The sequence below is a fragment of the Takifugu flavidus genome, chromosome 15, assembly GCF_003711565.1.
Source record: "Takifugu flavidus isolate HTHZ2018 chromosome 15, ASM371156v2, whole genome shotgun sequence".
NCBI classification, from domain to species: domain Eukaryota; kingdom Metazoa; phylum Chordata; class Actinopteri; order Tetraodontiformes; family Tetraodontidae; genus Takifugu; species Takifugu flavidus.
Window position 1 is genome coordinate 8,903,984 of NC_079534.1, and position 138,986 is coordinate 9,042,969.

Consider the following 138,986-nt stretch of genomic DNA (forward strand, 5'->3'; position numbering starts at 1 on the left):
ATAAATTGCTTTCGTGGCTTTGTTTTTTCTGGGACCTATGTATTGTTTGTATTGCACAACTTACTGTCACTGCCCCTGCACTATTTAGTTTCCTGAATGTTTTTGAGGGTCTTGAATTATTTGCCTCTGATCTGGACAGGCCAACCATCCAGGGGTCAGGGAATATTTTTCTGTACATTTTTCATGGAAAGCCAGTAATGGTCCTTGACTTACTAATGGACTATTCTGAACCTATTCCTCGATTCTCAACAGACCTGTCTATCTTCTACTTGGACAAAGTCCGAAGTATAATAACAGAGAAATAATGCAGAATACAGAAGGATAAAACAGTTGCCCTATGAAAAAAAAATAAAAATACTTTGTGATGCTCCCATGATCAGTGAATTACAAGAGAGATGGCAAACCATATGTCAGGGACCAGATCCATCCATCCATCCATTCTCTACCGCTTATCCGGGGTCGGGTCGCGGGGGCAGCAGCTAAGGAGAGAAGCCCAGACTTCCCTCTCCCCAGCTACTTCTTCTATAAGAACCCAAATGCGACACACGAGTTTGGCTGAACACCACTTTATTGTCGGACACAGACAACAGACAGGATTCACCGGGGAGTGAGCAGAACAGAATAGTCGGGGACAGGCAAGGTCGAGATCGGGCAGAAGGCAGACAGAGTTTACAGGGAAGCAGGCTAAACAGAATGGTCAGGAACAGGCAAGGTCAGAACCGGGCAGACAGGCAAACAGGAAAACGCTGGCAAGTCATCAGGAACGAATAACGATCTGGCAGAGAGCAGGTGTATCTCTGGGGTTTAAGATGAGCGCTCATTAGAGTCCTGATGTACAACAGGTGTGCAGGGCGAAGCGGCTCACGGGCATGATTGCCCGCAGCTGTGACACCATATTGTAATGTGGTGGATGTAAACTATGTAACGTTTAGTATAGAAAGTGTAAACATACAATTGTGTTTTTCATGTTGTTTCAGTTGAATCAAGATTAAATGCATAAAATATTTTTTCTTTAAGTTTTTTTTTTCCAGTTTTGTCAACACACTCCCAGAGAATTGCATAGTAGGACACATTATTATTATTATTATTATTATTATTATTATTATTATTATTATTATTAATAATAATAATACAAATAATTAATAATAATAATTAAAATAATTATTAATAACACCAACAATAATAATAATAATAATAATAACAATAATAATGATAATTATTATTATTAATAATAATAATAGTAGTAGTAGTAGTAGTTGTCAATATTGTTGAGAATATTGTTATTATTGATTTTCTTTAGTAACACCTGATGTCTCCTTGAATTAAATTTTTTGACACTTCTGGGTTTAGGTTTGATGATAATAGGTTTTTAATAGATGTCATTAGTATTATTTTGTTGTGACTTCCCGCACTTTATGGAAAGGTTGGACTTTTTATTGACTGGTAAATTAAGAGCTGACTACTTGTTATCTCTCTTCTTGCCAGTTGAACAATATTTCGATCCCCTGTGACAGTGAGATACAGGAAATCCGTTCAACCTATGCACATTATTTTGATTGAAGAGCCTAAATTGACCCTACCTATGGGGAAATTTCTCTTCACAATAACAGGTTTTTCCAACAAAATTGTTACGGGGGACTTAAATGATTGTTATACTGATAACATGAATTAATTATAAACACTAAATACAGGTAAAGTGTAATCTATCATTTTAGCACTTGAAAAGAAAACCAATGCTGAATTGCAGAGTCAAAGTCAGAGTGGTAACGATACTGAAAGATGAATAAGAAATAAACTAGAAGAAACCTTAGATAAACAAAAAGTGTATCATTACAGTTATTGTAAGACAAGCAAAACTAATATAATACTAAAATAAAATCGATATTTAGAAATAAAGCCATGATAGGAAGAATAAAAGAGGGGGAAAGGACAGCTAAGTGATTTCATAAACCAAATCAAAAAAGAAACTCGACAACTGTAGGATTTCTTTCCCTGTGTAAATTCTGACAGTCCACCAGATGGTGGCAGCAATGCATCAAAAACAGGTTTTACTGCCATAGAAAAGAAGAAAGAAGAAGAAAAGGTAGCGCCATAACTTGCCCCTAATTTGTTGTTTTGCTATACTTCAGTGAGAAGATCATATAGTTTTACTTTATGTTTTCTGTAAAGAAAGACATTCGGTGGAGCTAACTGCTGTCATCTGTCAGCGACGTTAGGCTAGGCTATATTATATTATATAGGCTATATTATATATATGTTAACGTTCAGCTGCAATTTGATGTATGTATATCCATACATCTTGTAATTATGATTGTCTTTTATTTTGTTTAAGTTTTTTAAAAAAAATTGTCGTCATTGTCATTATTATCATTAATGCCAACATATTTTTGTGTAGCTGTTTCAGGATGAGAACAAATAAGTCCTATAAACTTGTTTTACACAAGAAAGGCTTTGGTGGCAGCGGTGAGTCGATTTATTTATTTTTTAAGTTTAGATTTTAGTGACCTTGAAAGATTTGCCTTCAAGCCTTTTGTTTATCTACAACAGATGACGAACTGGTTGTGAACCCCAAGGTTTTTCCTCAAGTATGTCTGCGGGATATAATTGAGATAGCCCACCCCACTGATGAATATAGGTGAGCCTGAATTGTTTAAACACAATATTATTTTCCAGTTATTGGTTCTTTGCATTTAAAATCAGCTCTCCCCCACACTCCCCTGATTCCCAGCCCTCTCCTACTTCAAGTCAAAAACCTTAAAGAAGACCTTCAGAAAGGTAAAATATGGGTGTGCTTCAACATTCTTTGTGTGAATATTCTAATTACTTATGTGTGCTGTAACTAGGGATAGCATCCCTGGGTAGTGATTATCGGAGCGGAAGATTAAACAAAAATATTACATTAATAAATTTATTATGCATGCTTTAAAACTGGCCTGGTTCTAAGACTGCACACTCACAGTTTTGTTCCATATGCAAAGTACAACACAAAAAATGAGCAAAACCAGAAAATGCATTTTTTTCATCATCATAGTACATTTAAGAAAGAAAATTACAACTTGCGCCACATTTTTGAAAAACCCAAATGCTAAATAAAATAAAAATCCTGACCTTTGTGTTATTTGTTTTTACCATCAACAATTAAATTAGGTTGCCCATCTACAGAGTCAAACGCACCCTATCCCTTATTTGTGGTGTCATGACCCTATGCAATACTGATATGAAGCAATCATTAATAATGGGGTTTAGAAAGAAAATAACTAAAATGCTACATTGACATAAATATTGAGAACCTTTGGCATTCTGCCTTATACTCTCTGGGTTTAATTCATAATGATGTAATAGTTACTATTTTAGCATCAGGCTTCAATGTAACAAAGTTTGAAATAAGCGAAATGGTCTGAAAACACCCCAGTATTGTGTGTGTATGAGGTGCCTTTCCTGTATCCACGGTGTTTATCACACTGACAGGTGGCATTACTGTTTCCTGCTGCATGTCTTAGAAAATGTAAATCTTTAGCTCATAGTCTCACTCCATTTTCTATACCAAAATTAATTTGCATACGGTGCAGTTTATAACTGATTGTCATCTGAAACTCTTTTTAACAGTTAAGTTTAATAGAAGGTTCTTAATAGAAGAATATTACAACCTTTCATTTGCTCAATAGCTGCCATCAGTCAGTTACACATGTTAAATATTAACAATTATAATATAAAAATGTAATTACTTTATGTAAATTGTGCATACAGCATAGTTTACATGCCATAAGTATATTTAACACTGGTAGGCATTTATTAGTATCACAGGAAGACAGTATATTTTGAGATTAAGCATTGCGAGTCCTTCATAATTCCTCAAGTTAATTTATGATTCTTACAATGTTTAATGCAATTATTTTGCATGAAGCTTTTAATTAACATTGCAGTAACACTGAATAATTTCAAATGAATTCTGGCAGCTTATTTATACTGCATGTAAAATTGTTGTTCCTTGGTATTTGATGAACACAGTCTGTTGTTTTTGCATAGAGACAATCAGTGTTGACCAGACTGTAGCACAAGCCTTCAAACTACGGGCTTACCAGGATGTCATTGTCAACGTTATCAATCCAAAGGTATGTTCTCTGTGACAAATGTCTTCATATTTAGAAAGAGAATCTCAGTAGAAATTTTCCTTGCAGGATGTAACACTAGACCTGGTGGAACTGACGTTCAAAGATCAATACATTGGCAGAGGAGACATGTGGAGATTAAAAAAGTGTTTGGTAGGTTATTTGTTTTGCATACTGAATTATAAAAGTTGGGGAATTATTTTCACCTAATTCTGTCAATTGCAGGTAAGCACCTGTGCTTATGTGACACAGAAGGTGGAATTTGCAGGAATCAGGTACAGAGCTTTTATTTCTTTGTAATAAATTTGTTTTTATTGTAGTGTGTTGCATTGTTGTTGTTGTTGTTTTTGTACATGATGCGGTCTGTTGTGCAGAGCCCAGGCCAGTGAACTGTGGTTAAAGGGTGAAAAAGTGACCTGTGGGTACATCAGTGAGGACACCCGGGTAAAAATGGGTTACATTAAAACCTGCCAGTTTGCTAAATCTCTTTATTTCAGCATTGCTTATTCCTCTTAAATGCTTTTTGAGGCAGGTGGTGTTTCGCTCCACATCTGCCATGGTTTACATCTTTATCCAGATGAGTAGTGAGATGTGGGACTTTGATATTTATGGTAAGTTATAATACTCAATACTTAATTTAACGTATTTGTGTTAGTTTGTCTCAACATTGGTGGGCACCTTTCATATTACTATGGTAACAGGTGATCTCTACTTTGAGAAAGCTGTGAATGGATTCCTCTCTGATCTTTTTGCCAAATGGAAGGTTTGGAAATTTCTTTTTCTTTTTACAAGGGTAGAATGGAATGGAATGCCTATGCCTATTGTGAATATTTGAATATTGCTTTTTATGGTCAATATTTCATTGTAAGTGCTTTCAACAACAGTAATTTCTTGTTAAAATAGGAAAAGAATTGCAGCCATGAGGTGACAGTTGTTCTTTTCTCACGTACATTCTACAATGCCAAAACAGTTGGTAAGTCATTTTTATTGATCATCATCATCATCATCATCAACAACAACAGTATGATTTACATGAATCCAGTAATTTATAAAAATTTAATTTCCTCAGATGAATTTCCTGAAGTTCTCAGAGGGTCAATTAGGCAGGACCAGGAATGCCGTTTTTTTGAAGACTTTTACAGGTTTTACAGCTATTTTTGGCAAATTTGATTAATTTACAGAGGTATGCCGTATAGTTTTTTCAGCCTTTTTATGTGGTCAGGGTTGTTGCTCAGAATGAGAGGCGTGATGAGTGGATGTCATTGCTGGTCTCTATAAAGAAGCTTTTTGTTAAGTATCCATTGCTGGTGCGGCTTGAAGAAACAGGTAGAGTAATAAACAAATGACTGATGATTTTTCTGGATGTATTTTTCACTGTTTTTTGTCCATTTACTTTCATGACAGATGGTGGCCCGGTTGGTTATAACTCTACTGCAGCTCAAGGAAACTATCTGGAAGCCATTAATCTTTCCTTCAATGGTAAATATAAGTGAAAAAATAAATATGTATATGTATGTAATGTACAGTGCATACATGTATTATATATGTGTGTGTGTGTGTGTGTAAATATATATATATGTGTGTGTGTGTGTGTGTGTATATATTTTGGGAAGTCCATTTTATATATATATGTGTGTGTATATACTGTATGTGTGTGTGTGTATATAGAATTGAGTGACTGGCAGTTATAACTGTCTTCTTCTACAGTGTTTGACAAGCATTACATCAACCGTAACTTTGACCGCACTGGCCAGATGTCGGTGGTCATCACACCTGGGGTTGGAGTGTTTGAAGTTGACCGCCAGCTCATGATTCTTACCAAACAGCGTATGATTGATAATGGTATGTGGCAGTAAAAACGAGTTTCATTTAAATTCACAATGTACACAATGAAGGACAGTTTGCTACTTTTACCTTTGTAGGTATCGGGGTGGACTTGGTGTGTATGGGGGAACAGCCTCTACATGCAGTACCATTATTCAAGGTAAATTACTGCAGGCATGTGTAGCAACGCTCACTTTACTTTCACATAAAATTTTGATTTATTTTTTTGCATTCATTTTAATTTGCATTTTTATATATTTCTGGGATTTTAGTAAAAAAAAAGTCCATTATAGCATTCTCTGAACAACTTTTTGTGACTGCTAGTTTACATCATTTTAAAACTGTCCTGTCCTCGAAACAATTTGGTTTATTTGTAAAAGATCAATGTTGATCTTGTTGTGATACTTCTTTATAGCTGCACAACAGGATGATGGGTGTGGACTCTCATGTAGGAGATGATTATCACCTTCCTCACTGGATCAACCACAGGCAAGGCATTTAGAAATATTTATCTAGGATGATCATATAAATTACATGTGTGACGTATGCACAGATTTGTTTTAATCTTACGTGTATTGTTTGGTCATACCTGCAGCTTCTATACCTCCAAAAGTCAAACCTCTTGTAGCTCCTTCACCCCTCGAATCACAGTGGCTGGACTCAAGGTGCTGGACTATCAGTCTCTCTCTTTACATATATACGTGCATAGATATATGTGTGTGTCCTTGTTACCCTGTTGTTTTATATTTCAAGCTTTTATTTTTATGTCTTTTCTTGTAGCTCACTACAGAGAAGTTCAGATTCAACAAGGACCACAGTAAGTATCGTCCACCTCATTTAACATAGTAATATTATATTCATTTTTAAAATAATATATATTCAAAGTGGCCACAATTATCCCGAGTTTTTCCAATAATGTAACAAATATCAGCATTGGAAATGTTATGTTAGTACCATGAAAAAAACAGTTACCGGTAATCACGTCTGGTTTGCTGAAAGGATTGCGATACCTACATCAGATATAGCTATCAGATATAGCTCTTTGCCTCGCTGATGGGTCCTGATGTTGGGTTCAGTTTGACTGGACGTCCATTGGTAGAGTAGACACAGTCCCAGTTGTAGTTCCAGTTGTAAATCATTTTTCTAACTGTAAACTGGTGAATTTCTAAACACTTTGAATTCACTTTATAACCATTTTCAATTTTATATAAATAAAACATATCTTGATTGCCGATCCTCTAAATGCTCTTTTTGAGGAGACATGGCTCACATAAGTACTTGACTAGTGTGGCAATCGATGACAATTTAAGACAAATGAATGCAGAAAACCGTAAAATCCCCAAATGTTAACATACTTTTTCTTTCCTCTGTTCTCCAAACCCTCCCCTTCACAAAACATTCAGCTCTCTGTTCTCCAAAGGACACTGAAAGCAGTCTGCCTATACAGGTGGACTACGATGCCCATGATATCCAGGTGTTCAGATTACCTGGTCCATCACGATTTAAGAGGACTCCTAATTTTAGGTATCAAACTGCTCTGTAATAGATGTCAGTTCTTTCTGGCCAAACCCAAACCCTGGCCTTACTCTGGATCTTGTAAAAAAACATTTTTTGTAAAAATCAAATTTTGTTTCATTCAGGTTAGGGCGAGACAAAGAGATAGGTGGAAGAAAAAGTTTGGGCTCCCTGGAAGTGACTGCATGCATAGGGGTATCCCCCCCTGTTCGGTTTGAAGGTCCTGAAGAGCATAAAAGTGTAACATCAAATGATAGTTTAGGCTCCGTGTCCAATGTGCTGCTCATTCCCCGTCTACCTTCAGCCCAGTATGAAGTTAGCAGTTCCTTGGGATACACGAGCACCAGAGGTGAGGCCTTTACAACTTCACCGGGAGTTGATCGGTTGTGTCTCGTGTTAGTTTTTACCTACTAATTTTTTATTTTGTTCTGGCAGAAATGTTAGAGAAGATGGAGTCACAGAGGGACTCCAGTGCACCAGGAAGATTTACAGTGGGGAGTGCTGAGTCCCCAAGGCACATCCGTCCTGGATGCTACACCCCCCAAAGAGCACTCATCAATCCTTTCACCCCATCAAGGATGCCTATGAAGCTAACCTCCAACCGCCGGCGTTGGATGCACACCTTCCCCATAGGTGAGGAAAGACAGATTTGTTGGAAACAAAGTGATGTTTAATAGACTTAATTTTGTTTATTTTACTGTTATTAGCATTTTGATACGCCTTAGTATTTAAGCCATGACAGTCAAAATACAGGCTCCATGATAAAGCAGATTCATCAGTGCCTTTAAACGCTTTAAAAGGAATTTGAACTTTGGGAAATACAGGATGTTTTCAAAGACATAAAAGGATTCTTAAGAGAAAATACAATATTAAGGCCTTTGTTTAAGGAGATCAGACGCCGAAACAATCGCTGCCTGGCACATCTGTTATGAACTACACAATCTGTTAACATGGGTGCCAAAACGAAATGCCTTTGCTTCTTGGCGCTTTGCAGCTATTGTCAGCTCTTCCGCATTCAGATTCAGATTCAGATTCAGATTTACTTATTGCCATTGTTCATGTAGTACACAGTATTACACAAGACAACATAGAGGAGACAATAAACACTAGAATAAGATAAATAAAATAAGACATATATATATAAATAGTAAGGAATAGGTAATGTGTATTCCTATAATGTGCAAGAGCAGCAGTTAAGTTAAGGTTAGAAGTCCACAGTGCAGGTCAATGCAAAAGTAGTGTATTGTTCATGGCTGCTGCTGTACATGGTGCTTAAGTGATAAGTCACTTGGTGTTCAGCAGCCTGATGGCAGAGGGGAAGAAGCTGTTCATGTAGCGGGAGGTTTTGGTCCAAATGGACCGTAGTCTCCTGCCTGAGGGGAGGGGGGAAAACAGTCCGTGACCAGGGTGGGAAGGGTCGGCCGTGATCCGACCTGCACACCTCCGGGTCCTGGAGATATACAGGTCCTGGATGGATGGAAGCCTGCAGCCGATCACTTTCTCGGCAGCGTGCTGCAAGATGGAGTGAAGGGACAGGTTGACCGCGTCATCCACAGATCTGTTAGCTCTGTAGGCGAACTGCAGTGGATCCAGGAGGGGGGTGGTGATGGACTTGAGGTGTGGCAGGATCAGGCGCTCTAAGGACTTCATGACTACAGAGGTGAGCGCCACAGGTCTGTAGTCGTTAAGCCCAGTGATCCATGGCTTCTTGGGGACAGGGATGATGATTGAAGTTTTGAGGCAGGCTGGCACCTGGCACGACTCCAGGGAGGAGTGGGGGAGGATCCAGAGTGAACCCGGCGTTTAGCCCCTTTCACAATGGACAAAAATAGCATGTTCTTTCAGGTTGACCCTGGTCATTTCTGTTCTGTGAAAGTGTTGTGGCATTTCTTCAAAAATGCGGTTCACCTGCAATATGAGGATGTAAGTCCTTCAGAGACTGATCTCTGAAGCACTTTACTCCATTTTTTCAGTCAAACAAACCAAATGTGTGGCTACGCGATCTTTAATGGATGACGATACATGAAGCACGTCATGCTCGCTAAATTTCACCCATTGTTTATTTACCTATAGCTTGGGTAGTGATATGACACAGCTTTTTATCAATCATGGTAGCTCAGCAGAGGATAAAACCACTGGATAAAAGCACTGCACCACTGTTGTCTCTGCATCCTCCACTGGTGTCAGGAATTTAAGACTTGTACAGACACATTAGTTGCTAACATAAATTTATTTTCAAAGAAAATTACTTGGACATTATTCAGGAATTACTCACTTCTGTAGTAGCCTTATCACTGGAGCAATAAATCCGAAAAAATAGTAATGTTTAAACCTCTCAACAGCTTTCTTGTGTACAGCCTTAGCCAGTGACCATTGGGTTCTTAGTCATGCATTTTTCAGGACTAGTTCTCACTATTGCTCAGTTTGTTTGGATATTTAAGAATGATGAAGGCATCTCAGAGTTTTGTAGGATGTTCTTCTGACCTCCTTGTGTTTTCTGTTTTTTTTTGTTTTTTTTAAAACCTGATTGGCACTGACAGCTGTTCTGGACAAGTGTGTGTGTCTTTTGACGTCGAAATCTTCAGAAGTGTACTCAGACAGGCGCACGAACCAAGTTCACCACAAATTGAGACCAGAAGCCAACGTTGCTTTTCAACCTTGTACAAGGGGGGCTCCACTCCGTTACAGACACGTCTGCTGTCGCGCTGTCCCGGAGAGAGTCTCACCCCCCCCCCAGAGTTGGTTCTTTTATTAAACTCAGCACAAGACACAGTAAAAGGCGTTTCCATGGTTACAGAGTTTGCATCAACTCAGTCACATTGCACATATTTTGACTATATCGAAGCGGCCCTCAGCCTGCGCAGAGATGCACAGCCTTGAGAGCTCTAACCCAAGCAGATATCACACATTGTTATTCTGTTCTCTTCACAAATACGCTCACATAAAGTTTCCCAGTTTACCCCAGTTGATCCTTCTCACATTATCCATGAAACTACTCTACTTTCCCTCACTTTCCAAATCATGTCGAATCAATTTATTTCACTGCAGTTTACCTCTTAGTAAGACACAGAAACATCTCAAAGATAATCAGGAGAAATAGAAGGCCCACGTACTACATGAAATGATGACACTTGGTTCCACTCCTCTTTGCCAAATCACAATTCCAGATGTCAACCAAAAACACACCAAATAGGCCATTGCCCAAATATGGCCCACAACTGTACATTCTTATTTGGGTCAACATACCATGTGGAATAATGACACTTGAGTGGTCCACACTATTTCCAAGATATGACCCACAGCCAAGTCATAATGCATACATATCAACCAAGAGCTGACCAAATAAGAACTCACTCAAATGGGAGCCACAGTTGGCTCTCAGACTTACCCTGAACAGATTCACAGTGGATGACCTTGTCTAGCCTGCACAGAAGTCACAACCAAAACAAGATAATTTTTAATGTCAAATACTGGTCTGAATTCGTGGCTACATGCAAGCCCCCAAAAACCGTGTTGAATGGTGGCCGGGCAATGTTTCAGTGTTCTTGGGACTCATCTGGGGGTTTAAGATGAATAAACCTGTTAAGAATTGAAGAAATTAACAGACACAAGAAACAACTAATAAGCAGTAAAGGACTACCCTTGAGAAAACCTTTGAAACAAAAAACAAAAGAACAAAAAAAAATTCAGGCAAAATCAGTGGAACAATTGAAAAAAAATGAAAAAGGTGACACGAAAAAAATCAGCCCAGCATCATGGCTTCTTGTTGCCCTTTAAATGGAACATATTGTGCATATTATGCAAACTGACTATTCCATTTCTCTATAATGTGTGTATTTTACATTTTGACATTACCTAGCATCAGCATAGCAACATGACAATCACTCCACCATAGCAAGTACATCATGGTTGGACAATGAGCTATTTTGCAGGCTGTTCAGCAGTGCTCTCTGGCTCACATCCAGATTACCCATTGTTAATTATGCCATATTTTGGCCAAAATGGACTAAGTTCATTGATAATAAGCGGAGAGTTAATAAGCGTTTACAGCATTGCTATATGTTTAAACCTAACAGTTTAAACCTAACATTAGGAAACAATAATAATCATGCATCATGATTTAACCTGTTGTTGTGCAAACTGCATAAAAAGATGGAAGGCGGAGTCCATTAAAGACAATGCATTTATGGGACAGCATTGCAGGTTTTTACCAAAACTGTAGTAAACATGGGGGTGCCACGAGGGCCCAAATTACAATTTCCAATTTTTGAGGATCAAATAAAACTAGGAAGTGCTCTGATAATAATTACATCTATCCACCCCACTTCTTCAACCCCTACATTTTCTGCAGGTCCCTCTGGAGAGGCAATTCAAATCCATCATCAGATGAGACAGAACATGGCTGACCTGCAAGGCCAACAGACAAATCCTGCACATGGCTCAGCTGAGCTGTTGGAACTCGTCTGTCCTGAGGCCACTGGAAGGTCAGACACCAATTCAACAAGTTTTTTTGTTGACTTATTGTAAGCTCATTTTATAAGAATAGGATGGATTCCTTTATTTATCTTTTAAATCTAGAAAAACACTCTCAGGACAAGTGGGAGAAACTGGCCTTTATGTTGGGGGATTGATGGAAGAATTGACTGCAAATCCAGAGAGTAATGGTGGTAAGATGCCTGCTGATGCGACTAGAGTTGTAAATATTAAGTTGTAGTTTTGAGTTTTGAAAATATTTTCCATATAAAATTTGTAACCATTCCATAAGGATGCTTGCATTTTCGTAGGCTCAAAAACATTAAAAAGATTTACCGGTAGTCAAATCTCACACACACACACACACACACACACACACACACACACACACACATACTCACACACACATATACATGCTCAAAAAAATTAGAAGAACACTTTGAAAACACATCAGATCTAAACGGGGGAAAAATTATCTTAAATATGTTTCCTGATAAAAAAAAAAATAGGTGATGTATTAGTAACAAAATAATGCCACAGAATTTGATAGAAATGAAAGTGATCACCCTATAGATGGGGGAAATCAAAGACACCCCAAAAATGAAAGTGAAAAAATGATGCAGCAGACTGGTCCATTTTGCCAAAATGTCATTGTAGCAACTCAAAATGATTCTCAATAGTTTGTGTGGCCCCTACGTGCTTGTACACATGCCTGACAACGTCGGGGCATGCTCTTAATGAGACGATGAATGGTGTCCTGAGGGATCTCCTCCCAGATCTGGACCAGGGCATCACTGAGCTCCTGGACAGTCTGAGGATCAACCTGGCGCCGCCAGATGGACCTAAACATAATGTCCCAGAGGTGTTCTATTGGGTTTAGGTCAGGTGAACGTTGAGGCCAGTCAATGGTATCAATTCCTTCATCCTCCAGGAACTGCCTGCATACTCTAGGCACATGAAGTTGGGCATTGTCGTGGACCAGGAGGAACCACTGCACCAGCGTAGGTTCTGACAATGGGTCCAAGGATTTCATCCTGATACCTAATAGCACTCAGGGTGCCATTATCCAACCTGTAGAGGTCTGTGCGTCCTTCCAGGGATATGCCTCCCCAGGCCATCACTGACCCACCATCAAACCAGTCATGCTGAATGATGTTGCAGGCAGCATAACGTTCTCTACGGCATCTCCAGACCCTTTCACGTCTGTCGCATGTGCTCAGGTTGAACCTGCTCTCATCGGTGAAGAGCACAGGGCGCCAGTGGCGTAGTTGCCAATTCTGGTGGTCTATGGCAAATGCCAATCGTGCCGGGCAGTGAGCACAGGGCCCACTACAGGACGTCGGGCCCTCAGGCCACCCTCATGGAGCCTGTTTCTGATTGTTTGGTCAGAAACATTCACACCAGTGGCCTGCTGGAGGTCATTTTGTAGGGCTCTGGCAGTGCGCATCCTGTTCCTCCTTGCACAAAGGAGCAGATACCAATCCTACTGAGGGTTTAAGGACCTTCTAGGGCCCTGTCCAGCTCTCCTGGAGTAACTACCTGTCTCATGGAATCTCCTCCATGCTCTTAAGACTGTGCTGGGGGACACAGCAAACCTTCTTGCAACAGTACGGCCATCCTGGAGGAGTTGGACTACTTGTGCAACCTCTGTAGCGTCCAGGTACTGCACCATGCTATCAACAGAGATGTTGATCCAAGCCAATAATAACTACAGCAGTAGAAAGTCAGTCAGTAAAAAATCAGCCAAAAGAGATGAGGAAGGAAAAAAATATCAGTGGCCTCAACCTGGAAAGCCATTGCTGTTTTGGGGGCTGTCTCATTTTTTCCCCTCTGATGCACCTGCTGCTGATTTCATCAACAACAAAGCAGCAGAAACTGATTAACAACCCCCTCTGCTTCTTAACTGACCAGATCAGTATCCCAGACGTTTGACTGATAGGTTGCTACACTCTGATTAAAAAATGTTATTCTAATTTTTTTGAGCAATATATATATGTGTGTGTGTGTGTGTGTGTGTGTAATTTTTTTAATTATATAAAAAACTGCAGTGCCATTCCTAAATGCATTGTCTTTAATGGACTCTGCCTTCCATCTTTCTATGCAGTTTGCATAAAAACAGGTTAAACTGATGCATCATTATTATTGTTTCATATATGGTTATGATTATAGTGCTTGTCTGAAAGGGGCTATTGAATATGAACTTATGAACTATGTAGTAGATGTAGTTAAGTTCAATATTTGGGCTGTGCATTTGAAAGACAATAATGAAAATGTGATTGACATTTAGAATTTCACCTTCATAACTCCAAGTGGAAGAACCCGAGATGAGAAGGGACTTTCAATTTAATAGATTTTTCTATTTGGTGTGATGGCCAGCTCTGGGAAGAGGTTTTACATTTGTTCTTCCAAACCCTTTCCATTTAAGAATGATGTAGACCAAATGATCTCAAATCTATTGAATTTACCACAAGTGGACTAGTCGAGGTCTAGAAACAACTCACAGATGATCAAGAGATTTTCAAGGGCCTCAAAACAAGCATTTATGTAAGCATTTATTTCCAAGCATTTATGTAAGTGCAGTGTTTTCGCCTTGCTATGAGGTTAGAATTCTTTCTTTTTGTTGTAAGAATGTAGTCTGAAAATGTTCTGACCACACTTTATATAACACATCAATCTAAACTACAATGCCAAAACTACAATCTCATTGAATTTCAATGGTCTTAATTTATTAATTGTATGCTTGATGGATTTCTTTTTCATTTGGGATTGTATGAAACCTGTACAGGACTTCCAACCCACTGTGCCTCCTTATTTGATGACTGTCCCCTCAGCAGTGCTGACCCAAGTAAGTGCTTCATTTAAATAGACTTGGAACAAAATTGCATTCATGAACATTGTACTGTAGCTGTACCTCAGGGACAGGCTGATTTTGGCAGAATAGGTATGTCATTGAATCAAGGAGGAGCTTTTGAATCTGCACAGGATTATTGAGTGTTGACAGGCAATTTTCTCTTTCTGTCTTCAGTGTGTGCAAATAGAAAATTCTGCATTCATAAAGTCATATGTATAAGATTACACCAAGTCTTTCTACTTTTCCCTTTCCGCTGACTTCTATTTTTTGTTATTTCATGATGAAACACCTTACATTAAAGGAAGAATTGTTTTTGCATCATGCTACAAATTTGAATCAGTCTGATCTATCTTTTTAATACCATCCAGTGAATATGGTGTACATATCTATAAATACTAAAGACAATTTTTGCATGTGACTATGACTGTTTCTTATCAGGCTGTTTCAGATTTAAAAAAATCTGCATGTTTAATGTGGTGATTCCTTCAGGCTTCTAAATTGTAATACCTAATTTTTCTCCCCTTTCTTCTATTCTCTCTGTATTGTCTTTAACATCTTTATGTTTTCCCTTCATTACGTCTCTGTGCCTTCCCTATTTTTGTGTTTCTCAATCCATTGTATCTACCATTTGCTGTCGAATTTGTGTATACTTGGATGCATGCTTGGATTCATGCGTGTGTTTGATCCTGAAGCCCTCCTGCTGTTTGCACCCTTGACAGTGCCCAGCTTTTGTTGTACAGTGGGGGTGGATTGGAAGTCTTTGACGACACCAGCTTGTCTGCCCCTCACCACGGACTATTTTCCAGATCGCCAAACCCTTCAGAATGATTATACTGAAGGCTGCTATGACCTGCTACCACACAGTGACCTGGACAGGTAGACAAAATGCTGTATTGTTTGAACATTTATAAACTGTTGAAAAATATTGTTGACATGACCACCTGAACAACATACACTCATCGAATACATTATTAGGTACACCTGTTTAATTGAAGATGTGGTCAAAACAACTTGAATAAATTCAAACTGAGAATCAGAATGAGGAAGAAATGGGGAAGCCAGACAGGCTGCTCTGAGTATTTCAGAAACTGCTGATCTACTGGTATATTCATACACAACTATTTTACAGGTTTACAGAGCATGGTTCTGAAAATCCATTGAGTGGCAGTTTTGTTGACAAAAATGTAGAATGGGCAGACTGGTTGGAAAAAATAGAAAGGCAACAATAACTTGGTACAATCAAGAAATGCAGAATAACATCTCCGAACACACAACACATCAAACCATGAATAACATGGGCTACAGCAGCAGAAGGCCACACCGGTTGCCACTCCTGTCAGCTCAGAACAGTAAAGTGAGGCTACAATTTGCACATTTCTACCAAGCCCCCAAGTACCAATTGAGTGTTGTTTAAATGCCTACCTGAGCATTGTTGCTGACCATGTCAAACACTTTATGACCACAGTGCACCCATGGTAATGTACCATTTCACAAAGCTCATAATATCTCAAACTTATTTCTGAAATAACACAATGAGTTCACTGTACTCTAAAGGCCTCCACAGTCACCAGATTTCAGTCCCATAAAGCACCTCTGGGATGCGGTGGAATGGGAGATTCACATCATAGATGTGAAGCCAACAAATTTGCAACAGCGGTGTGATGCGATCATGTCCATATAGACAATCTCTGTGCAACACCTTGTTGAAAGTATGCCACGAAGAATTAAGGCAGTTCGGAAGGCAAAAGACGGTCCGACCTTTTACTAGCAATTTAATTTTTAAATGGCCAGTGAACATATATCAAGTTGGCTAAAGATTAATATATTTCTACTTTTTTTTTAGGCGGGAAGAAGAAGCAACTGTAAGAACAGCTTCCGAAGTGTTTGAGGAGTTTATCTGTCAGAGACTGATGCAGGGGTATCAAATCATTGTTCAGACTCATAACAGGAAGCCTCAGCCATCTGTGTCCACACCTCTTGGCAGCAGCCCTCTTTACTCCAGAGGTTCATAAATATTACACTTTTTTTGGTGTATAGAGCAAGGGCACATTGCTTCTCTATTTTTAAATAGAGAATATTTAAGTAATATTTATGTAAGATGTGCCTTTTGAAGTAGTTGAGGGAAAAAGGTACAGTGGTTTTTCTGTTATACGTGGTGGTCACAAATATACCATATATACATATGTGTTCTATCTCCTTGAATGCTTTTAGGCTTGGTTTCCCTGCGTCGAGCAGAAGAGAAGGAGAATGTTTATTGGCTCAGCATGGGCCGTACCTTCCATAAAGTTTGCCTCAAAGACAAAATAATCAGTGTAACTCGCTATTTGCCAAAGTGAGTATATGATATACACACAGGACATGCTTTGCATGTGCTTTTAGAGCTGTCTTATTAACATAGTCCTTGATCTTTTTAATGTCTAAGGTACCCGTGTGAGACTGCTCAGATCCAGTACAGTTACAGCCTTTGTCCATCACACTCAGAGGGTCAATTTGTGTCCTGTTGGGTGGAGTTTGGTCATGAACGGCTGGAAGAATACAAGTGGAACTATCTGGACCAGTACATCTGCTCTGCTGGGTCTGAGGACTTTAGGTAGACACAGTTGTAATATGTTTTATTGCCAATCTTAGATACTTCACTCCTTTCTCTCTCTATAGTTTGATAGACTCTCTAAAGTTTTGGAGGACTCGGTTCTTGCTTCTGCCTGCTGGGGGAGCAAGGCGAATGGCAGATGGTGAAGGGCACTGGGATATTTATGGAGAGGCAGTGGGTACTGCAATGGGCGGATCTGGGGACTGGGTCTTGCTGGACAACTTCATCCGCTTCCTGGAGGGCCTGAACCGCATTCGTCGCCGACATCGCTCGGACAGGATCATTAGAGTAGTATCCACCAATTTTTCTATATCCTCTGACTGTTTGCTCTTTATTGTCCTGCAAATTTTCATAACTCCAAAATGTTGTTTTACTATTTTGTTGTTCTCCATATTTTTACTCACTCGTGGATGTGAATCAAACATTATGATTGTATTTCAATGACAGCTGAATTTCCTAATTATATAAAGTGATATATAGTAATTAAATATACATTACATTGCTGCAATCAGGAATTAGTTTGAGATTATAAAAAACTATTATAGTTTAAGTTGATTAGAAGCCAGAAAAAATGGTAAACAGAATTAATGACAACCATTTAATGCTGTACTGTTTTCATACATTTTGTGCTATTGTTTTTACATATACAGCAAAAGGGGACACCAATGAAAGGCCTGCAGGTTGCTGGTACTCTCCCTTCTTATTCTTCTGAACACATGGCTCCTCCTCAAGGCAAAAAGGGCACATCTGCATTATCAGTCTTACTGGAGATGGAGCAGAAGTGAGTGTCTATTGGTGCCATATTTTACCATATGAGCAATGTTGGTTGGGTAGGATTTATCTCTCCTTCCACTCAGGACACTGGATGAACAGCAGGGAACAAAGCCCTCAACAGCTGTTGCTGACCCCTCTGGTATTGCAACAAATCTCATGTATCTGGACAGTCCTCGCAAGGTGACCAGCTCTTTCATGTATATGCACCAGAATTGACAGTTTAGCTGCAGGCATGAAGATTCTGAAATCAAATATGATTCTGCTTTATGACTATTTTGCGGTCTAGTCTTGGTTGAAAATTGTATTTGTAGGTTTGTTCAAGGGGCCTCTGCTCTTTTTTCTTGCCTTTTATTTGCATTTTCCCCTATTTCTGTGTTCTCTACCTGCTGCTAATCTATGCCTGGTTTACGCTCTTCCTGTATGCTGGCAGGATGGTGGCTTCATTTTGGAATTTATTCGTAGCCCTCATTCTTCCAACACCTATCACTCTCAGGTCAGTAGCATTGTTTAGGGGGAGTATGCATGTTAGCTATGAGGGGACATTTTTGGGGCAAAAGAAAATCTAACATTTTCAAAAGCTGTTGTATCAGTGCAACCAGTGGCAGTTCAAATATGCCAAAATGTTTTAATTTACTATTACTTGATGAGCTGAACCATAGCTGATCATACTCATTTTCGCATGTGTTCTCATTGAGCTTTCTCTGGATATTCTTCACAATGTGAATGTGATTTGAGATATTTGGCTGACTATCTTTCTGCTTTCTGCTGGTACTGAGCATGGAAGTGAGCATGCTTTAAATGGTTTACTTGCATTGCAATCTTGTAACTGCTCTTGTTCAAGAGTAACATGCAATTGCAAGAGTAAAAACAGTGTTCTGCTCACCACAGCCCCTTAGTCGCTTTCAGCTCAATTTCATTTCTGCTGACCACCAGATGCAGCACTTTAAGCAACGAATAGTCCCCATTTGCAGTAATTATACCAACACTGTCACTTGTGAGCCCTGGAGGACCTGAAGGAGACTATGTCTTCCAGTATCATTCCAGGCGCATTTCCTCATTTGCTTCGCTAATAGGCCTACTTATAAAGCTAACTGTCACTGGTAGTTTCCTGGCTGTCGTCAGTTAGTGCAGCAACCATTTGCCATCCAGGAGCTGCTACAGCACCTTCAGACAATCCCTGCATAGACTGCAGCAACTGTTGAGAATAGGTAGAACATAGAAATACATTATATTAATTAAAATAAGCTGCCGGTAGAGTCGGGTTGGGTGGGTCAGCGGGATCGGAGGTCAGTAGGTCAGTATACAGCTTATGAAGGCGGCGATACCTGTAGATGGATACAGAAGGGGGGGAAGCAGAAAATCTATACAAGAAATAACATCACTAGTCTACTTGGTGAGGAGGAGAGGAGACCATGACAGAGGCCTGTCAGGTGATCATGTTTCTGGCAACCTCGGCCTATAGCAGCATAACTAAGATGTTAACCTAATGATTAGACGACCCCCTAAGTATGATAATTTGTCTCTCTAGGATAGTAACTGGAACTACAGAATTAGTGATAATAAGCTTTTTCAAAGAGGTAGGTTTCTAATCTTAAAAGTAGATATGGAGTCAGCCTCCTGTACCTGGACAGGGAGCAGGTTCCACAGCAGGTGGGCCTGGTAGCTAAATGCTCAGCCCCCCATTCTACCCTAGAGACTCTGGGGACCACAAGTAGACCAGCATTCTGAGAGTGGAGCGGTCTATTTGGATGATAAAGTGTCACTAGCTCCTCTAGGTAGGATGGAGCTAGGCCTCTGAGGACCTTGTAGGTCAGAAGAAGAATTTTAAAAATCATTCTAAATTTAATGGGCAGCCAATGAAGAGACACCAGTACAGGAGTAATGTGATCTCTTTTGTCAATACCTGTCAGAACTCTAGCTGCAGCATTTTGGATCACCTGGAGGCTTCTTAAAGAGTTGTTTGGACACCCTGATAATAAAGAATTACAATAGTCCAGCCTGGAAGTAACAAATGCATGGACTAACTTTTCAGCATCATGCCGCATCAGTAGTTTCCTGATCTTTGCAATGTTTCTCAGGTGGAAAAAAGGCACTTCTAGAGACTAATTTAATGTGTGAGTTGAAGGATGGATTTTGATCAAAAGTTACTCCAAGATAGGGAGATACCATCTAGTGATCATGTGATCTAATCTATCCCTGAGAGGTTCAGGACCAAACACCATGACCTCAGTTTTTCCTGAGTTAAGGAGCGGGAAACAAACAACAACAGTCCATTCATTATCATTTAAATTTAGCATATGTTTTGCATAAGATACTTTGTTAACTGCAGGAAATAAATAAGGATTTTTTTTTGTAGTTGACACCCAAATTTCTAAAAAGGAATTACTTTTTCTTTCAAATTTTTAATTCGCCTAGGCAAAATTTAAAATGAGGGAAAATGTGCAAAGCTTGCATGTAAACCTGTCTTTTAAAATTATTATTCCATGAATTTATTTCCCTACACATTATAGGTAATGTGACGATTATGTGTTGCTTTTTGTCCATACTTCTGCAGTGCCACAGATCGGTTAGTTCAGGACAACAGTTTGAACTTCATAGTTACGATTTATTGGTATAATACATCTGTTTGGTATACAAGAACACAGATAAATGGATATAACTACTGTATTGAACAACCCTGTGTTTAGTATAAACTGTTATAATGTATTTTGTATTTTGGAAGATAAATACCTTATTAAAATCAATGTTTTTGGTTCAATTTGTCGAATTGTCAGGTTAAGTGTATAAACTAACCAGGGTAATGAAGAAAAGTGGCCGTTGTGTATAGTAAATGAAAACCGAGTACCGAGGCTTTGACATCCAAGTAACCTTACATTTTTCGGTATTTTAAGGAAATAACAGTATAATTGCTTTCTCTGAACTCTGCAGTTGCCTGTTGAAGCCAGTGAAGTGGCGGACAGAGGACTCCAGCCAACAGTTGCACCTGGAGCAGCAGTCCAGCCTGTAGGAGAGCTTGCATCTTGTAGCAACACAGGAGACACCAGGTAACCTTTACTAGGTACTTCATGAGGTGGTAGTATGACAATATAGTTGCTGGGATAATTATTGTGCATGCACAGACAATACAAGCATGTAGTGCAATTATATAATAGTTCAGTTCATGAGTAATACAGTAATCACTATATCCAATTCCCCATAGTATTCAAAAGCTCAAATAATTTAAATATAGCTTTTGCGCAACAATGTAGCTAATAAGAATTATAGTGTTCAACTGCTAAGCAGCTCACTTTAATTTTGCCAATATATGCCACAAATGTGTGTTTTGCTGCATTAATGGAAATTTTATGACCACATTAGCATGTTAAATTTGACATTCTTATAGTATCTCATATACAGCTTCTGTCTATTATACATCATTGATCCTCAGCTGTGTTTGTTATCTTTTGACAGTGGAAATTCTGCAGTGCAGTCGCTTTCTTTGTCATCATCCCCAACACTCATGGAGATCCTGGAGGCTATAAAACATCCAATGTAATATTGGCTGTTTTCTGACTGAATTAATTAATTAACGAAAATTCGGTAGAGCACTGTGCCACCTCAAGTATTCCCTGTTTCTAATAGATTTTCCTTTCTTTATTCTTTTATAGGACAGGTGTACAACTCCTTCCAGAGCAAAGAGGCCTGCCTCTCAATTGCTTTTTTAGTGCGGAGGTGGTTCACTGGCTGATTAACAACGTGGAAGGGGTAACGACACAAGGCATAGCTGTAGATATCATGCAGGTAAGAGGTTCAAGTTGAATATTTGTATAATTTGTACAATTTGCAATTTTATTGTTAAAATCGTAGTATTCAACTTTTACCCACCAATGTGTTGGCTTCCCCTTTTTTACCAGAGTGCATGTGTGTACTCCCGTCCCATATCCACGCTCACCCTCAGAAATTTACAACAAACTGACAACAACTCCACACAATCCTTGTTAATGTTGAAGTATGTTGGGCTAGTTCCTCCAGAAGTCCACAAACATTTCCTTTGTGATCAAATCAAATCAATCTTTATTTATATAGCATCTTTTACAATCAAAATTGTTTCAAGGTGCTTTCCAGAATCCCAGGGCCTAACCCCCAACAAGCATCAGTGGCAAGGAAAAACTCCCCTTTAACAGGAAGAAACCTTGAGCAGGACCAGGCTCATGTAGGGGGACCCTCCTGCTGATGGCCGGCTGGGTAGAGAGAGAGGAGAGGGGGGAGGACAGGTAGATGATAGAATGGAGAGGAGAGGCACAGAGCACAGAAACACATACAAAAATACACCATTTATGCAAGCCGCCAGCCAAGTGGGTCAGTGGGGCCGGAGGTCATCACGCAGCTCTGAAGGCGGCGATACCTGTAAATGAATACAGAAGGGGGGGGGGGGGGAAGCAGAAAAACTACACAAGAATCAGCATAACTAGTCTACTTGATGAGGAGAGGAAACGAAACGAAACGAAACGAAACGAAACGAAACGAAACGAAACGAAACGAAACGAAACGAAACGATGACCCAGTGCGGTGACAGAGGCCTGTCAGGTGATCATGTTTCTGGACCCCGGCAGCCTTGGCCTATAACAGCATAGCTAAGATGTTAACCTAACGATTAGACGTCCCCCTAAGTATGATAATTTGTCTATCTATGATAGTAACTGGAACTACAGAATTAGCAACAATAAGCTTTTTTAAAGAGGTAGATTTTAAGTCTGATCTTAAAAGTAGCAATGGAGTCAGCCTCCTGTACCTGGACAGGGAGCTGGTTCCATAGCAGGGGGGCCTGGTAGCCAAATGCTCGGCCCCCCATTCTACTCCTAGAAACTCTGGGAACCACAAGTAGACCAGCATTCTGAGAGCGGAGCGGTCTATTGGGCTGATAAGTTATCACTAGCTCCTCCAGGTAGGATGGAGCTAGGCCTCTGAGGACCTTGTAGGTCAAAAGAAGGGTTTTAAAAATTATTCTAAATTTAACAGGCAGCCAATGAAGCGATGCCATTACAGGAGTTATGTGATCTCTTTTGTCAATACCTGTTAGAACTTTGGCTGCAGCATTTTGGATCAGCTGGAGGCTTCTTAAAGAGTTGTTTGGACACCCTGATAATAAAGAATTACAATAGTCTAGCCTGGAAGTAACAAAAGCATGAATTAACTTTTCAGCGTCATGCCGCGTCAGTAGTTTCCTGATCTTTGTGATGTTCCTCAGGTGAAAAAAGGCACTTCTAGAGACTAATTTAATGTGTGAGTTGAAGGAGAGATTTTGATCAAAAGTTACTCCTAGATTCCTCACAGAGAGACTAGATGTTAATGAGATACCATCTAGAGTGATCGTATGATCTAATCTATCCCTGAGACGTTCAGAACCAAACACCATGACCTCAGTTTTTCCTGGGTTAAGGAGGAGGAAATTTGACATCCAGGACTTTATGTCTTTAAGACAGGTCTGGAGCTTCACTAATTTAAGATTAAGATGAACTTTATTCATCCCCGTGGGGAAATTGAATTGTAATAGCATCCTATACAAAGTATAGAAACAGAATAAATAACTTCTCTGTCTCCTCTGGTTTCATGAATAAATAAAGCTGAGTGTCATTAGCATAACAATGAAAATTTATCCTATGCTGCTGTATAATGTTCCCTAAGGGAAGCATGTACAAGGTGAAGAGGATTGGTCCAAGTACAGAACCTTGAGGAACTCCATGGCTAACCCTACTATATGAGGAGGGAACACCATGGACATGAGCAAACTGGTATCTATCAGATAAATATGATCTCAACCAGTCTAGTGCTGTCCCTTTAATCCCAATCACATGTTCCAGTCTATGTAACAGGATGCTGTGATCAACTGTATCAAAAGCAGCACAGAGGTCCAGCAGAACCAGCATAGAGACCAGTCCATGAGAAGATCATTAGTAACTTTAAGAAGTGCCATTTCTGTGCTGTGATGAGCTCTAAAGCCTGACTGAAACATCTCAAACAGGCTGTTCCTCTGCAGGTGCTCCAGTAACTGAGTCACCACCACCTTCTCAAGAACTTTAAAGATAAAAGGAAGGTTGGATATTGGCCTATAATTTGCTAATACGTCAGGATCCAATGATGGTTTTTTAAGCAACAGCTTAATCACTGCCACCTTGTAGGACCGGGGTACATAACCTGACACTAAAGAACCACGCCTCAGAAAAATATATAGGGGTGAAGGAGTTTAAGGACTTGTTGGAGAACCTGTATGTTCCCACAGTCAGCACATCTGGTCCAGTTGTTGGGATGGCCTGGTTAGCTTTCTCTCTGATAGCTAGAACTTTATCAGTGAAGAAGCTCATGAAGTCTTCACCACTAAGGGAAGAAGAGATACGTGGACCTAAAACACTGTGACTCTTAGTTAATTTGGCTACAGTGCTGAAAAGAAACCTGGGGTTGCTCTGTGTTGGTGTTCCGGACATGTCCCACCGGGAGGCGGCCTCGTGGCCGGCCCAGGACTAGGTGGAGAGATTACATCTCTCACCTGACTTTGGAGCGGCTGGGGGTTCCCCCGGAAGAGTTGATGGAAGTGGCCGGGGAGAGGGCTGTCTGGGCATCCCTCCTGAAGCTGCTGCCCTCGCGACCTGGATCCGTATAAGCGGCAGAAAATGAAATGAAAACGAAACAAAACGAATGCTTGTAATTATACTTCAGTAAATCTAAAAGATCAGGTAAATCAGGTAAACAGGTAAATCTAAAAGATCTTAAACCACGGCTGTATGTCCAGCTCCCCGTACAATAAAGCAAATAGCTGCAGTTATAAATTTAAAGTGTTTGCTGCATGGAGTCAGTTGAATAATGTACACAGTAAATGCACGTTGTAAATTGGTCGCGCTTCCTTCTTTTATGCATACATTGCTTTTAAATATTGATTTGTAAATCTCAAAGCATTTTGGTCTTTCACTGTGAGAGCAAAAGGTAAAAATTTGCATCATGTAGTTATTGTCTAATTTTTAGTCTTGAAACATTTTTGTCATTTCTGCCCGTCTGTTTATATAGAAAATGTTGGATGAAGGTTTGGTGGCCCATGCTTCTGGAGACATGATGCGTACCTTCATTTATGGATTCTACTGCTACAGGATTGTTGGAGAGAAGGATGGTGAGTAGATTTACCAACACAGACCATATGATAAATTTACACATTAATGGTCACTATACCCGAACACACTACACAGCAATAGTATTCAACACATTTTTCATAATTTTCTTTATTTCTTTCTAAAAGCAATTACAGTAGACTTGCATTAAATGAAAAAATCTCTATCGCTAGCTTTTTCCAAGATTACCATATCTGTTTTTACTCAGAATACCTCCAGACTAATTTCTGTAAGTTGTATAAAAAAAAATTATACAGCATACAGCAAAATAAGTAAGATAACAGGAAATAAAGTTAAATAGTGAATGAAGACTTTGTATATCTGATGGATTTCTGCGTTACAAAGCTTTTCCCTGAGGACATCAAGTGAAGCATTGATGGAAAATTAAAAATAAGATTGTCAGGCTTTTATATTTTTTAATGAAATTGTGTTACACTTCAGGATTAACTTTCACGGTGTTAAAATTGCTGTGATTCCTCAAATCAAAAATATTAATTATCTCAAAAATATTAACATTTTTTTCTTAAATGAGTCTATATTGTTTTCTGTCCTCTGCAGGTTCAAATTCCCAGCCTCCTTCCACAACAGCAGGGGGCTGGCCTGCAGCAGCTCTGGAGGACTTTGCCCTGTTCCAGGGAAAGTGGTTTGAGGTGGCCTTTGTGGTGGAAGAGCAGCTCCATTGCGATCTCCCAGTTTTTCTCCTGCCCTGGCTCCCCAGCAGGCCGTCCTCCTATGCAAGTAGGCATAGCTCATTCAGCCGCAGTTTTGGAGGACGCAGTCAGGCCGCTGCATTGCTAGGTACAGTCTGCCTACAGCTAAAGAAGCACAGCATTCTCCATCATTTATGCGTGTCATTCAGAGGTCAGCATCAGTCATTGTATGGGGTAGTACTGACACATAAAAGGTACATTAAGTTGCATTAAAGATATAATGTTTCGGTGTTCTTTGTCAGGTAAAATTCATAATTCTGCCTGCCTCATTTGTCCAGGTAGGCAAAATTATTGAAAATAACTGAAAATTTCACTCACTTCAAATAAATACACTGCTCAAGAAAATAAAGGCACTTTAATCACATTTGTTAGGTTTCCATTAAAAAAATATTTTTGTAAAAAAAATTGATCAAACTGGACAATTTGTTGAGAACAATGTGGTCAGTGGAAACCTGTATAATTAGCATTTAGAAAAGGTAATCAGTAACCACAGGGTAACTAACTAACAAAGGTTAGTTCAAAGGTCTGCTAATGCATGTAAATTTGTTTATTCTAACTAATGGTTAAATAGTAGCATCAAAGCAGTCTTTCAAGCCTTTTTTGCTCTGTTAAAAAACATAACATTTCTAATGGAGGCTGTGAACTTCATTTGATTGATCAGCATGTCAGTCTTCACAATAAGTTTTTCTTTCACAGCTGCCACTGTTCCAGAGCAGAAAATGGTCACTCTGGATGTGGATGTGAACAATCGCAGTGACCGGATGGAGTGGTGCAGCTGTTATTACCATGGCAACTTCTTCCTCAACACTGCCTTTGAGATCAAGCTTCACTGGATGGCTGTCACTGCTGCAGTACTCTTTGAGATGGTAAAAGATCATATGACGCATATGAAGTTTGTACTGTTTATTTTGACATTTTATTCCCCGACCACTTGTAATTTTGTGGCCTTGTATTTAAAAGAATTCTTGGGATAATGTTTGATCAGGATCACAAGAAGCAGTGCTGAAATTTATGCACTTGTTACCTTAAGGCTTGTTACCTTGTATTACTGTAATTTATTGTTATAAGAATGCCCCAAAAGGTGTGTTTTGTGTTCATAGTTTTCTCACTCTCTAACAGCAAGTATAGCCCCCCCTGCTGTATAACCAGTTTAGGTTGTATGCCCAAGGTTTACCTTAAAGTTTTTTTGTCTGATAAAGCTTATAGTTAGTAAGATAGTGTTTTTCATCCTCCTTTTTCGCTTTTTCCATCTTGCCCGAGCTCCTCTTCTTGTCCTCCTCTGCCTGACTAGCTCCCAGCTGGGGAGAACCCTCCAGAGATGAATGTGTGGTGCTTCTGAAGGCTTTCCTTTGTTTTTAAATCGTGATTTCATTTGCTACTGTTGAAAGTGCTTCCTCACAGGACAGATTATATTTTTAACACCTAGACACAAACTTGATTGTAACTGATGTTAAAACAATTGATTAGAATTCACAAAGCTGTTATGCCATAAGATTTTAATGTTTTTTTTAACACACAGCTGTAGGAATGGACTACATTTTTAGAGATCTTAGTTTGAATGTTTGAACACCACTAATTCACAACTTGTCATTTTTATTTTATTAGAGTAGCTCATCACTGCAAATTTCTAAAGAAAACAGTATTAATTTTTTCTGTGGTTTTCCTTAAAGAAAAAAGAACATTATATAGTATATACTGAGAGACTGAGAATCCATCAAAAAAAGTGGAAAAAAACAAAAGTATAAGATGGGTGTTCTTCACAGGTTCAGGGCTGGCACAGGAAAGCAGCATCATGTGGCTTCCTCTTGATCCCTGCACTGGAGTTTCCTTTTGCACTAACCTCCTCCCTGTATGGAGATCCCCTCAGAGCCCAGCACTTCATTTCTCTGAACATCCACTGCCTTCTAAAGAATGGCAGTGACAATCTGTTTGAAGGTACAGTAAATGGGTTGATTGTACTGTGGTGGGGCTGACTTGTAAAGGTGTCAAGACCAACCTGTACTTCATTTCTTAGGCTTTGAACCAGAGACCTACTGGGATAGGATGCAGTTCTTTCAGGAGGCCATACTTTACAGGTTGGTGCTGTTTACGGTAACTTGTAGCATGTTATTTTCATGAACAAATCAGTTATTAGCTAAAAGTGAAAAACGCACACTCATTTGTGTATTGCAGAATAGAATAGAACTCTTTGAGATCATTTGACTGAGGGTAAGGGTTAAACTGATGAGAGTGATGACATGCTTCCTGTAGTGTCACTCTGAAAGCCTTTACCTTGGAACAGACGAGGACTGAATGTTGGAGGGCTCTGTTGTTGAATATGACCCTGCCTGTTAAGTGCTCCTTCATTACACTGGCTCAAGGCCTGGTGCTGCAGAAGAGAACAGTGGGGATGTGGGTGCCCAAGAACTTCAATGATTCACCTACACAAATTCTCCCCTGATGAAGAAGGACATTTTATCACTATTTTATCATCAATGATGGTGTCATTTGGGAATGTGTGCAGTTGCCTATGTAGAGCATCGAGGAGGGGGTTTAGCTTACAATCCAAACACTGAGGAGAGCCTCTTTATCTGTCTGTCTGCTTGCCTGTCTAATAATCTTTTTGAAAAGTAAAGTATCATAATTCTGTACCTTAACCAAAACTGTTTCTGTTGAAACATGAATTAATGATGTAAATGTCTCTTCTTAGGTTTGGATTTGTGCATGACAAATTTTCAGTTTCAACCTTTAGTTTCCCTTCGGAGAATAAGCCCCAGTACATCCACATAACAGGTTTGTCATAATGTAAAAATATATATTATAGAAATATATAAAGCAACAAACTTTTGCCTCTTTTGTCAGGTACCGTCTTCTTGCAGCTGCCATACTTCAAGAGGAAGCATTCAAGTGGGCAGCAACGTCGACGCCGGAACTCTACCACTTCTAACAACCAGGGGCTGTTTGGTGGGGAGGAGTGTGTTGGCTACTATTGGGCCTACAACACTATGCTGACCAAGTCCTGGAGGGCAGGCGTGCTCGGGGATGAGAAGCTCGCCGACCGCCTCCTCAGAGACTTCAGCGACTTCTGTGCCAACAAAGACAACAGACTGTTAAACTTCTGGGACAGCTGTCAGGAGAAAATGAACACCAGCACTCCCTGATGTCAACAAATGCTGGTCAAGCCCCATTATGTCTTTGCATGTTTACAACATATAATAAATAGTGGGACATAATTTGCATCATTAAATAGCTTAAGAGTCAAAACTCTGCTCCACTGGTGTATTCTGTACACTTACGCTTAATAATTGAGTACTCTATTTATATATGCAGCATTGACTAAAATAATGTGTAAAGTTAATGTGTTGTTGAGGCAGTGGTAGCTCAGTCTGTAGGGGACTGGACTGAGAAGCAGAATGCTTCTGGTTCAAGCTCCAGTTGCTGGGAAAGTGTGCTGGTAGCAGAAGAGGTACAAGGAGACTGAGAGCACTGCTGAGACACTAATGAGCAAGGTACCAAATTCCTAAATGCCCAGACTGCAATGAGCTGTCCTGTCCACTCATCCAGAGATGTACATTGCCCTCGCCTGCATGCAATGGGTGTAGGCTCCAGCACCCTCACTGCTCCAACACAAGGGAAATGCAGTCAAGAAAAGGAAGAATGCGTTGGTTACCATATAAATGTAGTCACTGTTTATTTCAAAAAGGTTAAATTTTTTCAATTGTAATTAATGTACACATTAAAGGGAGATGGTTCATAACTCGTTTAATATAACATAACATCTTAACTTCAATGACCTGTTTTCTGTCATCTAAATGGAGCAAACTGCCCTCTGGGCAAATCCATTGGTTTGAAAATCTATTTTATACCGTGGTCAGGAGCCATTATCCTCAGATTTGATCTGAACCCCTCTGAAAGAGGAGCGCAGTGTTTTCAACAGCTCCACTGGACTCCTGTGTGCCACTGATAGACTGTCAATGCCATTTTCTCCCTGTACTGCTTTTTTTTTCCTTCCCCATTTCCCAGAGTTGATGACTGTCTGAATCCTGCTCCTCCGACATCCTCTTCTCCTGCCATTTAACCCATTTTGTGGTCTGTGGTTACACATAGCTAGTTTGCACTCATTGCTGATTGGTTTTCAGGACGACTTAAGCGGCCTTTCATTTTTTTTGTCTCTAGCACTCCCCTGGCCTGCAACAGTTGTAGGTCATATTTACTACAACTTAGCATGAGTGTGTGGCCAACAAAAGTATAATTGTTTTTTTTCCCATCATTAACAATTCATACAAGTGATATCAAACTTAGGAATTAGGAATTAGGCTTCCACCTTTCATTATTATTCCATGTCCCCAGAGCTAGATTCTGCAGCTGATGATCAGACTAGTGCAGCTTTGGCCCCTCTCATGGATGTGCAGGTGAATTGAAATTAAATGAATCATTTTTTTAAGGTTGAAGAATTTAAATTAAATTAACTGAAAGCACAAAATATAAAAAATCCAAAGATCTAATTTTTAAGATTTTAATTTGGTTCCCATAAAAAAAGCTGTTCTGATAACATGATTCTGTTATTGACATTCATTTGACATTCCAGTTTAATTACCAGACAGCTTAAAGACCTTTAATCCAAATGCAACTCCTATAATTTCTCAACTGAACTCATTCGGTCAGTGAATAAACAATCAGCTGTGTCAAATATTGCCTCCCATATGGAAATATGGATATTCTGACCAATAACTGAATAATGCTGCTTGTTTTTGACCAATATCATCTTGGCCTATTCTGTAGTTGGAAATGAATTCCTTGGTGTTCAAAATTAGCACAACTATTCCGTCATCAAGCCGAGGGGACATTGTATGAATTATATTCTCTGCCTCCACTTTATTATTTGAAAAGATGTGATGAAGCTGGGAAGTACTCATGTACAGCGTCAACAAAACTTGATCCAAACTGGGCTTTGTTAAAAACAAAAGTGCTTTTTCAGTTCCCGTCTTGTATATGGTAAAGTGTAAACTTTGGAAAAACCTGAGGGTCTGTTTATGTGACAGGTGTTTTAATTGGCACCTTCTTCATTGTTGCAGTTGACTGTAATTCCACCTGGAAATATTGGAGAAAAAACAACAGAATCAGAACAACACCAGTAGAAAATTACTGGTGCTAGAACCTTTTTTTGACAGTATCACCTTTTCAGCACATTTACACAGTGAGAAATAAGAAGTATTGCATTTATAGGACCTCAGTCATCTAAACACTTGTGTCCTCCACTGCTCCAAATGAAGATACAACCATTGTGAATGTATGAGGGGGTTCCTGAGTTCTCAGAATATGCTCCTTTGTGGAAATGGACATGGCATTTGCTGCTGTGATATCACCCTAAACCTGGTCACCTGGGTGAGTAGGTGTGATGTGGGTCTGATAGTACATCCATGGCTAAAAATTACCCAAACAAAAATAATTTTGTTGGGCTTCCTCGATGACTGATTTCTGCTAACTACTAAATACTGAACAGAAGAAAGAAGAAACCAAAGTATTTCTATATGCACCAAATAGTGATGTGATTAACCTCTGTATTTAACAAATAATTTACACATTCTAAACACACAAGCCCAGCAGCAGTGGCAGCACTTTACTGCAGCCTGGGAGCCATGAGGATTGGATGCTTTTTTTCAGCAGCACCCCAGCCCAGGACCAGTTCTGGCATTTGAACCCTCCAGTTACAAGACCTATTAGTTTCCTGTGAGCCATGTGCTGCCCTACCCTAGTTTATAAACTGTATTTACATTTTTCTGTACATTTGCAAATGTTGCTGTTTTTATGGATGTTTTCTGCAAATATTGTTGTCCTGTGTGTTTAGTTAAGAGAGTGATATCAGGCTTCAGTCAAATAAAGCCAATAAATCCAATTCTGATTCCCAACTTCTTTTCTTTGGTGTGAATGTGCCTATTAACTGTATGTGAATGCCTCACGTGATCTTATCCTTATTGGCCAGATTAGGATCGAGCAGAGGACAAACGTTGCTATGATTCCCACACCTCCTGTCACAATGACCATGATGTAATGATAGAACCAGACACAAGCTGGACAGCATACTGAAGTCCTGAGGAAGACAAAACAGTTGTCAGCACATTACAATAGCACCCTATAACCTCTAACATTCCAAATAAAAGCCATTATGATGGGACCATGATGCAGATTTCAGTTTGACTTCAGGGTTGTCTCACCATTCACACCCTATAAAAATAAAAATATTTCATAAATTTTAACCTGTTGATGAATGTAAAGAACATTTTTGGTACACATGCCACCTTCTATGATATAATCATAAATTACTGTGTGTAAGTGTCTTTAAAAGTTTGGTTTCTCTGTTACTACACAATTTACTGCAACCAACAATTTGACTTTATTAGTCAGTTATGCCGGCATGACATAACATTAGTTTGCTTTTTCAAGGGTATTGTTAGCATAACTAGGTGCCTGTTTAATCATTTCACATACTGCTTGGAGTGACATAAATTAGAGGGGGAAGAAAAAAGTTTGTATAAGATACATGCAAAGTGTGCACAGCTGGATTTCATTATTTTTTAGTTCAGGTTTATAGGATAGAAATGTTGACATCATTTTACAATCACGTGAGGTCTGTTCTTTTCTTACTTACTGAGAAGCAGTTAAAGGTTTGAAGTTAACGGTTGACTGGAAGTTGCTTGACAGGAAGTGATATGCTCATATTTAAAGTCTAAAGGGAGTCAGTATCAGCACAAATGAGCAACTCAAAATCTATCAGACAGAAAGCAAAACATTTTAGGAGGGGGTCAAATGACCCATTTGTTCTGGCTGTGGGCTACACAGAAGCTTGGAAGAAAAATATCCAAATTTGCAACATCATATTTGTAGTCTCCCACAAACATGAGTGAAAATGTTTTATGGTCTGATGAAACTGAGGTTTGATGTTTTTGGCCATCATTCCAAAAACCTGTTTTGCACAAAAACCATACTGTACATCAGCCGATGAAAGACTATCTTCATGGAACAACTTTTGCTTTTGTTCTGCTGGAACCAGAACCTTAGTTGTGCTGCTTTTGATAAAGTTGATCATAGCATACTGTTCAAGAGTGGACCATGTAATTGGAATTAGAAGGACATCACTAGACTGTTATAGATCATATTTATGGGGGACATGGATTGAGTGAACAACGTAGTGCACTCAATTTAAAGTTAGTATTCGGACAATGGTCTCATTTACGGCGCACATAAAGTGACGTCATTGTGTCGCATAATAATTATGAACCGGTCGCCGGGAAAAGTGGCCAGGTCCATTTAATTATTTTAACCCATCAGAAATACATTCAGCGGTCATTTTATGAAAATGCAATATTTTACCCTATAATTAACTTTATATAATAAAATGAAATATTAATGTCAATAATAATACAATAATAATTACTTATTACCTAAAATAATTAGTGTCCCTTGACATTTTCAAGCCAAGACGTGATGGCACATTCTCAAGTCATATTCCGCTGTAGTGAAAACATTTAATAAAGCAATTTTTCCATCAAAAAATGGATCCAGAGCTACTTTTCATCTTTGTAAATATTCTTTTACTGAGATTCTGTTGCCTGGTAAGGAACAGACGATTCCGAAGAACAATTTTAAGTGAGGGGCAGGGGGATCAGTAAAGATTGATTGATTTTTTTTTTTTTTACACATTTATGTTGTAATATTTTAAGATGATCATATCGGACGGGCTGTGGAACCAGCTCCCAGTCCAGTTATGGACAGGAAAAAAAAAAAATGATTGCAGTCATCGCAGTTAATTCAATCTTAGCCCGAGCTCAGTGTAAAGAGACATGATCTGACATCAGATAAAAAATACGATATTCTATGAGTTGAAAGTGGCCTTGTGTGTGTGTATGCGTGTGTATGTGTGTGTACTGACCGGCAGGGGTGCAGGGCCTGAATCATCATCACAGCCACTCCGTTACTCAGTTTGTCAGCAAAGCTCATGGACCCATACACAAATGCTCCACTTTGCTGCAGAGCCACAGATGATGTATGATAAATCTTTTTCTCTCTCACTTGCAACATTTACCCGCATGCTCGTATTCTCCTTCCTTACCGTCTGATCTGCAATGAGCTCGGCAGTCATGGCAAGTGATATGACGAGGATGGTGGCTGAACCTGCTCCCAGCAGCACAGCAGCACCATATACCCTCTCCCCCATTTGTTCATCCAACAGTACCCACCCGGAGAAAGTCATGACCAACAGCAGGCCCAGAGCGTAGGTGAACTGCAACAATCAGAGCAAAGATATTTTCGTCTACTGCATTTTCATTTTTGGTTAATATCTTCACTTTCACTAATTCAACAGTGTTTCGAAAGGAATGAGGAGGAAGGAAGAACTTTATTGCCAAGTACGTTTTTACACATACAAGGAATTTGACTTGGTGTTTGTTGCGTGCAGTGCAGACAAAATACCAATAATACAGTAAAATAAGAATAAAGATAAGGAAATATAAAAATAAGCATATTTACAATACAATAAGCATATTTAAAATCCAGTATATGGAAGTGAAAAGTGTCTTGTGCAGGGTGATGGTAGTGCAGTGGAGGAGAATGCATGGTGCTGCTATATTGCAGCGGCCCTATAGAGTCTCTTACTCGGGGAGGTGGCGGGGGCAATGTCTGTGGGGGTCCTGGGCCTGGTTGAGGAGGCCTGTAGCGGTGGGAAAGAAGTTGTTTCAGTGGCGAGAAGTTTTGGTCTTGATGGACTTCATTCTTCTGCCAGATGGGAGTGGCTCAAAAAATTTAAATCCAAGGTGGGAGGGGTCAGCCCCAATCCTGCCTGCATGACTCAGGGTCCTGGTGTGTACAGGTCCTGAAGAAGGGGCAGGCAGCATCCAATCACCCTCTCTGCAGATCGGCTGACACGTTGCAGTCTGCCTTTGTCCTTGGCAGTGGCTGCATCATACCAGATGGTGATGAGGAGGTGAGGATGGACTCAATGATGGCGGTGTAGAAGTGCATCATCATTGTCCTTGGTAGGTTGAATTTCTTCAGCTGCCGCAAGAAGTAGATCCTCTGTTGAGCTCTTTTGATAAAGGAGCTGATGTTCAGTTCCCACTTAAGGTCCCAGGAGATGAGGGTGCCTGGGAAGCGGTAGGACTCTGCAGTGTTGACTGGGGAGTCAAGTAGGATGGCTGTAAGTGAGGCTGAGTTCTGCCTAAAGTCCACTACCACCTCCACTGTCTTATCTGCATTGAGCAGCAGATTGTTTTCTGTGCACCAGTTCGCCAGGTTATCAATCTCCAGCCTGTAAGCAGACTCATCCCCTCTGGAGATGAGCCCAATGAGGGTGGTGTCGTCCGCAAACTTCAGGAGCTTGACAGACTGGTGAATGGAAGTACAGCTGTTTATATACAGGGAGAAGAGCAGAGGGGAGAGAACACAGCCTTGCGGGGAACCAGTGTTGATGATCAGAGAGTCCGAGGTGTGCTTCCCCAGCCTCACATGTTGCCTCATGTCAGACAGGAAGTCTATGATCCACCTGCAGATGGAGTCTGGTACGCCCAGCCGGGAAAGCTTAACTTCAGTGAGGTGTTGAAGATGTCAGTGAACACTGGAGACCGCTGATCTGCACAGTGCTTCAGGGTGGATGGAGAGACGGAGTCTGGCCCAGCTGCTTTGCGGAGATTCTGCTTGCAGAGGAGCCTGTTGACCTGCCTTTCTGAAACAGACAGTGTGGTCCATCGGGTAGGTGAGGGGGGCAGGAAGGAATCTCTCATGTAGCAAGTCCTAAAGAGGCCCGAGCCCCTGTTGGGGGAGGAGGAGGAGGATGTGGTGGGCTGGGGTTGGTGAATGGTGTCACAGGGGATGGTGTCAGAACTGTCCCTTTGTCTTTCAAAGCAGCCATAAAACTCATTCAGGTCTCTGGCCCTGCGTGCATTGTTGATGGAGTAGGGGGCTTTGGGCCTGCAGTTGGTCACCTGTCTGAGCCCCTTCCAGACAGATGTAGAGTCGTTGGGTGAGAACTGGTGTTGGAGCTTCTGTTTAACTTCTCTCACCTCCCTGCTAAACCGGTACTTTGTGTCTTTAAACATGTCTTTGTCCCCACTCCTATACGCTTCCTCCTCCAGCCTGAGCCCTCTGAGTTTAGCTGTTAACCAGGGTTTGTCATTGTTGTAACTCACCCCAGTGCGTGTTGGTACTCAGCTATCCTCACAGAAGCTGATGTACGATGTTACAGCATCAGTGTACTCATCCAGACAGTTTGTTCCAGTTCTGAAAACATTCCAGTCCTTACAGTCCAGACACGCCTGCAGAACCTCAACAGCTTCACTGGACCACATGTTTGTTGTACTCATAACAGGTTTACAGAGTTTCAGTTTCTGCCTGTATGTGGGAAGCAGATGGACCATCACATGGTCAGACCGTTCCAGTGCAGCGCGGTAAGCGTTGCTTACTGTGATGTAACAGTGATCCAGAGTGTTCTCCTCTCTGGTTGGGTATTTAATAAATTGTCTGTATTTTGGGAGTTTGTGTGTGAGGTTACCTTTGTTAAAGTAGCCCAAGACAATAACTAAGGCATCCGAATTAGCTCGCTCCAAGCACTGTATTTGGTCCGCGAGCCTGCTCTGCGCCTCCTGCATGTTGGCCTGCGGTGCCACGTCTCCGTGAAGCACATAACAGAAAGATCGCTGTTCTTCCCCAACCATAGCTGAAGTTCGTCCAGTTTGTTGCACAGAGAACGCATGTTGGAGAGAAATATTCCCGGCAGTGGCGTACGATGTTCGCGCTGTCAGAGGCGCACAAGTGTGCCCGCGCATTTCCCTCTCCTGCATCGTCTCCGGCATGCAGAGTGGGCAAAGGTGAGAGCACCTTTGACAAAAATGTCCATTAAAAACCTCTGTGGAGGCTATGAAATCCGGGAAAAGATCTGTGGGAGTTATGGTCCTAATGTTCATGAGCTCATCTCTTGTGAAAACGCTCATGCTGCCGTTGCAGAACACATTATTTACACAAAAAACAGTAAAAACAATGTGCAACAAAACACCGATGCAGAACATCCATGGCACCACATTGGAGCGCACCCCATATTGGAGCGTGATCAGCAACAGTGCAAAAATAACTTTTCTCTGGTACCAAATCCTTGCATCCGACATCATATTTTTTTATTTAAACAGTTAATTGTTTTAGCTTATATGTATAACCATGCTGCTATATGAAGCAGAACTGTGCCATTGAGGGTTGAACAATTTGACTAAGAAGTACAAATTTTGACCAAAATTCTGCAGTAACCTCATGACAAAATCTGTCAGATTTACTACTTATTTAATCATATATTACATATTATAGATGTGGTATTGTCACAGCCCTTAAATGCATGTATGCTTGTTTTTTAGGGGCACATATAGTGACAGTTTGGGGACATTAGGCAGAATTTTCCTGAAAGCGTGTGGGCATGGTGATATTTTGGAATTTTTCTCAGCTACTTTCTCCTTAAATACCTCTGTATTCATTACAATCAATTAAGAATGCACAGTGACTACATAATCCAGACGTATTGTTTTTCTTCAACAATCTGTTGAACTGCAGATAAAAGAAATGTAAAAAAAAAAGTTCAGTGAAGTAAAATTGTAATAGAGATTCAAAGTTAAATTTTCACATTAAATGAATCCTCTTTTGACCCTGTTTAATCAGTCCTGCACACTGTGGGGTATAAACAATACTGACTTTGGTTTTTGGTTTTCAGTTTAAATTAATTAATTTTAACTTTTAACAGCTTCCTGATCAGACCTGCCCATGATTCAGGAGGAGTTATAGCTCACTTTATCTTGCAGAACTGCTTTAGTTCTGTCATAGTCTTTGGATGTGGTGTGTTTGGCGTGCAAGTCGTTCTATAGCATCTCTTTAGGGTCGAGCTCTGCACTGTAACAGATTTTGTTTTTATGACGCCATTCTGTTCTGGACTTTGTTATGTTGCAAAACTTCAACAGCATTTCTGCTGATGTACAGACATTCTGCAATTATCCTGAAGCGGTTTTGATACCCTTGTAAATTCATCACCCCTTTAACGAGTGCAGGCTGGCCAGGCCCTGATGCAGCAAAACAGGCCCAAATAAAGTTTACTCCGCCATACTTTATGGTTAGGATGATGTTTTCATGATATGCAGTTGTCCGTTTATTTTGGATGTAGTGCTGCATGTGCTTTCCAGATAGTCCAGTCTTAGTTTCATTAGTCTACATTTTGCCTCTACTGCTGTAGACTCATGAATGCAGATGCTAGCCAGCTAAAATGACACCTTCAAATCTTTGGCTCTGACTCTTAATTGTTTCTGTACCCCATTCTTGAGTCTTGTATTTGTTTTGGGGGTCATGTTGTCGGCAGGCACACTTATTGATGAAGCGGCCACAGTGTAGTTAAGTATATTTTTAGTAAGTACTATAATATTTTAGGTTCTGTATGATTTTCATGAAATTAAATTCACTTACAGGGTTAATAATCAGATAAATACCTCAAAAAGCAAGTAGAAAATGTTTTTGAGACAGTTTGTACTTACACATTTTCCAATCAGTCTACTGACAGGCTTCATGATAAAGGAGCAGAGGAAGCCACTCAGATACATGACTAATGGGATAGTGGCAATAAACTTCTGTTGGAGCAAAAAGAAGGAGCCAAATGAAGAGATGCTGACCAATGTGATATGACAGGTGAAACTGAAGGTAGTGTTACCTTGTGAAGTCCCAGAGTGTTGATGAGGTACATGGACATGTATGTCTGGGACAGGTTGACAATTAACCTGGTGGTCATGTAGAGTAAGGCCACCTGCAGCCGGGCCACAGTTGACCAGGTAAGACCACAACACCTTTTAGAATTGAATGTAGCTCTTTCCCTTCTTACCTGGTAGAAAGAAGGCTGTCGCAGCCAACACTTCCACTGCAACAGCAAAAGCAGTGTCCGGGATTTAGGGAGCAGGGGCCGACTTGCACTCTGCTCCTCATCCTCCTCCTGCTGCTTCTCCTCCTCTTCCCTCTTGTGCCTCACTTCTTTTGTTTGTCTGCTTTCTGCAGTACCCACGTGGAAGAAGACGGAAAAGACAGCACCAACCCCCAATACAATCAGTGCTAGGTTCTATGGTAAAACACACATGTGCTGGGTTTAACACGGGGTTTATATAGAAGATTAAGACAGAGACAGCACACATGCACAACAGCACTAACATTCTCATCATGTTACCTTGAAGACAGGAGCATCAGCAGGCCCAAGTGCATCATCACTGAGATTATCATTGCCATTCACTCCAGTCAATAGGTGGAATAACAGGTATGCCACTGCATACACTGTGATGTTAGCTATCACTGTAAATGCATACCTGCCCATGTGTACACACATCCACAAAAATGGTTATCTATTTGCTCATTTACATTTAATTATGTTGTCAGTTATGCCAGTTTATGCGTCAAGAGGATGACTCACCTGTATGCAGTGAGCTCAACTCTGGCATGCTCACAAGTCACAAGCTCTGGAATTAAGGCCAGGTGGGAAATTTGGATGGCAGCCCAACCAAACTGGAAGATGATGATGAATGGAATGAAGTAAGTAACGCTGGCCCACTGAGGGGTGATGGAGCTGCAGCCCACACACTCATTAAAAATAAAATTGAAGGAAAGCAGTACACTCAGCGTGCCTGAAAAATGCGTGCACACACACACACACACACACGCACACAACACACACACACACACACACACAGGTTGTAGGAAGTGCCAATTCTCTTTTCTGTTTATAGCCAGTAAAAACATTGATTAATTAGTATTCCTTTAACCTCTGTTTATTCCCAATACTCAATACAGTTTTCACAAAATAAATAATTATAACAACTTACATTATCTAACAACTGCAAAAATATAGAATATATGATTGTTACATTCTGATCTACTATTCAACTTTCTGTAATTTTTTCATTATTGTCGATCAAATGTGGAGTTAGAGAGTAACCAAATCTTTGATCTCATCAAGCAATGAACTCCAGGTTGTGTGATTCCCTTTCTTCTAGATATTTGCTGAATCCCCAGAAATGTCATTTTGCTCTGAATACTGTCTTTTTAAAACACACACACACACACACTTAGTGGTGAGTTTGGGCTCATAGTCCAAACAATTTCAAATAAAAAGATCAGCCTTTATGAAAGCATCAGCTGATGAACAGTGGTCAGCTGAGTAACAGTATTCTGTGCAGTAGCTTAAAGCCTCTCTTAACATGATTACATAAAAAGATCTGGACTGATGGCATTCAAATCAGAGTACCGGTAATGAATTCAGAGTTTGTGTGACTTACCAACCAAGTGCCATGTTTTGCGTTTCCCATAATTGCCACAGCCAGCAGTTCGGTCAGATTCATAGCCAATGAGAGGGGTGCAAAGAGCATCAGCCACCTGTCCAACCAGTAGCAGCACACCTAAACCATAATGGATGTTTTAGACTCAGGGGTGCTGCGTTAAACCAACATCACACACACTTTGAGGGCTTCACTATTTAAAATTGAGGAAATGCTGAATGACAGCTGCATATCATGTTGTATTCTGTGATGTAGCACATTGTGTAGAATTAAATAAACACACCGTACATTTAACAAGATTACAGATTATAATAATATTTAGATTGTTCTAGTAATTGAATAATTGATCTTTATAATTTAATAGGGAATCTATTGTACGACTCAAAATATAATGGAAGAATGTTAAGACTTAATTGTTATCAATAAATTATATACTAGTAAATTTTTCACATGATGTAATTATTATTTGTGGTCATAAATAAGAATTTTGTAATAAATGACTGTATTAAAATATGTAGAAATGCACCAAATTCCCTATCATGTGTAAATTTAACAAAGATCCAGTGGCATTTAATTTATTTGTATTATTTGTACTGTTTGACATTAAAATAAAATATGTATAAATATTAAAATATTTATGAAATATAAAAAGTGTAGATGAAGAAAATGGTCAGAAAATTTTAAAAACTTTCTTAGATGATTAGAAAATGTATGACCTATGATTAGACTTTATTTTCTGGTAAAACGCAGACAAAATAGTACAATATTATTGTTGATATTACAATGCTTAACTTAAAAACTTTGGAAATGATCCTAGTAGGTAAGTTACGCAAATATCGTGACCGACATTAACTACATTTAATATTATGCAATTCAATTGTTTAAATCTCTACTTTGATTGTAAACACTAAACACCGAAACCTAACCACAACCAAGAAGGACATACTGAGAGACAGACACACCTGCATTAGCGTTCTGGAGACCCAGCACCGAGTGGTAGAACACAAGGAGGTATGTGAACCACATAGACGCGCACAAGTCGTTGAAAAAATGACCCACTGCATAACTGAGCCGTCGGAAGACGGGCAGAGATCTCTGAACGTCCGACATCCTTTTCGTCTTCCACTCTCAAAAAGCCGTACCGTGTTTGGAGAGCTACATTGATAGGTGAACATTAGCTTTGTTGACTGTTTCCTCAAAATGTGCACTTCCCCTTAGGAGATCATGCGTGTCTGCTTCGTGTCGTTTATGTCATCTTTACTCTCTCAATCACCTGACTGTGACAATGAGTCAACTCGAGGCGGAAACGAGGAAGCTCGCTGACGTTTCTCGCAAGCCTGGGACAGAACAACAAAGTTGTTTCTCACACTCCCGTCGAGATACATTTACATACATTTTTTGAATAATCTTCCTAAACCTGCGTAAAACTTTTTCTTTTTCTTGCGTTTCACTGGAACGTCTTATCAATGATGAAATTCAGTCCGATGCCTCAACTCGATGGTTACGATAACATCTGGCCTGAATATGTAAACAAATGCGTTGCGTCACTTCCTTAGGTGCATACCAATATGAAGCGTATCCTTCTCCAGTACAGATTAGTTCCGGCTTTAATAATACTAAGCTTCTGGCTATACAACTACGTTTGCGCCCTCACATATTACACACACACACACCCATGGTGTGTGCATGGTTTAATTATGGGAAACAGCCTTTATTTTGTTGTATTAAATAAACCCACCATTACTGACTGCTCTTTTCCATGTCTTATGACAGCTTTACATGTGCTGCATCAGAGATAATTGAGCATTTTTAATATAATTTCTATTACACAGCACAATCAAAGTTTTCAGACCCTCTTAATTTTTACAGTTGTGCCCCTATGCTAAATTAAAAGGTGGCGACGGTGGTGTCAGGTTTATGCCAATGCAATAAATACAATTTTCAGTAAACTTCATCTGGAAAATAAATCCTGTTTTCACTTACTTTGTTGAGTATATATTGAGAGAACACTCACATTAACAAAACATGAAACAAAATGTCATAAAGGTGAAAATGTCTGACAACTCTGGGTATGCTGAATCAGAACTTTAAAAATGCCAGATGGTGCACAGCCATCTCAAACACCAGCATGTCTCCTGAAAGACTGAAGGGGGGGGGATGAGAATTACCACGTTCTTTCATTCATCAGCAGGTTTGTCTCATCAATAAAAATCACTACCTTTTCATCGGAATTATTCGCACTGTTTAAAAGTTACCTTCATTGGTATTTCTGGTGTAGAAAACACCTCTAATGACATAATGCCCTCATCAGTCTTGTCAAGTGTATATGAATTTTTATGTTTGGTGTTTTTAATTGTGTCACCTGTATTTCAATACAGAATATGAAGAGATTCTTAAAAATATTCTTAAATCCAAGTTTTAAATTACATGAACACACTCAAACTATGAAAACTCAGAACTGTGAAAGAAAAAGCTTCAAACCAAAGTTGTTTTAGTTATTTAAAACAAAAAAAGCATGGCTCTGACATAAACATATTTCAGATTTCCTGACACATGGTGGACGTGATTTTTGAGTCTGATCTATTGCAGTAAACAGACCAGGCTGCTTTTTTAATTGCAGGGGGAATTTAAAAAACAAAACACACACACACACACATACATTGTGTGTGTGTGTGTATATATATTTATATATATATACACACATACACACACACACATATATGTATATATACACAATTGGTTATAAACACTGTGCCACAACTGCATCCTTGTGTCTTTGTGTCCATAAGTGTTCCTTATTGTGAACAAGAGAAAGTATGTCAGATTCCTATACTGGTCTTCTGTGAATGACTGGAAGAAAACAGACAGAAAATCTGCCAGTTGACCAAAAAAAATCAGTCATTGTTCCTCAGCAGTTTGATCCACATTAAGTCTCTGGTCCATAATTAAAGCACTACTCTATCCATTTCTATTGTCATTGCAGAGCAACTTTGTCATCACATTCTGCTGCCCAATTGTCCAGCCAATCCTGCTGACCAGAAGCAGACTACAGGACCCTGACAGCAGAGGAAGAGGTTAGATGGGATTAAAGAAGGGTCTTTAATATATGAAGAGGGAGTGTGGTTACACGGAGGGTTGGTTCTCTCTCTGTCCTCATTTGTGTCTCTGGATAGCTTTCCTTTTCCTCCTCTTGAAGAAACAGCAGCACCTACAACACAAGATGAGTCACGCTATTAGATCAAAACACCTAAATGTTATTGAATAATTTGCATCATCAGCTATCTCTAATTTTACTTAATATGCAAGTTTTTTCGAGGCTCCTTTTAAACTGGTCAAGCTAGATGATGTTACAACCAACATACTGTAGCATCCATGGTTTTTACATTCTCTTAATACTGAAAATGCTATCTGTTAAAGTGTGTGAGGAGAATTGAGTTCTCCTATGGTTCCTAGACAGTGAACAGCAGATTATAATGGGCTTTTATAATTTCTGCTGACATAAAGGAGAATACATTTATAAAAAAAAGTTCAATTGTTGCTCTTTATTTACATTCTCTACATTTTTGAGAGAATTTGAAGAGATTTGAATAAATAAAGCCAGGAAAAAATAATCATGTGCAATGTATTCCCTTGCAACCATCTTCCACCACTAAACCTTACTTGGAGTCATCAGCCACTTCCACCTCTACATTAGCTGTGATTGGTGCATTTGAGTGTCCTGCGGTCGGGTCGTCTGTATTTAGCTCACCATTGGTTGAGCTCACCACCTGCAAGAAAAACACAGAGCAAAAGGAGAAATGAATTAGCCCTAATGACACAATTACAGATAAACTTTACTTTAAGTTCCATTCCAAAACATACTTTTAGCCTCTTTTGTTTGTCAACATTCTTTATTTTTCAGTGCAGCAACATTTGCAACTCTGGTTCATGATGTGTTTGGTGCCTTGTTTATTCTACTTTTCTGGTATATATATAATTGCAATGTTGATTGAAAGTACCCCTGAAACAGTGAAAATCCTTCGTATTTTTTACCAAGACTTTCTTATTCTGTTATCACCAGTTTTATACACAAAATGTCAGATTTATGTTTATCAACTGTATGTGCTTATAAAGAAAATGTGTTTTAGTAGCCCCATAACTAGGACAGAATTGGGTGACACACATAAGTGCCCAGGAAAGCAGGTCAAAGAAATGAGATACCCTTGGGAAAACGATTTTGGCCAGCACTTACAAAACAAGAGGGGAAACTGAGCAAACCCAAGAAGTTCCACACAGAGAGGATAGGCCACTAAGAGGATAGGAGATGTCTGAGTACATGAAGAAGAGTCATTTGGGAAGGCTGTATCATTACCTCTAAAGATTACCACGAAGGGAAAGGCTTCTTGACCGAAAACAATCCATATTATCCACACATCCATTATTTCTCAACAAACCAACTAAATCTCCAAACCAACAGAATCTTCTGCCATCAGTCAGAGAGTTAAAGCTGGTTCCATTCCAGCAAACCTGTTTTTATTTACTATGGTGAATTATCAACTGTGAGAGTTGATACAGACACATGTGTGTCTTTCAAATGTATGTCAATCAAGGTGTAGAAACATTTAAAAGATGTTTAAGAGAAATTGAATGTCCCAAGGTCATGCTATGGATAATTTAGCCATTGCAATTTTTTAGTTGTTCGTCCTGAACAAATTTAAAAAAAGATTCCTGAAGGTTGGGCTGTATAAAAATAATCTTTTTTGTGATATATTTCCAGATCCGCTTTTCTGAACAATAAGTAGTAATCACTGTGTCAAGATGCAAAAGATAGAACCTCAAAAAGTTGAAAACGCACTTTGGCAATGGTGGTGAAGAAACACTCCCCTTTAGGCATTTAAGTGAACACAGTAAACTCTGACTCTTCTGTAATGTGAAACTGATTTTTATCTCGTTATAATTCAAACATTACTAATTTTTAACACATTAACTTAAATTGAAAATAAGATTAAATGCCAGGGATTGTAGAAAAACAGAGATTAAAAAGTGAACCTTTTTTTGAGGTTGTTTGAATACCAGTACTGATGTGACAGTATTAGTAGTTCCCTTTCAGTCGATTCACTCAGTACAACACATTTGTATGGGATATCACGCCCTTGCGTGGGCTACTGAAGAAACCTCTATTCACGCCTTTGAAGGCAAATGAACTGTGGTGATGTATGTGAGGTCCGCCCGCACATATAAATTCCCATCGCCTCGTCATTTTTCAGTTCTTACGCTCTTCACCTCACTAAGAACACCTCCATGAGTCAGGCTAACTGGGTGCTGCTGATTAGCTTTGTCTTAATTAAGGCTACAACCAACTCGACTTTAGCTGAACTGCCCCTGTTGGTTAGCCACCTGCTACCCGCAGAGCGCTAATTTCGACTGTGTCTTGGTGTAAAGTTCCATCTCGCTATGAGTTCGGAACCTAAACAGAAAGAAGTCTTCAGTTCGCCCTGTCCTCAGGGATGCGGCTTCTCCCTGCATGAAAAGGATCTCCACGAAACCTGTCCCGTCTGCCTGGGGATTGTCTAAGCCAGGAGTCGTCTGCTCCATGATCCAACCCTTGTGAGACGAGTTAAATTCATGGAGAATGTACTTGATAAGGCAAACGTGGCTCAGCAGGATCCACTTCTTTCCATGTCGAAGGAACTAGCTCCGTCTATGTCCAACGATGAGGAGCCTCTGGTCAGAGACATTGTAGAAAGCTGGACAGACCACATGGAGTTCGCTGACGGGTTACCTGAATACGGACCAGGCACCTCTGACTGTGCTAACCAGCCTTCACAGGGGCTGGACATCTGTCATGACAGCGATGACCTGCTAGACATCGGCCTGGACATACATGGCTTATCGGAGGATGAGCAGGAAGAATTGTCGTCAGATCACTCCAAGTTGACACATCTTGCTGTGCCGTTGCACAGCTAAAAGCTATCCATCAAGTGGCCCTCTCCTTTGCCTGCTCAAAAACTTTGTCACGGAACAAACTTCAATGTGGCACAAACCATTGTCTACCCAAGCTATGGACAATTTTGGAATTGAACGGAGGGAGGAAACCGGTCTGGTCAATATTCCACCCATTGAAGCTTGTACTTGGCCTCGTCCCATACTCACGGTGTCGTTGGCTCTGCCACACTCCCATCAAAGCACTGCCGGTTCGCCCCCTCACACTTAGAGAAAATTTACCAGTCGCAAGGAAGCACAGTTCGTGCTTTGAGCTCCGTCACTATGTTCTAGACCAGCGGTCACCAACCTTTTCAAAGCTGAGGGCTACCTTAAGATTCCCAAATGGCTTGAGGGCTACCAGCTCAAAACATATGTAGTGAGAGTAAAACGTATTTGATCCCTTGCTGATTTTGTTGGTTTGTCCACTAATAAAGACATGATCATTCTATACTTTTAATGGTAGATGTATTCTAACATGGAGAGACAGAATATCAAAAAGAAAATCAAGAAAATAACTTTAAAGAATTTATTTAAATTTATTTGTTTTTCATTGAGGGAAATAAGTATTTGATCCCCTAGTATGCATTAGGAGTTCTGGCTTCCACAGACCAGTTAGACACTCCCAAACAACTTGTTACCTGAATTGAAGACACCAGGTCTAACTATTCACCTGTATGTAAGACAACTGTTCACAGAATCAGACAATCAGACAGATTCCAAACTCTCCACCATGGGTAAGACCAAAGAACTCTCTCAGGACCTCAGAGACAGGATTGTTGACCTGCATAAATCAGGAATGGGCTACAAAAACATTAGCAAATTGCTGGGTATTAAAGTAACAACTATTGGTGCAATTGCGAGAAAATTTAAGAAGTATAACATGACCATCAATAGACCTCGGTCTGGTGCTCCACAGAAGATTTCACCTCGTGGGGTGGCAATGATCATGAGAACAGTGAGAAATCGGCCTGCAACCACACAGCAGGAGTTAGTGAATGACCTCCAGTCAGCTGGGACCAAAGTCACCAGGAAAACAATTGGCAACACTTTGCGCCGCAATGGATTAAAATCCTGCAGTGCCCGAAAGGTACCCCTGCTTAAGAAGGCACATGTGGAGGCTCGCCTAAAGTATACCAATGATCACCTCAAAGATGCACAAAGTGATTGGGAGAAGGTTCTGTGGTCAGACGAGACCAAAATTGAACTATTTGGCCTAAACTCTACTCGTCATGTGTGGAGGAAGAAAAATGCTGCCTATGATCCCAGGAACACTGTGCCCACCGTCAAGCATGGAGGTGGAAACATTATGTTTTGGGGGTGTTTCTCTGCCAAGGGCACAGGGCTACTTCACCGCATCACTGGGAAGATGGACGGAGCCATGTACCATGCAGTGCTGAGGGACAACCTCCTCCCCTCTGCTAGGAAGCTGAAAATGGGCCGTGGCTGGGTCTTCCAACGTGACAACGACCCAAAGCATACAGCAAAGGTGACAAAGGAGTGGCTCAAGAAGAACCATATTAAGGTCATGGAGTGGCCCAGCCAGTCTCCGGACCTCAATCCAATTGAAAATCTATGGAGAGAGCTGAAGGTCTGAGTTGCCAAGTGACAGCCCACCAACCTTAATGATTTAGAGAGGATCTGCAAAGAAGAATGGGCCAAAATTCCCCCTGATATGTGTGCTAACCTTGTGGTTAACTACAACAAACGTTTGACCGCTGTGCTTGCAAACAATGGCTTTGCCACCAAATATTAAGTGCTTTTGGATAGAGGGATCAAATACTTATTACCCTCAATGAAAAACAAATAAATTAAAATAAATTCTTTAAAGTTATTTTCTGGATTTTCTTTTTGATATTCTGTCTCTCCATGTTAGAATACATCTACCATTAAAATTATAGAATGATCATGTCTTTATTAGTGGACAAACCAACAAAATCAGCAAGGGATCAAATACTTTTTACTCTCACTGTATAAACAAATCAAGAAATCAAAAGCATACAATATTCACACAAAAAAACAATAATCATAACTTTAGGACAAGTACTTGTAAATGAATGTATTTATGTTTCATTGTCAAAGTGACATTTATTTTTTGCAAATGAACATGTCACAATTTCATTCAACAAAAAACAGAACTCAAATTGTTTCTCCCAATAAATGAGATTGAGCGGTATAATCAATGATGTATTAGCTAGCAAAAGCAGGAATAATTGTCATGCGCAGCCTTGCCTAAGGGCTCGCCTGGATTCAAACCGATAAACTTCCGCACCAAAGTCAGTGGCATAAACCACTGGCCTATCCAGCCTGACATATATTTTTAGAACAAGTCCAGCGAGCGACTGAGAAGGAGCCAACGGGCAACCAGGTGCCCGCAGGCATAGGGTTGGTGACACCTGTTCTAGACATACCAATCCATGTCTCTGGCAGAACTCGGAGAATATGCCTTCAGATAGTCCACTGGTTCCTCTGCTTAATAAAGTTAGGATCGCAACAGATCACATCCTTCTTGTGTCCTGCTTACAGTGCTCTCCCTGGGGAGAGGGATGGCTTCCACGGTCGTGGCACAGAGGCACCTGTGGTTAGCCCTGTCTGACGTCCCAGAGATTGACTGGGAAATCCATCTGAACGAACCTGTATCGGGTGGTGGCTTGTTTAGTAAATCACTCCATGCCATCCAGACGAAGTATGAGCTGAGGAAGAAGCACACTGAAGCTCTCGGCATCATAATTCCCAGGTGTGATACCAAACCTAAACAGCCTGCTAACCTCTGCAGATCTGTGTTACTGTATCCTCCTAAAAGATCGGCACCAGCTGTGGGGTTGGAGCTTCAGCCAACCAAGAGTTTGTCTGGTGGACACCCACGGCACTCAGCCCCGAAACACCGCTGCCCCTCATATGTTGCCACTGAAAAGGCCGCACTTTTATTTTGGTCAGAAAAGGAGCCTTGAGAGGTGCTCCGTTTTCCCCATACAGTCTCCCAAGAACAGCATTCTCAATCACACAAATGCCCCAATAAAGGTGCCCATTGTACCAAATGTGCAATTAAGTTCAATAAAGGTTAAATTATTTTCCCAAAAAATAGGAATCACGAACATCAGGGTGGACTGGCAATGCCGCTTCCCACCAGCACGGCAGGGGACGACAGTCCCTCGCCCACAGTACTGCAGGTCAGTCGGCGGGCCATTCACCTCCTTTGGTGGCACGCATGCACAGTCTCACCTTGGGTAGAGAGGACCGTTGCCACAGGCTACCGTGGAGCAATAGTTGTTGTTCCCATTTCGGACACGAACAGAGGCTGGTGCAGCCATTATTTCGTTGTTCCGAAGAAAGGGGGCGGACTCTGTCCTATTCTCGATCGAGTGCTAAACAGATTCCTACAAACTTACAGATTCAAGATGTTAACACTCAGACAGCTGCTGAGTGCTATAAGTCCAGGAGATTGGTTCACAACAATCGATCGACGCTTACTTTCACACAGCAATACACCCAGACCACAGGCAGTTTCTGAGGTTCGCGTTTGAAGGCACAGCCTACGAATACTTTGGTTCTGGCTTTCGGTCTGTCGCTTGTTCCCCACACCTTCACCAAATGTGTTCGGTGTTCGCATATTAGCCTTTCCGGACGATTGGGCTTTAGTTGCGAGCTCCAAGGAGCAGGCAGCTGCGCAGCTGATGCAAACGCTGAAGCACATCCGAGCAATGGGGTTTGAAGTAAATCTTCAAAAAGTTCAATGATCCCCAGTCAACAGATTTCCTTCCTCAGGTTGGAAATATGTTACGTCTTAGGTTGGACACATCTGTCAGAGCACCAGGTGGCAGCGTTTCACCGCTGTCTCTCTCATTTTCAGTTGGGACGTAGACTACGTTTCTCAACGATTTTACAGCATGATGGCATCAATGATCACAGTGATACCACCCAGGCTGTTAAAGATGCGAGCTTTTCAACACTATCTCACTGGCTTGTGCCACGTCACCTCCAAATGAAACTGGCGATAACGCCGTCCTGTATGATGATTCTCTTCTCCTGGAGGAAACATAGGCTGTTATACCTAGGACCCAGCATCGTAGGGGTGTTTTTTCGTAAAGTGGTGTCCACAGATGCATCCCTGACAGAGTGTGTGTGTGTGGGGGGGGCACTGTGCGATGGAGAAGCAGTGAGAGGGTTGTGGACTGCGGTGCAATGCAGGATCCACATTTGGAACTGTTGGCAACCTTTTTGGTTCTGAAACATTTCCTTCGTGTTCTGACAGGCTATAATGTTCTGATCAGGACAGACAATACGACAGTGGTTTCTTACAAAAACAGGCAAGGAGGGACTCGTGAACCACGAGGGACTCGTGAATCCCCTCTTGAACCAGTCTCACTTTCTGTTGCTGTGGTGCAATACTCGGTTCCTGTCTGTCAGAGCTACACATGTTCTGGGTCACTTGAACCTGGGACCAGACCTTCTCTCTAGAGGCAGTCCTCTAGTGAAAGAATGGAGGCTCCACCCATCTGTGGTGGCACAGATATGGAGCTGTTTTGGCATTGTAGAGGTGGATCTGTTTGCCTCCAGTACAAACACCCACTGCCCCCTGTCCTTTTCCATGACGGACTGCAGCCCACTCCTGGGGATGGATGTGGTAGCGCACGTATGGCGCCACACTCTGCTGGAGAGAGTATGCCAACAGGGGCTCTCCCTGATCCTGGTGGCCCCTTGCTGGCTGGCAAAATTGTGGTATGCGGAGAGAATCAGTTTGCTGGCATCCAGGCCCTGGCAACTTCCTCTCCGCAGGGACTTCTCTTCCCAGGCAGGGGGGAAGATTCTTCATCCACGACCGGGACTGTGGCGGCTGCATGCCTACCTGTTGAAATGTCCCACTTGTTAGCTACTGGTTTATCCCCTAATGTGGTGGCAACGATTGAGTCCAAGGGCATCATCTACTAGAGGCCTTTATGCCTACAAATGGCAGGCATTTGAGAAGTCTGGCCAGGACCAAAATATTCTGTTCCATTAGTGTTCCATTGTGGATGTGTTAACATTCCTTCAGGAACTATTGGATATGGGTCTTTCCTTTTCTACAATTAAGTTCTATTTGGCAGCAATTTCTGCCTGTCATGTCAGGTTTAATGGGGTCACGCCAGGTGCTCACCCTCTGACCATGCGATTCTTAAAGGGAGTCCACTGGTTAAGACCTGTAATTAAGCCCAGCGTTCCCTCATGGGATTTGCCATTGGTGCTAGAGGCTCTTTGTGGTTCCCCTTTTGAGCCTGTTGATATGAAGTTTCTTTCTCTTATAACTGCACTTCTTCTTGATCTGACTTCTGCGAAGCAAGTGGGCGATCTTCATGCTTTGTCCATTCATCCCTTATGTACCCAGTTCACTCCGAATGATTTTACGGTTACACTGCGTCCAAATGCAGCTTATCTACCTAGTTTTCGCAACGTGTAATAATTCTATGGTGTTTGAACTTTTGAGTTTCTCTCCTCCTCCGTTTGCTTGTGAAGAGCCCAGGAGGTTGCACTCCTTATGCACTGTGTGTGCATTACAAGGGCAAACCACTGTCCACACAGAGGCTTTCCCGCTGGATTGTGCAGGTTATCTACCTGGCGTACAACAGCAAGGGTCTTCCTTTGCCCCCGGTGTAAGAGCTCATTCAACCAGAGGCATGGTCCTCTCTGCTGGGTCAAGGATACACTAGCGTGTTAAGGTTTTGACTTTGGTTTGGTAGCTACTCTGTCCCATATAAATGTGTCATACCGAGTGAATGAACTGAAAGGGAACAAAATGTTATGGCTCTAACTACTGTTCCCTGAAGGAGAGGAACGAGCTACAACACTAGGTTGCCCCGCCATGAAACTGGGCTCAGTGAAGAGCGGCTATCAAACTGAAAAATGACCGTGGCGATGGGAATTTATATGTGTGGGCGGACCTCACATACATCACCACGGGTCATTTGCCTTAAAAGGGATGAATAGAGGTTTCTTCAGCAGACCACACAAGAGCATGATATCCCATACAAATGTGTTGTACCTCGTTCCTCTCTTTCAAGGAACAGAAGTTAGAGCCATAACATTTCATTTTATGCAGTTTGTACCTGATTTTTGGTCTGAGGGGGTTTCTCTCTGTTGCTTGTCTGAAGTGGAGTCTCAATGGCCATTGGACCAATAGGAGTGGGCTAAACACAGATGATGAAAGGCAGATCAATATGATTTAAGACTTTTGTAGCCACATTTAAATAACACTGCTGTGCAGCCGCGAACAACCCACTCTTTTCTTCTCAAAGACTAATTCCATCACACAAATGTCAACACAAAACTCTTGTTGCTTACAAATTTCTTTAACCAAATAAAGAACTGATGTTCAGTGGCCCTATTGGGATTTTTCCTTTTAGTAATCATTTTGGTTTTATTGATTATTAATAAGGCTGTGTCTACAGCCAAATTGGTACAAAGGTGCCAGATTACTAGGCATTCATATGTAACATTCTAATCCTCATATATGATACAAAGTTTTTAACAGAACTAAACAATTATTCAAAGCCAGGAATGAAGATAATTACAGACCCAACTGGAGCAATAATTTCTTTGTAAGAACTGAAGTGACAAAACCTGAAGTTGCCAGGTGGGATGACCAGGTCTCATCAACATTATTACTACCGTTGTATTTTATAATCAACCCTATTTGTGTTTATCTAACAGGTGATGTATAACATTTGACTTTTGCAAAGCTTGTTCCAAAAGTGAACAGGTTGATAGAGGCAAACTAAATATTAATGTTGTAATTGCAACTGTTAGTAATTACCATTATAGGTAAATTAACATGTATAATACCAAAATGAAGGTAATGCAAAGTTTTTGTATCCTGTTTCTGGAAACCTAAAAATAACTGATTTTGTACAGTGTCACACAATGGTGATGGCGATGTGCTGACAAGATGATGTGAAAAGATTTCTATAAGTTACACTAGCACCCTTTTATTGGTACAATTTAGGATTTATGGTCATTTCTCTGATTAGGATCATGGAGAAAATAATTAATCAACAGACAGTTATAAGACACAAAATGGACATTTCACACTAACCAGTGGCTTCCCTGTCCAGTCGTACTGGTAGTCAAAGATGTATCCATTTTTGTCAAACAGGTCTGTGAAGAGCTTCCTCAGATAGTCGTAATCAGGTTTCTCAAAGAAATCAAGCCGTCGCACGTAACGCAAGTATGTGGCCATCTCTTCTGTCCCAAACACAGAAACACACGAGACATGAAGACACACGGTGTTGAACATATGCTAGGCTCAACATACAATGGATCTGTAAACATGGCAGTTTAGATAAATCATACCCTTTACTATATTTTTAATTGAAATCATTATAAACATAGGGTCAGTTTACATGATCAATGGTTTTACTAATTAATATAGATTTAAGGATAAAAATCCCAATTGTCTTAACTAACTAGAAAACACCAGCAAATAACAGCTGATTTAAAAGATTTTGTTTTGAATTGATTTATGAATGAATGCTATCTTGTTGAACGTTAAACATAAGAAATAATCTATGTGGATTTATTTAAAGGATAAATCTTGGTTTCATTTCATTAACATTTGCAGAAACGTGTATTTACATACCTGGGAAGTTTTCACACAGGACCTCGATGGGCGTGTCCCTCTTTGTGTCTCCAATCTTCTGATAGCGCTCTTTCAGTGTGTCAGCCTAATGATGACAAAGAAAAGGGTGAGTTTATTTATAACAACTCCATGCTCGAAAGTCCAACACACTGGGCTGTTTATTTCATGTGTTCAAACCTTAAGTCCTTGCCAGGGTAAGCTACCTCGCAGAAAGTACATGAACATGTGTCCAAGAGCTTCCAGGTCATCACGACGGCTTTGTTCTAAACCCCCCCCCCCCCCACCCCCAAAAAAAAACAACACAATAAAACAAACATCACAATGATGACCAATTATTATAATAAGGACCGATTGCTAACAGCAATCATCAATTTGTCCGCAAAATAAACTGTGGCATCTACTTTCACCTTTAATCAAAGGATTATGACAAAGAATAACAACAAAGCACTGAAACTTTAATGCTAATGCAGAATACAAAAATAGATAAAATGCCACCTCCCCACAAATGCTGATGTGCCTTACACCCCCCACATAAACATTGATTTGCACCTTTTCCTAGGTGTGTATTGATGCTCATATATCTAGCAGTTCCAGTCAGGCTCTTGTGTTCTCTGTACGGGATGTGTTTCTTGGTCTCTGGATCAATGTACTCTTTTGCCAGGCCAAAGTCTATGATGTGAATGGTGTGTTGCCTTTTGGAGCCAGGTCGGCCCACCAGGAAGTTCTCAGGTTTCACGTCTCGATAGATCAGACTTCTTGTGTGAACAAACTCCATGCGAGTTATCTAAAGGATAGACAAATGCAGCAGGATGTATAACAATAAAGTCAGGTAAAAAGGTAAGTTAAAGGAAAATCATTCTTTGTACTTACCAGTTGTATGGCTATCATGAGTACAGTCTTCAGAGAGAATGTGCGGTCACACAGATCAAAGAGATCTTCTAAGCTGGGTCCCAGTAGCTCCAGAACCATAGCATTATATTTTCCACATGGCCCAAAGTAAAACACTTGGGGTACCCCATCTGGAATAATCCAAATCAGGATTGAGACACATTTATAATAACTATGCAATAATCTAAGCGTCAGCAACATGGCAAAACTGGAGACAAATTTTCAGCCAAGTTTACATTGACCAATTTATTCTGTTCTTTGAATATTATGAAACCTACAAGGCAAAACAAGTTAATACAGTGGAAACTGGAATTTATCCTCTTTCATCTACGTGAACAGGTAAAAGACATTGATTCTACATTTATCTAGTTATGCTGAAAAGGTATAAATGTGTGCATTACATGTAAAATGAGCTAATCTTAAATTAAATGCTTTGTATGGACTCTACATGCTATTGCAGTCACAGGAGACAGGTGCAGTAGTCCTGCAGTGGAGCATGAACCTGCACATGCAGGTGATTTAACTAAAATCACCGGGAGTTGACCTACCTTTGACAAGATCTAAAATGTGTTTAAGATTATATCATTTTGTAAGCATGGTATTGTTCATTCATTGGCTTTGGTAGGATAAAAAGATGCAGTGTCAGTGCATAGCAACAGAACAAACATGCAATACAAAATAAATTCTCTGCGTTTTGCAACATTTTAACTCTATGCTATTCTAAATCTGGTCCATTAGTGACTGGAATCTGTTTCTTGGCAGGGAGATGAGAGGTGTGATGGTGCTGGATGGTAATGTGCTAGATAGTTACACCTTATCTCAGTGCCATGTGAAACAACAAACATAGGAGCACAGCGTTATCATTAAGACTTACTGTTACAATTCAGTGAGCTTCTCTGATTTATGATAGGTTTATGCTTTAAGTTTTTAAAGTAACACTCTGTGTCTGTGTACTGATTCACCTGAGCTTCCAAGCTGTTTATAGAAACGATATTCTAAGTGGAGCTGTGGCGCCCGTGACTTGATTGGCTCCTGCAAAACAAAAAGGAATTTTTTTTTTAACTTTGCTTTTGAATGTCCAAAGTTTTTCACAAAGCAAGGCTTGAAGGTTTTCTTACCAATTTAATAGCTACATATTCATTGGTGTACAGGTTCTTTCCTAGTCGCAGCTCTCCGAAGTTCCCACAGCCAATTTTCTTTCCAACTCGAAAGTTTGGTCCAACCATTAAAACCCCAGAGTTGGAACCTGAACCCCGACCAGTGTGTCCTGAACGACTGCCCGTCTTCCCAGACATCCTCTTTACATCCTCGATCTCGCCTTTTCCACCCCCTCCTCCTCCAACTCCCCGCTTGTCAAAGTCCATCAATTTGTGGTAGCCTGGCCTCTCCACGGTGACGCTGATTCCATACAATCAAAACAACTACCAAACAAACTGGCAAGCACCTTGACTGAAATCTCAATTAAACTGTCTGTAATGGAACATATGAAAAAGTATTAGAATGTATTAAAACCACAGCTGATTTGAGATGGATACCCGAATGAGAAATAACTGATCAGAGTAGCAGTAAAATCCTTAAAACCACTAATGGTTATTGGTAGGAAAAACAGAAGGCCACATAAAAGTGGAAAAAAAATGACAGGATGATTGGGTAACACTACAAACCAGACAATATCCCCTTTGTGGGGACCAGGATCACATCTGTCACCATATGCTAATCTGAAGTATAAAAGCTATGGTACCTTCTGTTTCAGTTTATAATTTCTATAAAAATGGGCTCAGAGGTCCCACCTTTTCACATTTGATATCAAGCCATCCCACAGTAAATACATTAATTTAATGAGGTATATCTTAGCTGTTTCGTGTAGTTCCCTGTTCCTGCAAGTGCTGGAATCTGCTCTTGTCCACTATTATGAGAAGGCAGTTTTGGCATCAGAAATAAACTTCAGAAGCAAGACTGGATAAAGATGGGACTCTGGGCTAGAAGGAGAAGTTGTACAGTCCTTTCAAAATGCTGCCTGAAATAAAAACATGATAGACAGAAACAGGAAAAAATTTAGTCTAATCTTCACATTAAAAGAGAAATGCTGGCAATGAGGAAATTTCATGGCAGTTCTGAAAACCAAAGGACAGAGGTGTGGGAGCGTGTATACATTTATGCTGAGGTGCATAAATCAAGTTGTTAGATGTCTGTGTAGAAATCATGTTGTTCTTCCCACATCCAAGATGGCAATTGCAAGATCGTTTTTTTTCTAATACTTGGATCTCTTACAGAACACTACCTCAGACTGGAGCCCATGGACTTGAAATCCCATGCTGGGTCTCGACTGTAGCCACCTGTTTCTGCTTCGTGAGTTTTTCTGCCTTCAGTAAATAAAGTATTGCCTTCAGTAAATGAAACGCATTACTGAAATCAGAGGTGACATGTCAATTGGATATTATTCAAGGTAATCAGCTTAAAAAAATTGGGGGTTAATTTAGCAGTATGTATTTTACTATATATCTTTAATGGGAAGTGATCTTATTGGCTTTTTAGTATTTATTATTATATGTAGTACCTAAATAGGGACAGAATAGTCCGATAAGGTTTTGAAATCATGCTTCTTCTTCTTCATGCTCAACACAACTGACACCAACACCACTTTGCATCTGTTTCATTGTTCAAGTGACAAAGGCTGACACTGTAATTGGTGAATTCATAATTATTTGATATATATAATTTGAGAATAATATACCCAAAAATATGTTGTCTCAACTTTCTGGGGTATCTGATCAAATGTTCAAGTTCAAATCAGGCTCTTGGCTGCCACTTAAGGACATTGTCTCTAAGCCACTAATGTGTTATCTTGGCTGTGTACTTAGCATCTTGTTGCAAGGTGAACTGTCAGCTCCTTTAAAGATCCTGAGCTCTCAGGTTTTTCTGAAGTATGTTTTCTCTATTCAGCTTTCCACAATCCTGACCAGTCTCCCTGAAAACCAGCCTACAGCCTGATACTGATGCTGATTGTGCAGATCAAGAGGTCTTCGCAGACCAGTTTGACTGGCTTCATCGGGCCCATGTACTGTATCATAATATGTTCCTAAGAATAGTGACTCTATGTTAGTTAATATAAGTATTGAAATATTAAATATTTCATTTTTAATGAACATGCCTGCTCAAAATGGCAATAAGCTCATATATTTTGCAAACTAAGAATATAGGAGGGCAAGGATTATTAAAAAATATGTGAAGAACAATAACCACTAAATCACTCAAGTTGCATTTTAAAAAAAGAGTCTGAAACCAATTTCATATTAATAACTAACTCCTATGCTGATGTAAATCTGGAAATAGCTTTCATCTTATGTTGTTACTATTATTGAGCAATACTCAAATACAGGCTATCAACACACTGAGGAATAGTTTAGCTTCGTAGTCAGTGTGTTCATTTCAATCACTGTTTGGTGCTGTCTTGGGAAAATGATCAGCACAAATTCAGCAAATTGATAGACATAATCATGCCTGCCTCACCTCTACAGATGGACTTAGCTACATCACTTATTATCCATATCTCAACAGCATTTTAAGTCCAAGGGATTATATAGAAGGAAAATCGATACTAATTTAATCAACTATGCATACAAAGCTTTAAAATAGAAAATGCATGTCACCAAACGGCTTGCTTTTCCCCCCATTAGAGCTAACATTTGCTGAACCGACTGCAGCAGACTTTGACAGTCAAGTATTGACGGTTCAAGCTCACAATACAAGCTTTATTTCTAGCCTAAATTAGCAAGTAACATTCTGTAATATGTTAAAGTACGATGTGAATGCATGTCTAACTTGTAAAGCAGGAAGTTGGGTTTACGCCACAGTAGTTTCTATGTGTTTGGCCTTAATGTTGACTGAGAATGCTAGCATTAAAGAAACGTGTTCGAAAAGAAAAAGTGAAGGAAGTGCAAAAAGGACAAGTAATTGAAGAGAACAATCAAAATTTATCTTATAACGTTGTTCCTGTGGCTTTGTTAAGTTACGTATTACGTTAAAATGGAACTCAATAGAAGGTTACATGCAAGGTTGGCTAAAATTCTAGCTAGCATTGTACTAGCTAGTGTCGACTAACGCTAAATTTCTATATATTCACTAAGAAATTCTTAACCGCAGCTGACAAATTTGAGCTAGTTTTTGCGAAGTTAGAAAAATAATACTACTAACCGAAGTTTCTTTCAGTCTCAATTTGTCCAACTAGAAATAAACTACTTTCTTCATGTTTTTTCCGAGCTTATCTGCCCTTTCTGTGACTGTTTGGCTATCCAGCTGAGTAGCCTCGCCACTGATCTCTACACACTTTACGTAAGTAAGTGTACGCAGTGGGCAGTTAGCAGAGAACGTCGGCGTAAACAATTTCGGAAATACCGACAGCATTCTGTGAGAAAAATATTTTTAAAATTCAGCAGCGGGCTCTAGTTTCTGCTGGATGCTGCTGCTAGAATTCCTCTGGGATTCTATCCCTAGGTCTTGGCAGGTTTTTTTTAAACACACTTTAAAAAGATGTAACATTAAGTGACACAATACAATATTTCTATATTTCTGAAGGCTTTACTTCATATTAATAAAAAAAATCGACTCTCAAGTTATGTAGAATGCTACTTGGATAAAAACAGAAACTTTGATAAATCTATTTAAATGTGTTCAGCCTACACGAAATATCAAGAAATAAAAGAAACAAAGGTGTATAGAAAAATAATTGTATTTTACAGGAACATAAATGGCCTTGCTACAGACCTATAACATTTTGGCAGCACATTTCACACATCCAGTGAAGACAATAGCTATGCACACATTAACACAAAGAACAAAGAGCTCAGTGAGCCTGTGATTTTATGCAATTCATATGAACATGACAGCCAGCCTTAAAAACCTAAATTCTGCAATGTTTTGATTGTCTAGTTCAATTTCCATTCATACCCCCACTTAATCACAAAATCTCTTCAGCTGTCAAACAAGTCTAGCAAAAACAGTTTGAGCTGTATTGTATAATATATAAAAAGATATTATATGAACACTTTTGGATGACTAACAACAAGAAAGTACAAAGAAAGTAGCTGCACTTGCACTGTGTCCAAGATCATTTCCCCCCGTTTAGATCTGATGTTTTTGTTCCTCTAATTTTTTTGAGCAGTGTACAATGTGCACACCACTTATAACGTCCAAGAACAGATGGATCAGTGCCTGAATAACCTTATTCACAAGATTGTTGTTGCAGACTAGTCATTTGAGCCCTTTTTGACTTGTGGATATGAGAAACGCCTTTTACAAATTTCCATAAAAATCCGATTATTGTCTGATTTCTGGAGTTATCAGATAAGTAAAGTCCGTCAGTGTATACCGCCATACCATAAGGTGGCAGTAATGCGATTATGTTCGAATTCAGCCTCGAGCAAAAACTAAAACATGGCGGCGTCCTACAAATGTTGAGAAAGTTGCCTAACACCAGCTTTAATGGTTTTGCTGCAGATCTTTAGTAGTAGTAGACGTTTCCAGGATCATTACAGCGTTTCAGGATGGCAGCACCACTGCTGTCCCTTAAGATGTCTGCGGCGGCTGTCAAAGGCTTTTACCCACATGGAGCCCCCTGCAATCTGCTGCCTCGGAGATGCTTCGGGGTCAGTGGTAGGATGTCAGCTAAGAGTGCCCACGAACGACCAAAACCTCGGGAAAGAGTGGAGATCCCCGGCCTCGAGATGATTACCTACGATAAAAGGATGCACTATGTGCCCGGACTCGCAAAACCGGTTTATAAACGTTGGGAAAGGGACTATAAGGACCCGAGATTTTACGTGTCCCCTCCGGTTCGTGAGATGCCGCTTTACAAAGAAAAACCATGTTATATTTTTAACCAGAGAACAAGCGCACTGGAAGGTAAATATAGCACTAATGTAGAAAAGAAACAGGTATCCTCGGAAACAAATCTCGTCCTCTCCCTGATCGTGGTCAAGCTGCGGGAGTGAGTGATTGTTAGGAGTGTTTTTTTCCCCCAAACGTTTTCTATTTCTAACCTTTATTGTGTCCTTGTTGGTGTTGAATCACATTGAAGAGCACTTTTCTCTAATTGTTGGTCGTTTGTTTGCTGGTTTTTGGAATTGTTTGGCAGTCACAGCCGCCATGACGGGCATGCCTCTGGTTTGGTTTCACCAACCCAGAGACACGCCGTCAAACCCACTGCTCGGTGTGTTCGTGGAGTGCGGCATGGCTGTGGAGTAAAGTCTGTGAAGTCTGCTTCCAAGATTAACAGCACAGTAGTGTTTTTTATGGACAGCACTGATAAGGCTGATCAACAGTCATCAACAGTGCGCTGATGCTAGTGTTTCCTCTGGCCAACCCCGTTAAGAAGGTGGTGGTTTCGAACATCCTTCCGTTCCTCAAGAACGAGTTACTGCTGTGTGAGCTCAGCCGACATGGACGCATGGTGTTAGACCGTCGTGAGACAGGTTAGTTTTACCTTACTGATGATGTGTTGTTGCAACAGTAATCCTGCTCAGTATGAGAGGAACCGCAGGTTTGGATATTTGGTGTATGTGCTTGGCTGAGGAGCCAATGGTGCGAAGCTACCATCCGTGGGATTATGACTGAACGCCTCCAAGTCAGAATCCCGCCTAGACGCAGCGATACCATAGCGAGGCAGATCTTCGGTTGGTCTCGGGTGTCACTGATGAGATGGATTCCTCTGGGCTGCAAGTCCCCACTGCTGAGACATGTCGTGTCCATGGTTCTCAGCAATAACAAGGAAGAGCTCAATTTGGCTCTTCGCTTCAGAGTGGATGAGTTTGATTACACCGTTTATGACAAGACCGATTCTCTTAAGTGTTTTGGTTGTGGGGAGGGTCATGTGATCCAGTCATCCCCGAATAATGTGGAGGATCGCTGGCCAGTCGATCCGCCCGTCAGCGCAGTGTGGCACGTGCACGATGAGGGCAGTGAGTCCGCGCAAAGCGCACAGAGTGTCACAGTGCTGGGTTGAACAGGCTGGTTTTGCTGGATTAGTTAGAGTTAGAGAACGTTGATGCCAGTTGCAGCAATGATGAGTTCCTGTTCCTGGGCGGAGATTTTAATGGCACAAAAAAACCCCAGCTGGACAGGAATCACCCTGAGCCTCACACGTCATCCTAAAGTACCATCAAAAAGTGTGAAAGCTCATATTGGTACTTTAACACCCAGCTGTTGCACAATAATGCTTTTAAGGATGCTTTCAAAACCCTGTGGAGTAATTTTAAATTGACAAAACATAGTTACGGCTCCACTCAGAAGTGGTGGGATGTTGGGAAGATCCACATCAAACTATTTTGTCTGCAGTACACCCTCAATGCAAGCAGAGACATGGCCAAATCCATGCAGGATCTGGAGAGTGGTGGAGCTCCAACTTTTGGCAGAGTCCACAGGGAGAAGAGAACATACTCAGGCTCTCAAGACAAAATCATCAGCTTTATCTGACCTGCTGGGTGTGGCTGCTCAAGACGCTCTTGTCTGCTTAAGGTTTCAACATATTGCCCCAGATGGATGCCCCCTCTCACTTTTTCTTTGGCCTGCAGTGTAAAAATGGCCAGAGGAGGATGTTGTACTCCCTGAGAGCCGACAATGGACAAGTGCTTGAGTACCCTATTTAGATACCATAGTGGGCGGTGACATACTACAGGGATCTCTACAGGATGGAATGCCGGGAGGAGCCTGAGGTGGAACAGTCCTTCCTGGAAGGTCTACCCCAGGTGGGTTTAGAACACCTGGGGTAGACACCTGCGGGCGTTTGGTTTCAGCCCAGGCTTCATAGCCAGGATCCAGATCTTGTACCAGGGCATTGAGAGTGTGCTGAAGATCAATGGTGGCCTGAGTGCTCCTTTTATTGTTCAGAGGGGGATCGGGCAGGGCTGCTCAATGTCAGGGATGCTCTACGCTCTATCTACTGAGCCACTCCTCTATAAACTGAGAGCGCAGCCAGGGGGGATCTCTCCTGGAGGACAGGGGGGTTAAAGTACTTGGGGATCCACTTTGGTGATCTAGCTTTTTCATCCAAGAATTGGGACGGGGTTTAAAAAAAGTTGAAGAGAGGCTGAAGGGATGAAAATGGCTTCTGGCAAGGATGTCTTTAAAAGGCTGTGTTCTAGTCAATAATAATCTGGTGTCATCCATGCTGTGGCACCACCTGGATCCAGGCGGTCAGTGTGGATTTTCTCTGGGACCGTCTGTACTGGATAGCAAAGAGTGTCCTTTTTCTGCCAAGGGAGGAAGGATGACTTGGCTTGGTCCACCTGGAGAGCAGAGGAGTGACCGCCAGGCTCCAGTTTGTACAAAGGCTGCTGTGTGGTTCACCGGATCTGGTCTGGAGACCTGTGGCTCAAGCTGTCTTGAGGTGATGTAGTGGACTGGGGTTGGCAGCACCCATGTTTCTAATGGACCTAAGAGTGGTCAGAATGGATGACGTCCCAGGGTGTTATTACAGACTTAAAGCATGGAGGTTGTTTACACAGGGGAAACGGGCCACCTGGAACTCCGTTTTCTGGCTTCTGGAGAAGCTGGTGATCAATGGGACCCATTTCAGGTGTGAGGCAGGATCACAACTGGCACAGAAAATGCGTAAGGCTGGTGTCATAACACTGGGACAGTTGGTGAACATGTGTGGACAATGCAGCAGCACTGGCTCATGAGTTCAGTGAGGGTCCTGAACCAGCTGCTGGAAGGGTGTAAACATCAACTGGCAGCCAGTGAGCTGGAGCTGATAAGTGAGTTCTGTGAAAGATGGAAGCCAGCCAATCATGACGACCCTTTTCCAGATGTGTTGGGGAATGTTCCTGACTTAAAGCTGGTTTTGAAAAACGTGCAACCTGTCGACTTAAGTTCTTCGACAGGAAAACACATGTACAACACACTGGTCAAGGTTCTGAACCAACGCAGCCCAGCAGGCCGAGTTGACACCACATGGCGAATGCAAGTGCCACCTCTAGCCCAGAGGGGCAGGGACCTACAATAGAGGATCCTTCACAGGGCCTTCGCAGTCAACGGGTTTTTATCAAACATTAACCCGAACATCAGTGCTGAGTGCCCATTCTGTGACCACAGAGAGACAGTGTTCCACTGTTTCTCCTAGTGTGGTCGCCTATCTGTGGTTTTCTTGTTGCTCAGTCAGATGTTCTCCCTGCTTAGAGAAGCCTTCTCACAAACTGTCTTTATTCTGGATTTCAGATACAACTTGAGAGAGAAAGCGAAGTGCCAGTTGCTGAACTTCCTTATAATTCAGGCAAAACTGGCCATCTACTGTATGTTAGCAGGAGGAACAAGATAGGTGGATCTTGGGACCTGGATCTTCAGACTTCTGTAGGATGGTCAAAGCTCGAATAAAAACGGGTTTTAATTTTTAGAGCGCAACACTCAATATTGATGAGTTCTTAAACTGCTCTTAAGCATGTAGTGCCTCAAACATGACCTGTGTTTGGTGGAGGGCGAGGAGCTGGTCTTTGGAGGTTTCCTCAACTGAATGTTTTTCTTTTTGTCTGGATCATGGTTTTGTTCTTCTAAAAATGGCCTAAATTAAAATGAGTTTTTGAAAAATCTCTCTTTCTCAGGTGTGCGCCAGGCTCTTTGGTTGACTAAAAGTAAACTGATCTCTGGACTACCACCTCAGTTGCTTTCCCTGGCAAACGGTTGTACTAATCAGATTCTGGATCAACATGAACGGGTACAAAATGCCATCAAACATGCTCGTTTCTGGGACACCACAGAGGAACGGCCAGGCAAAAAGAAATACAGGTTTGTTTGTTATTTTGGAATGTTTCTAGTTTCTTAAGGTGGGAAAATAAAGAAATATCACTATAGAGAGCATTTTGATTTTTTCAAGACATTGATTAAAGAACAAGATTTAGAAAGACTGTCTATATTACCTCCCACAGCCATCGTATTGCAGATTAAGAGTTTGGGAATGGTAAATTGAAGGGAGCAAAATAATAAAACCCTGATTTAGAGTGTTCAGGGTCTCACACCGGTCAGAAGTTCACCCACCCAATAGACAAAGCTCCTTGGCACACAGCCAATCCAACACTGAACAGCAATATTTCTGATTTGAACCCAATCCCCCGGTAGGGACTTGAAAATGTTTGTTTATTGATGACCCCATCCTTGAAAGATGAAGAATGTCAGAATATTCCAAAAGCCAACACTGCTTCAACAATGTACAGAGTCTGGGTCTGAATACTTATGACAGTGAATTATTTTTAGGTTTTTTCATAAATGCAAATATTTCTAAATTCAATTTTCACTTTGTAATTATATGCTATTGAGTGTAGATTGATGAGAGAAAGAAAGAAAGATTGATTGATTGATGTGACTCACCTTTATTCATTATTCTCTTTTGTATTCCTCCAGCAACAAGCTTCTCTACAATCTGCTCCATTTGTGTGCAACGCTACAATCTCGTCATCCAGGGTTGGGAAGGAGGATTTTTGCTGAGAAGTACTCTCTAGCAGCTACATGGAGCAGAGGTGACCTGCCACAAATCTAAACATTTCAGTGCTATTGTATGAATTTTTATGTATATTAATTTCACAAAGACATCAGATTGTTTTGTTGGAGAAAAAAGGTATTTTTAAAATGTAGATTTGACTTAGTCTTAATTGGATGATTTTAAAAAAACTGTAACTAGCAAATTAATAGTCCAAACTCTCTTTCATGATGATGTGCAAATGCCACCGTTGCATCATCTTGCATCATCAGACCAATTTTCAGTTTTGATTGTCTGTGGTCTCTCCTGGTAGCATGAGCCTGCACGTTCGTCAGGTTGTGTAAATCTTCAACAGCCAACAAACCGACAGCAAGGCCAGTACTTATGCCCTTCTGTGCAGAGGAACAGGAGGAGTACTGTCAGGGCTATAGAATAAGCCTGCACTCACTAATTCCGTTCCTGTTTTGACTAAACTGTCAAACAGATTTTTTGAGGACCTAATATCCTCTACTGTGATTCACGTTGCTTTACAGTGAGACTGTTGTTCGATTCCTTGGAAAAACTACTTGGAGTAAATGCAAGTTTAAGATAATCATTAAAAATGATGGCTCATGATGTCTCACTCCACTAATCATCTTTGTTTATTTATTATTTTTGTTATTTATTTTGCTTCTAATACTAGATAGTAGCACCACATAATGTGAAAATGATCACTTTATTCTCATTAATTAGTGGATTTTTGTGTTTGTGAATCAGGTCAAGATTTGTTCCAGATTAGAGGTCAAAATTGCATCCTACATAACTGCATGGATCCTCTCCCAGAGCTTTCTGGAAATCAGGAAGTAGCTGACACAGAGAATTATGTGCTTGAGACCTTCTACCCTGTTTCTCCGACTATTGATCTGCAGAAAGTGCAAGTATACCAAGAAGAGATGTATTCTACAGGTGAGAATAACCAAATCTAGGCATTAAAACAGGCTGATTTAAAGCTCTAAAACATTATGGTGCCACGTTGTCAGGTTTCGCAGTGGACTACGTATACCCTCATCCCCATACATTGTATTTCCTGGAGGGAGTCGATGATGACTGTAAGCTGCAACCTGAGCAGTTCAGAGCCAAGATGCTCATGTTCACATTTGGAAATGCCTTGGCATGTGCACATAAGCTTTACGGGGTAAGTTTATGTTGCTTGTGATGTTGTGTGTGCTAGAAGTTCTAACAGAAATAACTGCCTATTTCTTTGTTTTGTCCCCTTCTGTTGGACTCAGACCCAATCACAGCAGATCTTGGATCGGCCAATTATAGTTCAGGCAGTTGGGACAAATGGCAGAATTTTTCAGTTCCTAGTTTTCCAGCTCAACACAACCAAGCTTGCTGAAGATGATGGCATCAAGAACCAGGTCGTGTTTTGAGCTTTATATTCTCCTTTGTAACAGTCCTTAACATTGATGTGTGGAAAACAGATTTTCTGTCTGTAATAATGTAATATACTTTTTTCATTAATAATACATATTTTTTTCAATCAGTAGTAGAGTGCTGTTATGTCAGGAAAAATCTGGACGAAGTTTGAGAGTTGATGCTAATGGTTTCAAAATCTTGTGTTCTTTGTGCAGGTGTGGCTGGAAGAAGATATTCAGCTCTATGACTTTGCAAAAGTGCGACCCCTCATCAAAAAAAAGGAAATCATGGTAAAAATCTAAAAATTTATGTTCCTGCTGCTATCAAAATTGGTACATCCACAACACATCCAGATCAATTTGATGCAATTTTTGTAGTGATTTTTAGTTTTTGTAATCAACTTCCTGAAGTTTCTTCTTGATTATAGTGTAGTTTAATATAAAGATTTTTTTTAATCTAACAAAAGAAACAAAATGCAAGATGTACAAAATACTAAAGAAAACCCAAAAGGTTAAAATACCTCACCACCAGGGGATATTTTGCGATATATTAGGGGTATTCTGCAATATGTTCATAACAAAATACTCTTTTCTTTCTTTTAATCCCACCACAAAATTTACACCATTTTCACCCTAGAACTGGTCAAAGCAACATTACAGTTATAACCAGCCAGCAGATGTCAGACAATAGTCCAATGAAATGACAAGGTAGATGAAGGGGTGATTTTGAACTTTTTTTTCATATATTCTTTGCAGGTTCCAGCTGGTCTATCAGGATACAAACCAGAAACATTCAACAAGTTCCTGGCCTTCTATATACATGGAGCTGTGTAGTCGTCTTTGTGTCACAGCAATGTGATTTACAACATGCTAAATCTGCAAAACTGTCCCTGATGTATTTGCCTACTACACAAATCAATCAAGCCATTTTTTCCCCTCAGATCATTCTTATTTTAAGATGGGTATGTGCATCTATTTTGTTGCCCATCTTGACCAGACTGTTTAAAATAAAGAAATTGAACTAAATTGTGTGGCAACTTTTACACATACAAATATAAATGTTCTGGAAGAAAACATTCTAGCAACTAAATGAACTTGTACGCAATATATAGAAAAAATTGGCATGAAAAAATCTCATCTGAAATCAATTTATTCTCGTACACCTTTATGCCTTTCACTATATCTGTATTCCCCTTGTCATTAAAAAGGTTTTCTTCCTCTTAAAACCTTTAAGGGAGAATAAGATTAAGGGTGATTTTATGCTGATAACATTAGTCAAATCTGATTCAGTTGATCACTCTCTTCCTCATCTTCAGAAGAACTTTCCAGTAATTCCACATACAGTTTTATTTAAAAACGACAAAAAGGGCGACGCCAAAGCATAAAATCACAATGGCACAAAGCTGTCCCAACTTGATGAAAATATTGAGACAAATCAGGACACAACATACAGATGTAAACTTTAGAAAAAGTCAAACAACGTCGCATCTAGAATATTTTACGTACGAATCACAAATTCGTGATCGTGGAGTATACATTTCACAGGTAGAATGTTAATGTTAACCTTTTCTTATTGTGCAGAAATGTATTCTTTGTTTGCACAACTTGGGTCCGAACTCACTCACTCACTCTCTACCGCTTGTTCCTCCACTGAGGGTCACGGGGGGACTGGAGCCTATCCCAGCACAACAGGTGGGGGCAGGGTACACCCTGGACTGGACGCCAGTCAATCACAGGGCTAACACATATCGACAAACAACCATTCTCTCTCACACTCACGGGCAATTTTAGAGTTTCCAATTAGCATAATCCCCAATCATGCATGTCTTTGGACTGTGGGAAGAAGCCGGAGTACTCGGAGAGAACCCACGCAGGCACAGGGAGAACATGCAAACTCCACACAGAAAGTCCCCTCAATCCCAACTGGGAATCGAACCCGGGGCCTTCTTGCTGTGAGGCAACAGTGCTAACCACCACACCACCGTGCCGCCCTGGGTCCAAACTCTTTGGTACAAATCTGAAGCGGCCAGTAGAAGACTCTTAGAGCCCTCTGCAGGCACTTCATTCCCACTGCAGTGCAGCGATCTGACCTGCTGTCCCTGTATCTGCCTTCAAAAGTCTGACTAAAGCTTACAGCTGCATTTTAATTTTCCTTTAGTGTTTTATTTTTTAATTGATATTAATTATTTATTATCTTAATTGTACTTTTCTATCAATTGTTTCTTGCATGTCTCATTAACGGCTATGATGATTAACTTTCTCCACTACGAGGGTTAATAAATTTGATCTCATTTCATGTTATCTTAAATTCCTTTTTTGATTGCAACTAGGGGTTTGCATACTACCAGTACAAAATTCATAAAATTGACGTTGCATATGGTGTAAATTAAATAAATAAATAAAAAATACAACAAATCACTTGTTGCCTTTATTCTATTAAAAGGTATAATACAGTTGGCTCCTGGGCTTTATTATTTAGATCAATGCCAGATTCCAGAGCAAAAAAATCCATACAGTTTATTTGAATTCATAAACAGCATTTAACAAAAATAACCCATAAAGCCCTTTGTTTTATTGATAGAATAAAAATAAAAGGTAAACATTGAATCCAAGAACTCTTTGTGATGTTTATGCTGCCTACTGCTGAGTGCTGCAGAGGCTTAATGACAGCCGGTCAGCTTCATTTGATTGTGGGCTGGAATTCAGATTTTCCCCAGTGATGGTCTCTGAGGTGCAGTGCAGCCTGTTTGCAGTCAGGTATTCCCTGCACGATCTGAAGATGTTGTAGAATGATGTGGAGAGACCAGCGATGTCTGAGGAGATGTAGGGAAGGACCTCGGGAGATGCCTGGTTATAGTAACTTAACTGGACACAGAATAAAGATTTAACCAGAATGTGCCTCTCTTCATAGCCACAATCTGATGTTTGTGGGGTGAACTGAACTCAGACTATTTATTATACTTTTATGTGCTAATGTTCATGTAATTTTTTTAAACCATTGTAAATAATAAATAGCAGACCTGTTAGTCATGAATGTAGGCAATATGACCTTATTGTCTGTAATATTGCCCAAATGTTGCATTTTACAGGCTTCATAGGGTTAAATTCCAATTTATTTTACTATATATATTATGTAATGACTATGTATTTTACAATATACTATGTACTGACCCACTATGTGAGCATTTGGGGTTCATTAGCTTGCTCAAGGGTACCTCATTAGTGCTCTGAAGTTGTCCTTGCATCCCCCCTTGCTACCAGAACACCAACCAAATCTTATCCACAACTTCAGTCCACTGATTCAGTTTCAACCTACATACACTTATAAGAAATGGGGCCTTTTTTGCAAAAATAAAAACAGAACCACTACAATTTTAAAGAAGGAATTAATCTTTAGGGGTGTAGTAAATGGCTTAAGTGCAACTTTAAAATAGAAGAAATAATGCGTTTTACCAGCGACATGTTGTTTTTTGTGTCCTGTATGATAAAGCCAGCACAGAGAACCTCTCCCCTGTTACAGCCTTCAGTGGGGGGGTGAGAGGTCAACAACACAGAGCGCAGAGCGATCACATATGAATCCCTGGAGATAATGGAACAAGCAGAGCCAACTGTAAATCCAGCAGGACAGTCGTGCGTCATGGTCATGCGTTTTTTGTACTGACCCACTCCCACATGGCCTTCTCTTAGATGCTAATAAGATGAAGTCCTGATGAATCCCTTCTCCTGATTTGGCCAAAGAAAGAAAACCAAGTGAACTGGGATGCACTGATGGGGTGACCACATGGTACAAGAAGTCATCATCATCCACCTGGTGAATCAGGTCACATTTCCTAAATTAAGGACATAAAGGTGAGAAACTATGCAAAAACGTGTGGAACAGAAACTATTTCACAATATGACACATCATCGTGGAAACTTTGGCTTTTTGTGTAAACATATCTTTGTGAGAGGTTATCTCGTCTGGTCTCAACTTCTTAACAGCTTGATCCCTTTCAGGGTCACGGCAAGGATACACAATAGGTGAAGGCAAGGTCGCCAGTTCATTGCAGGGCCCTATATGAGCATTTGTGGGTTCGGTACCTTGCTCAAAGGTACCTCAGCAGGGCTCTGAAGGTGTTCTGGCACGTTTCCCTACTACCGGAACACCTTCCACGTTTTGTCTGAGAACCCTCCACCTCTCAGCCTAGTCCCCAACAGACTGAGCTATCACCGATCCAGGTTATCATAAACAAAACCTAAACAAACACAAAAGGACCATGCCTCTAAGCATGTCAAGGAGTGATGTAAGGTTGCCAACTTTACATCATCACTAGAAAACACTAAGGGGTTGTGGTACAAAACAACACAGTCACAACAGAAAGACAATGAAAACAGAGACAAGCTGTTCACTCTTTAGGCTTTCAACATGCAACAACAAGATGACCACAAGAGACAAATAAGAATGATGAAATTACTTAAGTCTCAATTCTAAACAGTCAATGACAACAGTGGTGTGTCCCAGCATTACTGATAATATGTGTCCCAGCTTGGCCTGTTGCACAGTTCTGCCAGCAGAGAGAAGGCTGTGTGAGCAGGAACATCCACTTCTGTATCCACTCTGAAGCTCAACATAGTCTTCTCTTCAAGACTGTAAAGACGAACCTAGGGCAGAGGTAAAGGAAGTAGGAAAACAAAAACACTCTCCTCTGCAGACCAAAAAAACATTTTTAACAGATACCTTGTCCTTCTCGGAGCTAAGGCGCCATTTTTTCCGAGAAGCCAATGTTTTCAGAGTCGAAACATTATTATAGCTCAGATACACCTGAAACAAATAACAAAAAAAAACCCAAAACACACATGTATGGCAATATTTTACTCAACTCAAACTTTTTATAAAATCTTTATAAAACATTAACTAAAGTTCAATTGATGCAATATAGCCAAAAAAATTGTCAAAATGTACTTTGAGTAAACATTACTTCATTACAATCCCCTGAATACCACCAGTAAAGATCTATCATTTTTATTATCTAAGGTGAACAGTGAAAAAATAAAAAGAACACCACATAATTACATATTACATGTGTATGGAATACTGGTACCATCTTACACAGATAGTCACAATCTTATCAATTCAGAGGACACTGGCACACTGGAACGCCAAATGCCCCACAATCCTCCAGGTGTGAAAACCCGATCCAACAGTCACCTCTGGTTAACTGTGTCATGTGACTCTGAGGTCATCAAGGCATACGAAGGCTCTGTTTGGGCTTTGTACTCTCTCTTATCGGCTTACCTCTCCTTCACTACTCCCAAGGACCCCCAGCTATGGAGCTTCAGCTAACTGTGTCAGCAAAAAGTAGCTACATTGCCCTTCCTCACCACAGCAAGATGAGAGAGTGCAGGGGAATGACCAAGATACTGCAAGACAAGTTCAATTAACTACCAAACGGAAGGTTTGCAGGCTAATCTCAGCAACAGTCCACTAGTCCAGCTAAGCTAAGCAAAGACCTTCTAACTAATGTTGTATGTGTGTTGTGTTGTGTTGTTTAAGTTGTGATCAGTCTGATGCTCAGGTTATGGTTCAGTTGGTTCTGTCCTATTGTAAAGTTGATGTTAGTTAAGTTGCAATAAATAGACTCGGGGTCTCTTGCATGCTAAACGAACAATCCTCTCTCTAACCTCATGAAACACACACACCCAGTCCTTATTACATTTCACACATGCACATGACTTCAGCCAGCAAATGGTCAGCCATCTTGGTCGACCTTCTTTGTTCCTGGCTCCTTTTCATGCAAACACAGGCCTGTATAGAAGTACACTGTTGATAGATTGTAAGGTTTAACCTTTGTTGTTAATAGATGTCTTTTAAACGTATCTTCTGTCCACTCTACACTGTCAAGACCTCCAAATCCTTCAAATTTTAGTTGTAGTTAAGTTAATTATTTATCAGTGTGTGTTATGAGATTTTCAGATATCTTTTCTTTTCTCAGAAGGGTGGTGACTAACTTACATAATGATAAATATTTATTTTTGATAATTATTTATGACAACCAAATCCAAATTTAATAGCAGGCAAACACCAAAAGTGTTACCCACACATAAGCCTGCTATAAAACTACCCCAAAACTACCTATCGTAAATTCCAGACATACAATGTCCTGTGGGAAATTTAGCTTCACTTATTCTGGTTCTTAAAATATTAAATGTGTCTCATCAATACCCTGAAGTGTATGTGATAACTTCATCTTTCATGAGCTGTTTGAGGCCAGATTCTTCCTGAAGTCAGACAGAAGTGTGTTGGCTCACCTGGTTTCTTGGGTTCCAGGGGACAGACAAAGGTACCTCACACTGCTTTCTTGAAATGATGTACTTTCTGAAAGAACAATAGGGGAGCTGTGTGGAGTTATAATAAATGATCAAATTTCAGAATAACAAGTTCAGCCTGTTTACATTTCTGAATTTGAATTATCAAGTTCAATACCCTCCAATCGCAGTGTAAGCTCCCCAGCCATTGGGTGAAATAAGATTGGCACCTGTTGATTCAAATTTAAATATTTTCCAAGCCACATGTTGTGTTATTTATAACTCATTTATTTAGTGATGGTTTGGTTGCATGATCACTGTCTCATTTCTTACCACTCACTTCACCTCAGTCGCACAACTGTGTCAGAAAAGCATATTTTGCTCATCGCACCTTTGCTGAAAAAAATGACCAATCTCAGCCTGACCATCTAATCAGTACATATCTCCTGATTATGTATCTTTTTTTCTATCTCATAAATACTTTTTGTGCTTCTGCGATACCTCTCTTAGATTTAGTTCAACAAAACTAAAAATGTAACTATACTGTATTATATCTGAAACACATGCTTTACAATAATGTACCTGTCCAATCGAATCTTCTTCCGGGCAATAGCTTCTTGGAACCTCCGCTCACCTTCCTGTAAATTAAATGAAGAAAGATTCTGGTTAATTAGATCATAAAATCAGTAGAAAGACACATTATGACTGTTTTACTGGTATACCTACCTACCTACATATAAAACTTGATTGATGTATTCACATTCCCCTAACAAACATGCTCATATTCTACTCCACACCAATAAAAAACTCCTGCAGTAACTTTTAGATTGTACACTCTTTGGTGCTGACAAAGGGACAGGATACTTATCTGAAGGAGATAATGAGTGTATTGAAATTTTTAGGATTTTGATGTGTTGTGCTCAATGTGATACACTATGTTGTAGAACCCTACATTATAATAAAAAAGTATAGTACCAGAATGACAACCCTTATCAGGACCACAGGAAGTCACATGTAATATTAAGATTTTCAGTTATCATATATGTAAATAACCAGTGTGTAATTTGTCTAATAAATAACAACATTTTAGGTTTTGATGGATTTCTAACAGACAGACAGATTGATAAATAAACAACATACATACGCTTTTCATGGTTTGGACAGTTTGGCCAACTCACCAATGGTTCAGGTTGAAGCCTAGGTAATGTGCATGGCTTGCCATGGTCATCAAGTACTTCAAAGATCATGAAGGCAGAATTTATGTGTCTGTTGGTTCCCAGATCCTGGTAGGCTTCTGCACGCACCCCCACCTCAATACTGCAGCACAGGATGATGAGGAAACCGTGATCTGATTCCTTGCCATTTTAGTACTCATTCTGAACATTTTGTTTACCTGTCTGTGAAGGCATTGTTGACAATAGCCTTCAAAAGCAGTCTATCTCCTATCTGAGAAGGTCCTCTGAACGTGAACATGTCAATAGTCCGCAATGTTGGATGAGTCTGGCACAGACGACTGCAATTAGAATTACACAAAAAACAGGATGAAGGCACTCTGTCTAAATGTTAACATACAAACTGCTCTGAACAGAGTAACACTTAGTAGCATACAAAAATAAGATTGAACAGTAAAAGTTTTGAGGGGAAATTTTTGGATGTATAAATAATAATAAATAAAATAAATAATTAGTACAATAACAGAGGAAATCTTCTGGAACCCAGTACACCGAAGACACAAATTGCATGACCTATATGAGGCACATCACGTGTAACTGCTTGAAGGCTAGTTTTCCAACATCTTTAAACAGCCAGAGTGAGCAGTAGTAGCCACACATTACCTTGCTGCAATCGTAGCTACATTCACCATCCAGGCCATGATTTGTCCTCCAAAAGTATTTACCTGTTTTCAATTGGGGAAAAAAAAAACTATGCTATATCAAAGAGATTACAGCTAGGTCAAGATAGTTGAAATCAGGACATGTCCAAAATCATCCACCTTCTCTTTTAGAAAAATGGATGTCAGTGAGATACCTGATGGTTTGTATGTGGTGGTAAAACCAGCTCAACACTTTCCACCTTGGTCTTCTCTGCTGCCACTGCATTACTGAATTCCACGCTGTCGCCTAACACATACATATTTTTATTGGAGTTCATTAGCCTATTTATTTACAACAACTAAATGAAACAGCCAATCCTTGCAACAGATGTACAGAAATGCCATCAAACATGTCATCATACCTACCCCGCTGGATACACCCATGGGTGAGCAGATCTTTGATGATATCATCATGTAACATCCTGACACGCCTTCGCTCAGCTGCCAGGCTATATTCGAGCTGCTCTTTTTGAGTTTCAGGAACTATAGGCTTTAACAGCACCTGTGGACAATGACACACTTTGTCAGTTCAACTGGCCTCAACGTGGCATCTTGCTCCCCTTGCCCTTCACCCTCTATTTCTTCATTGTCTGGAATGTTTAGTTGCTCCTCATTCGCTTTTATTAAATAGCAATAACATAAAACAAAGAATTTTATGGATTTGATGGTGAAGCGAGGTGAGTTACAGGCATGTCTCTGTATCATAGAGGTTTCTGGAGCTGCACAAGCACAACTAAGTTGTTGCAGCTCATCCTAGCATTGATAAAGCTACCTTGCTCCAGAAAGAAACCAAGCAGCTTGAATGGCCAGGGTGGCGATGGCATGCAGGAAATGTACTCCAGTCCAAGGTGTGTGGCGCACCACTTACTGCAGGTAAAATTCTGATTTATATCGTCGCTAAGTACATCTAAGTATGATAGTCAGGGGAGGACTACAATTATTGCTGAGTCTGTGCGTCCAAACAAAGGTAATGTCATCCATTAATTGTTGGCTGGAATCCTACTCTGAAAAGGAGAGGCACTGCTACTGCCCTATCACAACCCATTTGCTTGAAATTAACAATGGCTGCTTAAAGTACAGCATATGTGACGGGTGCAGTTAGGACCCAAATGCAGCACTCTGGAAAGCTGGACCGTAGTAATGACTTTTATTAACACACGGGCAAACAGGAACTCAGGCAGACCAGGAAACACAGGAAATAGTCCGTTCTTCAGGCTCTGGGCCCGCACAAAGTCTATGGGTTGCAGGCTCGGGGAGAGGGACGAGCAGCAGCGAAGTCCAAGCCGGGCGGAGAAGTCTAAACTAGGTGAGCAGACAGGAACCCGAGACGCTGAGGCAGAAGTCGTAGTCAGGGGCAGAAAGCAGGTAGGTTGTCCCGGGAACAGGCAAGGCAGGCAGAATGAAGACAGGCAGGGTCGGTAACGGGTAATCCGGCAGGGAAACAACGCTGGAAAGTCTTGCATGAAAGCAGAAGAACAATCTGGCACTGAGTGAGTGTGAGGCTGGAGAATATATACTGGTAGGTGAGCTGATTGATGAGTGAGGGCAGGTGTGTGATCAGTGACTGAGAGCAGGTGTGTGATCAGTGACTGAGAGCAGGTGTGGTGATCAGAGGGTGTGGTGTGAGCAGGGCAGTGGAAAAGTACTGGGACAGGAGGGAACTGGGGAAAAGGGGCTGTGACAGCATACTTGAATGGATGGAATAACATAGCAACAACATCAACATCAGCAACAACAACAATAATTTAATAATAATGGTAATGATAATAACAATATTATTATTATTATTATTGTTGTTGTTGTTGTTGTCATTGTTGTTATTATTATTATCCTGACACACTTGCTTAAAGCACAGGATAATGGAATGGATAGGTGTTTTTATACTGACAAGCCTACTCTTTAAAATATTTTACCAAATTTTTGAAAGGAGGAGGATTAAATGAACCCTTACCCTTTCTCCTGTTTCTTTGCGCTGAGTAACAAACGTGGCATAGGCATGGCAGACCTTCCAGTGATCCCCAGAAAATAAGTCCTCGCAGCTAACTTGTATGCCGACCTGAATAAATATGTTGAAAGTTGAAAACACTGTAAAAATATGTGGATGCATGTTTAGACAAATCTCTAATCCTGGGGGATAACTGGCAAGAATAGCTGAAATACTGAACTGTTGTGAGTGTGCGAATGCTAATGTGACAGGAGTATCTCTGACCTCCATGCTGCTGTTGAAGGCTCTGTTGACTTTTGACTTGATGCTCACGACCTGTCCCACTCTAAACAGTGTGAAACGAAGATTTAGATGAGGATGAGGAAGATGATGGATATTCAGGAGGGGTGAACATTCGCTGTTACCTGATTGTGTGTTCAAAGTTGATGTCGTCCATGGAGGCAGTGACACACGGGGACATCGCATGCCTCTCCGCTAATAATAAAGAGTTCAAACACACCCATCACATCCTGTGTGGTTAGTGAGTATTACAACATATGTAGCTGTTGTAAAAACATTTACACACAAACGCAACTTTACCAGAGAGACAAGCCGTGATGTCAATCCATTTAAGGAGCTGCCCCACACAGAGCTCCTGGCGATGGTTACAATGGCACGGCATTATGATCTGGCTCATTTTTACCTCTGTTGGACTATCACTCACTTCTTCTTCTTCTTCTTCCTCTTGTTTCTCTTCCGTCTCTTCCTCATTATTTTTTAAAACTGCAGATTTTCTGGAGGCCATTGATGCTAAATGGGAGAAGACACGAATTTTAGACAACTCTCTGTTTGTGAGAAATAAATAATCAAGATCCAGTTCACGCAAACATTGTTTTAATGTTTCTTTATAGTCAAAAAGACCTTTTTTCCCCCAGGGATTTCCAGAGACAGCTTAAAACTGAGATTTTGGCTTTGCTTATGGGCTGTTGTCATTCACAATGTTTTCCTTTCACTTTCCCCACAGCCTCTCCCACTGTTTATGTCCTACCCTCTCATACAATTTTTACTATTTTGGTGTCTGAACCACATTCATATGAAAGTTTTGTATTCTGAACACTTCTAAAATGCCACAATGGCAACAAAGTAAATTGATGAATAGGCTGCAGTGTTATTAACTTTATTTAAATAATAAAATCTTCAATATTTGGTGAGGCAAATAAAAAAAAACAACAACAGCAGGACTAAGAGGAAAGCTGAGACATTGACAGTCAGCGGGTGGGGGCAGAACACACAATTGAGGACATATCAGGGTGCAACATTTCTAATGTATTATAATTACTAGCATAATCTTTATAATATGCATTCTAGTATTAGAAAAGTTAGAATTAAAGTGCTTCATATAATCATTGTAACATGGGCTTAATGACGAAAATAAGGAAAATGCTCCTTCTTCCTTCGCATTCTCCACATTGACATTCCCACGAAATCAGACATGCTTCCTCTTCTGCCTCTTTGTGATAATCTTGTTCAGGCTTGTCTGGGTGATTTGTTTTAAACTGGAATCCTATCAAAATGTCAAATCCTGAAATGTGCCTTTATTTAATTTATTTTCCTGTACTGGACTAACTTGTGGAAAATATCAGAAACATCTACGTTTACATGCAGTTTATTTTCTGTAAAATTAACTCCAGTGTTGATATGAAGCTTTACCAAAAAGCCGAACTATTAAATAATGTTACAACAGTTGCTGTGCAATGGCTTCAGACCTAATTTTCCCATAATGTCGAATCGGAAACAAAGTTCAGGTGGCATTAATGCGGGATCATTAACATATTAGAGGCGCCATAAGACATTATCTCAGCGACGGTCTCTATCAGCGCAGCCAACTTTTAAAAAGTCAACAACTCCGCCGATCATGAATTGCTACTTTGTAAAGTGACAGAATAGAGAAATGTAGGTAGAAAGTGGAGCTCTGCCGACATTGGAAAGATTCCACGCTGACATCTAAACCAGCGAATACGAGCTGTTCGGCTCTAACGCAGCTGCTCGTACCGATGATCAGCTCGATCGGCTCAGAATCAAACACAACAGCAAGGTTTTCTCACCTTTTAAAGTCTACTTACTAGTTTGACAGTCCTGCGGCATGTAAACACTGACAATAATCCAAATTCCGTCATCAATAGGCTTCCGATAATCCTTTTCAAAATAAAAGACGGATTAGGAAAGATTATTTCGAAAACCGACAGCAATGTATGTTTAATCTTGTTGAGAAGAAAATGTACGATTTAGGATTATCAATCCACGTTGTTAGATTAAAATGTGGCTGTTTTATGTGTTCTATTTTATTCCACTTGAACCATCAGTACGTTATATCCATTATATCCAGTTTACAATTTATACACCTACACACAGAACTCTGTGTCAATCTCTAGACTAGTTCAATCTCTGGATTTGGTGTTAACCTGAGATGGATGGAACATGGCTGAACATTGCTGATTAAGGGACAGTTATGAAGTTAATGTTTTTGCTGCCACGACTACTGAGATGCAGAAATACTGACAGGCTGAACATGAAAGTTTTACACCCTAGAGGTGGCATAAAGATTTCTTGGGTCACCTAATATAAGCAAGCTTACTGCAAGCGGTTTAGCTGTCACCAATATTCTAAAAGGCCTATAAAACACACAAGTGGGACAAACGTTCAGCAAACTCTTGAAAGTGTTGTTTGCCATTGGTGGCCTATAGATGTTATGGAACAATCACAGAGATTTTTTTTTTTTTTTTAAAGTTTGTGTGTGTGTGTGTGTTTTGGGGGCTGGGGGGTCTGCTGGCCTAAAAATATGTGAATCACAGACTGATGTTAATTATATTTTCAAAATATAATTAACATCAGTCTGTGATTCATGGACAAAATAATATTTTGTCCATGAATATGTATTAAATAATTCCAAATGGTCTGTCCACTTCCTTTTATTGCTAGCCCCCTGGTTGCGCTGCTTCCAGACGTGTATTTTCATATTCAAGCATTTAACCAATCACATTTCAGCCACTATTGGTTGCCAGGGTCAAAGAAATCTGCCTGGAGGCCTTCACAATCAGTTCTGCGGGCCCTGTAGCATAAAAAAAATGCCGATCAAACTGTTCAAACAATCAGATTTTGAGTTGGCGGCCCCAAGGCCTTCTAGCAGGCGTAGGAAACGTCAGCGTATTCACACGCTTTGATTGGATAGTCAGAGAGTGTACGAGCCAGAGCTAGCAAACTGCATCTGTAGGGAGCTGCACAAGCAAAGATATTGTTGTGTTGATTTAATAGCTGTTTTGTCAACCCACAATGGCTGAAGTAGGAGAAGAAATGGATTTGGTCGCAGATTTACTGTCAAAGCCATTTTCAAGATGGACTTTTTAAGAAAAGCTTGACATCGTTAAGCAAGGTCGGGCAACTCCGAAGCTAGCAAGCCTGTCGCAACCGGGAAAAGGATTTGTCCACCGCTTTCAGTCCACTAACTACGAGCGGTACTCCTGGCTCACAGGCTCCGAGGAACGCTGCAAATTGTATTGCTGGGAGTGCTTGTTATTTGCCCCTGATCGACATGGTGTTTGGAGCCACACTGGATTTGTAAATTTGGCTTGCCTAACCAAGGCAGCAACGAGGCATCAAAGCACTGCCGGACACTTACAAGTGTGAGAAGAATTATTGTTATTGTTGTTATTAGTATTATCTTTAAATGCTATTGTATGTAGATTTTGAGTGTTTGAGGAATGTTGATAGGAAAAGAAGAACATGAGAGTGTCGTAAAAGAGCTGAAGCTGCTTACAATCAAGCTCAGCATCCAGATGTATCCTGTTGGTCAAGATTAGAGAAGTTTGTAAAGATGTCAGAAGACAATGAGTTACGAGATCCTGTTTAGACACCCATTCTGTTTGCACCAATAAAAGAGGTGAGCGAGCAGCAGATGAACGGAGTTGACAGAGGAAGCTTGAACTGCTGTTCGGCTCCCCCTTGCAAGGCACTCTTGTTGTTTGCGTGGTTACTCTGAGTCTAGTGAACAAACAGCGTGGGTGATCAAAACTTCATCCTCACACAAGCAACGGTGCTTTCCAAAACTTTTGAGGAAACCAGAGTGGATCTACAGCTGAGTGAGCAAGTGCGCAGGGGAACAGAGCTCCACAACGAAAAGGTGAAGAAAAATAGGGAAATCTTAAAAAGACTGATAGACTGTGTTTGGCGGTGACCATCCCCGTGTCTACTGCTTCTGTTGAACGGACATTCTCAGCCCTAAAGCGAATTAAAACTTATGCCAGAAATACGACAGGGCAGGCTCGACTTTCAGCATTAGCTTCGATGGCGATAGAAAAGGACTTCTTGATGGAACTGAAACGCACGGATAATCTGCACAACAGAGTAATTGAAATCTTCTTGAGGAAAGAAAGGAGGATGGATTTTGTGTACAAATAATCAGGATTTTTGGTGAGTAAAATCAAAAATCCTGATTATTATACTAAAATGTTGCTATATTCCTAAATAATGTAGCGTGTTGGGGAGGGTCAGTGTGGGAAATTCCCAGCATGCTTTGTGGCAGTGTGTCTGTGGGTTCAGGTTGGTGTTAACCCTGTTTTTGTTCGTTGTAAATGTTATCTTTTGCAACTTTCAATGTTAGTGTTCTATTTATTGAGTTCTGGTTGTTGATGTATTTAATTACTGTTTTAATTACCGTTTGCACTTGCACACATAAGCCAGGTTATGTGTGTGATCGAAGACCTCCCTTCGTTCATGTGTCTTCAGTTCCGTGTTTAATAAAGTGACTCTTTTCTGCAGTTGAACTGCAGAATAAGCTGCCAGAAGTCTGCGTCTGAGTTCTTCCGCAACCTAAAACCCCAACTTGCCACAATATTGAAATTTTATCAGGTTACTTTTGATGCTTTTTTTATGTGTGTCGCAGCTGTACCTGCAGTGGAAGTTTTATAGCCATAAAATAGTTATTGAGGGTTGGATTGATTCAGAATGAGCACTATTGAAGGCCTAGGTGTGAAATGCACGGCCCGCCACTGGTGATTTGTATGTATTTTTTTAAATGTTATATACATCTATATGTGCAGATAGATACACACACACACACACACACACACAGACAGACAGATTTGCAGCTCTTTCAATCATCATTTATGTAGATTGTTCTCAGCAACTCTTCTTTTACGGCACAAAAAGCCCAACGTTAGATATTTTATTTTTCGGCTTAAAAACAACATGAAGGAAACAGGAGGCTACACAGCAGTTGCAGGAGTGTGTGAATGATTTCAAGTGGTTAATACCCAGTAATCAACACACTGAAGAAATAGTTTACATTAAGCTGCTTTAATCTGTAATTATATAGAAATAACATCATGATAACTGAAAACTGACTGAGATCTAACTGTACACAGACTCCAGCCCTCTAATCACAACATACCGTATTTTCACGACCATAAGGCGCACTGTATTAAAAGGCGCAGTCTCAGTTATGGGTGCTATTTCTGTATTTAAAACATACATAAGGCGCACCGTATTATTAAGCGCATGCTGAAACATACAGTAAAAAATGACAACGGAAGTAAAACAGTGAGTTTCGACACATTTATTGAACAAAATATTCATTCTTCCGCCACAAAACCATCAAAGATTTCATCTTCTGTATCTGAATTAAACAGCTGCACTATTTCAATGTCCCAACATCCTGAATTCCTCTTCTTAATCATCTGAATCGGACTCACCGACCGGTTCCGGTTCAGCGTTGATTTTGTGAAAGTTCTTACAATACATGAAGACGGTATCATAGCCCATGCGTCTACAATCCACCCGCATATGGTGGCATAACCTGTCCGCCACTGCCTCATAGTCTTTGTGAAGGAGTGTTCGCCTTCCGTCATCCAGCGCTCTGTCCGTTTCCGTGGCAGCCGAGAACCACGGTGAATGACGACTTCCCGTGCCCCATTGTGCATATCGCCACCGTGCTGGTCCCTTTTTCTCCACTGTGTGGGTCAAAGGGATGTCAAAAGTCAGAGGGATCTCATCCATGTTGGTGATGTGGCTGGGCACGGTTATCTTGTCGCGGCAGTAGGTACGGAAGATGGCCACCCTCTCCTGGTAATCCGCTGGCAGCCGCAGCGCAACAGTTGTCCTTGCGCGTATGGAGAGATGCCGCCTCCTCATAAAGCGAAAACACTAAGATTGCTCGATTGCCATTTTCAGCCGCATATTCGATGGCCTGCAGTTTAAAGTAAGCCTCATTCATACGCGTCTCGCTTGACCGGCGCCATTTTAGTGGATCCTTACGCGTAGGTGTGCTGCTAATCGATTGGCAGACGTTTACCGTAGTGCACCCACCAAAGGCGCACAGCAGATTTTGGAACTCAGTCCACACACAAGGCGCACCATATTGTAAGGCGCACCGTCGATTTTTGAGAAAATCTCAGTGTTTTAGGTGTGCCTTATAGTCGTGAAAATACAGTATACTAACTCCTAATTTTGCTGATTTGGGGAATAATTATGCAATTACATTCTATATTTAATGAATTGGCATGGCTGATTCGGTTTTTACTGACATCTGACAGTTAAATTGGACATTAAATCAAAAAAACTATTTATTGTTTTAAATTACCTCTGTTTTTAACACTTGGACATCACATACAGGTTTGTGCCTACAAACTGGACCTCAGTATCTTTATATACAGAGGAATCCATTTTACAATTGATTGTGTCCTCTTCCACTAAAACATCATATCTGTCCAACAGTCCTATGAGAGACCTCAGCATTTCCGCTCTCGTTGCTTTTTGAAGCGATGTTGTCTTTATGTGCAGCGCCACCCTCTGAGACAAATGTTTGATTGAAGTTGGAATCGCTGGAGGCCACATGTGCTGTGTCAGGACTAGGGTGACGTAAGGAAACAATGTTTCCACTGCTGACATAAAGTGCTGAAAAACAAAACACGGTAACAAAGCTGATTATCTTAAAAATGCAAAGTTTTTTTCTATACATTTTTTTTTTACATTAATAGTTTTGTTTGAAATTTGTCTACTGAATAAATCAGAAGAGTTTCATATTTCACTGTTCAGAACAAGCACTAGCTGTCTGTTGCTGCTCAAGAAAAGGAATTATGTAACCTTTAATAGGTCAATATGATCATAGCCAAGTGTACCTGAGCTGGAAACATGCAAGGTACCAATTCTCTCAAAGACCTATCCAACTGTAACATACTGTAGATTTACTGGCTATGTAGGCCTTTTTCACACTCTCCAAACTAGAATTCCTTACAAATCTATTGGAGGAAGGAATGACAAGTACAGCAAATGCAGAAAGAGAAATGAAATAGCTCCACTGTTACCCTCATCCTCGATTTACAGTTAGAAGTTAGAATGGTCAGATTATTCCACAGTTGATTCTACATTCCAAAGTTAAATAATCACACCATATCTTTTGGAAAGTTTTAAAAAAAGACTTGTTATAAAGTTTTGAATATGCCACCACATTTTAATCTTGTACCCAATGGATGAAAATACATTACAAAACAATAAAGAAGCTTATATATACACACACCTGTGTATCTGCAGGGGTTGTCAAACTCGCCATACTGATCCAGACAGGCCTGTACAGCTGCTCTTGCTCATAAATTGACTGGAGTATTTTAAGAGTAGCTTCAAGAAGCTGAAGAGTGGGAATTTGAAGGTGTACACCAAGAGGGACATTTGGTCGCTGCCCGAGCAGCTGAAGGAAATACTAGAGTCAAACAACACAAAGGAGTATATTTATAAATGGGCACATTTATGGTTCTCAATGCAAGACATGGCATTTTATACTATTAAGATTATTTGTTGTGGTTCTGTTTTTGTGCTGTCACTCAGACTTCTCACCTCCCTCTCTACCTGCAGGAGCGGCATTTAGGGGCGGGCTGATCTCTGGGAGCGCTGAGCCTCTAGCACACCTGCAGCTTGTTCTGCCTAATTAGCTACCTACTTAAGCTCTCCCCTCTTTGTCTCCAGTGTCAGATTGTTCCACATGCTTCAGCACCTAGCTCCAGCTCACAGAGCTCACTAGCCCTTTGCCTCGCGTTATCCCTTGTTGTTCTCCTGAGCAGTACGTTTTCTCAGTGCCTTGTCTGTCAGGCAGCAGACGAGAACCCAAGAGCAACACCAGAGTTCGGTTGAACACAACTTTATTAACAGGAACTGAAGGCAGGCAGGATATACCGGGGAACAGGCAAAACAGAGTCGTCAGAAACAGGCAGGGTCGGAACCAGGTAAACAGGCAGGCAGGAAAACGCTGGAGAGTCATGTGGAACACAGAGGACAATCTGGCAGGGAGGCAGCGTAGCGCAGGGAACTATAAGGGCTCGTAATTACTGATTTGCCACAGAGTGAGCGAGGACACAGGGGCGGGATCGCCCACAGCTGTGACACTTGTCTCTGTTTTCAGCTGTACTTTTTCTCGATGTTTTTTTCCCATTTCATGGTGATTTTTAGTTCGCTTTTCTGTGGCTACTTTCTTAGACCTTTTTGTTGTTACTTTGTTTGTTCCTTCAATCTGAGAACTGTTTTACACTCTGGGTTACATTTGGGTCCTGGCCTCCTTAACTCCAACGTAACATTGCTATCATCATTCTTAAACTACATATTAGAAAAGGACCAAATTAAAGAGAAGAATGTAAAAGAAACACAAGACACATTGTTTCTTTTATAGGAACAGTATAAAGAAGACATTAGCCTTATAACAATGTAAATGTATGCTAAGCTAAACCAATGTTTCTATTAAGGACATGATTAAAGGAACAGCAGAGCTGAGTGTTTGCTCTCTTTAGCTGTTTCCTGACTGTGCCTTGTGTGTGCAGGTCTCCTTCTCCTGGAAAATATGTATTGTCTTCCTGTGGCTTGCTTGGAATTTATGGTTGGGGTTAATCAGTCTCTCAATAATAAATTTATTTTGTTTTGTTATCTTGTATGTGGACTCCCTTCTTTGTCACTAACCCTCCCTATTTGTGACGCTTACATTAGCATTAAGCCCTAGTTAGCAAAAACAACAAAAAATGAAATGTGTATTAATCTTGGTCAATTTATTTTTCAGTTTTTTTTAGTAACAAACCTGCAGTGTGAAGACTTCTGAGTCAACTCCAGATGCCTTTACCAAAGGTATTCTAGGCTGAATCCTGTCAGAAGTTACTTGGATGAGTAACATGCCAACTGTGGCATCTGGAAATAGACACACACACACACACACAATTAATGTGACTGTCATTTGTCTTAAATTGTGCGTGTGCATGTAAAAACAAATGTGCACCAATTTAGTCGATGAAGAAAGAGGGAGATTACAGTACATACCTGACAGAAAATTGAACAGAGAAGTTTTGTTGGTCACTGTTAACCACTGCACTGCCAGGCTGCTGTGATGTGTATTTGTGGGATGAGAGTTACTGTCTGCATTGTGAACCAGATGCAGAAAGTCCATCAGATCTCCCCCAGGATAAAACCTGATCACACGACCCTGCTCCTCTGTAAACAGGGATCTTAATGTTGATCTACTGATAACAATGTAAAACTTTTGTTTGCCATTAGTCATTTAGCACTTCCATACAGTATTATTACAAATCAGTTTATATCCCCCAAATTTAGGAAGCCTTTCAAATGAGAGGCCAAACATTTTCCAGTCTAGCTAGACCTTTTTGCATTTAAAGCTTTAAAATAATTTTTTAGCACTTTTATGAGGAATTTTAAAATATATGGACATTGAAGGCAAATGGAAATTATATGAAACAAAGCGAGACTCTACCAAAACTTTACTAAGTGGGCCAGTGAGCCAGTCAAGACTTTAAGAGCATATCACATTCTGAAAATTAATTGTGATCTGATCTTACTCTAAATGTGTTTGACAATATGTGCTTAGCTGTGGATCTTTTGCCTAAAGAGGGATTGAAAAATTTGTAAATTCTTTAAAATCGCTTTGTATCCATTTTTTAAGCTTAATGCCGATGTAGATTCTCATTCATTCAGGGAGATGTTTGTTAGTTTTGTGTTACTGTTTGTGCTAATACTGTATGAACCTTTTTATATCTATTCAGTTTAAATTTTTCAGTTTGGCAATCCAACATCTTGTTCACCTATTGTATATATTTAAATGTTTGTAGTAACTTGTTTGTGGACAAAATTTTGGTTGTGCTACTATTTGGTTATTTAAAATGCAATCAACATCAAAGACTGAAGTCGCAAATATTTGAAGCCAAGAAATACTTTGAAAGTAAACATGAAATCTACATCAATCCCTAAAATATAATCTGTGACAGTTTGTGGTTAAATCTATTATTTATACTTATATTTGTCCTTACTTGCAGCTTCTTTAAATTCTGACAGCGTTGGTTCATATATATCATAGTAAACTCTGGTGGGGTGGCTGTTGTCCCGGATAAACAGCAGGTCACTGACGTTTGGGTGAAATGAATCCTGCCATAATGTCAGACTGAACCTAGACAGCAATAACAATGTAAATGCTCTACAGTCGAGAGTCATATGAGTGCTCAGTGTTACAGATTATAAGGATTTTTTTTTACCGTGAAGACAAGCTGAGAAGCCAGCTAATGTGCTGCCAACCGCTGCGGGCCAAAACTGTGTAGATCGGAAATGTCACCTAAACACCCAAGGTGAAGAAATCAGTTTTATCTCCTTCATAATCTTTGATTGCAATACGACTAGATCCGGAAATAAAACACATAGTCACAGCAGGTTATACAGTGGTATGAGAAAGTTTTGGCACCCCCTCTGAGGTTGTGTAATAATGGACTCTGACTTCACACAAAATTATCTTGGTGGCATGGCCTTCATTTGCCCATAAGAGCCAAGTGTTAGCTTGGTTTCCAAACACAGATTTTAAGTATTCATAGTATGCAATTGTATGCAATTAAATCAAATGTAAAAAATAGGCTGTGCAAAAATGTGGGAACCCTTGTCATTTTGTTGCTTTGATGGCCTGTAACTAATCATCACAAGATAATTGGACACACAAAGTTGGTTTAGTGAGCTCGTTAAGCCTTGAACTTCATTGACTGGTGCATCCAATAATGACAAAAGGTATTTAAGGTGGCCAAATGCCAGTTCTCATTCTGTTTGATTCTCCTCTAAAGAGCTGCAACATGGGAGCCTCAAAACAACTTTCTGATGATCTCAAAACTAAGATTATCCAGCATTATGGTTTAGGGGAAGGTTACAAAAAGCTGTCCAAAAGATTTCAGCTCTCAGTTTCCACTGTCAGGAACATTGTGAGGAAATGGAAGGCCACAGGCTAAGTTCTTGTTAAGCCCAGAAGTGGTAGGCCAAGAAAAATTGCAAAGAGACAAAGATGAAGGATGTAAGGATGGGCAGATCGATCCCGTGGTATCGATATATCCATACTCACAAGCTACTCATTTGGTATCGATGTTCTTTTATAAATATCGATACTAACTAAAAAAAGAAATTGGGGGTGTATGCATCACTTTCCGCCGTTTTAGATTAGTTACTTAAATTAATATGTGCCAAGACACCCCTATACCTGGCGGCGTACTGAGCTGGCCCATGTCACGTGACAGGAGATAGGGAATGAGCATCAACGTGCAACATAGCCTGCGCCGAGCCGACACAGTCAGCAAAAGGCAGAGCCGCAATCGTGTTAAAGCAGAAAATGTGAATATGATACGATTTCTGAAAAGCAATCTGAGACTTCAGTAAAGTGTGATGACATACCTCAAGTGCACTAAAGGTGTGATGGTGTCAGACATTGTTCTAATTATTTTTTTATGGAACAACTGTCTTATGCAGGTTTAAAGGATAAGGAAATCCTAGTAATCAATTGACCATAATAAATTGTATATAAATGGTCTGTATTTGTCTTAAATGTAATAATATTTTGACTGACAAAAATTGCCAGCAAGAAATTAACGGTATCGGTATCGGGATCGATATCGATGAAAATACAAGAAAAAGTATCGGTATCGTATCGAATCCCAAAAGTGTGGTATCGCCCATCCTTAGAAGGATGGCCAGAATGGTTAAAAACAACCCACAGACCACCTCCGAAGACTTGCAAGGATATCTTGCTGCAGACAGTGTCGCTGTGCATTGGTCAACAATACAGCACAATTTGCACAAGGAAAGGCTGTACGAAAGAGTGATGCAGAAGAAGCCTTTTCTTCACAGTCGCCACAAACTGAGTCGCCTGAGGTATGCAAAAGAACATTTGGACAAGCCAATATCATTTTGGAATAAGATACTGTGGACTGATGCAAAAAAATTGAATTGTTTGGTCACAACAAGAGGCGATATGCACGGCAGAAAAAGAACACAGAATTCGAAGAAAAACACCTTCTTCCCACAGTAAAATTTGGTGGAGGTTCCATCATGCTGTGGGGCTGTGTGGCCAGTGCTGGTACTGGGAATCTTGTTAAAATTGAGGGTTGCATGGATTCCACTCAGTGTCAACAGATTCTTGAGAATAATGTTCAAGAGTCTGTCACAAAGTTGAAGTTGCGCCGGGGATGGGTATTTCAACAAGACAATGACCCAAACCATTGCTCAAAATCTACCCGAGCATTCATGCAGAGGAACAAGTACAATGTTTTGGACTGGCCATCCCAGTCCCCAGATTTGAACATCATCGAGAATCTGTGGAATGACTTGAAGCAGGCTGTCCATGCTCGGAATCCTGCAAACATCACTGAATTGCAGAGGTTTTGCCAGGTGGAATGGGCCAAAATACCATCATCCAGGATCCAGACACTCATACAGGCTGTTATTTTTGCAAAAGGAGGCTCTACGAAATACTAATATGATTTTTCTATTAAGGTGCCCAAATTTATGCACGGCCTTTTTTTGTTTTGGGCCATATTGCACATTTTCTGTTAACCCAATGAACCTCATTTCACTGCTATATGATTGTGTTCATCAGTTATTTCATATATCAAAATTAAGTCGTGAATTAAAACACCCAATGATTGGTGAATAAAAATAATGCTAATTGTCAAGGGTGCCCAAACTTTCTCATACCACTGTAAATGACCTTTGAATATGTTATGTAGCTTTGTACCACAGTACCATAGCCTTGTGAGATAAAAGAACGTGTTAACTTTGCACTTTGTCCCGCAATAGAGCTTCAGAGTTGATGCAGATCAAGGTCAATTAGACGTCTGGAGCCAAAATAAATGCTCCAAAGTTCCAGAAAATGTATCTTTTCACTTCTGTAGATTTTATATACAGGTTTTATAACATAATATACAGTATATGTATATATATGGTAGTGTGTATGAATGCCATCAATGTGGAACTGAAAGGGACTTCAGATTTAGATCAAAGTTTGAGATCAACGTATGACCCAAGGATGACTGTATTAATTTTTGATGATGTTAACCCTTGTAGCTTATTGAGATTCCTTCCAGGTAGCATCTGTTGTGAACTTTATCTGTCTCAGGATAGACAGACCAGAATGATGCTTGAATAATGTGGTCAGGTCATGTGTCATATTTAATTACATTCACTAGTTATATTTGTTCCATATATGTGTAGTTTTTCAGTGGAATGATCATCCAAAATGAAACAGAACTCATTCAGAACTAAACTAGCAGTGTTTAGGAAATAAATTGCTTGCAGAGTTGTGGAAAAAGGTCCTGTGCCACATCGATGTGCTCTCTCAACCATTTTCAGCTCAAGTTAGAGTGGGAGACGACATGACCTAGAGCGGAGCAGCAGTAAAATTCTGATCGAAAATCTCTCAAAGAAATAGCCATAACTCTGTCCCGGAATGTCCTACGAGCATAAAAACTACATCCTTTTGTAGCTATGAGCCTCAACTAAGTCCTAAGCATCGCTTTGAGAACATTAAATTAACCAGCACCATGTAAAATGATACAAATAAAAGTGGGGAGAATGGCTCAGAACTGACAAAAGCGGCGTGTTTAACTTGTTTCTCTGTCACCGGGTGAGCTAAAATTATGACACATGGATGTATTTCAAAGTCTTGCAGTTCTAACGAGCCCCTTGATAGAATTGGACGTTCCAAATTGGCATTTGGTTGTGATAGACAGGTGGTTGTGATCACGAATCTGCGTTTGGGGGGGGGGGTGGAGCTGCTCATAGCCAGTGAGTATGGGAGGGGCTGTTCACTGGCATTGTGTCGGCGCCAAGGCTGCATAAAATGCACTCATTTCAATTGGTGGAGATGGGGGGCAACAGGCAAACATTTACAGGCAAGAGGCAGGGACTGATCGCCTGACAGGCCTCTGTCATCCTACTGGCTCATGGTCTCTCCTCTCCTCTCCTCTCCTCTCCTCTCCTCTCCTCTCCTCTCCTCTCCTCTCCTCTCCTCTCCTCTCCTCTCCTATAACATCAGTGATGTTATTTCTTGTGTAGTTTTTCTGCTCCCCCCTCAATATTCATCTACAGGTAACGCCGCCTTCATAGCTGTATGCTGACCTACTGACCTCCGACCCCGCTGACCCACTGAACTGGACTCTACCGTTTATTTTAATTAATATAATGTATTTCTATTTTCTCTACCTATTCTCTCCTCTACCTGTCCTCCTCCTCTTTCTCTCCTCTCTACCCAGCCGGCCATCAGCAGGAGGGTCTCCCTATATGAGCCTGGTCCTGCTCAAGGTTTCTTCCTGTTAAAGGGGAGTTTTTCCTTGCCACTGTTGCTTGTTGGGGTCAGGCTCTGGTATTCTGTAAAGCGCCTAGAAACAATTCTGATTGTAACAGACACTATATAAATAAAGATTGATTGATTGATTGACGGGCCAGAGGGTGAGGCAAACCCTCACAATTTTTGTGGAATTGTCTAGTCATATTTTCATATTGTGCCATCCAAGATTCATAACAGGTAGGAGCAAATTAAATACACTGATCAATTTAGATTTATCAGATATAGATCATGTCTGCGCTCATCCCTAAACCCACATCCCCACTTAATTATCCTTTACCTTCTGGGGGACATCTCTGATAAGATCATACATGTCTTCCATCATTTGTCTGGTGTAGGTTTTAGTTAACAGTGGAGGAAGATACAATACCTGTAAGAAGCAAAACACTCATCTATGAACTCATTTGAACCACTAACAGGATTGATCAACACTTTTAGTAAAATTTGGTGATTACCAACTGATCTCTGAATTGAACAATAGAGCATGGCACTAAATAACTCCAATTAACAGCAACAACTTTACTTCATACTTTTAAGATCAGACATAGCTATCGTCACCAGTAACATACATAATCATTCATCTATCCCTCTATTAGCAGGATGGTGGGGGGCTGGAGCATATCCCAGCTGCTTCTGGGTAAGAACGGGTTCACACTGTCCAAGCTGCCAACTTATTGCAGGGCCAACACATAGGACAAACACACTCACATTTAACTCAAGTCACCTATTCACTTCTCCCCCAAATGCATATCTGTCGACTGTGGGGGAAGTCAGGTGACATTGAGAGAACCCAAATAGTTATGGGGGGAACATACAAACTTAAATTGAATGGGGAATTGGGAAGCGACATTGATAATCATCGTGACTCTGTACTACATGACCACTTTAAGTGATAGCTGAACTAAAATTGCTGGGGAACTAAGGAAGTATTTCAGGGAAAGCTATTCATTGAGTAAACAGAAAATATAACATACCATCCACCCAGGTGATACAGTCACATCTGGGAATTTTTCCTGAATGAATTGCAGAAATCTATTAAATAAGACAAGTGCTTCATGTTACTATTAGTAATGTTACAAATAATTATGAATGCAAGTCACTACTGCTGCTAAATGCTGTTAAAGCTAATGCTGCATTACTTTATCTACAATCAGCTCTGACTATAATGTTTTCGCTGCCTGGTGTAGATGGGGCCATGTGTCTTACATTTGAAAATGTATATTTATTTAAGTTATGATTACTGAACTGATGATGGACCTAAAATCACTGACAATGTAGCAGGCTCACCTTGTCCCGTTAAGAGGAGGCACAAAACCCGGGGTGTTGGGGCCGAGAAGGACGTCTGCATTGATCCACACAGGCCTGTTGATGTTTCTACTCTTGTTCTTTTGATTAAGCACATCCAAAGACAAACCCACAGAGTCCAGAGATTTAAAATCCAACTTCATGGCTGCAGGGTAATGCAAAATAAACATCTGTGCTTCAGTAGAGTCCATGTCAAGAGACATGTACATGTGTATAACTTCAGGGATCAAGAGTGTAACACATCAAGTTCTGCTGAGCCATACTTGAGGCAGAGATAATACTCAAAACACACACAACAAGAGGTACTCAGAAAGCACACAAAAACACACAGGAAAACACTTTCAGCTGAAGAATACAAACACAATTCAACTTAATTGATTTAAACGAATATGGAAAAGCCAGGCAAGCTTTCACACAGGCAATAAACAGCGGCAACTTGCAGTGCATTGACAGATTGGAACCCAACTACAGGGGTTCCAACATCAGGAACATGTGCCCTGGACAGAGACCATCACAGAGCAGCTCTGAGATGTGTCTGTACGTGCAGAAATATTAAAACACTCAACTCACAAAAGCCCCCTGGAGTTGACACATTCCCATCCATCCATCCATCCATCCATCCATCCATCCATCCATCCATCCATCCATCCATCCATCCATCCATCCATCCATCATCCATCCATCCATCCATCCATCCATCCATCCACCACCCACCCATCCATCCATCCATCCATCCATCCATCCATCCATCCATCCATCCATCCATCCATCCATCCATCATCCATCCATCCATCATCCATCCATCCATCCATCCATCCATCCATCCATCCATCCATCCACCACCCACCCATCCATCCATCCATCCATCCCTTTATTCTTTAATTACGGCTGGATCCTATCCCAGCTACCTTCAGGCAAGACTAATGTTTTAACATTGCCTAAATAAAATCCAGCCTCATCTTAGTCCCTCAGAGGTCCAATGAACTACCTCAATAACTCCCACCTAATGGCAGGAACCTCCTTAAAGTACTATGAGCGGTGAGACAAAACAATCTTTACCTCCCTGCTACCAGACTCCCTGGACGTCCTGATATTTGCATATACCATCACCTGCACATTGCGCTGTCCTAACTAGTGTAGAACACACGTGAGATTGTAGTTCATTGATTCAATGAAGTTCAGAAACTTTGGGCTGGATAGCGCACACTAGGACTGAATACTGATCTCCTTAACATGCAGTGTGGATAAGCACCACAACATCCTCCACATGGCTGCGGCCACACACAACATGACATTGCTGAAAACATGACACCATAGGCCTGATTGCTTATAAAAATGAGACAGCATACAGCAAAAAGGTAACTCTGACATCCTGATGTCAACAAGATAAAGGAGCTGACAGTGGAGTACAGCAAGCAGCAGGCTGGATGACACACACTATCAGCATCAATGGAATGATGAGCAACTTCAGATTCTTGGAAGTCCATATCACTGATGACCTGACTTGGACTCACATCATCACCACAAAAACGATGAGGCAGCAACTGTTCTTCCTTTGCAGACTGAGGATCTCAAAATAAAGTCCAAGATCCTCTGCAGCTTCTATAGGTGCACCACTGAGAGCATACTGACTGCTGCATCATTGCCTGGTACAACTAATGCAACCTCATAGAAATCTGTACAGAGGGTGGTAAAAGCTCCCCAGCATAGCACATCACTGCCAGCATATTATACTTCTTGTGGTCTTGTTGTATTTAGGGCTTAAGACCTAAATACCTCCACTGTTTGCTGGTGCAATTACTGTGACAAGGTCAATTAAAATTATGAATCTGAAATAATTTTGTTGGAGATGTGAAATGTTATTCAAAGTGTTAAAGTATACTTTATACTTTTATTTACTCACTCATTTTATGTTTCTCACCTTTTGGAGAGGCCAACACAGCATCCAGCCACTGATCCAGAGTATTATCACTGTAAATCTTGGGAGGGTGAGCCATGATAGGGATTGGTTTTACATTAGGGGTTCCATAACCCTCCAGAGTAACATCAGACTCCAGGATCATAGCATTGCCTTGACACAAAATACACATGAGCATTTAATCAAAAATGACTGAACATAAGTAAAGAAATTTAGTTCCTTCTTTTCTCTGACTCTCTGTCTGTACCAATCTACATTTTCCTGGTTCCATAGCTGCACACTGTCCTGTCACCCTACCGACCCCGTCAGACTGCCCAAAACAGTCTCCAACACATTTGCCGATATGATGTATATGTCTATGCTCTTCTCCTCCTCTCCTAGCCATCGGCAGGACAGCCCCAATTATAAGCCTGGGCCTGCTAATCTTTTTTTTGCTTAATAGGAGGGAGTTTTTCTTTTTGTCACTATTATTTTCTCAAACTCTGGGTTTCTACAAAGTGAATATCTTAACAGATTCTATTTACGAAAAAATAGTATTAAATTCTGAAAGGTCTGATAGCCTGTAAAAATAGGTGTTATATAGAGTTATTATTTTAACTGCTATTTTAAGGTATCATGTATTATGTAGAATTAGGAATATGTACCATCGTTTGCGTTATTTTATGCAGTGCACATATTACATGTCTTCTCTCCTTTGCTCCACTGCTGCCTTAGTGTTTCCTCTGTGGGATTCAGCTCATGTTTTGTAAATCATCTTGCAACAGTGAGAATTGTTATTGATACTGTATCTATATCTGATTCTATATCCTGTGCAGATCTCTACTTTTTAAACCCCCTATGCACACTCTCCACTGCTATTTTCTAGACTGATTTCCTGGCTTTGACCCTACTTGTTTCTGACCTGCCTGTCCTGCTCCTGTCCTGGTAATCTGCAAAGTCTTCTGCTTGACCAAGCCTCTTATTGCCCCCTGCCTGTTCCCATTTGCACGAGTTCTTCTCTGAGGATTATCTATGGGACTATAATATTCCTCTGGAACAGGGAGTTTTTTTCATTTTATCTGAATGGAAAAAGTTTGTGTAATATTCAAGGAACTCTAATTTTAAATCTGCAGTTCTGAGTACTTGCATGAACACACAAAAATCAAAAATGACCACAATAATTCTCCACTAAACAATGTACCAAACTGGGGTACTGCTTAATTTTTTTTATTTTTTTTTGCAACTAAGACAGAATTTGCCCAGGTGAGTTTACTTGAAAGTGCCTCATTCATTTCGTCCTTGCTGTTGGCTCTATGGAACCAGGTAGCCAATAGGCCATCGCGATTGTTGATCTGGCCAGACAGGATCAGAAAGTCCAGCATGTCTCCATTTGTTGGAAAAGACAGGGGTGTTGCTGTTGAAGCTGAATTGATAGGGGAAAAAAAGTTAGTTCCAAGATAATATATATGTATATGTGTATATATATGTATGTGTGTGTGTGTGTGTGTGCGTGTGTGTGTGTGTATGTATTTGTTGTATAAGCCGCAGGGGTCCGACCGCGAAAAAAAGTAGCGGCTTATAGTCCAGAAAATACAATACAAAAAATACAAAAATAATTTTATTATGTTTGGTCAAGTACCTGACTTTTTGGTAATGACCACTGCAGTGACAGCACTGACGAGGATGAGGATGAAGAGACCCACACAAACACACATCACGATGAGCCACTGTTTTGTTAGACAACCAAGATAAAATGCACGTTGTGTTGAATTTTCTGACTCTTTATGGTCAGGCTGGTTAGAATGGTGTGTCCTGAAGCAACACAACCAAACATTTAAAAAGTCATCAGGTATGAACTCAGTCGGTATTATAGTCAGCAAATATCATCTTTGATAAGAGTAACATGACTACCACAAACCTGTTTGGCACTTTCTCAGTAATTCTGGGATCTTCATCCTTTTTCTGATTCGGCTCATTCATCCTCAAGATACCACAGTTCTGTCTCTTCAAAACAATGTTTGCTGAAGGCGCTCACTGGCAGGTTTTTGCCTATCCATTACAGAGGCTTTATCTAAAGAGCATAGATCACAGTGCTCTGATAAGGGACACATGCTCCATCATTTGGTCGTAGGTCATCTTTTTATGGTTTCCCCCCCCCCAGTGAACAAAGTCCAATTTCTGATAGGGCTTTTGAACATGCCAGTGTATGTTGAACAAAATAATTTAAATTATGTATTTTGCACAACTTAAACTTTACTTTTTATGTAATGTTGTCACAACCTATCTAAACTAAAAAATAAAACTATACATCAAAACAAAACCTCACCTAAGCAAAATGCAAAAATCGCAATCTATCCATCTAGGTGACTGCCTATCTCTCACTTAACAAACCTACTGTGAAGTTCAGAATAATCAACTGGCAATAAAAGTAACTTACTGTAAAAGAAATCACTGTATTGAAACTGTAGGTGTAAACACAGTAATTATAATTTACTGTATTTTATGATAAAATGGTATTTTTGTAACTGAAAAATATAACAGTATTTTTATGTACTCTGGCTTAATTTACAATTTTGTTTTAACTGTAAAATAAAATGTAACCATCACTATGCTATAGTAATAGTGTTATAAATGTAAAAGAAAAATCAAGTACCTCATTTGTGATGAGATAATTAGTGTTTTAACTATATGTGGCGCTCCCACATAATCCACCTGGCAATGCCATCTTGAGGAGAAGCCTCCCCAAGGACGACAACGCTAAACCCAACCCCTTCAAAGCCCACCGGTCTCTAGGAGTAGAATGGGGGGCCGAGCATTTAGCTACCAGGCCCACCTGCTGTGGAACCAGCTCCCTGTCCAGGTACGGGAGGCTGACTCCATCTCTACTTTTAAGATTAGGCTTAAAACCTACCTCTTAAAAAGCTTATTATCACAAATTCTGTAGTTGCAGTTACTATCATAGACAGACAATTTATCATACTAATCATTAAGTTAACATCTTAGTTATGCTGTTATAGGCCAAGGCTGCCAGGGTCCAGAAACATGATCACCTGACAGGCCTCTGTCACCCCACTTGGAAATGCTCTCCTCTTCATCATGTAGACTAGTGATGGTATTTCTTGTGTAGTTTTTCTGCCCCCCCCCTTCTGTATTCATCTACATGTATCACTGCCTTCAGAGCTGCATACTGATTTCCAACTCAACCTGTCCCGACCGGCAACCTACTTTACTAAATATAATGTATTTCTGTATGTACTCTTTGGACTATGTGTGCCTCTGCTCTGCTCTGCTCTGCTCTGCTCCGCACCGCACCCAGCCGGCCATCAGCAGGAGGGTCCCCCTACATGAGCCTGGTCCTACTCAAGGTTTCTTCCTGTTAAAGGGGAGCTTTTCCTTGCCACTGTTGCTTGTCTGGGGTTAGGCCCTGGGATTCTGGAAAGCGCCTTGAAACAATTTTGATTGTAAAAGACGCTATATAAATAAAGATTGATTGATCGAACGAACGAACAGAGATGCTGATCCAAGCCAAATGAAGAACTACAGCAGTAAAAAGTTAGTCAGTAAAAAATCAGCCAAAAGAGATGAGGAGGTGTGGCAGCATGGAGTTCATGCGCTGCCGATTAGCTTAATTGTTCGGGCAGTTGCAGCTGTGGCGTTCCCCTTAAAAGGAGACTGTGCTGCACTGGCTGCTCTTGTTGTCGAGCTTTTGGGTGCCACGCCACAGTTTACTTGGTCCTCCTCATTGATTGCTGTGCGATCGGGCTGTGCTATCCCGTGCGCACCTGGGACTGCTGTCATCAGAGCTGGGGAGCCGTGGGTGTCTTTGGTTCGTCGGCTGTTTGGCCCTGCTTGCGGGAACGCTGTGGTGGCTCGGTGTGCGTCTCCATTTTAGAGATTTCTTTCCCTCACCTGACGGTACGTAGCGGCTGCTTTTAGCCTCACCATATGGGGAATTGTCAGCAACTTAAAATTGCTTTCTCTTTTAACAGAAATTGTTACAGGTGCCGGCTCTCGTGCGCTTTCCTCCCGTTGCCCGGCTGCTGTTTTGCCCTCCGCATCGCGTGTATCGCGTATGCTCCCGACTGTCACTCCTGTGTACCTCTGCGAGGTATCATTGTGTGGGGTCCAATCTAAAGTGCGAGTGTGTGAGTGAACTGCGCCACTAGGAGGACTAGGATTGCCTTTATTTTGGGTTTAATGTTTTGTTGCGGGGGTTATTTTGCATGTTTATTTGGGGTTGATTTGTGATTATTGTTTGTGTGGGTTATTTTGCATGTTTATTTGGGTTTGACTAAGTGTGCTTTTTGCTCGTGTGGGTTATTTTTGCATGTTATTTGGATTTGATTAGTTGTGTTATTTGTGTGCTGTGTGGGTTATTTTTGTATGTTTATTTGGGTTCTATTATTGTGTACGTTTTTCTGTTATTTTCTAAGTGGTGCCGATCCTACCCTGTGGGGTGCAGGTGTTTTAAAGATAATTGTAAAATCTCAAATATGAATTTGAATGGGTGTGTGAGAGTATTTTAGCAATTGTTGTTAGCGGATATCTGGAAATAAAGGTATTAATTTTGCACACTGGACCAGTCTCTTACCCTCATTAGAAACACTTGTGCGGCCTTGATAATTCTCCAGGTGGAATTCCTGGGGTGGCGTTGTCAACTTAGGAAAGAGATATACCGAGCCCCGTCGGGGCCCACGCCACAGAGGGGAAAAAAGTATCAGTGACCTCAACCTGAAAAGCCATTGCTGTTTTGGGGGCCGTCTCATTGTTGCCTCTCTGATGCACCTTTTGTTGATTTCATTAACAACAAAGTAGCAGAAACTGATTAACAACTCCCTCTGCTATTTAACTGACCAGATCAGTATCCCAGAAGTTTGACTGATAGGTTGCTATACTCTGGTTATAAAGTGTTTCTCTAATTTTTTTGAGCAGTGCATTTTATCTCAATCTCAAGATTCAAGATTTACTTTATTTATCCCCAAAGGGAAATTGAATTGCAATAGCAGCATAGACATGAAGGAATATAACTATAGTAGATGGGCACAAATAGCAGCAGATGTACAGTGATCCCTCGCTATATCGCGGTTCATCTTTCGCTGCTTCGCGGAATTTTTTTATTATTATTTTTTTTAACAGTGCCTCTGAATCCTGATTGGCTCAGGGGCTTTACTGTTGTCTAGAAATAATATTGACGCTGTACTGTATTGATTTTTCACTTGTCAACAGTTTTCGTTTCTGTACATTCTGCCAACTTTACGTTTGCATTTTTTCTCTGTGACAAAACCCACAATGTCAAAGAAACGCTCTGCGCCGACAACGGGGCCTCTGGACGTGTCAAAGAGGCCGAGGAAGATGCTAAATATTGCACCAACAACTGCCTATAACAATGTTCTTCTCTCAGAGAAAGACTCCTGCGCCTTCCGTAGAAACAGACGCTACAGCGGAGCGGAGTCAGGACGCAGAGGGACAGCTGGGACCGTGAAATACGCGAGTGACAATGTTTCCAATCTTGTACAGTATTACTATATTAAAATTATTGTTTTAAACAAAGTTTGGTCTTTAAAACAGGTTTTGATGTTTGGTTTCATTCTACTGTTCAGTATTGCATTGTAAAATAATTAAAAAAAATAAAGTTGCTACTTCGCGGATTTCACTTTTCGCGTGTTACTTTTGGAACGTAACTCCCGCGATAAACGAGGGATCACTGTATTTACAAAGTATAAAAATAAAAAACAAATAAGATTAGAACATAGGCATAGAGATAAAAACAAGAATAAATTATAAACATATTTAAATAAATATAGAATAATATTAAAATAAGATTAGAACATAAACATTAAACAATTATTTTAATTGAATGGGTTTGGAGGGCACCTGACCTGAAGCATAAATCCAGTCAAGAGAGCACAGCTCTGACAGAAAAGTATGAATTATAGAGTCTAATGGCAGACGGCAGGAATGACTTCCTATACCGTTCCTTAGAGCAGCGAGGCTGCAGAAGTCTGTTGCTGAAGCTGCTTCTCAGTTTGTCCACTGTGTTATGGAGTGGGTGGGAGGGATTGTCCATGATTGTCCGCACTCTTAACACCATCCTGTCCCTCACCACCTCATCCAAGTTTGCAGGTTTACAGCCAACAGCAGACCCTGCCTTTTTAATGAGTTTGTTAAGTCTGTTGGCATCCTTTGCTTTAATGCCTGCTCCCCAGCACACCACAGCAAAGAAGATCGTACTAGCCATGACAGACTGATAAAACATGTGGAGCATCCTGCTGCATACACTGAAGGACCTCAGTCTCCTGAGGAAGTAGAGTCTGCTCATGGCCTTCTTGTAAACAGCAATTTTTTGTCCAGCTGGACACCCAGGAACTTGTAGGATGGGACTATTTCCACATCTTTCCCACTAATGGGGAGGGTGGGGACTTACTTTTAATGAAATCCACCACCATCTCCTTTGTCTTGGTCACATTGAGCTGCAGGTGGTTCTCCCTGCACCACCTAACAAAACTCTCCACAAGGTCCCTGTATTCCTCCTCTTGTCCATTCTCCACACAGCTGACTATGGCTGTGTCGTTCGAGTACTTCTGGAGGTGACATGACTCAGAGTGGTACTGGAAGTCAGCTGTGTAGGTGGTGAACAGAAAGGGGGACAACACAGTTCCTTGAGGAGCCCCTGTGTTGCTCATCAGGGGGTCAGACACACAGCTCCGCAGTCTCACAAACTTTGGTCGACCTGTCAGGTAGTCCTCAATCCAAGAATCAAGAGGAGCATCCATCTGCATGTTCTCCAACTTAGCCCTCAGCAGTCTTGGCTGGATGGTGTTGATGGCAGAAGAGAAGTCAAAGAACATGACCCGCACTGTGGTATTTAGTCTGTCCAAGGAGGAGTAAGCCCTCTGTAGCAAGTATATCACTGCGTCATCAACCCCCACCTTGGGCTGATAGGCAAACTGCATGGGAGGTCTGAGGTGTGACAGCACCAACCGCTGTAATCTTCATAGTCCTTCAAGCAGTTCATAGCATACATGTATCTCTTCACCGTATCGCAGACCCTGTTATCTTCCACCGAACAAAGAGTAAGCATGAACCACTTCTGTTTGGCCCTTTGTTCTTCATTCTGCAGAATTATTTTGTATGGTAAAAGTATCAAACATCATCCATCATCTTTTAACAGCTTTGGTGACCCCAGTGTCCCCTCCTGGACACTAAGGGTCTCTGTGACTTTGCCTCTCAGTTTCTTGCAGGTCCTGGGTGGAGTGATGCACTACATCTGGGTGCTTCCCAGTAAATGGCACAGTCCCTGTCTCTCTCTCTCTCTCTGTCTCTCTGTGAGGAGCGTGGTGAGTGTGTCGGCTGCGGGAGTGAGTGATCGATAAAAGTGTTTTTTCCAAACATTTTCTAATTTCTAATTTGTATTGTCACACTGGGTGGTGTTTAGTCATATTGTGGAGCACTTTTCTGTAATTTTGATCATTTGTTCACTGTCTTTTTTTAAATTGTTAGGCATGGCAGCTGTGGCTGCCAATCATGGCAGTGCTGCCAGGAGTCTCCGGGTTGGAGAATTTGATTGTGAAATGTAAATTGTATACAAAGGGAGGAAATTGAAATGGCATTTTATTGTGAAATGTAAATTGTGTGTAAAAAAAAAAGGGTTGAAATGGAAATTTAGGAAGGGTGTGGTTGAGACTGGGAGAGCAGATGAGTCCGTTCGGTTCCTCATTCATTTACAAGGAAACAAAGGTTCAAAGAAGACCAGCGTCAAACGACTGAGGGGGGAACATTCTCAGTCATTCAACTTCTTGCACCAGCTGGAACACATGCTGTGAAGGCACCAAACTCCTGCGGTGCATGCAGTGCGCACCTACTGTAAAGACGTCCTGTGTCCTCAGAGGCGGGCCTTCGACTATATAAGATCAGAACTGTGTACATTTAGTAGAGATAGTCTGCTTTGGAGATTGCTTGGACTCAGCCACAGGTAAGAATCCACACGGCAGCAAAAGATCACGGTGCAATGTGCGGAATGGTCCATCTTTTCCCTCTGGTTTGACAGTATACACAGGCAAGTCACCAACACGTTTGACTACTGTGTGAACATCTGACTCCCATTTATCAGCCAACTTGTGCTTCCCTCTTATCCGAACATTCCTCATGAGGACCCGATCCCCTGCTTCAAGAGTAGACTCAACCACTCTCTTATCAAAACGTTTGTTACGTTCAGCTGTCTTTGAGGCATTCTCTGTGGCGACTCGATAGCTTTCCTCTAGGCGACCCTTTAAGTCATGCACATACTGGGAATGTGACTTTGGTTGACTGCTCGCAGGTAGACCAAACGCCAAGTCGACCGGCAACCTGGGTTGTCTGCCAAACATTAGTTCATAGGGACTGAATCCAGTCACATCATTCCTTGTGCAGTTATAAGCATGCACTAGAGCAGGGGTGGGGAACCCTTTTCATATCGAGGGCCATTTCAATTTTTATAAAGTCCTCCGAGGGCCATACTATTATGAACACATACCTAGGGATGCAAAAAAAAAGTCTATAACCACTGTGTTACCAAGTCTCATGATTGCTGCATTTGAGTTTGAATTATTTATTTAGCACACATGCATATAAAATCACCAAAAAAAATAGAATAAAATGACAAGTAAAATATGTTTTCATGATCATACAAAACAATAAAAAGAGGTGCAGAGTTGAGGCAAGAGACCCGTAAGGGCCTGTTCGAGGCCTCTACTCACAAAAACTGCAATACAACAAGATAATCAAGAAAATAAATGAAAAAGAAAGAAAGATAAAGACAATAATAACAACAACAACTAGAAAGCACTTGGAGAGCGCAGACCTCCGCCAAGCGCAACAATTCCTGGCATATTGTGATTTCCACCATAAATATTAGTCCCACATATACTTTGACTACATATTTAGATTCCTTGACCATAAAAACATACCGTTAGCCACTGGAATCATAATATATGTCTTAGTTCAATAGTAGAGAAGAAATGGGGTACTTCTTGTCAAAGTGACAGGTTGACCTTTCCCTGAACCCGCCCACATCTGTTCCCCCCCCCCCCACCTCCCTTCCCCGCCTTTCCCGCCTTTCCCGCCTTTTTTAAATAAGGGCAACAGTTACAAAACAGTTACAAAACAGTTTTGCCATAGTCCTGGCATAGCCATCTGTGGACAACATGAGTAGTTCTACATCCGTGATTGGTGAGACGGCTGTGACCGTTATAAGAGAATTGTGTGGAAAAGTAGTTGAAAAATCCACGGTGTTTGTACAGCGTTCTCAGGCGTCACCTTCTGAGCCTTTGCAGCAAGAATGGTCTTTGGAGCCTTATAGTCAAACAGGGAGTTTTGGGTATGTGTTCCGTTACAAGACGGGGGAGCTGATTCTCTATCAGCGGGAAGAATCTTCCAGTGAGGGCCCTATGTTGTCGGCTACGATGTCTTCCAATGACTGGGGTGTGTTGAAACTGATCAAACCGAGAATGGTGTGTGTGACTGAAGAAGGCTGTGAAGAAAGAAACAACACAGAACAGAAACCTTCCACAGAACAAACATTTTGTGAAACATTTGTGAAAACTAGAGAAGAGAAAACTATTGGAGAAAGTTAGACTGTTAGAACCCTAACACTGTGGTTCAGAAGAAAAGAGAAAAGAGTTGGTGGCCTCAAGTAAGAAATTTAGGGGCCTACGTTGTCTTCCGGTGTCCGAGGTGTGTAACTGAAGAAGCTTAAATCCCGTGGAGACCTGGAGGCCCTCCTGGAGAAAAACATTCTTAACATGAGTTATATCGCCTGAACCTGTTGTTTGGTAGAGTTCCCGTGTAGGGAGGTATCCCCATGGGAGTTACATCACCACCAGTTGGTCCACCGGGGCAATCGTCAATATCAGACTTTTCGGCGCCAATCAACTTTTTTTTTTTTTTTTTCCTTCTCGCCAAGCATTGTAAAGCGAATATATACATGATCATCTCACAGTCATTAGCTCAGTCCTCCAGAACTTCATCGGAAGCTTCACCGTCTGCGAGCGCGTGTAACAAACAAAGATGGCTGCAAAGATGACTACCGGTAAGCCTCAAATTCTTCCCAAACTTTTTCTCTGTAGTTTTCTAAATAGTTTTAGAAAACTATTAATGAATGAACTATTAATGATTAACTACTATTTACGAATAACTGTGTTTTAGAAGTTACAGTAGAGGTTAACCATATGCCAATTTATCCTGGTAAGCAATCCGTGATCTTTTTAACCTGAAAGTTGTTCTATTTTTATTCTAGATTTTTAAGTGTAATTTTCTGTATCTTTAAAGTCAGCGCCGATGAGTTTGAAGGAATAACCCTCACGCAAACAGACGTTGGTATAGTTTCTTTTAAATGATTAACTCAGTTTTTTTTTTTGTTTTTTGTTTTTTGTTTTTTATGAACAGCTCAGTTGTTCATAGATTGCTGAAATATAACTTTTTATGATACATTTTTCAGATCTGTTAGCCAGGGCTGAAAGATTGGTATCCGAAGACAACCAAGAAACTGAAAAAGCAGTAAAAGCATTGCTGTGTTCTGAAACCCCACTCCCCGTGCAGGGGACAAATTGCTGTGTAACTGAAATTGGTGAAATTGAGATTGAGAGGGAAACCTCGGCACTTCAACATGGGACTGACTCAAGTAAGCAGACGAACAAACTCTCCAGAAGACGTGTGAGACAGCCAGGAGGACCGAAGTCGACTGTACAAGGTAATATATTTATCTGTGATTAGAAGTATATACAAAATATGTGCCGTTTTGATGATTTGTATTTTAACGATTTTCCCCTCTGTCTAAACAGAACCATCAAAACAGAACCTTCAAACGTGCGCCTCTCTGAGCACTGTGACTCCCACGGCCTTTCCACCCTCCCGTGAACCTTCTGCCCCTGCGAGGAGACGTAGAATACGGCAAGCGTGTACCACTCTGACCCCTGTACTTACAGCGGCACCCACGGCAGCTCCACTCTCCCTTTCACCAGATCCTTTCGAACCTGCGAGGCCGATAAGGAGACGTAGGAACCAGAGACACAAGTCTAACATTGTCAGGAGATTGTTTGATGGTATATTTTATACTATATCTTCTTGACTAATAATAATAATAATATATAAAAAAAATAATAACTCATCTCTCATCTAATTACAGATTCAGGGTTGAGATTAAACGAGAGCGGTCCTGAACCGTCCTTCGACAGGGTGGAGGGGGATACGGGGGGCAACGATCATCCCCAACAACAGCACAACACAATGTAACAGGGGTTATCAGCGAATTGGTGGATGTTGCCAGACGACATAGTAGTCGCAATGATTTAATACAGTTGGAGGTGGTGGGTGAAAACGTACACAATCATGTTACAGTTGCTGTGGATGAACAAGGTGAAAATATTCTACCGGCTTTTAATGGAATGCTAGATCGGATTGTGCAGTCAAACGGTATCATTTCATCGGATGAGAATATAGAATTCATCCTTCACGTGGTGCAGAACCCAGGAGGAGGTGCCAAACGTAAGATGGAGAAAACTCTAGACTGTGAAATCATTGACAAAAAAAGACGTCACTTATTTATCGTAGGCAACAGAGACAACCAGCTTTGCTTCGCCATCAGTCTAGCTCACGTTATCTACCCGAAACTTACTGAAAGAGAATGCCTTGATATTGCGAGGAAGTTGCAGCATCAGGCTGGTTTAAATGATGAGACCCCCGTCACTTTCAGTGACATTGGTAAATTTGAAAATATTCTGGGGCGTAAAATTGTTTGTTTTACAGAACATGCCACAGTAAACCCCTCTCACATTATGAGACAAAATTCTCTGATCGTTCCAATCAGTTGTTTCTCTTTTTACTACAAAATCACTATTATGGGATAAAAAATCTCAAAGCCTTCCTGGGGTCGTCAGTCTGTAATTATTGTTACAAGACTTTTAAGCACCCCTATACCCACTTTTGTAAAGGTTACTGCGCAGTGTGCAACGATCCTGCCTGCCCCACAGAAGGGTTCAACACAGTGGTTTGCTCTGACTGTAACAGAACGTGTCGCTCACCCTCTTGTTTCACCAGACACAAATTGGTCGGTTCAAGCAGAAAGTCCAGCCTCTGCGACCGAATCAAAAAATGCGCACGATGCGAACTATACTACAGTGTCAATTTGTCGTTAGACGATGCAAAGCATCGCTGTGCGGTGAAAAAATGTAAAATCTGTGGTGAAAAACTGCAGAGCGACTCTAAAGTCGATCATAGTTGTTACATTCCTACCCTCCAACCAGACATCTCACATCCTGATTTGGTTTTTTATGATTTTGAAACATTTGTGGGTCAAAATGGAGAGCATGTTCCTTTTTTAGTGCATACAAAAACATCCAAAGGTGAAGAGAAGGCGTTTTATGGTCTTGACTGTGCTAAAATGTTTATTTTGCATTTCAGGAAGCCACTACACAAACAGAACATCTTTATAGCCCATAATGCCAAGGGGTTTGACAGTTATCTGGTGTTAAAAGGTATGTTGGAACTGGATGTGACGCCACAACAGATTCTGATGAACGGGAGTAAAATCCTCAGTTTTGAGGAATCCCATTATGGTCTCAAATTCATAGATTCCCTGTCATTTCTCCCCATGCGTCTCAGCGCTATGCCCAAAGCCTTAGGATTCACTGACAAGACCAAGGGGTATTTCCCACACAAATTTAGCTCAGAAATTCACCTCAATTACGTGGGGCCCTATCCCGTTCCGTCCGACTACGGCGTAGATCACATGACGGTGCGCGAACGGGAAGAATTTGACCCGTGGTACAACGAGGTCAGCCGAGGTACCTTTGACTTCAAAAAGGAGGCCTCGCTGTACTGCAAAAATGATGTTGACATTCTCACCCAGGGCAGTCTTAAATTTAGAGATCAGTTCCTAGGTGAGACGGGGGTAGACCCTTTTGGTTCTATCACCATAGCCGGAGCCTGTATGAAGGTGTTTCGCACCAATTATCTGACTCCTAACACTCTGGCTATCCCCTGCCCTCACAACTATTTGAATCAGAGCAAAAGATTCTCTAGCGCATCGGTTCAATGGTTAGAATGGTTGATGCACAAAGAAAAAATCTTTATACAGCATGCTCTAAACATGGGTGAAAAACAGATTGGTGCATTTTTCGTAGACGGATATGCTGAGATTGACGGTGTAAAACATGTCTGGGAATTTCATGGATGTTTTTACCACGGCTGTCCCAGTTGCTTTGATCCCACAGTACAGTGCGATATGAGAGGCGTCACCTTTGGTGAACTGCACTACAAAAGTGAGAAGAGGGTGAGTGAGCTACAGACCACACATGGGGTTCGTGTTGTAGTCATGAGAGAACACACGTGGAACCAGATGAAAACAACATGCACGGAGGTTAAAGAATTTCTCCGTTGCTTTAACGCTCCTGAGCCTCTCAACCCCCGAAAAGCACTTTTCGGAGGTAGAACGAGCGCTTTAAAACTGCGACACACGGCAGCGCCCGATGAAACCATCCACTATGTTGATGTCACCTCACTGTACCCGTTTGTCAACAGTACTTGCTCTTACCCCTTAGGTCACCCCGTGATCATCTACAAAGATTTCGAGGACCCACGCAGCTACTACGGCTTCATCAGAGCCACTGTGTATCCTCCTCGAGGTCTTTTATTCCCCGTGTTACCGCACAAAAGTGAGGGAGGTAAATTACTCTTTACACTGTGTCGCACCTGTGCCGAAACTAACAATGAGGGTGGCCCCTGCGAACACGACGATGAGGGCAGAGCTCTGACGGGGGTCTGGGTCACCGTTGAATTCATCAAAGCTCTGGAGGTGGGGTACAGGGTGGGTAAAATTACAGAAGTCTGGCACTTTGACAAGAGCAGCGACACTGTGTTTACCGACTACATACACACCTTTTTGAAAGGAAAGCAGGAAGCCTCGGGTTACCCCGCTGAGGCGACGGACCGAGAGAGCAGGGAAAAATACATCAGGGACTATCAGGAGCATCAGGGCATTCTTTTAGATGCTGGCAAAATCGAGACCAATCCTGTGAAAAGACAGGTTGCTAAATTGTGTCTCAACAGTTTGTGGGGAAAGTTTGCACAGAGAGATAATTTGTTTAAAACCACCATTGTCTCAGATCCTAAAGAATTCTTTAGTTACATGTTTTCAGGTAAATACAAAGTCGAATACTTTTCCGTTCTCCACAGCAACAGAGCTCTCATCAGGTGGAAATACACCGACAGGTACGTTCAACCCCCAGGTAAACAGAGTAATGTTTTTATTGCAGCATTCACCACAGCACACGCACGACTGAAGCTGTACAGTTTCTGGAAAAACGTTCTAAAAACATTGAGTACCACGACGTTCAGTTGCAGCACCACATGTCGACGGTCTGCGGACAACATTGCATCTATTACCTCTGTCACCGCGCGTGCGGGCTATCTTTTGATCAAGTACTGTCTTTGTACAATGATGATGTAATAAAGAATGACTTCATGGTGTACGACTATGTGAGGAAATATCAGCGTTGTATTAGAAATAAAATCAATGGTCCCTCCAAGCAGGGGTGTTGTTTTTTGCAATGTTTTAAAGATTTTTAAAGTTTTTGAATGAATGACTGTACGCTCGAAAAAATGTTTAATAAACGCTTTATTGGTAAAAGACAAAACTTTGTGTATTACATTTATTCACGATGAAATGTTAATCCAACGCGGGGGGTCATTTGTTCGTCTTCTAGTTTTTGACGGTAGATCCGCAGGTGTTTCAGAGTCTTGAGATCCGATCGCATCCATCTTGAGGAGTCGGTATTGATTACGCGCTTGTGGGTTACTTATAGAAGACAAAGGGATGTTTAATTCTGAGAGAGTATTTAAAAAATGTGTCCATCCGGGAGGTTCAGAACCCTCTGATTTTTTCTTTTTAAAAGGAAACAAGAGTCGTTTGAATAGATCGATCATGTGAGACCCTTTTACAACGTTGCCCCGGTACACAAATTCCCCTTTTGTATTCCAAACATCGTGACGGTCGGATAATTTCTTTAAGACGTATTCGGCGTTCTTGCGATCTCGCGGTGGGAGGCTCTGCAACACGTCGTCGATGATGCTATCGGACGTCCGTACGTCCGTCCCAGAATCTGCCTCTGCCTCCGTCTTTGTCAGATTCTCTGTCAGATTCTCTGTCTGATCCTGCTTCACAAAGGTCAGATATCTTTGCAGTAATGCGTTATATTTTTTAATTTTTTCATGAGAGCTCAGCCCCTGCTCGTTTAAGATGGCTCTCATCCTAGCATCCAAATCGTCCTCCGCGACATCTCTGATGGACTGGGAGGGTCGCGTCAGGCGGTTGAGTTGATGAGGGGTGACGAGAAACATTTTTTGGGCCTTTTTCAAAGTCATTTTCGTATCAATCCTCCGACGAGGTTCCCGATCAAAGGTACCACCGCTGAGAGGAGAGGTAAAAGAAATCCGCCCGTCTGCTTCTTTAGAACCTGTTGCTTCCTCTTTAAACTGGTTCTTTTATCAGCCAACAGTTTGATAATTTTTTTCTGTCTCTTCAGTTTTTTAAATTGAGAAGGAGTCAGGGGGACGTTTCCTTTTAGAAGATTTAAAGAAATCTCACACAGTGTCTGGATAAAATCCGGGGAGCTGTGAATAAGAATGTCTCTACGTTTCTTGGGTGTGGCACGGTACAGGGCCTTCAGCAGGGGTGCGTTTCTTTTTATACGCGCTGACATGATGATCTACGTCGACGCTCTGGGGATGTAAACGGCCGCTTGCTGGTGAGGAAGTACACCCGTCCTCAGTCTGTACGGATCTGGGCAGACGGGGGTGAGATCCACTATTAAATACCCGTGAGGGTCTTTTGTGGCGTCTTCAAAACTCTCCAAGAAAAATGTCTTTTGTGATGGAAAAATCTGATGAGCCAATATATTCATTTGTAGTTTATCCCGTGGGTTTTTAAACATGACCAAATAATTGCTGTTCAAACTGATGGTCCGACTGTGTTTACCCTGGTGAAACACGTTTTGAGTCAACATCATAACACTCATGTTTCTGTGGTGGCGATACTGTGTAAAAATCTTTACCACTTCAGGATGGTCAGAGGCTTGAAAAATAACATCGTCCAAAATAATCAAATGCTTTTGATCAGGAGGAACAGTGTTTCATCTTCAAAAGAATCAGGCAGACCTTTGACAAATTTAATGTTTTTAATCATCTTTTGCAGTTCAGTGTACATAGGTTGAAAAGAGGTATAAATCCACACGATATTGTCAGGTACAACATTTATTACACGGTCACAGTTTTCCAATACATTTTTTACAAAATAGGTCTTTCCACACCTGCTCGGACCCACGATTAAACAAGAAAAAGGAAAGATAAACCTAGGATCAAATTCAATTTCCTGCATTTCTAATACCCGAAAGGCAGAGTTGTTCCGTCAGCAAAGAGTCGTCTTTTGTCATACACCACCCTAAATTTTTTATCAAATGACACATTTCTCAATGCAAAACCCTTTTTATCACGTCTGATGCTGTGTTGACGGATCTCGATCGTGTTTCCCTCTTGTTTATTACTCAGGTAACCCTCCACCAGCTCTCTGACACTGTCAAAGCTCACACGCTCACAACATTCGCGGGTCTGAGTGATACCTTTCACACGCATGACGACTTTCTTTTTATTTCGTGTTTGGTACGCGTAACTCTTGGGACCCGCCGCTGCAAACTCTTGAATGCTGTCACCATCCAGTTCATCCGTCAGGTCACCTAAATAGTTACCCAGCTCTAGAGGTTTCTCACCCTCTTTGACCAGATAGATTAAACTATCTGTGTCGATGTAAAACACTCTGTCTTGTAGTTTTTCCAGATAACTGTACAGCTTCAGTCGTGCGTGTGCTGTGGTGAATGCTGCAATAAAAACATTACTCTGTTTACCTGGGGGTTGAACGTACCTGTCGGTGTATTTCCACCTGATGAGAGCTCTGTTGCTGTGGAGAACGGAAAAGTATTCGACTTTGTATTTACCTGAAAACATGTAACTAAAGAATTCTTTAGGATCTGAGACAATGGTGGTTTTAAACAAATTATCTCTCTGTGCAAACTTTCCCCACAAACTGTTGAGACACAATTTAGCAACCTGTCTTTTCACAGGATTGGTCTCGATTTTGCCAGCATCTAAAAGAATGCCCTGATGCTCCTGATAGTCCCTGATGTATTTTTCCCTGCTCTCTCGGTCCGTCGCCTCAGCGGGGTAACCCGAGGCTTCCTGCTTTCCTTTCAAAAAGGTGTGTATGTAGTCGGTAAACACAGTGTCGCTGCTCTTGTCAAAGTGCCAGACTTCTGTAATTTTACCCACCCTGTACCCCACCTCCAGAGCTTTGATGAATTCAACGGTGACCCAGACCCCCGTCAGAGCTCTGCCCTCATCGTCGTGTTCGCAGGGGCCACCCTCATTGTTAGTTTCGGCACAGGTGCGACACAGTGTAAAGAGTAATTTACCTCCCTCACTTTTGTGCGGTAACACGGGGAATAAAAGACCTCGAGGAGGATACACAGTGGCTCTGATGAAGCCGTAGTAGCTGCGCGTGGGTCCTCGAAATCTTTGTAGATGATCACGGGGTGACCTAAGGGGTAAGAGCAAGTACTGTTGACAAACGGGTACAGTGAGGTGACATCAACATAGTGGATGGTTTCATCGGGCGCTGCCGTGTGTCGCAGTTTTAAAGCGCTCGTTCTACCTCCGAAAAGTGCTTTTCGGGGGTTGAGAGGCTCAGGAGCGTTAAAGCAACGGAGAAATTCTTTAACCTCCGTGCATGTTGTTTTCATCTGGTTCCACGTGTGTTCTCTCATGACTACAACACGAACCCCATGTGTGGTCTGTAGCTCACTCACCCTCTTCTCACTTTTGTAGTGCAGTTCACCAAAGGTGACGCCTCTCATATCGCACTGTACTGTGGGATCAAAGCAACTGGGACAGCCGTGGTAAAAACATCCATGAAATTCCCAGACATGTTTTACACCGTCAATCTCAGCATATCCGTCTACGAAAAATGCACCAATCTGTTTTTTCACCCATGTTTAGAGCATGCTGTATAAAGATTTTTTCTTTGTGCATCAACCATTCTAACCATTGAACCGATGCGCTAGAGAATCTTTTGCTCTGATTCAAATAGTTGTGAGGGCAGGGGATAGCCAGAGTGTTAGGAGTCAGATAATTGGTGCGAAACACCTTCATACAGGCTCCGGCTATGGTGATAGAACCAAAAGGGTCTACCCCCGTCTCACCTAGGAACTGATCTCTAAATTTAAGACTGCCCTGGGTGAGAATGTCAACATCATTTTTGCAGTACAGCGAGGCCTCCTTTTTGAAGTCAAAGGTACCTCGGCTGACCTCGTTGTACCACGGGTCAAATTCTTCCCGTTCGCGCACCGTCATGTGATCTACGCCGTAGTCGGACGGAACGGGATAGGGCCCCACGTAATTGAGGTGAATTTCTGAGCTAAATTTGTGTGGGAAATACCCCTTGGTCTTGTCAGTGAATCCTAAGGCTTTGGGCATAGCGCTGAGACGCATGGGGAGAAATGACAGGGAATCTATGAATTTGAGACCATAATGGGATTCCTCAAAACTGAGGATTTTACTCCCGTTCATCAGAATCTGTTGTGGCGTCACATCCAGTTCCAACATACCTTTTAACACCAGATAACTGTCAAACCCCTTGGCATTATGGGCTATAAAGATGTTCTGTTTGTATAGTGGCTTCCTGAAATGCAAAATAAACATTTTAGCACAGTCAAGACCATAAAACGCCTTCTCTTCACCTTTGGATGTTTTTGTATGCACTAAAAAAGGAACATGCTCTCCATTTTGACCCACAAATGTTTCAAAATCATAAAAAACCAAATCAGGATGTGAGATGTCTGGTTGGAGGGTAGGAATGTAACAACTATGATCGACTTTAGAGTCGCTCTGCAGTTTTTCACCACAGATTTTACATTTTTTCACCGCACAGCGATGCTTTGCATCGTCTAACGACAAATTGACACTGTAGTATAGTTCGCATCGTGCGCATTTTTTGATTCGGTCGCAGAGGCTGGACTTTCTGCTTGAACCGACCAATTTGTGTCTGGTGAAACAAGAGGGTGAGCGACACGTTCTGTTACAGTCAGAGCAAACCACTGTGTTGAACCCTTCTGTGGGGCAGGCAGGATCGTTGCACACTGCGCAGTAACCTTTACAAAAGTGGGTATAGGGGTGCTTAAAAGTCTTGTAACAATAATTACAGACTGACGACCCCAGGAAGGCTTTGAGATTTTTTATCCCATAATAGTGATTTTGTAGTAAAAAGAGAAACAACTGATTGGAACGATCAGAGAATTTTGTCTCATAATGTGAGAGGGGTTTACTGTGGCATGTTCTGTAAAACACAACAATTTTACGCCCCAGAATATTTTCAAATTTACCAATGTCACTGAAAGTGACGGGGGTCTCATCATTTAAACCAGCCTGATGCTGCAACTTCCTCGCAATATCAAGGCATTCTCTTTCAGTAAGTTTCGGGTAGATAACGTGAGCTAGACTGATGGCGAAGCAAAGCTGGTTGTCTCTGTTGTCTACGATAAATAAGTGACGTCTTTTTTTGTCAATGATTTCACAGTCTAGAGTTTTCTCCATCTTACGTTTGGCACCTCCTCCTGGGTTCTGCACCACGTGAAGGATGAATTCTATATTCTCATCCGATGAAATGATACCGTTTGACTGCACAATCCGATCTAGCATTCCATTAAAAGCCGGTAGAATATTTTCACCTTGTTCATCCACAGCAACTGTAACATGATTGTGTACGTTTTCACCCACCACCTCCAACTGTATTAAATCATTGCGACTACTATGTCGTCTGGCAACATCCACCAATTCGCTGATAACCCCTGTTACATCTCGATAGAATGTTGCAATGTCAGGCACATTTCCCCGAGTGGGAATGTTAAAGGAGCGTCTTGTTCTCCATGTGTTAAAATCATTAAAAAACCTCTCACCCGCCAGCAGAGAGAGATCGGATGGATTTTCTCCTAGCCCTCCTCCCCCTTGCTGAGGAGAAAGTTTAGGAGGGGCCATGTGTGTAAGGCGTGAGGGGCTGCTCTCTGACCCCCCTTCTCCTGGCCTCTCATCCTGTTCAGGAGGGGTTAGGAAGAGCCGATTGTGTCTCTGCTGAATCCGTCTCTGATCTGATTGTTACCGCGTGTAAGACATGATCACTTTGCGTGTGGAGAGCTGATGAAGGAGAATGATTTTCAAACTCTACTGCATTAACTGCATTAAGGTTTTCGAGGGCATCATTTATGAGTTGTAAGGTGTCAAGTTCTAGGACGTTTTCATTTTGCTCTGCTGCGTTAGGGCTTTCGGGAGCATCAATTATCGCTTCTGTAAATTGTAAATTTATTGGAATGGAGATTGGAATTTCACTTAATTGATCAACAGCTATTTGTAAAGCATTCGGTACTTGATTAAAATATTCAACATTGAAATCCTCATCCATATCTTAAACAAAAGACAGAAAAAGGAAAAAAAAATTACAGCTTTTTCAACACTGTTTTAGTACACCTTTGGTTACAATTGGAGGAAACAATATACCGTATGACATTATTGAAAATCTCCAGCACTACCATGTCTTGGGGGTGTTGGGAATGAATGTAGCAGCCTGTATCCCCCTCCACCCTGTCGAAGGACGGTTGACGAACGCTCTCGTGGTGCTTGTGCTGTTGTTGGGGATGATCGTTGCCCCCCGTATCCCCCTCCACCCTGTCGAAGGACGGTTCAGGAACGCTCTCGTTTAATCTCAACCCTGAATCTGTAATTAGATGAGAGATGAGTTATTATTTTTTTATATATTATTATTATTATTAGTCAAGAAGATATAGTATAAAATATACCATCAAACAATCTCCTGACAATGTTAGACTTGTGTCTCTGGTTCCTACGTCTCCTTATCGGCCTCGCAGGTTCGAAAGGATCTGGTGAAAGGGAGAGTGGAGCTGCCGTGGGTGCCGCTGTAAGTACAGGGGTCAGAGTGGTACACGCTTGCCGTATTCTACGTCTCCTCGCAGGGGCAGAAGGTTCACGGGAGGGTGGAAAGGCCGTGGGAGTCACAGTGCTCAGAGAGGCGCACGTTTGAAGGTTCTGTTTTGATGGTTCTGTTTAGACAGAGGGGAAAATCGTTAAAATACAAATCATCAAAACGGCACATATTTTGTATATACTTCTAATCACAGATAAATATATTACCTTGTACAGTCGACTTCGGTCCTCCTGGCTGTCTCACACGTCTTCTGGAGAGTTTGTTCGTCTGCTTACTTGAGTCAGTCCCATGTTGAAGTGCCGAGGTTTCCCTCTCAATCTCAATTTCACCAATTTCAGTTACACAGCAATTTGTCCCCTGCACGGGGAGTGGGGTTTCAGAACACAGCAATGCTTTTACTGCTTTTTCAGTTTCTTGGTTGTCTTCGGATACCAATCTTTCAGCCCTGGCTAACAGATCTGAAAAATGTATCATAAAAAGTTATATTTCAGCAATCTATGAACAACTGAGCTGTTCATAAAAAACAAAAAAAAAAAAAAAAAAAAAAAACTGAGTTAATCATTTAAAAGAAACTATACCAACGTCTGTTTGCGTGAGGGTTATTCCTTCAAACTCATCGGCGCTGACTTTAAAGATACAGAAAATTACACTTAAAAATCTAGAATAAAAATAGAACAACTTTCAGGTTAAAAAGATCACGGATTGCTTACCAGGATAAATTGGCATATGGTTAACCTCTACTGTAACTTCTAAAACACAGTTATTCGTAAATAGTAGTTAATCATTAATAGTTCATTCATTAATAGTTTTCTAAAACTATTTAGAAAACTACAGAGAAAAAGTTTGGGAAGAATTTGAGGCTTACCGGTAGTCATCTTTGCAGCCATCTTTGTTTGTTACACGCGCTCGCAGACGGTGAAGCTTCCGATGAAGTTCTGGAGGACTGAGCTAATGACTGTGAGATGATCATGTATATATTCGCTTTACAATGCTTGGCGAGAAGGAAAAAAAAAAAAAAAAGTTGATTGGCGCCGAAAAGTCTGATATTGACGATTGCCCCGGTGGACCAACTGGTGGTGATGTAACTCCCATGGGGATACCTCCCTACACGGGAACTCTACCAAACAACAGGTTCAGGCGATATAACTCATGTTAGAAGAATGTTTTTCCAGGAGGGCCTCCAGGTCTCCACGGGATTTAAGCTTCTTCAGTTACACACCTCGGACACCGGAAGACAACGTAGGCCCCTAAATTTCTTACTTGAGGCCACCAACTCTTTTCTCTTTTCTTCTGAACCACAGTGTTAGGGTTCTAACAGTCTAACTTTCTCCAATAGTTTTCTCTTCTCTAGTTTTCACAAAGTTTCACAAATGTTTGTTCTGTGGAAGGTTTCTGTTCTGTGTTGTTTCTTTCTTCACAGCCTTCTTCAGTCACACACACCATTCTCGGTTTGATCAGTTTCAACACACCCCAGTCATTGGAAGACATCGTAGCCGACAACATAGGCCCTCACTGGAAGATTCTTCCCGCTGATAGAGAATCAGCTCCCCCGTCTTGTAACGGAACACATACCCAAAACTCCCTGTTTGACTATAAGGCTCCAAAGACCATTCTTGCTGCAAAGGCTCAGAAGGTGACGCCTGAGAACGCTGTACAAACACCGTGGATTTTTCAACTACTTTTCCACACAATTCTCTTATAACGGTCACAGCCGTCTCACCAATCACGGATGTAGAACTACTCATGTTGTCCACAGATGGCTATGCCAGGACTATGGCAAAACTGTTTTTGTTTACTGTTGCCCTTATTAAAAAAGGCGGGAAAGGCGGGGAGGGAGGTGGGGGGGGGAACAGATGTGGGCGGGTTCAGGGAAAGGTCAACCTGTCACTTTGACAAGAAGTACCCCATTTCTTCTCTCTAATAGTTATTCATGAAAAAAAATTCACGCTTTGAAACAATTTTACGAACTATCCTTCGGCGTGAGGTTTCAGCTTCGTGGCTATTAATTCACTCACCACAAAACTTGCACGCGTAATATTCTGTCTGTCGGTACATGGTCGTGTGAAAGCTGCTTGTTGAGCCTCCAAACTCCGGCGAAGAGCGTTAATTTTATCCAAACTCATCTGTCCTTTCAACTCGTCGAGTTTAGCGTGTTTCGCTAAGCACTTTTCGTCCGTGTCAATGAGTCCAGCCCACTACGTACATCACATGCTGTGTTCACTGACCCTGACCTTGACTCGGACATAACATAACCGTCTGTTTTATCTCAGAAAACGGGAAAATATTTCCTCGTTACGAAAGAAATTTCAGGATACGAAAGGCAAAAATACGCTACCGCTGCTACTCGCAGCTCGCGGAGTTTAGCGAACGGTCCTACTGTATAAGTGCACATATAAAATATAAAAATCTTATTGCGTTGCGGGCCGGTAGAAATGGTCTCGTAGGCCGTATACGGCCCGGAGGCCGGAGGTTCCCCACCCCTGCACTAGAGGCTTAACAAATTCCCTCCAATGAGACTTGTCCTTGTTTTCCAGAGTGCCCAACATCTGGAGGAGGGTTCGATTGAATCTCTCCACTGGATTCCCTCTGGGGTGATAAGGGGTAGTCCTGATCTTCTGAATACCAGCAATGGAGCACAGTTCTTTAATGGTGCGAGATTAAAAATCTGGGCCCTGGTCACTCAGAAGCTTTTCTGGAAATCCATAATGCACCAGAAAGTTTTCCCATAAGCACTTTGCCACAGTCGTCGCCTTCTGGTTCCGAGTTGGAATGGCCACTGCATATTTAGTGAAATGGTCTGTCAGCACCAATATATCTTTTGTGTTGCTCCGATCAGGCTCCAAAGATAGGAAATCCATACAAACCAGCTCCAATGGTCTGCTGGTCTTGATGTTACACAAAGGAGCTGCTCTCTCAGTTGGGGTCTTCCGGCGCACACAGCGTTCACACATCCCGATCTTCTGCTCTACATATGCAGGCATTCTAGGCTAATAGAATCGTGACCTCACAAGATCAAGAGTCCGCTCTATGCCTAGGTGACCAAGGTCATCGTGCAGGCCTTTCCATGCTATGGCTCTAAGTTCAGTCGGTAACACAAGCTGGTGTGTGACTCGTCCATGTTCTTGTTCTTGTTCGTGCTCTATACAACACTCCATTTCTTAGCTCTTCAATTCTCTGAGCCACAGAACAAGATCTGGAAACTCTTGTCTCAAGGAAGGTGTCGGCATGTCTCCAGACTCCTTATGCTCAATGACTACTCTGAGATCAGGATCAATTCTTTGCTTCGCTCTTATCTCTTCTTCAGTCCAATGACCAATTACAGGGAGTCCATGGCCATCTTCCTGCTGAAAACCACTGGGCAGAGCATCAGCATGTATGGCAAGAGACTCAACCAGACCACTCAACATCATACCTCTCACATATAGCCTTCACTGCATCTGGAAGAACAACATCTTGAGTTTCCTGATCCTGCAGGTAGTGTAGAGTGAACTGTTTAATCCTTTCACGCTCTTTCCTCGACACAACATCATCCTGGAGCTCTCCATGTGGTCGACGAGAAAGTCCATCAGCATCTGGATTCCGAGCTCCTGCTCTATATTGGAGCTTGAAGTTGTATGTCGATAGAGCTGACAACCACCTATAACTCGTGGCATCCAACTTCGCGGAGGTCAAGATGTAGGTTAAAGGATTACTGTCAGTGATGACAGTGAAGTTGGTACCATACAAATAGTCGCTAAACTTAGCGGTGACTGCCCACTTTAGGGCAAGAAACTCCAATTTATGGGCGGGGTATTTTGCCTCACTCTTTGTCAATCCTCTGCTTGCGTAGGCGATAGCTCTCATCTGCCCGTCTTGTTCCTGATATAAAGCTGCACCCAACCCTGTCGTGCTTGCGTCAGCGTGAAGGACGTAAGGGAGTTTGGGATTTGCAAATCCTAAGACAGGTGCTGTAGTGAGCTTGTCAATGATCTCATCGAATGCTCTTTGACACTCTGGAGTCCACCTTTTTCCAAAAGACTCCTTTGGATGGAAGTACAGGTGAGTCTTTTCTATCCCTTGACTGTGCTTCCTGAGAGGTGGGTACCCTGCTGTGAGGTCATTTAGAGGTTTAACGATCTTTGAATAGTCCCTCACAAACCGTCTATAGTACCCAGAAAAACCCAGGAAAGAGCGCAGCTCTTTGAGGTTTTTTGGTACTGGCCAGGTCTTTAAGTCTTCAATCTTTTGCGGATCTGTCTCAACTCCATGTTGGCAGACAATATGGCCAAGATACTTAACAGAGGTTTGAAAAAATTTACATTTCTCCGGTGACAATTTCAACCCGTACTCTCTCAATCGGTTGAGGACCTGTAGCAATCTTGATTCATGTCGTTCCAAGGTGTCCGAGAAGATTAGGAGATCATCTATGAAGACCAGAGCTTCCCTGCGGTTGAGATCTCCCATGCATCTCTCCATCAATCGCTGAAATGTACTTGGCGCATTGGTAACATCTTGTGGCATTCTATTAAACTCCCAGAAGCCAAGGGGGCACACGAACACAGTCTTCTGTTTATCAGCCTCCTCCATTTCAACTTGGTAATAGCCTGATTTTAAATCAAGGACTGAGAACCATTTAGAACCAGCTAAGAGGGAGAAAACTTCCTCTAAATTTGGTAGAGCATAAGCATCTTTTATGGTCTGTGAGTTTAGTTTCCTGAAGTCGATGCACAACCTCACAGAACCATTTTTCTTTCGCACTACGGCTATGGGAGATGCAAAGGGGGACTCGGACTCGCGTATGACACCAGAATCTAGCAGCTCCTGAAGATGTTTCTTAACCGCGTCGACATCATGTGGATGGATGGATCTAGCTCGGTGCTTAAAAGGGGTGTTGTCACTCATCTTGATGTGATGCTTCACTTTGTTGGTATGACCAAAATCCATGTCATGCTGAGAAAAGACCTCAGGCATGCTATTAAGTAGCCTTGTGATTCGCTCTTTCCACTCTGGTGGCAAAGGGGCATCCCCAAAGTCAAACTCCATCTGTTTAGTCTCAGGAGTGATCAAATCAGCAGATGGTTCTTTCCCTATCACCTGCTGAACAGTATGAATCTCGGCCAACACTGTCCTTGGAGGGATGGTGATGTCGTGTTGGGGCTCATTCCTCAGCAGGATTGACATCAAGCAAGGACGTTTGACAGGCAAAGTGCACAGGGAGCTAGCAATTTGCAATCCGCCTGGAAGGGATGATACAGATGCAGCCTCCACAACAGCCCACTTCTCCTTGTGAGCACCTCTCATATGGACCTGCCCTTCCACGACCACTGTGCTGCCTGCAGGCACCACTTCTGGAGTGTAGCTTTGTGCCTTTATCAGCCCAAATGCCCCAGTGCTTGCCTGCGTTTGCCGTACTTCAAGGACTTTCAAAACCACTCTGTAGCCATAAAGGAACGACTGAGGGTGACAATCATGTATTTCAACATAGTTGGAATAAAGGACATCCAATGAATTGGTGCCAATGAGGATTTGGGGCACAGTGTTCACATCAGGAACAACCAACACTAATGTAGGGACTTCAGTCTCTTTGCCCAGGAACTCCTCTGGAAATGTCAGGTTGAGTTCTATGTACCCAAGGTAGGGCACAGCTTCTCTATTGGCTCCTTCTATTTGCAGCTCTACATCCAAAAGTTCTTCCAAGGATTTCAAGGAATGATGGGGCAGGTGAGTCTGGAGGAATGACAGCGGAATGGTGGTGACCTGAGATCCTGTATCTAGCAGACAGTTGACTTTGTGGCCTTCAATGGTGACTTGAGCAGTGCATTTTGTTCCAACCAGCTTTGGTGGCAGAGCGGTGGAAGTGGTATTGGCATTACCACACTTGCTTGCAACTGTCTTTGTTTTTCTAGGGCACTTGATCAATCTTTTAGTCCCTGTTTGCCCTGCAACAGGGGCTGCTAGCAGTTTAACTGCTGGATGCCATTGTCGCCGTTCTGCTGATCCCATTGCCCTTGTTTCTCTCTAAGCAGTCATCTCTTTTCCTCAACCAGAAGGGGTTTGGTTCACTCCCACAATTGATTGCAAGGTGAGCGTCTTCGCCGCAGCGGAAACAGTACCATGGGCGGGGCCTGCTGTTCTCTGTTGGCCCTGAACTGGACTGTCTACTCACTCTCTTGTAGGGAGACTCGTGTCGAGCGGTTACAGAGGAATTTCTTGAGAATTCAGGTGATGACATCTGATAACTCTGGGCTTGAGGTGGGAGCACCTGTGCTTGAAGAAGGGCAAGCTGATGTCTCAATGCCTTAATCTCCGTCATTTCTAGGTGGTCACTCTTAGGTTTGTGAGCTGCTTTCCTCATATCAGCAATCTGTGCCTGAATGTCAGCAATCTCTCTTCTTAATGTGGTGAGTTCAGTCGTATCAGAACAGCTGACTTTGGCTTTACGTGGAGCTGCAGTCTGCATGACAGCAACCTGAGCTTGTATCTCATCAAGTTGTTTCTTCAAGACTTCAGTCTCAGTAGCCCCTCTCTCAGGTGTAGCACAACCACAAGTGGTTAACTGTTGTGCTGCAGCTCTCACCTTAGGGGCAGGAGGACTTTGCTTATGTAGTCGAAGGTGTTTTTTTCATGCGGTTATGTTTACTTGCCTGTTTGTCTTCCTCTGTTCTGACGAGTAGCACCAGTTCAGCAAAGGAGGGCGGCGCACTAGTTCTTCGTTCCAGCTGAAGATCAGCAATTAATCCATCATTCCAGCAGCCCCGACAGAACTGCTTCAAGAGATAGCGGTTTCGTTCACCCTCTGCGATGCCACATTGTCTGACCACAGCACTTAAAGCAACTTGCAAGCGGTTCAGATAGTCAGAAGGCTTCTCTTCATTGTTCTGCAATGTCCCCATAAACTTGGCCAACAGCTCATCTCCATCCTCAACAGAGCCAGAGACTGAATCTAATAGCTGGAGATACACTGATGCCAGAGCCTGAGGGCTAACATGCTTAATAACATCAGTAGCCGGAGGCAATAAGCTGTCTAAGATCTTGCGTGTTCTGTGCAAGTCAGACATCGAAGGATCCGTCAAGAGTAAGTCAACATTTGCTCTCCAAGTATCATAATCAAGTTCACTGTTTGGGCGAGGAATCTTCCCAGAGAAGGGTCTGAGGCGAAATGAAGAGTGCGTGGGAGACATAGCTTCATTAGCTCGCATGACATGCTGACCAACGACCCGTTGCACAGTTGGGGGATTCACATCATTCATGGTAAGCACTGAATGTGTTGTTGCAGTGGTGTCACCATTACCACTGATCCTGTCTGACAGGGACCCTTGGTTACTAACGTTCGAATTAGCAGCCATGGCAAGTGTTGGTGCGACTGTCAATGCAGCAAGCTGCAACTGATCATCCACGCTGGTAGTCAAGGACATTACTTGTGGACCTCTAGTAGTGACTTCAAGCCTTTGCAAAGCTGCCGTTGATGCTGCTTGGGTGTCACCTCTCAGTCCACTCTGACCACGTCTGGGTGAAGGAGATGGTGGGAACACAGCTGGTAAACTTCTGACTATCTCAGGTGAGACAGAGCCAAGCAAAACAGAAGGTTGTTGCATGACCTGCGATGGCGCTTTAACACCCTTGACCTCCTGACCAGTTGCATCATAACTGTCCGTGGGGAGGTTCACACCTCTCCCTGTACTTATCTTCATCAGTTCTTCCTGGAGCACGCTTTCAAATGTCCTCCCACACTGACTGGCAATGGCATGCAATTCTTCAAGATATCCCTTGGTAGCGCTACTGCTAGCTGTGCTAGTGTAAACACCATCTAAGGGACGTACCTTGAACTTAATATTTGCGTCAGTTGAACTCTGACATTCTATTGGCAACATGGGTCTAAGGGTTTGCATTGCAGAGCTATTTGTAAATTCCACAATGGAACATAGATGATATTCTGATTTTGGATCATCAATAACTAGTACTCTGCGGATGGAGCCATAGCATTCTAGGTGTCTCTCAAGCTCCTCATCTACTTCAGTTCGACTTAACCCACTAACAAGAACTGAGTTGTGAACATTTACCCCTTCATTCTTCAGTATATCCATTGTATTATACTTAGCTCTTTACTCTTGCCACTCAATGATACTCCACTTTCTCCTGGCTGGCTCGCCAAATTTCTGTAACCAGCCTCAGCCCTCACCGCAATGATAATAACTGGGAGATACAGATATATTCTTCAGTATATAAATTATTTTGTGGGCCAGTGGGTCAAAAGTCTAGATTCGCTACAGGAGAAAGGGGTATCAGCAATGTGCATTAAGTGGAGAGTAAAGGATTCACACAACCAAGGTTAAGTTTGCTTATATTGTATTGCTTAAATGGGAAAAGACTGAAATGCCAATACACATATAAACATTAAACAGCGATAAAGTTAATAAAGAAAGAAATAAATCCTCAGATGGTTCCCCAAATCACAGTCTCTCTTGGGTGGCTCGCCACGACCACTGAATCTCCCCTCTACCTCTACAGAACAGGAGAAATCCCAGTAGACAAAATCTTCTTGCAGGCCTTGAACTCAGGACTCATTCAGAAGAACAGAAACACACATATATATCCATATACATCACAACCTTGGCTTCCAATTTTCCTTACAACTATCCTTACCGTACATCAAATTATCTGAACACCTTTCTCAACATTAATATTAAACAAATTGACTGAATCTTAACTCCTCTGTTATAATTTCCTTTCTTTTAACGCCACTCACTCTCACAAATAAAAACAGAGTGAGGGTAATGCAAGTAAAATAGTTTCATATAAACAACTTTCTTTTAAACACAATATACATGAAATGAACGCCTCTTTACTCTATCAACTTACCATATGCACATTTTAACAGATTTAAAATGAAATATATAATATCAGCGAAGTTTACTCACCAGCGGCTCACGCATCAAGTACACATACACACTCGCACAACTGCAAATAACATGGCTCTCATCCGTCCAGGTTCAGGTTCCCTCACTTCTTTGGCAGAATACACGGTCCACTAATGAATCCGCGGCAAAAAGAAAGTTTCGCTCTCCACACCAAAAACCACAGTGATGAAAATTAGTGAATTATCTTGCCCTCTTAGACAAAAAAAACCCAATAGTATCTGCAGCAAAAAGTTAGCAGGCGGCCATCTTGATGTCCGTCCGGTAGCGCGAGAGAGAAGACAAAAAAAACGCACATGCCACGACACGTACACCCTGACCCTAATTGGTCAATTATATCACGTGAACTCCTCGTGTCACCTGGATCTTGCACATCTTTTTTTCTACTTCCACAAAGGCACATTCATCACACTTAAATTAAACAAAATGCCCTTTTTAACAGACTTTAATAAACAAACCTGTGTGGATTGATTTTACCTACTTATTAACATACTTAAGATTTTTAAATCAAAAATATTGCCTATCCCTTCTCCGTAGGATCATTTTAATTGAGCTCCTATTTATTTATTTTTTGCAATAAAATATGAATTTATTTATTCTAACAACTGAGCTATCATTTAAAGTTTAGTAACCTGGATTACATATACACAACTCACCTCACTCACATATCTCACAGGACACACACAGCTCAAATGACATGAACAGCACCCCAATGGACACACAAAGTACAAAAAGGTCTTTGTTGGACATACAGGAGAGGAACAGTTCATGGGACATACAGGAAACTTTTACTGATAATGATAACATTAACGGTGCTCGGGAGGACACAAAAAAACCTCAGTTTTCACACACACATCAACAGCAAAAAACTGAGTTTCTTCAGGTGACCCACAGCACTCTGGACAATGAGCCTGACTGAAGAAGGGAGTGGGCGGGGCAGCTGTTCCTTAGCCGTAGGAGCAGCAACAGTGGGGGGGTGGGGGTCCTCTCCTCCTCTGTAGAGGAACCTGTCCCAGGCCAATTGTTAAAAATAACCACTGCGTTTGAAAATGTTAAGCTTGTTTTTGTGAATGTGTATGCTCCCACTGCTGGGTTGGACAGGCTGGTTTTGTTAAATGAGGTAGAGAACGTTGTCGCCAGTTGCAACAATGATGAGTTCCTGTTCCTGGGTGGAGATTTTAATTGCACAAAGAACCCCCTGCTGGACAGGAATCACCCTGAATCTCACATGCCATCCAAAAGTACCCTCACAAAGCTGGTGCAGGCTCGTGAGCTGTCTGACGTGTAGCGGTATTTCCATCCGGCTCAGAGACAATTCACCTGGACCCACTCCAGAGAGAACCAGCTCTCACTGGCAAGGTTGGATTGACTCTATTTTTTAGGCACCATATAAATATAGTTAAGAGGGTGTCTATCAGCCTGGTTGGTTTCTCTGATCATGCTATTGTGAGTTGTGTTGTTTATATAAAAATGCAAAATGTGCATATTGGCACTTTAACACAGGAAGAAGAGACCATATTCAGTTCTCAAGGCTAGATCATCAGTTTTAGCTGACCTGCTGGGTGTGGCTGCTCAGGGTGCTCTGGTCCGCTCAAGGTTCCAACACATCGCGCAGATGGATGCTCCCTCTAACTCCGGGGTGGCCAACCAGTCCGAGCCTAAGAGCCACAGTTTTTACTGTGTTACCGCAACGAGCCACATCATACACATGGGCACACATGAACATCACCTCATCCCTTCCTCACACACAGACCTCTGCTTAGCCAGATTTATTGTAAATGTCACACACCAACATGATAATGACAGAATTTGACTTCTACAGACCACGGGCCAGTCATTTTCAACAATGAACATTGTGTGCACTGTCTCACACACACAAACTCTCAATTCAACTAAGTCACACTTGGCACACTTTTCCAGAACTCAGCCAAAACAGGCCCCTTCCCTTAAAGCAGGTTTCAGTTGGTCCTCCTCACAAAGATCGATAATCTCCAACTCAGCTGCAGCCTCATCTGTGACTAGCGGGGCTTTCAAACAGTGCGGTTCCACATTAAAAGGGGCAACGAGGAATGCAATCTGTGGCCTTTTCAGTTGTAGATCACGGAACCGAGTCACGAAGCTTTCGTGCAGGTTTTCTCGTTTGGCTGTGCATTTTTTCCCTGCGATTTTGAAGGCGAACTTGACACTAATTGTTTACTCAAAAGATCTTGTCCCTACTGACTTTGCGGTATTTTCATCTAATGCGCATGCGCGTTTGGCAAAAGTACCGTATTGAACTCAAGCGAAGCGAACACGCGCATTAAAAAAAACCACAAACCCAAACTTTGATATGAACGTTAGAGCCGCATGAAACCAGGCAAAGAGCCGCATGCGGCTTGGGAGCCGCGGGTTGGCCAGGCCTGCTCTAACTTTTTCTTTGGCCTGAGGAGGATGATGCACTCCCTGAGGGCCAACAATAAACAAGTGCTTGAGGACCCTATTGCGATTCACCAGTGGGCGGTGATGTACTACCAGGATCTGTACAGGAAGGAATGCCGGGAGGAGCCTGAGGTGGAGCAGTTCTTCCTGAACGGTCTACACCAGGTGAGTGAAGAACACAACAGGGAGCTGGATGCTCCCCTGTCCGCTGAGGAACTGACAGCAGCATTGTATGGCCTGGCTGGTGGGAAAGCTCCAGGCATTGATGGGCTTCCAGCAGAGTTTTACAGGGCCTTCTGGCCTGTTCTTGGTGAGGACCTACTGTGTGTCCTCAGGGACAGTCTGAGCCAAGGTTGGCTGCCACTGAGCTGCAGGAGAGCCGTCCTTACACTCCTCCCAAAGAAAGGGGACCTGCGGGACATAAAGAACTGGCGCCCAGTGACCTTACTATGCACCGATTGCAAGCAACTCGGCTGAAAAAGTTGATGGAGAGGGTGATCCATGAGGACCAGATGTACTGTGTGCTCAGCAGGTTAATCTCTGACAATGTTACATCAATTCGAGATATTTTGGACCTCTATGGTTCATTGGGTTGTGAGCTTGGTCTGATTCCTCTGGACCAAGAAAAGGCTTTTGACAGGGTTGAACACGATTACCTGTGGTGGACGCTGTGAGCCTTTGGTTTCAGCCCAGGCTTCATAGCCAGGATCCAGGTCTTGTACCAGGGCATTGAGAGTGTGCTGAAGATCAACAGTGGCCTGAGTGCTCCTTTTATTGTCCAAAGGGGGATCGGGCAGGGCTGCTCAATGTCAGGGATGCTCTACGCTCTGTCTATTGAGCCACTCCTCTGGAAACTGAGAGCACAGCTATCAGGTTTCACCATTTCAGGCTGTCTGAGGCCAGAACGACATTGCTAACCTCTGTAGAATTGTCACTAGTTTTAACAAACTGTCATCAGCAAAGGTTAACTGGAACAAATGTGAAGCCTTGGCAGTGGGTTGAGAACGGTGTAAGCAGCTAACATTACCGGGGGACTCTCCTGGAGGACAGGTGGGGTTAAAGTACTTGGGTATCCACCTTGGTGATGAAGCTTTTATGGCCAAGAATTGGGAGGGGGTTTTGGAAAAAGTTGAAAGGGAGGCTGAAGAGAGGTAAATGGCTTCTTCCAAGGATGTCTTTAAAAGGCCAGGTTCTAGTCATTAATAATCTGGTGTCATCTATGCTGTGGCACCACCTGGCATGTGTGGACCCGCCCCCAAACCTGCTGTCCAGGATACAGGCGGTCATGGTGGATTTCTTCTGGGACCGTCTGCACTGGATATCACAGAGTGTCCTTTTTCTGCTGAGGGAGGAAGGAGAACTTGGCTTGGTCCACCTGAAGAGCAGAGGAGCGACATTCAGGTTCCGGTTTGTCCAAAGACTGCTGTGCGGTCCATCGGATCTGGTCTGGAGACCTGTGGCTCTAGCTGTGTTGAGGCGATGTAGTGGACTGGGGTTGGCAGCACCCATATTCTTCTGGAGGAGCCGGTGATCTATGGGGTCCGTTTCAGGTGTGAGGCAGGACCACAACTGGACCAGAAAATGCGTGCTGGTGTATTGACACTGAGGCAGTTGGTGAATGTGTGTGGCCCCTGGTTGGACAATGCAGCAGCACTGGCTTGGCACACAGGCGTAAGGTCAGTGAGGGTCCTGAACCAGCTGCTGGGGGGGTGGAGACATCAACTGGCAGCCAGTGAGCTGGAGCTGATAAGCGAGTTCTGCAAAGGACGGAAACCAGCCAATCATGATGACCCTTTTCCAGATGTGAGGTTAACACCTGTGTTGGGGAATGTTCCTGACTCACAATTGCTCTTGAAAAACGAGCAAGTTGTTGACTTAAGCTCCTTGACAGGGAAGCTTATGTACAACACACTGGTCAAGTTTCTAAACCAACGCACCCTAACAGCCCGGTTCGACACCAAATGGAGAATGCAACTGGCCCTCACAGAGACTCAGAGGCCAGAGTGGAGGTCCCTGTACAAGCCACTTCTCACCCGGAGGGGCAGGGACCTACAATGGAGGATCCTTCGTAGTAGGAGGGCCTTTGTACTCAACGGGTTTTTATCGAATATCAACCCGAACATCAGTGCTGAGTGGCCATTCTGTGACCACAGAGAGACATGTTCCACTGTTTCTCCGAGTGTGGTCGCCTCTCTGTGCTGTTCTTGCTGCTCAGTCAGATGTTCTCCCTGCGTGGTGAAGCCTTCTCACAAACTGTCTTTATTCTGGGTTTCAGATACAACAGGAGAGAGAAAGCTAAGTGCAAGCTGCGGAACTTCCTTATAGGTCAGGCAAAACTGACCGTCTACGTTAGCAGGAGAAACAAGATAGGCGGATCTCTGGACTGTGATCTTCAGACTGTCTTCTCTAGGATGGTCAAAGCTCGAATAAAAATGGACTTTAATTTTTACTGAGCAACGAACAATATTGAGGAGTTTAAGAGCACATGGTGCCTCAAAGATGAACGGTGTCTGGTGGAGGAGGAGGAGCTGGTCTTTGGAGGTCTCATCAACCGACTGTTGTTCTCTTTTTGTCTGGATCATGTTTTTGTTTTTTGTCATAACAAATTAAATTGAGTTTTTGAAAAATAAAAATCTTGCTTTTTCTCTCGGCTGCTTGCCGTGCTGACAGTCTATGCTTCTGTTCTGTCCTTTTCTAAGTGTTCCTTAAAGCCATTACTTATAGTTTACTCTTTGCTATTGATGATTGTGTTGTTAGTATTGGAGCCGTAATTTGGAATTAAAAAGCACTTTTCTTTTGGATTTACACCTCTCTGGTCTCAACAATTGTTGCAATTAGGAGCTGAATTTTGACAGAATTGGGTTCTTCGAAATAATTTGTTACTCATTTTGGGTGATGATCATATAGTTTTTGCCACACATTGATTGTAAGTAGAATGTGGGCTGTTTGAGTTTAGATCATATGAATTTGAATTTTTTTTTATCAGCAGGACTCAGCTACACAGCCATACCTAAAGGAAACCAGGCACTTCTTTGAGGACAGTCAAATAAGGGTACTGTTCATAGAAGATCACTGGTTTGAGAGTGGTGTCAAAGAAGCCATCCATGTTAAGTTGGAAAAACAATCCTTAAAAAGAGGTGGTGGACTAATGCACTTCCTGTCACCCACATACAATGCTGTCAATTTTTTTTTTTTCGCCAAAAATCCAAAAGTTCACACCATCTGGTGATTCACCACCATGTGACCTATTATAGGTTGGCTCAGTAATCTCCTTTGGAGCGGAGTGCAATGTGGACTGTAGACTGGGGGCGGTCTTGGCTCGTGATTGGCTCGGAGTCTACACTTGTCGGCAGAATGTAGACAGCCGAGCCCTCTGATTTGTCCGGAGTCTACACCTGTGAGGCGAGGTGTAGACGGAGAAGCCTTCCGATTGGTCCCAAAGGCGGAAGGCGGGCCCCCGATCCTCCGGGCCAAATAAGAGGGCCACGCGTAAGGGCGTCGGGAATCGGAAATCGACCTGCGAAAATTTGGATTGAGGTAAGTCAGCCCATCAGAGCACAACTGCAGGTAATCCATTAAAAACAAGCTCAAGTTTGAGTATTCAGTGACTAGTGGATAAAGTCGTGTGTTTTCTTATTAGGTGACATATGAGGGATGGCACAAAATGGATTCTGCTCCCAATGGGCTCCCACAGGCTGACGTTGAGTGGCTGAAAGAGGATGAAAGTAGGTGTGTGGCGTTGCCTGCGGTGTCCCAGAGCTGCGTGCCTGGCGCGGGAAAACAAGGGCGCTTTTCTGTACCGTTGCGGTTATTCTCATACAGTCAGACAGATCTGCCACGCGTCTGGTTGGTACTCCATGCTGACCGAGGTCCTGGCCTGTAACGCATGCAGAAAAGCAGCCAAAGACTCAGAGGAGCATGCCATTGGCCGCTTCCTGTACACCACTCTGCTCACACAGTACACTAAACCTGGAAAGATCACAAGTGAGATTTCAGATTTTTTTAAAAAAAAATTAAAATCTGCAGACAAAGTCTAAAATTGAACCTTGTGCTGATGTGTATGCCACCCTCCCCTTCACCAATTTATGTCATTTTGAAAATATTACTCTTATTTTAGAGAGTTTCAGCCTGAGGTTTCAATTGCCCCCACCTTGAAGAGAGCTGCCGTCCCCAAAGCTGCTGAGGAAAGCCTTCCTCCTTGCGGAGGCTGAGAACATTACCAAGGGACCTTCCACCCCATACTCCCAGAGCACCCCCCACAGGATGCTCCTGGGGACCCGGTCATAAGCCTTTTCCAAGTCCACAAGACACATGTGGACTGGTTGGGCAAACTCCCAACTTCCCTCAAGCACCCCAGCAAGGGTAAAGAGGTGATCCGTGGTTCCATGACCGGGGCGAAACCCGCATTGTTCCTCCTCGAGCAGAGGTTCAACTATCAGTCTGTGAGAAGAATTATTGTTGTTATTACTATTATCGTTTAAATGCTTGGATGAGTAGATTTAGAGTGTTTAAGGAAGTTTAAGAAAAGGAATGTATGAGTGTTTGAATAAAGTATTGGAGCTGTTGTGTACCCAGCACTGAGAGGTACCATGTTCAAGGACACGAGGAAGTCGTGAAGATAGGAAGAGAAGGAATCGTGAGGTCAGGTTGACATAAATCCTGTGTGCACCAAATAAAAGAGGTGAGCGAGCAGCAGACGAACGGAGTTGACAGAGGAAGCTTGAACTGCTGCTCAGCTCTCCCATGCAAGGAACTCCTGTTGTTTGCGTGGTTACTCTGAGTCTGGTGAACGAACAGCGCAGGTGATCAAAACTTCACCCTCACAAGTCTAATCCTCTTTTCCAGCACCCTGGCATAGACTTTCCCAGGGAGGCTGAGGAGTGTGATCCCCCTATAGTTGGAACACACCCTCTGGTCCCCACTCTTAAAAATAGGGACCACCACCCCAGTCTGCCAGTCCAAGGGCACTGCCCCCGATGTCCACGCAATGTTGCAGAGGCGTGTCAACCAGGACAGCCCTACAACATCCAGAGCCTTAAAATTAAACAACAGGGAAAGAAAGAGGGGGTGGTGACAGCGCAGGAACAGCTCCTAAAAATGCAGTTAGATGAGGCACGGAAAAACCTCAATGATAAATGAAAGGAAGAGAAACAGATGGTTCAGCAGTTTCCTCGGCAGGTGCAGCCAGATCCATTAGGTCCGCAACAAGATTTTGCTCCGATAAACCTGTATTGGGTCAGTCCTAGGGAAAGCATGTGTGAGAGATGCGGCGAGCAGGGATACGGCTTGATAGGTGGGTATGAGATCAGTGTCACGCATTGCAAAGGTTATGGTCATTGGCAAAGGGACTGTCCATATCACAACTATCCGGAGGTACCAGGTAGTGTTCCATTACCTCATGGAATTTATCACCGGAGCTGATCTCATCTGACACCGTCGAGCCTGTGGGGTTCTTAGGGAGACCGGAGAGACTGCCATTTTCTGTACCATTAGTGACTCATTTTGCTGGACAGACTGTATCACCCCTTTGTGATTTCACCACATTGCCCTATCAACCTGTTGGGACAAGATCTCCTTGTGAGGACAGGAGCAGCTATTCTGTGCGGAGACAAAAGTCTTGTGGTGCAATTTCCAAATGAACTGAAACTGAACTGCTGTATTTCACACCAAGGTGTGAAGGGACAAATGCTGATGAGTCCGACACCCTCTCCAGAACAGGGGGTGTGGGTGGACATTTATTGGGGAGATCTTGAGCCTGAGACCTCACCTGGTGTCAGTGTTGTGGCATTGTTTCAGAGCTGGAGGCCCTGACTGTCGATGCTAAGTCCTTTTGCCCTGCCAGTTGATCCCTATCATGTCATCCTATTTTATGACCGTGAGAATAATGAGGTGTATCAGGATGCGTTTAGAGAAAAGTTACAGGGAAATTTCTGGATGATTACATCACTGTGTTTGTGTGTTGGGCCTGAGGGTGTGGCTGCACAGGTTGACCTTACTGCCGAAAAAAATGAGTGGCATGAGATGGCTGAGGAAGCGTGTCCCCACGTTACCCTTGCCATCCATGCTGAACATCAGGCAAAGGACCTTGGTCCTATGATAAAAAGGTTAAAGAGTGTCACAGATTGGACCTCAACTCAGATTCCTGGCTTGTTATATTCTCTTTCAGAAAAGAGTTACAAGATAATGCACACAACTTAAACAGGCACTCACAACAGCTGCACATTTGGTAGTTCCGGATTATAAGGATACCGTATTTTCACAACCATAAGGCGCACCGTATTATAGGGCGCATCTTCAATTAACGACCTATTTTAGAACTATTTTCATACACGCTGGTGTTGTCTGGCATTTCAGTGACAATCCCTGCCTTCCTGAAAGCTCGGACTATGGTCGAGACTGATATATCAGCCCAGGTGTGGCGGGGTGGAGAGAGGTGGAACGGTGAATGACAACGCCACCTGGGGAATTTCACCCCAGGAATTAACCGGAAACAGGCACGCGCAGATACGGTTCGGTTCCAGAGGCAGAGACAGGATTGAGGGTTAGGCAGTACAATTTTATTAAATACAACTCAACACCGAAATAGCTCGGCTGTACAAAAATCAAACAAAAGGGGGTGGGACAGGGCCGGGGCCCCACCGGCAGGTGAAACTCAATTAGGGGAGATAACCAAACTAAAAAACACCCATGCTACTGCAACCAAAACTACACACGAGGGGTGAGGAAAACGCCCTCCACCAGGGGTTGGGTCCCCGCCGTGGCCCGCAGCACCTGTCCACAAAGAAAAGAGAACAATTAAAACACTGTTAAGAGTCTAAAAATTGAGAGCAATAGCTCCGTGGTCGCCTCGGCGGCACCACCACGTCTCAGCGCCGTTTCTCCGAGCAAGGGGGAGCGAGGGGAGAGAGAGAGAGCGAGAGAGAATCCCGAACCAAAGGACCGAGCCAAAGCAGCAGTGGGTCCAGTAAGCGAGGTAATCTGTGCCGACTATATTTGGTGGCGCCACCACTCCATGAGGGGTTCCCGCTGGGGCATCGCGACCCACTGACACCAGCCGGCAGCCAACTGCCCAGTGCAAACTAGCGCGCGCGCCCTTACGGCAAAGCGCTCTAGACGGAAGGAAGCACCAACCTTCTTGGCGCTGCCAGACAGCATGCTCATTCTGGGACAGGTTCAGTTGGTCGAACAGCCCAGATAAGCTGCACCACACCACACCTTCGTCGAAAGGGGAAATCAACTAAAGTCAGCTGGAGGCAGTGCCTTATATAAACCTTTTCTCCCCACCCACCAATTAAGGCACTACCTCCATAGGACACCTGTTCGGAGGGCAGGCCACGCCCTGCCACACAGGCATTTACGATCCACTGGCAGATAGTGGTGTATGCTGCTCGGCCGTGTTATAAGGCGCATAGCATAGAAACTGCGTAGTGCCTGTGGTTTCACTAGATCGAGCTGCGCTAAAAAGGAATGTCAATGAAACAGTCAGATAAGTCAGTCAAACTTTATTAATAGAATACAAACCGGCGTTCTCACAACTCCATTCACTCCCAAAATGAATAAGCAGCTGTTTTATTATTTTTCCAGAGTGACGTAGTGTTTTCGCGTAACACAGTTTTGTTTAATAACAGCGAGTTATAACAGGCAGTGCAGCATTTTTATGACAAGTGGATAGTGGAGTTTAATAAATCTTCGATTTAGTGCAACATTTTTATCACGTAGTACCGTTGCGGTAAATCAAACGTTAGTGCAAACACAATATACGGTAACTTGAACTCTCGAAGTAGTGCAATAGCAATAGCAATAGCAATATAACAATAGCAATATAACAATGTTGTTCAAACGGTAATGTCCATATTCACAGTATGACCAGCCTTGTTAGGTTGTAAACACACAAAAGAAACACGTAAAGCTCACTTTATCAGTTCATTCCTCATCTAGGAATCCCTCGAATTCTTCTTCTTCGGTGTCCGAATTGAACAGTTGTGCGAATACGGCATCCAACATGGCCGGCTCCGTCTCGTCAAAGTCGTCATCAGGGTCAGTGTCGCTGGTGTTGTCTGGCATTTCAGTGACAATCCCTGCCTTCCTGAAAGCTCGGACTATGGTCAAGACTGATATATCAGCCCAGGCATTTACGATCCACTGGCAGATAGTGGCGTATGCTGCTCGGCGCTGTCTCCCCGTCTTGGTGAACGTGAGTTCGCCTTCCGTCATCCACCGCTCCCACGCAGTTCGCAGTCTAGCTTTGAATGCCCTGTTGACACCAATATCTAGCGGCTGGAGTTCCTTTGTTAATCCACTTCTTGCTTTGTTTCCTTGGAAGCTCCGTTGAGTCTTCTTTACCTGGCACAGGTCGTCTTGTTGCTTCCTTCACTTCCGCACCATTGATTCGTTCACGTTAAATTCTCTTGCCGCTGCTCTATTTCCGTGTTCAACTGCGTGACTGATAGCCTTCAGTTTGAACTCTGCGTCGTAAGCGTGTCTCTTGCAAGGAGCCATTTTGGAGTTATTAGACAGAAATGGTTTCGGACTGAACTAGAATTCCTATTTATCTCTCTTACTGTTGTTACTTCGGCCACGCCTACTGACTACGGTAGCCGCAATTAACCAATATTACCATAATCCATACAAAAGGCGCACTGGGTTAAAAGGCGCACCGTCGATTTTTTAGAAAATTCTAGGCTTTTAGGTGTGCCTTATAGTCGTGAAACTACGGTACTTTCTTTTTGGATGTTTCTGAAGGAGAACATACAGTAAATGATGTTCTCTTTCAGAAAAAATGGGGTGAAAGGAAAGTATTAATGTATGCAAGTATAATGCTGGACCCCATTGAAAACAGGCAGCCACCATGTGTAAGGCATGTAGCAGGGGTTGCAAAACTTTTACAAAACACAGCACATTTAGTGATGGGTCATGTTCTGATAGTTCTTACAACACATAGTTTGGTATCACTGGTTTGCTCAGCAGCATTCACCATGACCTCACTTAGACAGACCAGGATGGACAAGATTTTAACTGCACCACACATAACATACACACATGAAGGGATCAATATGGCAGATGGTATGGGAGAGGGTGAACCACACAGATGTGAGGAGAAAGTGAAGAAAGATGAAAAAATCAGATTAGATCTTAAGGCGGCGCCGTTAAAGGATCCAGATGAAATACTATTCACAGACGGCTGTTGTTTCACCCACAGGAAGGGCTGAATGCTGCCTATGCAATAGTTAGAAAGTTAGAATAAGGTTTTGAGAAAGTGGAAACAGGAAAGATAACAGGTAAAGAATCAGCACAAATTGCAGAATTGAGGGCAGTTATTAGAGCGAAATATCAAAGGGAAAGAAAGTCACTATTTATACAGATTCAGCATATGTAGTGGGAGCTATACAGTTAGAACTTTGTCAATGATTGCGGGCAGGGTTTAACACAGCATCAGGCTCTCCTATAAAACATGAAGCAGAGATGAGGCAATTGCCACAGGCACTCGTGGAACCAGCAGAGGTTGCAGTTGTAAAATGCCAAGGTCACAGCAATGAGAACTCTTTAGAGGGAAAAGGTAATGAGGTGGCAGATCAGGCAGCAAAGAAGGCGGCAGGTTATAAACCAAGTTACAATTTGTTGTTGGTAGAGAAAAGTTCATGAAATCCTTCCAAGATACGATAGGGAAAGACTTGGTTCTGATCAAGAAGAAGCTTCTCCACATGAAAAAACAGTTTGGAAGGAAAGGGGGGCTGTTAAAGTTGAAGGAATCTGGCGGGGCCCAGACGGAAGACCTGTTCTCCCGCCCGGTCTGGTAGATGCCGTTCTGGAAGAGGCCCACGGCCTGACACACTGCGGGAGACCACAAATGATGCGGTATTTAACACATTGGTGGCATCCATTCCTGACAGCCATTGTAGAAAATTATATCAGAGAATGTTCAATATGCACACACTTTAATTTAAAATCAACAATTCGACCACATGAGGGAAAGTTTGCAGTTGCCCCCATGGCAGGGCAAGAAAGATTATAGATTTTACTGACATGATAGGCAGAGTCAATGGGTTCCGATACCTCTTGGTGGCAGTGGATGCATACACTGGCTGGCCAGAGGCGGTTCCCGTAGAAGCAGAAGATGCAAAAATGTCACAGCTGCGGGCAAACATGCCCGTGAGCCGCTTCGCCCTGCACACCTGTTGTACATCAGGACTCTAATGAGCGCTCATCAAGACACACCTGCTCTCTGCCAGAACGCTATTCGTTCCCGATGACTTTCCAGTGTTTTCCTGTTTGCCCGGTTCCGACCTTGCCTGGTCCTGACCATTCTGTTTAGCCTGCTCCCCTGTAAACTCCGTCTGCCTTCTGCCCGATCTCGACCTTGCCTGTCCCCGACTATTCTGTTCTGCTCGCTCCCCGGTGAATCCTCTCTGTTGTCTGTGTCCGACAATAAAGCGGTGTTCAGCCAAACTCGTGTGTCGCCAGATCTGGCCAGTAATTAACCCAGCGCACAACCTGTCCCAGCTGGACTGACTGGAACGGATTGAAGGAATCATTCAGCTGCACAAGGAGGCGGTGGCGGCTGCCGCCGCGGAGACGAAACGCGCCACGGAGGCGAACCAGCGGGCGCTTCCTCCTCAGCCTGCAACATCTTTCAGCGAGGAGGAACCCACGCACGTCGCTCACAGGGGAGGCGCGCAGGCGGCAGTCTGTTCAACTTGTGCCTCTACTGCGGTGGGCAAGGTCATTTCGTGGCGACCTGTCCAGTAAAAGCCCAGACTCACCAGTAATGGGGGGAATAGTGGTGAGTCCTATTTCTGCTTCCCCTCAACGACCCCGCCTTTCACTCCAAGTTTGCTTTCTACTTCCTGGGGGACCACAGGACCTAGCTGCCCTTGTTGATTCTGGGGCTGACGCCTGCCTGATCAGCGGAGAAGTGGCTCGGCAGCTGGGTCTTGGCCACGAACCACTGGCATCCACCATCCCAGCCCAAGCGTTGGACGGGCATCACCTGGGGAACATCCATCACCAGACGGGCCCGGTGACGATGCTGCTTCAGGGCAATCACCGGGAGGAGATACGCTTCCACATCCTGGAGGGGACGCACTTCCCCTTGGTCTTGGGCTACCTGTGGCTCTGCTGTCACAACCCACAACTCAACTGGGAGACAGGGGAGATCCTGGAGTGGGGAGCAGACTGTCACCGGTCCTGTCTAGCGCCAGCCCTGAGGGGGACCTTGGCTCCTGACGTTACGCCCCCAGATCTGGTCGGGGTTCCAGAGCAGTACCATGACCTCACCGAGGTGTTAGGAAAAGCCCAGGCGACCTCCCTTCCACCGCACCAACCATACGACTGCGCAATTGACCTCCTCCCAGGCACCGCACCACCCAAGGGAAGACTCTACTCCCTATCTGAACCGGAGCGAAGGGCCATGGAGAAGTACATCTCCAGTTCTCTGTCTGCCGGGCTGATCCGGCCGTCCTCCTCTCCCGCAGGTGCGAGGTTCTTCTTTGTGGAGAAAAAAGATAAGTCTCTGCGACCCTGCATCGACTACCGGGGCCTCAACGAAATTACCGTGAAGAACCGGTACCCGCTGCCTCTTGTCGCCTCTGCTTTTGAAGTGCTCCAGGGGGCCACTGTCTTCACAAAATTGGATTTACGGAATGCCTACCACTTGGTTCGCATTCGGGAGGGCGACGAGTGGAACACGGCGTTCAACACCCCAGATGGCCACTACGAGTATCTGGTAACGCCCTTTGGATTAACCAACGCACCGGCCGTCTTTCAGGCCTTAATTAATGATGTTCTTCGGGACATGTTAGATCGGTTTGTCTTTGTGTACCTGGACGACATCTTAATCTTTTCTAAGGGGCACAAGTATCACGTGCGACATGTGCGGGCAGTACTGCAGTGGCTACTGGACAACCAGCTGTTTGTTAAAGCCAAGAAGTGCCAGTTTCACGCCCCATCAGTGTCCTTCCTCAGATTCATCATTGCGCCGGGGAGCATCCAGATGGAGCCAGGGAAGGTCTCAGCAGTCGCGGACT

General features: G+C 42.0%; 7 protein-coding genes and 3 long non-coding RNA genes across 41 annotated transcripts; 4 read left to right on the forward strand and 6 right to left on the reverse strand.

The window, feature by feature from the left end:
• The first annotated feature begins 2,056 nt into the window (after positions 1 to 2,056).
• depdc5 (DEP domain containing 5, GATOR1 subcomplex subunit) lies at positions 2,057 to 31,857 on the forward strand. Of its 12 annotated transcripts, XM_057056381.1 has the most exons (44): positions 2,057 to 2,280; positions 2,396 to 2,463; positions 2,548 to 2,635; positions 2,729 to 2,775; positions 4,027 to 4,112; positions 4,179 to 4,262; positions 4,335 to 4,384; positions 4,484 to 4,553; positions 4,642 to 4,720; positions 4,811 to 4,872; positions 5,013 to 5,082; positions 5,179 to 5,251; positions 5,332 to 5,435; positions 5,514 to 5,588; positions 5,817 to 5,951; positions 6,032 to 6,093; positions 6,349 to 6,422; positions 6,529 to 6,598; positions 6,714 to 6,750; positions 7,337 to 7,457; positions 7,574 to 7,797; positions 7,884 to 8,081; positions 11,800 to 11,932; positions 12,027 to 12,115; positions 14,707 to 14,766; positions 15,465 to 15,648; positions 16,616 to 16,634; positions 16,710 to 16,776; positions 16,984 to 17,104; positions 17,195 to 17,362; positions 17,428 to 17,650; positions 18,013 to 18,143; positions 18,220 to 18,316; positions 18,567 to 18,629; positions 21,065 to 21,180; positions 21,587 to 21,667; positions 21,784 to 21,916; positions 25,175 to 25,274; positions 25,831 to 26,070; positions 26,679 to 26,848; positions 27,746 to 27,917; positions 27,997 to 28,057; positions 28,672 to 28,754; positions 28,824 to 31,857. In XM_057056381.1, the coding sequence occupies exons 1-44, from the start codon at positions 2,255 to 2,257 to the stop codon at positions 29,120 to 29,122; spliced, it is 4,713 nt and encodes a 1,570-aa protein (XP_056912361.1). In that variant the 5' UTR covers positions 2,057 to 2,254; the 3' UTR covers positions 29,123 to 31,857. The 12 variants fall into 12 exon arrangements, with proteins under 12 accessions (XP_056912361.1, XP_056912357.1, XP_056912359.1 ...); XM_057056377.1 differs by having other exon boundaries at positions 16,616 to 16,776; XM_057056379.1 differs by having other exon boundaries at positions 16,616 to 16,776; positions 25,831 to 26,010.
• Positions 25,675 to 41,849, reverse strand: mfsd12a (major facilitator superfamily domain containing 12a). 7 transcript variants are annotated; one of them, XR_008953926.1, is made up of 12 exons: positions 41,254 to 41,846; positions 40,292 to 40,411; positions 39,430 to 39,640; positions 39,190 to 39,325; positions 38,854 to 39,084; positions 38,686 to 38,778; positions 38,513 to 38,605; positions 34,072 to 34,242; positions 33,892 to 33,986; positions 32,611 to 32,688; positions 31,922 to 32,052; positions 25,675 to 31,052 (listed from the first exon to the last, which is right to left on the reverse strand). XR_008953926.1 is itself a non-coding variant. In XM_057056411.1 (11 exons), exons 1-11 carry the CDS (start codon positions 41,399 to 41,401, stop codon positions 31,009 to 31,011), a joined length of 1,473 nt encoding a protein of 490 aa, XP_056912391.1. In that variant the 5' UTR covers positions 41,402 to 41,841; the 3' UTR covers positions 25,675 to 31,008. The 7 variants fall into 7 exon arrangements, 4 of the variants coding, with proteins under 4 accessions (XP_056912391.1, XP_056912394.1, XP_056912392.1 ...); XR_008953925.1 differs by having other exon boundaries at positions 32,611 to 32,729; XR_008953924.1 differs by lacking the exon at positions 32,611 to 32,688 and having other exon boundaries at positions 25,675 to 28,350; positions 28,806 to 31,052; positions 41,254 to 41,841.
• Positions 41,850 to 42,777: 928 nt separating this feature from the next.
• LOC130538620 (casein kinase I) lies at positions 42,778 to 59,099 on the reverse strand. 9 transcript variants are annotated; one of them, XM_057056407.1, is made up of 12 exons: positions 58,944 to 59,099; positions 55,868 to 56,766; positions 55,712 to 55,781; positions 54,732 to 54,880; positions 54,411 to 54,645; positions 54,039 to 54,124; positions 53,862 to 53,946; positions 53,319 to 53,467; positions 52,333 to 52,413; positions 43,952 to 44,058; positions 43,419 to 43,499; positions 42,778 to 43,347 (listed from the first exon to the last, which is right to left on the reverse strand). In XM_057056407.1, exons 2-11 carry the CDS (start codon positions 56,111 to 56,113, stop codon positions 43,445 to 43,447), a joined length of 1,263 nt encoding a protein of 420 aa, XP_056912387.1. In that variant the 5' UTR covers positions 56,114 to 56,766; positions 58,944 to 59,099; the 3' UTR covers positions 42,778 to 43,347; positions 43,419 to 43,444. The 9 variants fall into 9 exon arrangements, with proteins under 9 accessions (XP_056912387.1, XP_056912388.1, XP_056912386.1 ...); XM_057056408.1 differs by having other exon boundaries at positions 42,778 to 43,499; positions 53,319 to 53,464; XM_057056406.1 differs by having other exon boundaries at positions 42,778 to 43,499.
• Positions 56,686 to 57,985, forward strand: LOC130538623 (uncharacterized). Its single transcript, XR_008953927.1, has 2 exons — positions 56,686 to 57,098; positions 57,693 to 57,985. It is a non-coding gene; the product is annotated as an uncharacterized LOC130538623 (long non-coding RNA).
• A 1,052-nt stretch (positions 59,100 to 60,151) lies between the features above and the next one.
• mrpl37 (mitochondrial ribosomal protein L37) lies at positions 60,152 to 67,637 on the forward strand. 2 transcript variants are annotated; one of them, XM_057056416.1, is made up of 8 exons: positions 60,152 to 60,650; positions 64,343 to 64,526; positions 65,139 to 65,254; positions 65,971 to 66,159; positions 66,234 to 66,388; positions 66,483 to 66,614; positions 66,828 to 66,902; positions 67,368 to 67,637. In XM_057056416.1, the coding sequence occupies exons 1-8, from the start codon at positions 60,293 to 60,295 to the stop codon at positions 67,443 to 67,445; spliced, it is 1,287 nt and encodes a 428-aa protein (XP_056912396.1). In that variant the 5' UTR covers positions 60,152 to 60,292; the 3' UTR covers positions 67,446 to 67,637. The 2 variants fall into 2 exon arrangements, with proteins under 2 accessions (XP_056912396.1, XP_056912397.1); XM_057056417.1 differs by lacking the exon at positions 60,152 to 60,650 and adding an exon at positions 60,743 to 61,219.
• Positions 67,638 to 69,026: 1,389 nt separating this feature from the next.
• On the reverse strand, positions 69,027 to 78,887 carry LOC130538619 (acyl-coenzyme A thioesterase 11-like). Of its 6 annotated transcripts, XR_008953922.1 has the most exons (18): positions 78,817 to 78,886; positions 77,294 to 77,503; positions 77,119 to 77,188; positions 76,979 to 77,039; positions 76,721 to 76,825; positions 75,136 to 75,271; positions 74,925 to 75,016; positions 74,732 to 74,793; positions 74,290 to 74,409; positions 74,075 to 74,213; positions 73,479 to 73,534; positions 72,900 to 72,966; positions 71,329 to 71,412; positions 71,119 to 71,252; positions 70,274 to 70,441; positions 70,065 to 70,191; positions 69,827 to 69,932; positions 69,338 to 69,476 (listed from the first exon to the last, which is right to left on the reverse strand). XR_008953922.1 is itself a non-coding variant. In XM_057056397.1 (17 exons), the coding sequence occupies exons 1-17, from the start codon at positions 78,836 to 78,838 to the stop codon at positions 69,249 to 69,251; spliced, it is 1,881 nt and encodes a 626-aa protein (XP_056912377.1). In that variant the 5' UTR covers positions 78,839 to 78,886; the 3' UTR covers positions 69,027 to 69,248. The 6 variants fall into 6 exon arrangements, 4 of the variants coding, with proteins under 4 accessions (XP_056912377.1, XP_056912378.1, XP_056912379.1 ...); XM_057056397.1 differs by lacking the exon at positions 69,827 to 69,932 and having other exon boundaries at positions 69,027 to 69,476; XM_057056398.1 differs by lacking the exon at positions 69,827 to 69,932 and having other exon boundaries at positions 69,027 to 69,476; positions 78,799 to 78,872.
• Positions 78,888 to 82,029: 3,142 nt separating this feature from the next.
• fam151a (family with sequence similarity 151 member A) lies at positions 82,030 to 96,688 on the reverse strand. The gene is made up of 13 exons (XM_057057487.1): positions 96,497 to 96,688; positions 96,218 to 96,390; positions 95,852 to 96,001; positions 94,603 to 94,752; positions 92,664 to 92,826; positions 92,351 to 92,408; positions 91,657 to 91,746; positions 87,262 to 87,338; positions 87,040 to 87,176; positions 86,039 to 86,209; positions 85,803 to 85,909; positions 84,264 to 84,443; positions 82,030 to 83,641 (listed from the first exon to the last, which is right to left on the reverse strand). Exons 1-13 carry the CDS (start codon positions 96,556 to 96,558, stop codon positions 83,336 to 83,338), a joined length of 1,824 nt encoding a protein of 607 aa, XP_056913467.1. The 5' UTR covers positions 96,559 to 96,688; the 3' UTR covers positions 82,030 to 83,335.
• Positions 96,689 to 97,500: 812 nt separating this feature from the next.
• LOC130539343 (uncharacterized) lies at positions 97,501 to 100,226 on the forward strand. Its single transcript, XR_008954089.1, has 2 exons — positions 97,501 to 98,493; positions 98,568 to 100,226. It is a non-coding gene; the product is annotated as an uncharacterized LOC130539343 (long non-coding RNA).
• Positions 100,227 to 114,760: 14,534 nt separating this feature from the next.
• LOC130539342 (uncharacterized) lies at positions 114,761 to 116,742 on the reverse strand. The gene is made up of 4 exons (XM_057057616.1): positions 116,517 to 116,742; positions 115,858 to 116,109; positions 115,506 to 115,766; positions 114,761 to 115,423 (listed from the first exon to the last, which is right to left on the reverse strand). The coding sequence occupies exons 1-4, from the start codon at positions 116,536 to 116,538 to the stop codon at positions 115,146 to 115,148; spliced, it is 813 nt and encodes a 270-aa protein (XP_056913596.1). The 5' UTR covers positions 116,539 to 116,742; the 3' UTR covers positions 114,761 to 115,145.
• A 16,756-nt stretch (positions 116,743 to 133,498) lies between these two features.
• On the reverse strand, positions 133,499 to 134,167 carry LOC130539391 (uncharacterized). The gene is made up of 2 exons (XR_008954110.1): positions 134,095 to 134,167; positions 133,499 to 133,734 (listed from the first exon to the last, which is right to left on the reverse strand). It is a non-coding gene; the product is annotated as an uncharacterized LOC130539391 (long non-coding RNA).
• Between the last annotated feature and the right edge of the window lie 4,819 nt (positions 134,168 to 138,986).

Bases quoted from the DNA above. Each gene is read 5' to 3' on its own strand.
- depdc5 (XM_057056377.1), top strand. From the start codon at position 2,255: ATGTTAACGTTCAGCTGCAATTTGAT. The intron at 14,767-15,464 runs GTAAGTGCTTCA...TTGATCCTGAAG, and splicing joins CCTCAGCAGTGCTGACCCAA to CCCTCCTGCTGTTTGCACCC. The intron at 16,777-16,983 runs GTTCATAAATAT...GAATGCTTTTAG, and splicing joins CAGCCCTCTTTACTCCAGAG to GCTTGGTTTCCCTGCGTCGA.
- mfsd12a (XM_057056411.1), bottom strand. From the start codon at position 41,401: ATGTCGGACGTTCAGAGATCTCTGCCCGTCTTCCGACGGCTCAGTTAT. The intron at 34,243-38,512 runs GTAAGTACAAAC...TGATTGTTGCAG, and splicing joins GTAGACTGATTGGAAAATGT to TTCACCTACGCTCTGGGCCT. The intron at 31,053-31,921 runs GTGAGGCATTCA...CAATATTTCCAG, and splicing joins GCCAATAAGGATAAGATCAC to GTGGAATTACAGTCAACTGC.
- LOC130538620 (XM_057056402.1), bottom strand. From the start codon at position 56,113: ATGGACTTTGACAAGCGGGGAGTTGGAGGAGGAGGGGGTGGAAAAGGC. The intron at 54,881-55,711 runs GTGAATCAGTAC...GGATTATTCCAG, and splicing joins TAAACAGCTTGGAAGCTCAG to ATGGGGTACCCCAAGTGTTT. The intron at 53,468-53,861 runs GTATGTAAATAC...TGTTTGGGACAG, and splicing joins CCTGTGTGAAAACTTCCCAG to AAGAGATGGCCACATACTTG.
- mrpl37 (XM_057056416.1), top strand. From the start codon at position 60,293: ATGGCAGCACCACTGCTGTCCCTTAAGATGTCTGCGGCGGCTGTCAAA. The intron at 65,255-65,970 runs GTGACCTGCCAC...TTTGTGAATCAG, and splicing joins AGCAGCTACATGGAGCAGAG to GTCAAGATTTGTTCCAGATT. The intron at 66,615-66,827 runs GTCGTGTTTTGA...TTCTTTGTGCAG, and splicing joins ATGATGGCATCAAGAACCAG to GTGTGGCTGGAAGAAGATAT.
- LOC130538619 (XM_057056397.1), bottom strand. From the start codon at position 78,838: ATGCCGCAGGACTGTCAAACTA. The intron at 74,410-74,731 runs GTAATGTGTGGC...TTCTAATTGCAG, and splicing joins GTAGCTACGATTGCAGCAAG to TCGTCTGTGCCAGACTCATC. The intron at 73,535-74,074 runs GTGAGTTGGCCA...TTTAATTTACAG, and splicing joins GGCTTCAACCTGAACCATTG to GAAGGTGAGCGGAGGTTCCA.
- fam151a (XM_057057487.1), bottom strand. From the start codon at position 96,558: ATGAATGAGCCGAATCAGAAAAAGGATGAAGATCCCAGAATTACTGAG. The intron at 96,391-96,496 runs GTTTGTGGTAGT...GTGTTGCTTCAG, and splicing joins ACTGAGAAAGTGCCAAACAG to GACACACCATTCTAACCAGC. The intron at 83,642-84,263 runs GTGTGTGTATAT...TTTGTTTTTCAG, and splicing joins CAACCCCTGCAGATACACAG to CACTTTATGTCAGCAGTGGA.
- LOC130539342 (XM_057057616.1), bottom strand. From the start codon at position 116,538: ATGGCTGCAAAGATGACTACCG. The intron at 115,767-115,857 runs GTAATATATTTA...CTGTCTAAACAG, and splicing joins ACCGAAGTCGACTGTACAAG to AACCATCAAAACAGAACCTT. The intron at 115,424-115,505 runs GTATATTTTATA...ATCTAATTACAG, and splicing joins TGTCAGGAGATTGTTTGATG to ATTCAGGGTTGAGATTAAAC.